The sequence below is a fragment of the Neopsephotus bourkii genome, unplaced genomic scaffold (assembly GCF_033783945.1).
Source record: "Neopsephotus bourkii isolate Nb327-2 ecotype Australia unplaced genomic scaffold, CSIRO-AGI_Nbou_v1 NB_334, whole genome shotgun sequence".
Classification (NCBI taxonomy): domain Eukaryota; kingdom Metazoa; phylum Chordata; class Aves; order Psittaciformes; family Psittacidae; genus Neopsephotus; species Neopsephotus bourkii.
In genome coordinates this window covers 4,183-148,361 of record NW_026900840.1, presented here as the reverse complement: position 1 = coordinate 148,361, position 144,179 = coordinate 4,183, and the positions used below count along the sequence as shown (strand labels likewise).

At 41.4% G+C, this 144,179-nt stretch overlaps 3 protein-coding genes across 3 annotated transcripts in view; 2 read left to right on the top strand and 1 right to left on the bottom strand.

The window, feature by feature from the left end:
- The first annotated feature begins 37,406 nt into the window (after positions 1-37,406).
- Positions 37,407-125,118, top strand: RAI14 (retinoic acid induced 14). The gene is made up of 18 exons (XM_061348026.1): positions 37,407-37,537; positions 46,882-46,973; positions 88,868-88,998; positions 105,972-106,060; positions 107,710-107,774; positions 110,213-110,270; positions 110,632-110,702; positions 111,327-111,433; positions 113,684-113,862; positions 115,289-115,317; positions 116,304-116,390; positions 116,930-117,016; positions 117,698-117,755; positions 118,108-118,226; positions 118,743-120,269; positions 121,438-121,587; positions 123,160-123,225; positions 123,477-125,118. The coding sequence occupies exons 2-18, from the start codon at positions 46,938-46,940 to the stop codon at positions 123,552-123,554; spliced, it is 2,937 nt and encodes a 978-aa protein (XP_061204010.1). The 5' UTR covers positions 37,407-37,537; positions 46,882-46,937; the 3' UTR covers positions 123,555-125,118.
- A 9,204-nt stretch (positions 125,119-134,322) lies between these two features.
- RAD1 (RAD1 checkpoint DNA exonuclease) lies at positions 134,323-140,743 on the bottom strand. The gene is made up of 5 exons (XM_061348030.1): positions 140,514-140,743; positions 138,122-138,230; positions 135,656-135,914; positions 135,219-135,317; positions 134,323-134,782 (listed from the first exon to the last, which is right to left on the bottom strand). Exons 1-5 carry the CDS (start codon positions 140,706-140,708, stop codon positions 134,602-134,604), a joined length of 843 nt encoding a protein of 280 aa, XP_061204014.1. The 5' UTR covers positions 140,709-140,743; the 3' UTR covers positions 134,323-134,601.
- A 115-nt stretch (positions 140,744-140,858) lies between these two features.
- BRIX1 (biogenesis of ribosomes BRX1) overlaps positions 140,859-144,179 on the top strand; it is a 4,756-nt gene continuing 1,435 nt past the window's right edge. Inside the window, exons 1-8 of the mRNA XM_061348025.1 lie at positions 140,859-141,026; positions 141,780-141,891; positions 142,276-142,319; positions 142,901-142,971; positions 143,347-143,396; positions 143,495-143,568; positions 143,681-143,731; positions 144,028-144,129. Coding sequence (XP_061204009.1) covers positions 140,892-141,026; positions 141,780-141,891; positions 142,276-142,319; positions 142,901-142,971; positions 143,347-143,396; positions 143,495-143,568; positions 143,681-143,731; positions 144,028-144,129 — 639 coding nt within the window. The 5' untranslated portion in view covers positions 140,859-140,891. The remainder of the gene's footprint in view (positions 141,027-141,779; positions 141,892-142,275; positions 142,320-142,900; positions 142,972-143,346; positions 143,397-143,494; positions 143,569-143,680; positions 143,732-144,027; positions 144,130-144,179) is intronic.

The window sequence follows — 144,179 nt, the reverse complement described above, 5'->3', positions numbered from 1 at the left end:
CCCAGCCCGACCCAAGCAGCAACCTGGGCCTCCCAGCTAACTGCACCCAGTTTCTATACTGGGCATGACGTGCTCTCTTTGGCTAGTTTGGGTCAGGGGTCCTGCTTCTGCTTCCTCCCAGCTTCCCTTCCTCCCTGGCAGAGCTTGAGACTCAGAAAGTCCTTGGTCAGAGCAAACACTACTGAGCAGCAACTAAAAACATCGGTGTTATCAGCGTTGTTTCCAGGCTGAAAGTAAAAAAAAAAAAAAGCACTGCATCAGCTACTAAGAAGGAGAAAAATGACTGCTACTGCTGAACCCAGGAAAGTATCCACCCCTTATTTCATACCATTCACATCATGCTCAGATCCCACAGTTTTCATTATACCATTGCTTTTGTCTCATATATATATATACACACACACACAGACACACAAAGAGAGAGAGATCATCCCTTAGTGCATGGACCAACCACTATAAAGCTGCTAAGTTCATCTGGTTCACAATGTCGGGCTCCATCTCTTGTAACACTTTCAGAGCAGGAGACACGGTGTGCAGTGTTGGACTGTTGCCTGCTGATGACACCACGGAACTTGTCTGGTCACTGCTGAGCTCCTTGGGTTTTGTCAAAGTCCATTCTCTGTTGGGATGATGATTGGAGGGAAGTCAGGGCCAGTCACTGGTGACCTGAAGACATCTAGTTGGTGGGCTATAAAAGTGCTACATAGCAGGCAACAGCATATAATTGAGTTCATTGGCTGGTTTTCCCTAAAATCAAATCCCCTTGAGGTACACATCAGAATTCCCCATCTTCCCTCATTACCCACCAAGTATATGCAGGGCCCTGGGCAAAAGCAATCCCATGAATAGGTTTGCCTTTACCTGAAGCAGGAATAACCCAGACTGTTTTCCCCAGCAAATTCTTCCTATGCACCACAGGAACTTTTCCTACTCTACAATATGTAAAAGTTCTGATTGGGCTGGGCCAGCCCTGTTGGCAGATCCTCTAGTGTTGACCAACCAGGTGGCCTTTGGTAAGTGTGTATCCCAATGCTTGAAAGTTCCCCCACCCATTGCTCTCAGTGTAGTTTTTAACAGCCCATTGTACCTTTCAATTTTCCCAGAGGCTGGTGCATGGTAGGGGATGTGATATACCCACTCAATGCCATGCTCTTTGGCCCAAGTGTCTATAAGGTTATTCCGGAAATGAGTCCCATTGCCTGACTCAATTCTCTCTGGAGTGCCGTGTCACCACAAAATGTGTTTCTCAAGGCCCAGGATAGTGTTCCGGGCAGTGGCGTGGGACACAGCGTATGTTTCCAGCCATCCGGTGGTTGCTTCCACCATGGTAAGCACATGGCACTTGCCTTGGCGGGTTGGTGGCAGTGTGATATAGTCAATCTGCCAGGCCTCCCCATATTTATACTTCAGTCATCATCCTCCATACCAAAGAGGCTTTAACCATTTGGCTTGCTTAATTGCATCACGTTTCACAGTAGTGAATAACCTGGGCAATAGTGTCCACTGTTAAGTCCACCCCTCGATCACAGGCCCACATGTATGTTGCATCTCTGCCCTGATGGCCTGAAGTGTCATGGGCCCACCCGGCCAAAAATAATTCACCTTTATGTTGCCAATCTAAGTCCATCTGAGCCACTTCAATCTTGGCAGCTTTATCCACTTGTTGGTTGTTCTGGTGTTCCTCAGTGGCCCGACTCTTGCGTACATGGGCATCTACATGACGTACCTTCACCACCAGGTTCTGCACCGGGGCAGCGATATCTTGCCACAGTGCAGCAGCCGAGATGGGTTTACCTCTGCGTTGCCAGTTGCTCTGCTTCCATTCCTGCAACCACCCCCACAGGGCATTTGCTACCATCCATGAGTCAGTATAGAGATAAAGTACTGGCCACTTTTCTCATTCAGCAATGTCCAGGGCCAGCTGGATGGCTTTCACCTCAGCAAACTGACTCGATTCACCCTCTCCTCCAGCAGTTTCTGCAACTTGTCAAGGACTCCATACAGCTGCCTTCCATCTCCAATGCTTTCCCACAATATGGCAGGACCCCTCAGTAAACAAGGCATACTGCTTTTCACTTTCTGACAGCTGATTATATGGTGGAGCCTCTTCAGCCCACATCACCTCCTCCTCTGGTGACATTCCGAAATCTTTGCCCTCTGGCCAGTCCATGATGACTTCTAGAATGCCTGGACGACTGGGATTTCCTGTTTGAGCTCGTTGTGTAATTACTGCAGCCCATTTACTCCATGCAGCATCAGCCGCATGATGTGTAGAGGAGACCCTGCCTTTGAACATCCAGCCCAGCGCGGGCACCCAGAGTGGCAGGAGGAGCTGTGCTTCAGTGACAATCATTTTTGAAGCAGCTCGAACCCCTTCATAGGCTGCCAGTCTCTTTTCTCAGCGTTATCAGCACTGTTCCCAGGGTAAACGTCAAAAACAAAGCACTACACCAGCTACTAAAAAGGAGAAAAATGACTGCTATAGCTGAACGCAGGACACCCAGCTAAAACCGTTTCAGTCCAATCAGCAGAACCTGTATTTCACCATGAATTAGTCTGCTACGTAAGGGTTCAAATCTGTGGAAAGGGAAGGCCTCCTTGGTAATGAGCTATTAGAACCATACAATGTATTCACAGTTCATTCACTATCTTTTAGAGTAGGAGTATGTTTTCTGTGAGCTCTGGCAGGATACAATCCTGCCATGCAGCAGCAGTGCCATGCTGATGCAAAAAATGCAAACACATTGACATGTAATAAAAAAGATGCAGAAAGTAGTAATCCAACGTAAATCAGCATGAGTAAAGCTTTACCTGCAGAATCTAAGTCTGGTTCAGGGAAATGTTCTTCAGAAACTATGTAGACCAAGAGGAATAAGGATGACAGCAAGAATGATCAGCTGTCTAGAAACTGCTGTCTTTCCAGAAAAAATTGAACTAATGGAGCAGGTTGCCTTGAGAAGCTGAAAAGGTTTCTAAGAATAGGTTAGAGAGTGTCTGTCAGAAATGGTTAATTTATATTTGATGTTATCTTGAAACGAGGAAGGGACTAGCTGGCCCTTCAACATCCCTTCTAGAGCTATTTTTATGTTTCCATGACAACTCTCTTGTAGCTACACTTTTTCACTGTATCAAGGCATTGGGGTACTCTAAGGTGACTCATAGAAGCAGTTTTTGAGGATTGACACTTAACACCTACATGTGAGTTGCTAATAACAGTTTTTACCTAGATTGATCCTCTTATTAATTGTTTGAGGATTTTTTCACATAAATCTGTCATGAAACCATTTTCATCATATTAGCATCCTCCTATTGAAATTCAGACAAGGATGGGATGACAGCAGCAAGATCACACCCATTTTTGGTAGGGCACAGAGGGAAGAATAACATTTCCTGTAGTCACTACTAAAGGAAGTTCTTTCAAGCAAGATTTTCCAGCTGGAATTTGCCCAGGTATTCCAGAGTTCATATCAAACAAACAAACACACAGCCACAGAGAATTTGAATTCGCATTGCCTGGCTGAGCTGCAGCATTGGGGAGGGGATGTGAGGAGGGACTAGACATAGTGCAAAACCAGTGAAGAAGATGCTACCAGTTTGGACATACTGGAAGAGAAGCCAAAGAAGAAGCTGCAAACTGCAAGGCTGCAAATCAGCCAGGACTGATTAAGAAATACTCAATAAGCAAATATTCTTGGCCAGGGAATGGGCTCTTATAAGAAGTTTCCACAACAGCACTAGTAGAGAAGATGAAAACAGCTGTCGAGTGACAGTGAGCTGGCAGTACAAGAGTGGAGGGTGAGGTCAGTTAGAGCAGGTGAGATGCGGGAAATTCACTTTGCCTTTTAGAAACAAGCTTAAATTTTCCTCACTAACTGGTATTCTACACCCTCGTTATGTAACTGTAGGAAAATGTTAGTTAAACAGACTCTGGGCTGCTACCCTGAGCAATCTCTTAACCAGCCTGGCGGGCGGCTTGGCAATTGCCTAGGATTCAAAAGCCCGGATGGAAAACTCTGAAACAGAAGCTTTCGCCACGTAGCACACTGGCATCCTGAGGAAAAGACCTTGGCCTGGGACCAGGTACTGCTGAGTAACAAAACCAACCCCTAGGACAAGTTAGCGTGGACACTTTCTAATTGTAATTTACACACTGATTGAACAATTTTAGTCAGTGACGGAAGTACAGGAATAATAAGACCACACAAGTACCTACACAGACATAAAGACAGCAATTATGAAGTGATGTTTCAGCCTACTAAAAAAAAACCCAACCACTTGCTTCTCCCTGCCTCCAAACTGTTTTTCTTTATGTTTTTCCTCTTGCTGCACACCCACTTCAGTTTCACATGACATTCCCACAGGGATAGTCCAGGCTACATACCCACAGGGGAACCTGCTGGTATGCCAACATATATCCAATGCCCATTAGCAGACCTTCTCACCTGGAGGTGCAGCCAGCTAGCCACAGGGAAAGCTGAGCTACCTGGGTCAGGCAAGGAATCCTGCCCCATGGCTGCTCCTTCTGAGCCAGAAGGCAAGAGGAACATTATGAGAAGCTGGGACAGATTCTCATCCCACATGGAACAGTACTTAAGTTGGGTATATACCAGTATGCAGCTGCCGCGAGTGAGGTCAAAGTGAGCACTCATCCACAGAAAGGGAATACAGAGTGGAGGCAGCTCTAGGTCAAAGTCATAGGAAAGGCACTGTGGTGCTTAACTGCATTTACAGTTACTCTATATGTTATATCATACACTATGTTCTTCCTGCTCTTTCAGTCAGTCAGTAATTCAGCACTAAGTTGCTGAGGAAATGGTTTTTAGTTCTTCTACCTGTCCCTTGTTTTGCTTGTGGGGGCCTCTCCATCACTGTGGGAGGATGCAGGACATGGGCTGGGATGGCTGGCATTCCTGCACTCAGTCAACCAATTTAACTAACACACACTCCTCCGGCATCCAAGGAAGATAGAGAAGGTAAAAATGCAATAGGTTAATAGGAATGGCTGGGTCATTCACAGCAGTGTGCAGAAATAAAATGAAGATGCAACCTTTTTTTTTATTATTATCATGCTGTCCTTTCACCACACAAGACAATACCCAAGCAGCAGAAAGGGTTCTTCTGCTGTGCTTCTCAGTAGTACCAAGAGTGGGTGATTCTAGCTATAACTCTAGCTACTTCAGATTAGATATCTCTGGTCTAAGGGATTTGATATGATTCCTTCTGTAGTCAACAGATAGAAAAAGGCAGCTGCAAAGGGGTGATTCACCCCACCCTAAAATAGACGGAATGAGTCATTCCCAGACAGGCTTATCTCCTTCCACTGATTATAGAAAGAGACTAGACAAATAGCTTAGGTGAGATTCTGTGGCTTTTAGATGGCTAAAATTAAATGAGTGGTATCCCACTCTGTAATCATAAAGGTCTTTAGGTTTCCTGGACAAATGACTTTGTAAGATATTGAAGTTTTACTATCTTCCACTTGAAATGAATTTATATCGAGTGTTCTTGTGTATTTGGAAAAGCACAGTACAAACAGAGGTCTCAGCTTTCAGCATAATTAGCAGAAATTCCAGAGGAGGACAAATAGGGCTCCAGGCAGCTGGACCCAAGAAAATCCAGGCTAAGTTATGTGTGATCCATAGTCACTTAACACAATGGGGAGTGTTTATTATTAGAAAAATGGATTTTGTGGTCTCCTTTCCCAGCACCACTTGCTGTAATAGTTAAACGAACACCAAGAGACACTTTCTGCAGACACTGAACAAGCAACTCAGCTGAAATGCTGGAGAATGAGAAGTTGCCTAAACCCAGCCCTTCTTCTGCAGGTATTTTGTGTACAGTCTGATCCCTCGTCCCATCCTCTCCTCTCCTCTCCTTCTCTCTCCTTCCCTCTCTTCTCCTTCTGAAACAGTGCACATGCCAAGAAATCTCCGACCTCCTGACAAAGAAGAGGATCAAAGTTTGCTGCAGCAGAGTAGAAATGTAGCCATGTAGTTTCTTAAAGCTTCAACATGTTTTACAGCATAATAAATAATAATTAATGGCCCATTGCATAGCTCAGGGCAAAGCTGCTAAAAACAAGTGTCGTGGTTCAAACCCAGCCAGACAGTTCATTCACTCACTACCCCCTTTCTTGCCCTCCCCCTACTCCCGGAGGGACTGAGAGGAGAATTGAAACGAATGCAACTCCCACGGGTTGAGATAAGAGCAGTTTAGTAACTCAGGTATAACACAAATCACTGCTGCTACCACCAATAATAATAATGATAACAAGGGAAGAGAATACAAGACCTCAACATCAGGCGACCAATAACTCACTCCCCCCAGCCCAACCAAGCACCAACCAATACCTCCTCCAACCCTGCAGTCCCAGCCCTTCCGCGTAACTCTCAGTTACCTCCTGGGCATGACGTGCTGTGGTATGGAATACCTCTTTGGTCAGTTTGGGTCAGGTGTCCTGTCTCTGCTTCCTCCTGGCTTCCCCTCCTCCCTGGCAGAGCATGAGGCTCACAAAGTCCTTGGCCAGACCAAAACATCACTGTTATCATCTCTGTTCCCAGGTCAAAAGTCAAAACACAGCACTGCACCAGCTACCAAGAAGGAGCAAAATGACTGCTACTGCTAAACCCAGGACAACAAGTGAAGTCAGTTTTGCTGGATAAGGTACCAAGCAGGATAGTTATGAGGGCAAAATGTCACAGCCCAGTGAAGACAGGGGGGTGGGATGGAGGGGGAGAGCACAGCTCCTGGACCGAGGCAGAGAGCCGAATGATGTCTTCGCATTGCCAAGACAATTTCCTGCAGCACTGGTATGTGCTTTGGTTGCATTTTCCATGTGACATATTCCAAGGTGGCAGAGCTTCGGAAGGATAAAGCCTACAGACAGAGGCAGTTTCTCTGGAGCCTGTGATGAAATTGAAATATCCCAGTGTAAGCAGAATGCCTGTGATTAGTGCTGCAAGGGATACAGTGTAGGTATTGACTTAGACCCCAAGAAACAAGGGTGAGCTGCTACTTGTGAGTGTCTGGAGAGCAAATCAAACCAAAGCTACTTCAACACAGCTGTACTGAAACTGAGAGATCATATAGCTAAAATCTCTAACAGCTGTCAGGGTCTGATCATTTATGAAACAGCTGTATTGATTTAAGGTGTTACCTCCTGTGATGAGAGAAGTCTCCATCTCTCCCAAGTAAAGGAAGAGTTAAATAACAACATCCCACATCCCACAGCAGTCCCAGAGCTACTTGATTAGGGAGGCTTAGACCACCTGGTAGTCATATGGGGGAACAATCCACTGACCAGTTGCAGTATTAGGGAGTTAAAATCTTCACTTCTCCTTTCTTTAGACAAATAAATCTTTCTGTGGTTGCCTTGAAGGAAAAACAGGCTGTGGTATGTAGACCTCTGGGAGAGATTTAGGCCACCCTTTGTGATGAAGGGAGAGACCAGTGTGGCAAAGCTGCTGCAGGCCATATTCGGTCCTGTGTTTCTTACTAGAGTTTGGCAGTGGCCATTCAGCATGCAGGCATGTGATGTCCCCCAGCAGCCCATCTGAGGGAGATGGGCTTGTCCATGTTGCTCTGTATTTACCTTCCCATCCTTGGCATCTGTGCCTTCCTGAGAAAATAGGTCACTGGAAAACCTCGTGGAACAGGGATACATGAAAAAAAACAGTAGAATAATGAAACAAGTGAGTTAATGGCTCTTGGAGCTCCCTTTCCAGCAGTGCTGGGTGTGCTTTCCTCTTTACATTTGACAGTGTTTTTCTCGTCCCATAAGGACAAGTGACACAGGCTTTGCTGCTCCGTGCAGAGGCATCAAGGAGCCTGGCAGAGCTGCTCACAGGAGACTATGCTCTCTGCTGAGGCCCCATCTGAATGCCTCCCTGCATGCCTCCTACAGAGACTCCAGAGGCAAAGCAACAGAAAAAACACTCTGTGCTAACACTTCCATGAGGAGAGTTGTTTCGGAAACTGTTGTTCCTGCCAAGTATAAAAAAAGGCATTTTACCTAAAGGAAATGACTCGGGCCAGACAAGCTATCAGATCCCTTCCAGATGGAATTTGTACTTTGAAACAACACTGTGCCCTGAGGAACCACATTATGGAGCAGGAGGCACCGACCTTGGAGGAAGTGGAAAGGTTTGCGTGGCTCCTGAGTGCCTGCTGCGAATCAGAGCTGAGGCTCCTTTTAATAGGCAGACAAAGTTTTTGTGGACAAGGTCAATGGCAATACAATAAGTATGAAAACGAGCATGGGAGAAGTCACTGAAGGGTTCAGTGCTTTTGGAGGTAATTTGGTTTCTCCTAAGATTAAACAGGGGTAGTTAAATAAGTTATAGTCACAGGCAGGAGTCCCAGATGCACGAAGAACATATAATGGTGCAGTAATTACAGTTCCAAATGTAGTGAAACCCAGGACTACCAAAGTGATGCTGATACAAGCGTTATGCACCAAGCTGTGGCATTCTATGGCCTGACACAGCCATTTTCTGCATCGTCTCATTGCACTGCCCTACCTCAGAGCTGGAGTCATGCCTGACCACAGTGCTCTCTGGGCTGGCAGCACTCAGCCTCTTCCCTGAGAAGAGCTAGAGTGGAGCAGAGCTGTCTGCATGCTACAGAGCCTCAGAGTGGGGTTTATGCCCTTTGTTCAAGAGGGAGGTGGGAAAAAAGCCATCTTATGGTAAGCTGTGCTGTGGAGTGGTAGTCCCAGGGATACGACTTAATGTCCTAAGTAAATCAAATCACAAGTGGAGCAGAAGGCCTGTGACTGTCCAAGTGACACAGCTGCCCTGACCTTCACTGCCTCTTTGTTCAAGACTGGTGGTATCATGCGATGAGGTGAACCAGTGCTGCTTGCCCCTGTTTTTGTGAAGGACGCAAGTGGTATTGCCCATGGCTGTTACATGATCTGCTTCCTCTTTAAAACCTCCATCCAAGAAAAACATTCCTTCCCCATTATCTTCTCATTTCTCTCCTCTCCCCTTCTTCCTAATCCCTTCTCCACAGACAGGTCATTTGTCACTGTTTTCTCAGACTAAATTCCCCATCAAAACGTCCTCCTCCAGACATGGAGAAAAGGGCCTGCGAGTATCCTGCATACCAGTCCTTAAGGCTTCACAATGCCTTGCAGAAAGCAGCCAAGGCTGCTGGCTCCAAAACCTTCCTTAGTCCCTCCTGCCTCAAAAAGTACATCTCGGGGTATTAGGTGGGCAGTACAGTGACTTGTAAATGCCATGAAAGTTTAGCAAGGGGTGCTTGAGGCATGAAGGATCTTGTTCTGCTCTTCTCTGTTCATCATGCACGCAGCCTTGCCACACACTGAGTAGCTGGTAGCTTTTTAATCAAAACAACCACCTCACAATCTGTATTTGTTTTCAGTTTGGCAGGATTAAAACTACCGGCAGGGTGCTGTGGATGAGCTCATGTCATTTTTACGCGAGGTCAGGTACGTGGCCTACTAATTTTGATAAACTTGATCATATGCATATTAACTCAAGCACTTTACTACGGGTTTTTATATGAGTGTTTTCAAACAGCTGAAGGCAGGGAGGGTCACAGGAGTCTCATCTTCCTGAGCTTCAGGTCAGCCTCAGCACAGGACACTTTGGCAAGGAAAAGAGGGCAGGGAGAGGAGGGACACCAGACTGTACACCATCTATCCCTGCTGTGATTTTGGTCTCTTAGGGTTAATTAGCTTTAATGAAAGCAGCCACAAACCAGCTCTGACATACACTGCAGAGGCAAGCAGTGTAGGCACAGCGTGAGGAACAAGGAGTTGCCACTACTCTTTGGTAGTCACATGCCTGGAACCGGTTGCCATTGCTCACGGCTAATGTCTAGCGTGTGTTTTCACTTATCTCCCTCTGAACAACCTCCACCAGCAGCCAAGAAATGTCCTTGGGCAGGGCGTGGAGGAAAAAAGCCAAAGGCTCTTGCTTAAACCAGTTATGTGCTTGCATTTACTTCAGAGGAGGCACCCCAACCATTGCACACGAACCAGAGAACAAAGTTTTAGACCCTCCAGACTGGATCCCATTTCCTGGGAAGTCAGTGACTAATGCCCCAGGAATGGCTGTGGTGGGAGATTGCTGCTGCACAGCCCTACTGCCTCACAGCTCACCCTGATGGTGGGATGAATGAGGCTCTGAGGAACAGCTGAGCAGCTCCACAATAAGCACACTTCTTTGTGTTGTCCAGAAACTGTGCAAACATCATTGTTTCTCACACTGATCCTTCCTGTTTGTCCTTATCAGCCCGAACATTTCACCTGGGGCTGAGAGGAGTATCACTGGGGTGCTGGATGAAGGGTGGTCAGAAAGACCACAGGGAAAAAGAAGAACTCTCCTGGCAATGACACTTGAAATTTCCTCTTCAGGAGAGCCCTAATTCTGTTTATCCTGGGGAAGTGACCATCAGGAGCCACACACTTTCTGTTGTGGGGAGAGCTGAGACCCTGAACTGACCTTCTGCAGAGATGAGAATAGAGACCAGGAAAGTGGAAGACAAAACTTGCTTCATACTGTCTTCATACCTGAGGACCTGAATGCATCTAAAACAGAGTATGTAAAGGTCAGGTTTCACTTCCTGGGGGAGAGTCAAGCTAAAACATCCCTCACCCTCTCTTTAGCCTTCCTTCTGAGTCAGTGGGGGAAATAAGAGTCTGCATGTCGGAAAGCCCCTTGTGCTCCAGCAAAGACTGGAAAACTTCCCCATTCCTGGAAATCCCCAGCCAGCTCCAGCAGCCCCAGGCTGGAGAAGTGAGACAGAAATGACCAGAGTTACACTCCTGGAAAGCCCAACCAGCTTGTGGAGCGGGGCAAGGGCTGTGGAGAGCATTGCAGCCAGCAGGGCAGAGCCATGCCCACTGCAGAACAGCAGGACTAGGAGCTGCAGGATGGTGAACAACAGTGGGAGATGGTGGGAGAAGGGATTTTTCCTTCCTCCTCCAGCCTCTCATGTGGGACAAAGTTACCAGGGGTCAGCTGAAACTGGGTCAGGGGGACCAGTGTCTGCTTCCTCTGCATTTGCACTTTGCTTATATATGTTATTACTGCCTGGAATAAACGTCTTCTGCATTCCAGACAGGGATAATGAAATCCATTAAGGGCAGGGGGAACAGGGACAGTGCGTAAGGCATCCCAGGCAGCCCAAGCCAAGGAGTTAGTTGTGCAGAGGAAACACCCCAATGGTTTCACATCATTGCTATACACCCGTACACACAGGACTCAGCTTCCTTCAGCCTGCTTCCCCTTCCTCCCACTGCCCCTTCTTGTCCCCTCCATTTGGTTCCCAAGGGAATCAAAGTGCACTTAGGAAGATGCCACTCATCAGTCTGGGACTTGCTCAGAATATTCAAAATCTCTTTCTCATTACAGTTTTTCACATCAAATTGGTTTGATAAACGTTTTGACCTCTGCATACCACTGATACACTCTGATTATCAGTGGTATGCTCCCCTCCTGCTCCCCTCCTCCCTCTACCCTTACTATAAATATTTCGCAGATGCTCTGTTCATTTTTCTTCTATTATAGCCAGCTGGCAACTTTGTTGGCACACCAAAGAATTCCAGTCTTTGTAGCAAAGTAACCTTTTAGTCTTAAATTCTGGGTGTTTTCTCACCAATATGCCAATCAGTTGGTAATTTTAAGATTTCTATTTGATTTTGTTATTAGACTGGTGGACAGAAAGTGCAATCTAGAATAAGCATCTTCATAAAATGCTGTCCACCAGAGTGAGAATATTAAACGGATGCAGCTGAGAAATGTTATGGAAAGGGCCAATTTAATTTCACAGAAGGTTAGTGCCTTCATGCAAAATATTTAAACCAGTCTGTAGCATTTTTTAATATGGGTAGAATTTTCTATTAAATTCCCTTACGTGAGGCTAAAAGTTCACCTGGAAGAATCTCATCCAGTATTGAATTTTTATTTGTAGAATATCCCAGACATCTCCAACTTTGTTTCGATATAATAGTATTATTTTCATCCCTATTAAATGTTAAATGCTCTTCCATAGGAGAAGCAGCAAAGCAGATAGCAAGATCTGCTAGGTAGTACTGCTGAAGGCATCAGCATGCACAAACTGTGGTAAGTCCATGAGGCTGACATCCGAGGAATGCACACAAAATCACGGGAAAAATGTGCTGGACACAGTTGATGTGGAGCCCCTGTGGTGCTTGTGTGCTGTGGAAGGAAGAGAGCCAGAGAGAGAGGAATTCAGTTCTGTTCATGTCAGTGGTGAGAAGAACAGATGAAGCACAGGTCAGGGTGTTTTAAGGCTGGTTCAGTATAACCTGTCTTCAGTGGAGCACCTTAGTTTGGACTCTGGGCCACACAAAGCCAGTCACACAACATCCACGCAGCCCCAAGTGCAGGCAAGGAGAGGCTGTTTCTATTCACCATATACTGCATAGGCAGATGCCCAGAGCAATAGGCTTGTTTGATGGAAACCAAGTTAAGCCTGTGGTTTTCAAGCGTTCCCAGCACTTGTTCCTCTCCCATCACCACCCCCATATTATTCCCATGCAGCAGCTTGAGGAGTCTGAAACAAATTGCAATAGGCAATGCCTTTTTCTCTTTCTTCACACACACTTTTAGCATAGGAGAGTTCACTGACCCGCTCGAACATGAACATTACATGTGGCACTGCAAACGGTTGTTTAAGCATGAGTAACAGGGAGGTGTGAGTATGACACAATCAGGAGTGTGGGTATGAACTGGTTAGGCAGGTGTAGCTGTTGGGAAAAACATCTACAAAGTCTGGCTCAGAAACTGAGATGTTGATCTCTGGGTAAGTAGGGGAAAGATAGAAGAGGTAATAATGTGAAAATCAGCCCAACATGGTGTAGAAGACAAAGACAGGAACCCACGGAACAAGAGTGGAAAACCAGGAAGGTTTGAAGAGTGCCAGGAGAGGATGGAGCAGTGAAACTGAGGGAGAACAGCATTTTGAGGAGTGTATTTGGCAAGTGGAGTAGGAGTGGAAGTCAGATTGATGGTTTGTCAGACAGTTCTGGAAGAGACAGCTTTGAAATGGAGTTACGGATTCTGCTCCTGAGGCAGAAGTGACTGACTTGTGCATCACTGTTACTTTTATCCAGCACAAATGAAAGGTTGTTTGCTGCCACAGCATGGTTCAAGCATTTTCAAGGACCAGATCTGGAAGATATGGTTAAATATGTTAAGCAGTTATGCCTAACTCACTTGGATGGGTGCACTGGTAAAAAGAATCCAGTGCTGGCTTAAAATCTTTATAGATGCTCAAGTTACAACTGCTTGCACCCCTGCTCCCTGCACATATGATATTTCCTCCAAATCCCCTCTTTTCCTTTGACTTGCTATTTGGATAAAGAGTCAATTACAGCCAGCCAGAAGACCAAGAGATATAGGAAATCTGACTGACTAGCTGCCTACTGACTCTTGGCAAGTGAGAAGGTTAAACAAATGGAATCACAGGCCACGTGTGCGGAGTCAAACTGGAACATGGCTGAGTTTCTTGCTTCCCTTAGCTCAGCACCACCTCTGAACCACAGCCCTATTAATCAGCTCCTGACAACCGAAACACTATCTCTGAATTCTCTTGGGATTAATCCGAGCCCTGCCACAGTGTCAGCATACAGCCACCCTGCCTGTCCCCGATAGCACCAACCCTAACCTTCTGCAGTCTCTTGGAATGAATCCCACCCCAATCTAACCATCTTGATAAGACTTGCCCTTTCTCTTCACCACTGATGTCAAATCTAGTCAAGGCCTGAGAGCCTGAATTCCTCAATTCCACCATTATGCACCTCTGTTCATAAGCCCAACACAGCTCTGCCTTAGTCCTTTCCTATTTTGTCCTTCCAGACCCAGTGTTAACTGGGTAATGAACTCAACTAACTTGAACCCAAGTCCTCTGCAGGGATCTCTTTACCTGTGGTGCAGGGAAGTCCTGCAGCTCACAGCAAGCTGGGACAGAGGCAATGCACTCAGTGGCCTGACCTGCCTTATGGGTGTGAGATCTTCAGTAGCAAACCAAAACCACTACAAAAAGTACGAGTATTTTACAACAAATACATAGCACAGTGTGAATGTGGTGGAACTAAGAATTTTCCCATCTATATTATGCTGCCTGGAGAAGGAGGAGTTGGAGAAAATGTAAGACAGTAGCCTCCTTAACCAGGAAGGACAGGCAGGATGGAAGCCAAGACCCTTATGGAACTTGGATATCATGGTCCTCATTTAGCCATGGAGTTTTCCATGCCCATGAAAGGGCCAGTATAGCTAGAGAGAACTGTAACTGGGGGAACAGAAGGGAAGCCTGGATCTCTTCAGCTCATCTGGTTGCTGAGGCAAGGAATGCCAGGCATGCATGCCCAAGAATCTGCAGTACAGAACAGGTCAGAGGAATTACAGGTAAGGGACAGGCCATTGATGCAGAGAAGGCAATTATCTCTTTTGTTTACTTATTGTAACCTCATTTTCCAGCCTTGTAATACAAAGCCAGATCCTGTTTCTTCCTGAGTAAACTCTTACTGTCTTTATCCTTACATTCCTTTGCAGCTGGAGGTGGTCCAAGTGGGACTCTTGGATTCGGTGGCTTTTTTTCTGTTTGAGATAACTAATGCAATTAAAGCCCTGTGTGTCTTGGGGTTTGCACTGTTGACATCTGTTTAGCTTCATAGAAGACAAGGAACCTCCCTTGCCTCTTTCAAGATGAATTAAATGGGAAGTAGACTCATAGCAAGCAAGCTAGAGAAAGCCATGACTGCAATATACAAAGACATAGTCAGAGAACTCATACACTGGGAGCCGGTCCTTATCAGTCACACACACAGGTACACAACCAGGTAGTCTGCAAAGTTTCTAGGACATAGACACACAACTGCAATACCCACAAAAGTTGTTTCAGTTAACTGAAAACATGAACAGGAAATGTGAGGTTCAGTTTGACACAGATCTGCAATATTTGTATAGAAAACCAAACATTTCCTAATCCGCACACACATGTAAAATAGGCTCTCAGGCCATAGACAACTTTAAATTTTTGACACTTTGCTCCACTATGGTGGGTCACACAGAATTATTTTATTCCCAAAAGAAGGAGCTTTGTGTGGGGTGCAAGTGAGATGAATCACTTCAGTAAACGGGTGTTTGCATCTCTCCCCACTTCCCCTGTCTTTTACCCAACCAGGTCCTAAAAAGCCAACAATGGCTTTAACCTGTACTGGCCAGCAATGGTCCCCATAAAGACATTGAGGTAGTTGTGGACTGCAAATGCAACTACCATCCGGATATGCCTATTTCTCTCCAGTAAGGCAAAGTGTGAAAGTTATTCTGCTCTCATTTTGGCAACCATCTTCAGAAAGAAATCTGTATCTCTTCTAAAGCCCTGTATCTTATGAAAGGAAAAAGGAAGCATAAAGCAAACATAAGTTTAAATGACCCGGATGTGGGCCTCACCAGAAAAATATAAATGCTCCTGTAGTCACAAGAACAATTTTCACTCCATGTTTCTGGACTTCATAACACACCACCAAAAGCACTCTACATTGGGAAAGTAAGATCTCTTAATGGAAGTATTATAGACTTGTAATTTGCTTAGGCTGCAGTTTCTGTAAGAAGATTTCTTACTATTCTAAGGAAATTAAAAACGTATGTTTTGTGTTCATATAAAAAACACAGCCATTAATAGAGCAAGGCCAGTAAACTGCAAGAGCGTTACAGCAAAAAGCCGTGGTGCAGTTCTATTTTAAGGACAGTTGGAAACAAGTATAGACTGCTCTGCTGAAATACTGGAACAGATTTTTGTGGACATTCAGCTTGAAATGTAATGGAGAGCATAATCAATATTAAGTAAGTGCTGAAACTGGTTTAATTTTAAGATGGACTTTGGGCTCCAGTTCTGTTGCTACTTACACAAGGGTAATTTCTTTGTCATCAGAGTTGTAATTCTGAAAGTGCAAATCACGACAAACTTTGTCTTTGGCCATGCTTAATTGTCATTATACAATTAGATACAATTGTCATGATACAATTTGGCCATGCTTAATTGTCATGATACAATTGTCATGATACAATTAGATACAATTGTCATGATACAATTTGGCCATGCTTAATTGTCATGATACAATTAGATACAATTGTCATGATACAATAGACACAACCTTCAGCTCACCCACCCTGCTAGATGCTGTTGCAGGCTTAAGGAACATTTTATCCAAAATGATAGATAGCTTGTTTTTTCCAAGACTCCATCTGGGTAACAAGCCAAAGACTTGGGATGTATCTACTTGTGGTGTCAAAATGTGGGGACAGCTACATACTTATAGGATTTATTTAGTACATACTGAAGTGTAAAACTTCAGTGAGCATCTCTGATGGAACAATGCAGATCATGTTGCTGGCAAAGTTGTAAAGCAGAAGCACAGATTTGTACATATTGAATTAGATTTCCAAATATTTAAAGTATGCCAGATATATATATATATATATATATATAAAATCAGCATTATTCTGTTTTTAAGTCCATTTTTTATCTGTGAAACAGTGAATTCCAAGTAGGTCCTGGCCACCATTAAACGGTTTTATGAAGGACAATGTATTTAAACAGTGACAAGTGATTTGAGGTGTAAATCTCTATAAAATAACGGGATGTTCAGAACATTTCAAGCACCTACATTAAAAAAAAAAAAAAAATCCTTAATTTTATCTTGTGTCCAACATCCCAAAATGGAGTCACTATTTTGTAATGACAAACTTGGTTTCAGCTCTTTCCAAACTCAAGCTTATAGTTTCAACCTGAAACTGAATCCCTTCACAGTTTCAGCATGTCCAGACCAAGGGCTTAGGTCTTGTCTTTTTTATAGAAACTGGCCCAGCTGAAACTCTTTGAAAATAACTGAAATACGCCTGAGGTCAAAGTGTTGGTGAGGATCCAGGTTTCTGATTCTGTCTTCTCTCTAATTTATGAATTTGATGAATTTATTCAAAATAACAAAGGCTGAAGGCTAAATGGGCCAGTGGTAATGCCTGGAAAGCAAAAGAATATTGGGCTTTTTTACTGTGAAGAATTCATACTCATCATACCAGGAATTCAGACTGACTTCTATCATTTATAAGCACTGCTTTGTCCAGGAAATGGGACAAGCTGAGAACTGTACTGTGTCTCTAATAAAGAATATCTGACAACTGAAAATCAGCTTAAGCAGGGATTATCTAACTGTAATATTCCCAGTTAATAGTAAGTACATTCATGTTAGACAGCTAATGGTTTTAAACAGCAGCTCACATGCACACCCACACAGCCCTAAGCAGTGCTTTGGCACAATTTCTGGCATGTCTGCAGCGCTGCCAGGGCTGCTCTGATGATGAGTTTCCCAGCACCAAGTGCGTGGTGCCTGACTGAAGCAATGCAGGACGAGCTGACCCGCTGTGTGAACTTTCATGGCTGTTTCTGTGATGTCTGGACCCTGTGGAATGTGAAAGTTTCCTGTTTCACCAGTGTACCATGACTTGCATTTTGGGCAGAGAAACATATAAACATAATTGGATGGCTAACAGATAAAATTCTGTTTAGAAATGCAGTTGAGATCTGTGACTTTCATTTCTATTTTATTTGGGACGGGTTAATCTGATATTGCTCGAGACTAACTTGCCTCTTGCCTTAAGAATTTGGGAGTCTTCCAGCATGCTGTTTATGGGTTATTTGTGCCTAACTATCCAGAGTAAAGGTGAAGCAAAAACTGGATGATTTTCACAAGTCAAGCACTCCCAATTGTAAGCAATCAGAAGATGCCATGTGTCACCTAGCTTCTTTCTGGTTTTCCTCCCAAGTATCAAGATACACAGCTTTTAAATACTCACTAGGAGCAGAGTCTAGGGTTTCATAACTCAAAAAAAACATGTATTTCCCAGCTGAGGGTGATGGGCTGAAAATAATTATCCTGCTCCCAAAGCAGCCTTCTCCTCTATCAATGCTGCTGTCATCTGTGATGAGGCTGACCTGAATCAATTTAAGGCCAATACATTATTGATTACCTTCTGGGTATGCGTGACAATATGTGGAGTCTCGGGAGATGCAGGAAAAGGAAAAAGGGACTAAGGGCAAGATCTGTGGCTGAAGGTCAGCAATTCCCTCCTGTAATCAGACATATAAATAACCTGATTTTTTCCAGAAACTACAGACAGGGAACTGCTTTTTCACCCACCTTCCCCACAGATGAGTAAGAGATGCAGGCTCCTGGTGTCACTGCCTTTTAGCAGTTCTCATAATATGAGGACACTGGAACTTGTAAGGACTTAAATCAGTTTTCCATTGCAGGTCTTTAGAACCAACTGAGGATTTACTGTAGTGTCTGTGACGGGGGAGAAGGATCTCAGGCAGACTGATTTCAATGCATCAGGAATTTCTGTCTATGGAGCCTGTGATTGCACTGATTGGACAGAAAGGCTTTTCTAAACTGCTTTTCCAGAACATCAAGGAAGGACTTCTAAAAATGAACACACACAAGAGGGTACACTAATTTAGCTTTGTCTCTTGCAAAGCACTCACGGGTGAGCTCTAGAAGCCAGCCTGTGAGAACTGGTGCCAGGGTTGTGCACTGACACCCACGAAACCCAGAAGATTTAAATACCCTTATTTTTTCTGCTTTTGTTGTGTAATACTTTCCCTCCTTATGGCACTATGTTCCATAGAAATGACATGTCCACTGTTTTATTTAGTCTTCAAAATCCTTTTTCTGCTTTCCATTTGTCAATTCTGCACATACATTATGTCTCCAACTCTTTCGTATTAATGTCAACTATAGGTAATACGTCAGCTCCACCTTGCTAATTAATTTGGGAATCTGCAGTTACTGGCTATGGCAAAGTTTATTTGCTCAAGCAATTATCAAACACCAAGAAATATTTCATAATAAAATAACAGTGAACTTTTTGACCTCATTAAGTATACATCACAGGAGTATGTTCACAAAAAACAAACAAACAAAACCAAGGAAGAAACCAGTTGTTATGAAAAGTCTGTAATGAGTGAGGCTGCATCAGCTGCAGATTTGCATGCAAAAGATGGAGGTGTCCCATATCTTCTTAGACAACCTCATGTACTTACTTTGCATCCTCACTGCATATATGGATCGATGGTGAAAAACAGCAGTGGGCATTAACCACACCTGGAAAACAACTCCCTCTGGACTCCTGCAACATGGGATATTTGCATTAGTAAACTAACCACAGCCGATGCACAGACCTGAGCACTGACAGCAATCTTTCTTGTTTTGCTTCAGTGTTTGCATGGCTTCAGCCTGTTTTAAGAAAGGTCTCTGGGAGGCTGTGCTCACCCTTAAGCAGGTGCCAGCACCAAGTGGCCACCACTCCCAACAGGAAGCTTGGTCGTGAGCTGTTTTAGGCACAGCTTGCTGATACACATGCAGGGACTGTAAGTGTGCTCTGTAAAGTCACAGGCAGCCCAAGGGAATGGAAGAAAGTGAAGTATGTGTAAAAATGATAGGAATATATGGTTATTTGGACCTGACCATCCTTTTTTTGTGATTTTAAGGACACCTCTAACAGGAGGGAATGCGAGAGATCAGAGGAAGAAAAGGAGGAAATTGGACAGTGTGTAAGAAAAATATACAAAGAAGGGGCAATATACACATATACAATATACAAATAAAAGTCACGAAAAACACACACAGAGCTCAGTTTTTAGGGCAGTTACACATCTTTCCTGGTTTTCCTCAGCAGTAAGGCCAAGGTAAAGAGTCTCCATTGCATTCTCAGCCACAAGATGTGGGCTCAGAGTTTCCCCAGCTGACACAATTGCTTGGGAGGCCATGCTGTACATGTTTTTGCAGTATTTATGGACATGGTCTTTGTAAAACTCCCTCTGCTTTTCAAAGACAGAAGCTTTTTTCAGTCCAACGTGGAAGTTTTACTGGAATACGACCTTTGTGTTTTTATAACTGATCCAGACCAGGGTTATCATTAGCTTACAGGTTTCCAAACATGCTCTCCCACCCCCTTCTCCTCCTCCCAGGCCACTAGCAGTCTGCAAAACCTTGTCAACAGCCACAGAGGGATCTTTTATTTGAGGCTGTGCGGGAAAATTATCTGATGCAGCCCCTAGCCACTCTCATACCCATTCTGCTTATCTCCCCAGGGTGAAAACTTTAGGAAATGGTAAGGAACATCTTGTTGACAGAAAAAGAAGCTGCATTTGAGTGATGTCTTTATAGCAGTAAGAGAGGTTTTCCAGGGTTCTCTGTTGTTACTCACACATTTTTATTATTGCTTTTAAAAAAATTTATAGAGCATCCAGACCATAATCACGCAGTTATCAAGCATTCCTATCTCCCAGATTGTTACTCCTTAGAGAAAGAGGAGTCTGGGGTGGAGGGATAGAGACATATCTCAGCTAAATGGGAAGGAACAGGAGTTGTACCTCACAGAACTAAATTAGTGAGAGCACCTGAACAGCAATGATTTTTATCAGTGATCTGGTTATGAACATGAAGTTTCTACACAAAATCTGCTTTGGAAACATCAGAGTTTATAATTACAAATCAAGGCTATCATCCTCAGATTGATGGCCCCTCAGTCCCACACACAAGTTTAAAAGCTCGTTCATCATTTTCCATATGGAACCTGTTCAGAGGTTAAAAGCAAACCAAGCAAAGAACATTATTGTATCATTACTCTCCTACCATTATAAAAATACTATATATTTTAGAGTTGTTTGCAAGCAAAGAAAAAGATAAAGATCTACAGAAAAAAATGCAAACATTGATGGATTTTTACAATGACCACTATGAGCATTCAATCTCATCATAGGTGCAGCCGATATCACAGAATTTCACCCAGTTGATTATTTACTCAGACCAGTAACTGACAACAACTAAAGCTCATCCCCTGGAACAGCATCCATCTGCTCATCTGCTTCCTGAGTTTGTGCTTAATTCCAGGGGAAAGTGCCACTTTCTTCTAATGCCCCCTCACATCAGTCTGAGATACTAATGTAATTTACAGCTACTCAGAGGTCCCCTTTCATTAGCAGAGCAATGTAAAGAAGGTTGAATGTGAATGCAACTGAGATCCAAACACATAAATAACTAAAACTGCAAGTATACATAAGGTCAGCTGGTGAGGAAATTGAATGGCAAACTGTTCAGGTCTGGAAATCATGCCCACTGTGGCATAATAGAGAGTGGGAATTTATCATCAACTTTAGGGTTTTGTTCACATTTGTTTGACCTTCAGGGCATGTTCAAGTGCTTTTCTGCTTTCCTAGGTAATTAATGGGGGCAAGCAAGGAGATCTGGGCTTCAGGAAGGTAGTAATTCTGTGAAAGTAGTATATTTTAAGCAGTGATATCTTGGATAACTAGATTAACTGCTAGAAGCTTTCTTGTTTTTGGCTGTCTGCTCTGCAAGATAATTCTTACTGTAGAAGTACTCAGGCTTGGGTATAAATCTAGATATATTAATTAAAATGTTATTTTAAAAAAGATCAGTCCCTGATCATCAGATTTAGTAAAACTGAATGCTATCACTAAGGCTGACATCTCTGACACTACCTGGGAGGAAAGAATGGGTGGAAAGAGAGAGATTGGGGGAGAAGAAATACAAAGCATTAAAACAAGAGCAGGAGAAACAGAGGCAAACAGAGCAGAAGGAACCACACGGGGCAAAGAAAACACAGGTCATGGAAGAGGGCAAAGTATGAAGGGAAGGTGTAAAGGAAGAAATCCAGACAAAGAGAGGGCTGGAGAGTGAGAGACAAAAGGTGTGGGAAGGGTGAAGGGGAAGAAGAAACTACAGGAACCTATTTCAACTATTGCCATTACTAGTGGAAACATTTTTAAAAACCTGATGGATGCAGGGTCCTCTCAAAAATCCACAAATGCAGCACTGGAAGGCTTCGAACACAGGGCATTTCTTTATATGCATGGCTACAAAACCCAGGTTTTCCTCTGATCAATGAGGGGAGCTGTCAGTGTAAATTATGTTTAATGGCTGGTCTCGACACTGGAAAGGATGTCCTACACGCATGATTTATAGCCCCAAGGAGATAGTCTATGAAAGTTTCTGATACAGTGAATTGCCAATTTAATAAACACAGCCCTGATATTCAATAAAAGCATTTCATGTTCTTTATATATTCTTTTTTTATGGATTTCATCTGATCCCAGAGCAATAAAATCTTAGGATATGTTCTTACTGGTTAAAATTAAAATTAAACACAAATTGATTTTACTGATTAACTGATCTATAAAGTCTCAACCTGCCACTACCTGGAGTTTTGATGAGAAACACTAACTTCCTTTTGCATATCTTCAGATCACTTCTGTAACAGGGAGAGGAAAAGTTTGCACTGATACGTTTGCATGAAATAAAAAGATCGAAGAACGTGCTATCTTTTGGAATGCTTTCAACTAGACATAATACAGATACTGCTGCATGTTTTAGCTATTTTTCTGACACAACTTTCATCCTTTCCTTGTATCTGTAATCTGTTCTATTTTAACAGAACTATTTTCATGAGAATAAGTTATCCGAAGAAGTAAATGTGTCTAGGGTTGCCCCCTAACTGCTTTTAGTATGGTTATCAACTCTGGGCATCTGTGTTTTTTCATATTAATTCTGTAAATGAATGCTTGCCCTTTGAGAATTGAGAAGGACCAGGAAGTAGCAATAAACATCTGCAGCTCCAGACAGAATGCTCCAACAATTATTAGTTGATGGGATATGCAGTAAAAATAATTATTTTTGACAGTACAATTTATAAGCATAATTTCCTTTTGCTAGCAAGTATTTCTGTACAAAGATGTGGCTGGCATACCTCTGTGCTTAATGAATTTTGAGCTGGTCTTTTGTGACACCACCTAACCCAAAGAGCAAGTACATAATCAAGTAAGTAGCTCTCTGTCAATGGTAGATACTCATTTTGCATTATTAGGGTTTCCACATCATTTGATTTTGTTTTATAGACTATAAATTCCAAACCTGTATTTTGTAGTTGGTAAGTGTAGAGAATTAAACACCCACAAACAATGAAAAGAAGCAGTCCAATCTGCCGTTTATACTGGTAAGGCTGTAATGCTGGTAAAAGGTATACTCATGATCTTATGATTCAGAGCTTACTCAGCTTTTGTTAATGGTTGGATAATTAGTTTTAATAATGAGATAATACCTACGGATCCAACCTCTATACCAGTTTAATGTTACTGGGAGCTGTTAACTATGTAAACAGAAGCATATCTGGTCTCAGGACCAGATACTTACTCGATGTTTGGTGAACAAAAGAAGAGCATATGGATAAGTTCTTATTATGCTAAGGCAAGTAAAACAGTGAAAATGTAATTGGATCCACTTTAAAGGAAATTTACATGCAATAAACATCATAAATTGTCCTTGTAAATGAGAAAACAATCTATGGTATTAAACCTGCAGATAATTAAGATTTGTAATTTTTCATAAATTTTTTGACTAATAAATATCTTCGTGAAATAAAACAGTTGATATCAATAAATGCGTGAAGCCCACAAACCAGAACCCTAAGGCTGAGCACAAATTGACAATAATCTGAAGGGAAGAGACCGTTCTAAAACCATCCAAGGAGGAAACAGTGAAAAAACCCGAACCCATCATATCAAAACCAAACAACCAAACAACTAAAAATTAAAACACCTCACAAAAGAACAGTAAGTTGTCTCATTTTTCTGACTGATTTAGTTAAGGGTTTTTTTAAACGAATAATCCAATTAAATCAATTATGCCTTTTATGTATGAGGAACATCCCATTCTTTTCTAACTTTCTGGACTAAAGAAGCATGAAGCCATTCCTGATGGACAAATGCTTCTTTGGACACCAGTTGTATAAGGCAATACATGCTACTTTGTAGATTAAATTCCACTAAATAAAGATGCAATCTCACTCTATCACAAATGGAGCTGAGACTTAAAGGCCTATTAGCATGGCACAGATTCAACTTAATTTGATACAGCTTTCATACACAGATACATATCATGTAATCCTACCTTCTCACATGCAGAGAGGGGATTTGGACAGACATTTTGTTCTTGTTCAGCAAGATAAAGGGACTGTTCTGGTTCTTAGATCAAGTTAAAATAAGCAAATTTAAAATAAGTTGGGGAGCTTTGACTGTGTCTACATTAACATTTTGGTTTGGTGTGGCTTGAGAGTAAACCTCCCATCATGTTGGTTTGACTTGCAGAGCAACTTTGGGGCATATGAAATAGATTCAGAAGCAGCTCCATCCCAGATGCCCATTAAATGTGCTTCAGCTCCTTTGGTCTGAAGCAGCTCCATCCCAGATGCCCATTAAATGTGCTTCAGCTCCTTTGGGGAATTAGGGGTTGTATGGGTCTAAACCAGTGGTTTGCACTTTGCATGTCGTTGAATGAGCTTCACTGGGGACACTGCTCAGGGGACAAAACTGAGTGTTGTTCAAAGAAACAACTCCCAACTGTGAGTAGAATAAATATGGGGGCCTAAGTTCCAAATGGCTTGCTAAATCATGCGTAGGCCATTATCATCCTGGCCTGGAAGATGTATCTCACTGAGCCCTTCTATTCCTCACTGAGGAAAATAGATCTGATTTGATATATTCTAATGGACAGCAGGTGGGATGATCAGGTTCCTGGAACTGACAGCAGAGTCTTGGGAAGGAATGATGCTGAAATAGAGGGAAGTTCAAAATCAACATGAAAGCTCTGTCAGAAATAAAAATGAAGTTCAAAGGCAATACTGCCATTCCCAAGGGAATTTCTCATTCCATATATTACGTTAATGAAGACTCTCAAAGCAAATGGACCTATTTGCTTTCTTCAGAAAATGCTGCAAACAAATTTCTCAAAGCCCTGAAAATGTTGAAGGATGAAGTCAGTACCAGAGACTGTATTCTTCACAAGCTAGCATTTCATTGCAGCCAGGCACCACCTCATTGCAACCACTGAAGTATACACTTTCCAAATATAATCACTGCGAACATGATTGCAATTTCATTCTACATACTCCTTCATATACAAATTTGACTTAGAAAATTCAGAGGAGGACAGCAAAACATATGCAGGATTCTGGAATAAATACCAAGGCTGAATTTAAGAGCAATTTAATGAAATAGTAAGTGATGTAGTTGGAGCTAGATTGAAACTTGTTGGAGATTCAGTGAAACAGAAAGAGATATATAAAATGCGTTCCAGAAGCCAGAATGGCAGAGGCTATCACTTTTGCCCACCAGGAATTAAATTCTGGGCAGAGAACAGATATGAGCCCAACTAATAACGGAAGATACAAATTTATCCAAATGCAAAAGTTTTAGCATCATTTAAAATATTTACAATTAATAACTTAAATATGCCATTTATCAGTCTGGTTCAATTAAGGGTTCTTTGGGATAACGACATAGAGAAAATTATGTTGTTGTAGAGTTTGGAAGGCAAAATTTGGCTCATTTAATAAAATGGGGGAGATGACCTAATCCTTTTTGGTAAAATTACAGAAAATGATGGTTTACAACCTGAATCTTCATAAGCATAAATGTTCTCAGGAGTCTTCCTTTCCTTGAACTTTCTAAACAAAAAGCTCCTAGTTTCACAAGTGATTGTAGAAACAAAGCCTGAAAAAACGCAATAAAAATTATTTTAAGGTACTTGGTATTTACTTCATTCCAAAAAGCACCAACTATCTAACGTTCATAGAAAAAATACTTGCTGTACCCATCTGTCTCTACTCTTCAGCATCCAATTGCAACTATACTTTTGTTACTCAACTACTTAAAATGAAATTGAGCCTTACTGCTAACATGTATGCACTGCTTATGTGCAAAACAGATTTGTGTTTTAAAATTGCAAAGTGAAATAAAATGGCAAGCAAGTACCCAAGTAAACAATTCTGTCTTATTTATTTTCTGTGCTTTATTATTACATTTTATTGTAAATGGTTCCATTCCTTCCAGTAATAGTTTCAACCTGAGGCTATAGTTCCTTGGCTTTTATTTTAAGTGTACTTAAAAGTTGATTAATAAAGTGTATCCGTATCTCTCAGTAGTTGTATTCTTCCTTCCAGGGCAACAGAAGGAAATAACTGGCAACTGACTAGAAACCAATGTTCTTTTTTTTATATTTAATGATCCTTATTAAACCTGAAAATTAAAGGAAATGGGAGCAGCACCAGACTGTCAGCTGGGTTCTCGCTATCATCACCTGCAAGAAGAGACTCCTGAGCCCAGGGCAGAAGCTAACAGGTTCCAGAGTTGGGCTCCATGTTTCCTCAGAGGTTGGTACCACCAGATCCCTTAGTAAGATCAGACCTTTTTGCATAAGTTGTCACTCTTGCAGAAGAGGTGCTCTATTCTCATTCCTTGGGCAGCAGTTCAAACTCTAGAATAAAGTTTGAAATTGAAAGAATAGGTATGAACGCGTTGAAACCTGTGCTCTCTATTCCAAGACAACACTAACACACTCCAAGACATTGCTGATCCCAAATAAAAGTTGGAGATAAGAGATTCTTATTTCTAGGAACTCTGCATACCACCAGCTATAGCAGCCCATGGTTTCAGGGTAATCATTAGTAGATTTGTGTACAGGTAGGCACCTCTCAGAACAAACATGATCTGCCTTAAATCTGGGCACATCTAATATGACATTAGATCAGCACAGCCACCACATGATGTTTACACTGATGTGAAAAGAGTGCATTGCTGGGTATCCCTTATATTCCATTAATCACTTAGCTGGCTAATGCACTCTGGAAGGGCTTTAAGCTGGTAGTGGGTTGCTGGCCCCCTCCACAGTCATGACCATTCATTTTGCTGAGTCCTTTCACATACTTTCAGCTCCCAAATTCTCTCCAACTGTAAAGAATATGGTTACTGGTTGAGTGTCTGTACTCCCACGTGCCAGGCCTCTAAGAAGAGAATAAAGTGGTTCACATACCAAGTCTCCTGGGAGACAACACCCTCCTCCTCCTTACCAGACAGAGACCATTTGGTGGGAAAGTGCTGGTGATAGCCAGACCTATCTGTATGGCCCAGCTGTTCACCTGGAAGGGGGGGATAGGCAGAGGTGTGAGTCCTAATGGTTCCTAGAAAATAAAGGCTTGTGGAATCCTTAGTGTAATTGGAAAGCAGCAGTTTGGTTTGTGGTGAAAGCACACTGGGATTTCTGTTACATGTGTTTCTCTGGCAGGGAGACAGGGGTGAGATTTGGCCTAGACTCGGTTACAGACACACGAATTCCCAACTGGTCGTGAAGGATGGATGAGTGTGTGGGAAGGAGCGGTGGGGGTCAAAAGGGGTGGAGGGGTCACCCTGCTGGTGGTCGCTGACCTTTAGACATAACTGTCACACAGGATGATGTGATCCTGTGAGTTGCTCCACAGCAGCAAAATTATTTCTTCCCTGAAGGCCAGAAGAACCTGCTAAGCAGATGGACTGAGGCTACTTTGGCGGTAGGCAGCAAACTGTCTGAGACTGAACATTCAAGCAAAAGAGCAAGTGTACAGTGTAAAACTGTGAGAAAAGAGGACATCTCGGCCACACCATTGAACATAGACACAGTATTCCACATGGGAAAAATTATACTAGACAAATCACTTTAAAGAAATCAGTTCACAAAAATATGAATGATTTCTATTGAGTGGAGTGAATTTATACTCGTTCACCCCTCTGGAGAATGTGACTTCGGGGTTTTTTTAACCTTGATAATTCCTTAACTTTGATAATGCCAAACCCAGATCTCAACACTTCATGAAACTCTGCCCTTGGGTCCATATTTACAATCTTTTATATACAATTTCATTCCTCTTTGATGTTTTGATTTTTCTTAATCTCAAAAACCTGGTACAGCATATCAAAGCTTTACTCTCACTCCTCTGTTTCCTACATATTTGGTGGTAATTAGGTGCTTCATTTGCAGAAGTCCTTATGAAAAGCCTCTCTGCTGGAGCAGGATTACATAAGATTTTTATCTGTCCTTGTGCAAAGTGCAGAAATCTCCGAGGTCTCCACACTAAATCATAGTCTTAACCTTGGATCCTGTCCCACTTTCCAACCCTTTAACATTTTTCCTTGTGATCCAGGATAAAATGAAGGTCTGACACTCGTTTACACCAATCCCAGCAGAGGTTGGGGTTGAAATGAATCATACCCAAATAAAACAGAGATAGTAAAGAAATATTGTATTTTTCTTTTTTTTTTTTTTAATAAGTTTTCACTTATACATCCAAAAGAAAAAGCTAAACTCTCTAAGAAAAAATGAAGACTCATAGAATTAAAAAATGTGGTCTGAAAGTCTTTGTATCAGAAGAAGAATTTAAAAAGCAAAACAGATGACTGACAGAGTGAGATTTGGTTCTTCTGGAGATTTAAGAAAACTTCTTTTCCAAAAGCTGGAAGAGTGACAACAAATACAGAATGCACATGCGATTTTGCACCTCCGCAACAAAATCGGCAGCAGAAATCATGTCATGCGAATACAGCATGGGACAGAACTGAAGTTACAGCTTGCAGACGCCAAGAACACTAAGAAATCTTTTAAGGAGTAAAGACAAAAATAAGCAGTTTGAAATGCCATTTGCAAGGTGCTTGGTTCCTCTGTAATGCAAATAGTCACTTAAATATGCAGGAATGTGTATTTCTTCAGTTTGAATGGGAAGAGGAAATTGATTTACAAATACTGAGTGGAACAGAAACCTTAAAGCAAAAGCAGAGACAGAGCAACTCCCTGTACGGTGTGGAGTAAATACAGCATGTAACTGCCTCTTCCTGTGGGAACAGGTTTGGTTTTTGCGCTATTACAACATAATCAAGGTGCTCTCCAGTGTAATTGAACACTAGGGATTTTACTCTTTAGTGATCCTCAGATTAGTATAATCTTCTTCGTTGTTCCTGGGCAACTGGCCTTTCAGGACTTTCACTGGTGTGCCTTCAAAGAGCCCTCTATAATTGCAGAGGGGTTGAAGGCAGCTCTGTGGAAGATGTGCTCTATGTGGCCTCTGGTAGTCTGGTGGCTTCACGCAGATGTTCCCACCAGGCTTTCAGAAAGTCTCATCCCTCAAGCTTGCATGGAATCCTCTGGGTTGTGCAGGGGCTGGGGAGCAAGGGATTCTCTCACGAGTGATCTTTGGGGGTCAGTAGGTGAGATAATCTTCCTCTCACTTCTGGAAGATTGGAGAAAAATTGAGTAAGCTGAAATAAGCAAAATTCCCATGCCCCATGCATGAGCGGCTGTGCAGGTGAGAATGAAGAACTCTTGCTAGAAAAAGGAAAGTAAAGGATGCTGCACAAAACCAATCCATTCATGGTATAGAAACCTGAAATATGCCCTGTTTATTCTGAGACAGGCATTTAACAAAGCTTTGTTCTTTACCTCCAAAGGTCTTGTTGCCCATTTGGACAGCTGCCTTTCTGCTTGCTATGCTTTTCTATAAGAAGAAATGAAGCACTTTATCCTTTCTAAATTATTCACACAGACACACAGCCATTTCAGGGACAATCTGTTTGTGTAAGGAGTGCATAATCCTCTTTTGTTGTTTCTATGGACTTTTAAAATAATTTAAGAACTAAACATGCTATGGAATAATTTTCTGTGGGAAAACTGCATTAGATCAAGTCCACTTCTTCAAAGCTCCAAGCTGTGGTCCCCACAGGGAAGATATACAATATAAACTTATTTTACACTGGTTGTTAGCAAAAAGGCCAAGAAATTGTTTTTCTCCTAGTTAGGCCTACAGAAAGCACATTCATATCAAAGGCACTAACAGGCAAGCACACATTTCCATAATAATGTGAGAAAGTGAATGGAAAAAAGACATTTTTTATCTTCATAGTTAAGGATTGCATTAATTCGCTTTGTATATTCCAGTGGCTAGAAACTAAAATGAAAAATATAACCAGAGGCAATGTCCTTCCTCTCATAGGGAGAAAAGAGCAAGCTACATTCCAGAAGGATTATTCTCTTTCCTAACTGGAATTGATCTATTCATGCCCACCAAGATAAGGCTGCTGTTTAAGGCAGGCTCCCCAAGGTCCAGCTGATCTCCGCTGAGAAATTCTGAGGATTTTAGCAAGAGTGAAACACAGAGCATGGCCTCCTCCTTTGTCTCCTGATTTCTGCTCCTATGGCAGAGGAGGAATATTCAGATTTATGGGGCCCATTAAAGGGCAGCCTAGCCTCACAGTGCCTCTTGTGACCATGGCAAAGCAGGGCTTTGTGGCACAGGAAGAATCACAAGGGCAAACAACTGAATTTCTTTGGAGCTTTCTGAAAAATGTCACCTGAGACCATAAAGAGTTCAGACAAATTAAAGATTGTGACTCCATGCAGAAAGGTGTGAAGAGGAAAGTGTATATGTAAAACGATGAGAAAGAAGGAAGGTTGGTGGAGGCAGAAGAAATATCCACCTAAAAAGTGAAAGCTGAAATAGTCTAGACAATTCCCTGCAAATACTACTGTTTTTCATTCAGCCTTTAAAAGATCAACTCAAAGTAAAAGAATTCCCTTCCTCTCCCTCAAAATTTTGTCTCAGTTAAGAGCCCTATCTAAGCAGATCCAGCTGTGACTTTAGAATCATAGAATCATGGAATAATAGAATGGTTTGGGTTGGAAGGGACCTCAAAGCTCATCCAGTTCTCATCCTCTGCCACAGACAGGGACACCTTCCACTAGACCAGGTTGCTCAAAGCCCTACCCAATCTGGACTTGAACACTAACAGGGATGGGGCAGCCACAGGGATGGGGCAACCTATGCCAATGCCTCAGCACCCTCACTCTAAAGATTTCTTCCTTACATCTAATCTAAATCTCCTCTGTGTAAGTTTAAACTCATCACCCCTTGTCCCACTGCTGATGAAGATTCCCTCTCCAGCATTCTTGTAGCCTCCCTTCAGATACTGGAAGGCTGCTATGAGGTTTCCCCATAGCTTCAATTCTCCAGGCTGAGCAGCCCCAGCTTTCTCAGCCTGTCTTCATACGAGAGGTGCTCCAGCCCCCTTATCATCCTCGTGGCCTCCTCTGGACTTGCTCCAACAGTTCCATGTCCTTCATGTCCATCAGCATACCTGGGGTCTTGTGGCAGACCACAGAATCAGAGAACGATGATGATTCACAACTTCTCTGAGCAACCTGTTCCAGTGCCTTCCCACCCTCTTAGTAAAGAATTTTTTCACGGTATCTATCACAGTATCACAGTATGTTAGAGATTGGAAGGGACCTCAAAAGATCATCTAGTCCAATCCCCCTGCCGGAGCAGGAACACCTAGATAAGGTTACACAGGAACGTGTCCAGGCGGGTTTTGAATGTCTCCAAAGAAGGAGATTCCACAACCCCCCTGGGCAGCCTGTTCCAGTGTTCCGTCACCCTCACTGAGAAGAAGTTTCTTCTCAGGTTTAAGTGGAACCTCTTGTGTTCCAATTTGTACCCATTTCCCCTTGTCCTTTCATTGTTTGCCACTGAGAAGAGCCTGGCTCCATCCTCGTGACACTCCCCCTTTATATATTTATATACACTAATAAGGTCACCCCTCAATCTCCTCTTCTCCAAACTATAGAGACCCAGCTCCCTTAGTCTTTCCTCATAAGGGAGATGCTCCACTTCCTTAATCATCTTAGTTGCCCTAAATCTTCCCTCTTTCAGTTTAAATCCATACCCTCTTGTCCTGTCACTACATACCCTTGTGAAAAGTCCCTCTCTAGATTTCCTGTAGCCCCCCTTTAGGTACTGGAAGCTGCTATAAGGTATCCTTGGAGCCTTCTCTTCCTTCAGGCTGAATAACTCTAATTCACCCAGGTTGTCTTTATGGGGAAGGTGCTCCAGGCCTTTGAGGATCTTCATGGATCTCCTCTGGACTTTCTCCAGCAGGTTCAAGTCCTGCCTATGTTGGGGGCCCGAGAACTGGACACAATACTGCAGGTGGGGCCTCATGAGAGCAGAGTAGAGGAGGAGAATCACCTCTCTTGACCCGCTGGTCATGTTCCAGCCCAGTACACAGTTGGTTTCTGGGCTGCAAGCTCACACTGCTGACTCATGCTGAACTTCTCATCAATCAACACCCCCAAGTCCTTCTCTTCAGGGCTGCTCTCAACCCATTATCTGCAACTACAGTCCTGTAGTTGTGCTTGGGATGGTCCTGACCCACATGCAGGACCTTGAACTTGGCCATGTTGAACTTCATGAGGCTTGCACTGACCCATCTCTCAAGCATGTCAGGGTCCCTCTGGATGGCATCCCTTCCCTTCCAGCACATTGACCACACATCTTGGTGTCATCACCAAACTTGGTGTCATCAATCCCGCTGTCCATGTGGCAGACAAGAATGTTGAACAGGATTGGTCTCATCACTGACCCCTAATGGACACCACTCATCACTGGTCTCCCTTTTGACATCAAGCCATTGACCACAACTCTCTGCATGTGACCATCCAGCCAATTATTTATCCACTGACTGGTCCATCCATCATATTTATGCCTCTCCAGTTTAGAGACAAGGATGTTATGTGGGACAGTGTCGATTGCTTTGCACAAGTCCAGGTAGACCACGTCAGTTGCTCAGCCCTTATCCATCAGTTCCACAGCCCCATCATAGAAGGCCACCAAACTGGTCAGACACTATTTGACCTTAGTGAAGCTATGCTGGCTGTCACCAATTGCCTCATTGTTTTTCATGTGGCTAAGCATGATTTCCAGGAGAAACTACTCCGTGATCCTGCCAGGCACAGAGGTGAGACTGACTGGTCTGTAGTTTCTTATTTTCCCCTTTTTAAAAATAGGGGTTCTATTTCCCTTTTCCAGTCATCAGGAACTTCACCTGACTGCCATGGCTTTTCAGATATGATTAACAGTGGCTTAGTAACTTCATTCACCAGTCCCTTCAGGACCCACAGATGGATTTCATGAGGTCCTATGGACTTGCACAGGTTCAGGTTTCTCAGGTGATCTTAAGTAGGCTTAAGGTCTTATTCTCCAAGCCCCTTATATGTCTTCATTTTTTAGTATTTTTCTATGTTGATGCTGTCAGACTCATTGCTGTTGCTAAACAAACAGCATAGAAACACTAAAGGAGAAAAAATCCCAACCAAGTTCTCTGAAACATGCCATATTGTGAAGAGGCATCAAGTACCTCCTTTCTATGCTAACAAGTTATTTAAAAAAGAAAGCACTAGGGTGAGAGCAAATACAAACATTTTTAACTCTCTCACTTGTTACCACAGAAATTCCTGAGTTTATGGGGGACAACTTTCCAAAAGGATGAAAAAGAAATATTTTATTATAGGCAAAGAACATAGTATCATTGAATGCTATTAGTTGGAAGGGACCTTAAAGATCATGCAAGCCTCCTGCCATGGACAGGGACACATTCCACTAGACCAGGCTGCTCCAAGCCCCATCCAACCTGTCTTGAACACTGCTAGGGATGGGGCAGCCACAACTTCTCTGGGCAACCTGTGCCAGTGCCTCACCACCCTCATTGTAAAGAATTTCTTCTTCTTTAAATATTTATCCATCCTGTTTCAGCTTAAAGCCATTCCCCCTTGTGCTATCACTACAGGACCTTGCAAAAAGTCCCTCTCCAGATTTTCTTTAGGTATTGGAAGACTGTTATAAGGTCTCTCCTGAGCCTTCTCTTCTCCAGGATGAACAATCCCAGCTGTCTCAGCCTGTCTTTATAGGAAGGTGCTCCAGCCCTCCGATCAAGCTTGTGAGCATCCTCTGGACTTGTTCCAATAGGACCACATCTCTCTTATGATGAGGTCTCCAAAACTAGACACAGGACTGCAAGTGTGGTCTCACGAGAGCAGATTAGAGGGGCAGGATCACCTCCGCTGACCTGCTGGTCATGTTCCTTTTTGATGCAGCGCAGCACAGGGCTGGCTTTCTGGGCTGTGCGCACACACTGCTGGGGCACGTTATATTTCTCATCAACCAACACCACCAAGTCCAAATTTGTCAAGCATAATTTGCTACTGAATGAAACCATGTTGACTGTCACTGATAACCTCCTTATCTTCCAGGTGCCTCAGAATAGGTTCCATGAGGATCTGCTCCATGATCTTGCTGGGCACTGAGGTGGGACTGTAGTTTGCCAGGTCTTACTTTTTTCCCTTTTTACATATGAGGGTTGTATTTCCCCTCTTCCGGTCAGCAGGAAATTCACCAGACTGCCATGAATTCTCAAATATGATGGATAACGGCTTGGCAACTAAACCCGCCAGTTCTCTCAGGATCTGCAGATGCATCTCATTAGATCCCATGGCCTTGTTCACCTTAGGTTCCTAGGATGGTCTCAAACTTGATCTTATCCTTAGCCAGGTTTAATTTTTCAGGACTAACCTGATCCCTGGCTGCTCAGACAATTTCTCTATATTCATCCCAGGCTACACATCCTTGCCTCCACCCTCTGTATGCTTCTCTTTTGTGTTGGAGTTTGTCCAGGATCAGACTGGGAACAAGTAGTCTCAAAATCTAATACCAAAGTTTCTTTAAATTGTCCTTCAGCTTTAAAGTAACAGCCAGGATTAGCAAAACAAACTATATTCAGATTGGAAATAATCAGACCAGAGCAAGTCTAACAAGGGAAGAGAAAATGTGGTACTTACAGCTCATAGAACAGGTTTAAATTGCCTGAAGGATAGAGCAGTGATCAGTCAGTTCAGGAGTGTGATTTCCTTTGCAAATAACTTATAAGTGGAGATGTGACCAGTGCTTTGTGTTCTGCAGAAGGCAGTAGCCAGAAGCAGGGAAAAAAACCCCACCAAAACCAAACCAAACCAAAACAACAACAAAAAAAAAAAAAACAACAAAAAACAACACACACACACACACAAACCCAAACAAACAAAAAAAATAACCAACCAAAAAATAACAACTAGACACAAACAGCAGAAAAAAATTAACAATGCCAAGTAAGCTAATTAGCAGATGCTATCAAGACAGTGCGTCAGAGTGATAACGTGATTAAAGACATCTTTAAGCCATTTCCATGCCTCTCCCTTCTGCAGAAGTAGCTAGGAATGCATGGGTAGTTTCATCACATCCTCACTGTGAGCAGGCACTCAACATCAAAACTGGCTGCAGCCCCCCAGCTTTTCCAGGAGAATGAGCAGAAGAGGATAGTCTCTTACTCTTCCACCCTTGCCTTATGCCTTTTGTAGAAAGGAATGGACAGCCAAGGGAAGGGCATCACACTGCTGATGTGCTAATGCTTGGATTTTGAGACAAACTGCTAGTGTAGGATGTACTCCACCTCCTGCCTCTTGCAGATTAGATTCTCTTCATTTTACTAACAACTTCTGTTAGCTCATGCTGGTCACCTAATAAAACTCTGAAAGAGTTGTTCTCACCTCATAGGTGGATTTTAGAAACACAGGTGGGGGAACATGACTGTCACTTAGTCCTACAGCACACTCAGGGCAAAATTAGGAACAGAGTTGATTACCTCCTGACTCCCAGTCTTCTGCTCTGCTTGCAGAGGCTTCAGCCATAAAATTACATAGGAGTGTTTTGAAAGAGAGGCAATGCCCTGCCCCTGGAGAGGAACCCAAGAGGGGGCTCAGAAAAGAGGAAATCAAAGCACAGTCTCCCATGCAAGGAGTGTAACCTAAACGGCAGTCAGGTTCTGTCAGTCAGATCAGTTTGGTTTAATGCATTTAAAGTAGCTGCCCGAAGTCTTTATCCTGGGTAACAGTTTACCAGATGATGAACTATATTTTTCTGGGAACTAGTAGATACGGTACTTTCCTGTTCTCAAAAACTGGGTATTTCATAATATCATGTTATTCATGTGTGATGCAAGTATACCCAAACTCCATGATTATGATATCCTTGTCATTGAGAATGGAAATGAAAATCCTACATGGTCAAGCTATTCAAAATGCAAGAGGTAGTACTCGCATATTAAATAATTTTTATATTAGTCACACATGATTACATGGAATTTTGGTGGTGTTAGAAGTAGGAGGAGAATTTCTAATCATACTGTACACATGTATTTGGCTTTTTAAAATAACTGGAATTAAAAACAATTGCTTAATAATTGCAACATGTTTCATAGCTGCTGAGCTAGCATTGCTGGGAAAGTTTAACTTTCCTGATTTTATTGTTTCTGTGCAAATTAAATTCTCAGCATTAACTCTATTATACCAACACTGGTAAGCATCTTTTTCATAAAAAAGGAAAAAAAGGGAGAGAGGAAACAGTGCTGGCAGATGATGGCTGTTCCTGAAGGTGAAATACACACAAAACAAATTGGCCAAGGTAAGGACTGCAGATCAGCAGAGGAAAGCATGCTTCTGGTGATAATCGAGTGTATTTGTTTGATAACAATACTTGCCACTATTACAATAATGGCCTAAAGTTTTGAAGTGCTCATTTCCTCCTTGTACTGTTTGCCACTTTAGAAGGTGTGGATATGACTGAGAACATAGACGATAAGAGCCATCACGGAGATTAAAGGAGACCTTCTCAGCTGGGGAATGCGGCTGTGGTTGAGTGAGACCAGTAGATGGGCATGATACCACGGGAAGGGTACGAGCAACTCTGACAGGGCTCTGGTGGAGGAACAGGAGGCAGAGGCTCACCAACTCACCTATCAGGACAAACTGTAGACAAATTCCAGAGTTCTTTGCATGGAAGAAGGCAAAAGTGACCTTTTCAGTCAGATACCGAGGTGGTTTGCCATTGGCTTGCCAGAAGACTTGAAAAGGGCACTTTGGAAGTTCAGGTTTGAAAAGAGGCCTTCGGCCTACACAGAAAAGAGACTTCTGGAGCGCGTCCAGTGAAGCAGTACACTGGCACAGCTATAAAGCCCGCTTGCGATTTTCAAACCTCTAAGCTCCTGCGTAACCAAACACTACACCAGTCACTGATATGGATATTAAACAAGAAGTACCCCACTTCCCTTCCTTCTGAAGCAGTCCTTCCTACCTAGGGGTCTGGGAAAGGGGAACCTGACGCACGGGGAAGCTTTGGAGAGAACTGAAGTGCACAACTTCTCCTATGCACCCAAGCACTTGCACTCCTTTAAGATCTCAGTATTGTTATTTGCCTCCCTCCGGATTTCTCTTGAGGAGACCTGAAGGCATCCAGGGACGGGCCCTGGCACCCACCTCCCGGCAGACCCCAGCCCTGTCGGGGCCAGGGTGCGCTCCCCGCACTGTGCATACCCCCGACCTCGACCCCTCCTTCTGCCGCCTCCCCTCGGCAGCCCGCTCCTCGGCGCGGGATCCCCGCGCAACGCCCGCCGACACGTGACCCACCCGGTCTCCTCGCGCACAAATCCCCCCTCTCCGCCCGTCCCTCCCTTCCCTTCCGTTCCTTCCCTTCCCTTTCCCCGCGGGGGGCCGGAGCCCCGCGGTCACGTGGCCGCGGAGTGATGTCACGCCTCCCCCCCCCCCCCCATCCCGCCCTATCCGCGCGGAGCGGCCGAGTGTCCCGGGGCGCGCGGCGGCGCCGTTCCGGCTTTCGGCTCTGCTGGGCTGGGCTGGGCTGGGCTGCCGGCGGGGACGGTGGTAGCGGGACGCGGTTCCCCACATGAGGTGAGCGCGGCTCGGCGTGAGGCACCGGTGGTGGCGGAGAGAGGTTGCGTGCATACATACATACACGCACGCACGCACGCAAGCACACACACACGGTGGCGGGCGCTGTGAATAGGGGCTTTGTGTGCGGCGACCACCTGCCCCCGCCTCCGCCGCCGACCGCGGGGGGCTGCAGCCGCCGGCGTCTGAGGGGAGACACCCTCTGTGGGGCGCAACAGGAGGAAACTTCTCCCTTCGCTTCCCCAGAGCCCTGTCTCGCCGGCGTGGGGAGCGCAGCCTGTGCGTGGCTCTTGGTTTGTATTCACTTTGTTTATTGTTCTGCTGGGTCGCTTTCCCTCCCCGCGGGGGTGACAGCTGCCTGCGGCTGTGAGCAGTAGCACCTCGGTGCCCTTCGGCTGGCCGCCGGGGGTCCCTTCAGCCCCAGGCTGAGCCGCGGGGTCAGTGGGGGCTCGCCCCGTCCGTGACAGCGCGGGTCCGGCTGCGCCCCGGCGCTCTAGCGCCGCCGCGTCAGTCCCGCTGCCGGTGCCCGTCCCGGGGGAGATCCTCGGGTCTCTTCGCTCCGGTAAGAAAGGTGTTCCCGGTTGTCCCGATGCTGCGGTGGGGCGGTTTGTCTCCGGGGTTCTGGTGTGAGCCCGAGGGGGGCGGCCTGGCTGCGGGTCTGCGCCTTTTCCTGGCAGCGGGGGCTTGAAACACTAAGATTTTCTGTAGCTGTTAAAGTAATGGAATAGCCTGCTGTCGCGTCAGTTTAACAAGGAACCTGAGCTTCTAACTTCCAACAGAACACGCTGAAGACTTTGCTTTCTCTCGCACGGCGCTTGGCAGCACAAGCCTTCTGCTGCTACCACTTGTGACATTCTTAAGTTTCTCCCTGGTGAAAAGACTCGTTAAATATTGCTGTAACAGCACTGCAGGATCTTAACGAATTTTCCTGTTTGTTTCTATAGTGAGTGTGAGCATGCTTATTACAGAGCTGATGTAAACCACTTACAAATCTAGTGCTGCTTTGGTGGAAGGTATAGTTTCTGTTTTCCTCTTTTTTTTCTTTCATTTGTCCCAGTGGGCAGCAGGTTAGTGTGTGTTACTAAAAAAAATAAAAAATAATCAAATATCAAAAAAATACCCATACATTATTTTGGAAAGGCTTTCTGATGTCCTAGATTAACTAGGAGTAAATGAATTAAGTGAATGTCTGTCAGTGACCTGCTTGGCTTTTGTCTCAGGACACTCATGGAAAGCTATCAATGAGATTCTATTTACTAATAGAAGAATTGCATAACAGCCATATGAGCCAGAGTGAAAAAGCATTTGAGTAGAACAAGGCTGTATATGAGCTTAGGGCTCTCTTGAGTTGAAGCCAAGCTCAGTGCCAAGAAGTCACTCTGCAGTAGCAGATATCCATCCTTACAGTCTCTAAAAATACTGGCCCTGTGCTATTCTCTTCCCTCTTCCAAGAGTGCATCTGCTATCAAAGCATAAAATGCTACCTCCTCCCCTCTCCCCTCCGAATGCAGAGATGGATAACATCAGGTGGAGAAGAGACTAGGCGGGAGGCTGCTCATCTCATGAAGCTATGTAAGCATTTCACAAGAGGGCTTGCTCACTTGCCTCATCTCATGTTTTTTTTTTTCCCACTCTTTTTGTATGTTCCCTATGTTACTTTTCTCACCGTGCTCTCTCCCCCCCCTCCCCCCCCAGCAGTTTGTGCCTCTTTGGGGGGAGAAGCAGTTCCTTGAGAAACATGAAAGCCAACTTATTCTGCGAGATGTTGACAATTTCTAAATCCTACTGCAATAATACCCTAATCACATTCCTCTTGAGAGCTGATCGTGAGCTAGTTCTTTTTGCCTAGGGATAATGCTGGAGGTAACTACAGAGCAAACAAAAAAAACTAGAACAAGTCCAGTTAAACCTTTAGTGGCTTGCTTAATGGCAATCCCAAATGTGGGAACATATCTGTCCATAACATCTTTTGAGGTTATAGATTTGAGAAACTGTCTCTCCTGCTGCGTGCATACTTCCTGCATGTCTGAGAAGCCTTGTTCCTTGGAATTGCTGTCTAGGTGCCTATGAACGCACACAAGCAGTAGCTCTGCATTTGAGGTACCTTGGGGCTTGTTTTCAGAGTTGTCTGTCCTTGCTGCTCCTTACATTTTGAGGGTCATCTAATAATACACTCTTAGGGTATAGAGGAAGCAGTGCAAGTACCTGTAATTTAGGTAAAAAATTAGAACTCATCGCTGTTAAACTGCCAGAGACAAATGTGAGTCTGGTGAAGTGTGGAAGCAACTGAAGATCTCACTGGTACTTAGGGCTAGCTACTGGTCCAGGTACTTGCCCAGGACTGCTGGAGCAGGAGTACATAGCAGTGAAAGAAAGCATCCTTCCATTGTGTGGAGATCCAGAATAGGATGGCCAGTAGTGCCTGAAGGTAATGGTGTTAGTTGGTGTGCTGAACTTAAGACCACCTCTGGAGGAGAGAATCTCCAACCTAATGGTGCATTTGCCTTGGAAGTGTTAGTTCTTGACTCAAGTCCTTCCTCTGCAGGAAGATCTTGCATTTTAGCTGAATGCTGTAGTAACACACGTATATTTTCTAAAGCTGCCATAGTCTCCCTTTGTTTTTGTGCCTGGAAGCCATTGCTGTTATTCAAAATACTGTAAAAGGATGCATGAGTTTTCTCACATAAATCTACAGGAGGGGATGGGTAAAGTGGAAAGCCCAGTTTGTTCAGTCATTACAATAGAAAAAGAATTTCTACACTGGTCTGTCTATGGCTTTGTAACTTCAGTAGCTGAGAATGTTCCCCTACTTTCCTCATAACTGCTAAGAGACAGGGAGCTATTGTTGATTACTGCAGATGTCTGGACTCCTAAAGGCACTGGGACACCCTGAGATGTCTCTGGGGACTTTGACACTTGAGTGCTTTCTGAAGACTTTGTTTACAAGGTCCTGAGGCATCAGCATAACTCTGAGGGAGATCTAGAGATTCATAGGTCTTGATGGCTGGGAGAAGTCTTGTAAACACTGAGTCTTCTCCAGTATTTGTATGGTGCCTAGAGCTGCTGCTATTGAAAATAAGTTTCAACAACCTGAATAAAATCAGTTAAAAACTTGATTATCTTCAAGATCTAGGTGTTGATCTTACTGATGTTCTGCTAGTATTTATAGCATTGATAATCTTCCAGGATAGAAAATACCTGAATTCCTGTTACATTTTTTTGATGTGTGGAAACAAACCCAACTTTTTCCATTTTTGGGTAATGTTTAAGAAGGCACTGCATTTCATCAGCTAAAATACTTTCCCTACCCAAGAATTTGGAAGCTGAATAGGGGAGCTATCAGCACCATCTCTGAAGGTATTTCTAGACTACAGGAGTTTTCAGCAGGACATCTTTCCAAGACCTTTTCAAAAATACAAGTTTATGAGAGTGGGGCTTGCCAAGAGTCCTAGGTAAATTACATTGATGTTCCCATCTTCCTAACTCCTGCCCTAATAGATGACTTAGTTCTGCCTTCAACTATTTCAGAACATTAATCCAGAAAGTCATGGATATGTCTCTTCATAGATATAATGTTGTATCCACCCAGATTGTCATGTTTGCTGATTCTGAAGAGCATCTAGTTGAATGGTTGACACAGAACATTAGGAAGGGAGTAAGTATAAGTACTAGCTGTTGTTAGCCATGTGGGTTTCCTGTTAAAGAACTGGAGCTTCAGAAGTGCGACTCCACATTATTTTTCTCTCTTTCTAGTTGTAGCTGGATACTTCAACTCCAATCTATCCCTGCTGGACTAAGGATTGAACATTGGAAAGTCTTCAGAACTGCAGTGTATCTTACGTGTGATCAGACCAGAGAATATGGGTTCAAAATTGAGTTGCACACAAGGGGGGGCCTTTTTGTTTTCACATGGGAAAACTGAAAGACAGCAGTATGTCCCAGTTCATGCAGCAAGTCTTGTCTTTTGTTCTCTGCTCTTCAGTAAGCTGGGTATGTGTTGACAGACACTTCCAGACAAAAGAACTGGAGTAAGAACAGAGTAAAGTTGTATGCAATGAATGAATTACAAATTTGCCTGGACTGTGCTTGAGCTATAATTTTGCCTGGAGTGCTGTCTAATATGCCAAGTAAACGATTCGGGGCAATGTCACATTTTGATTTTTCTTTTATCTTCTTCTGTAATTTACTGCGTTGAAGGCCTTGTTGATGCAAGCTTTCTTCTAGCTGTCTAGAACTGAACACACTGTTGAAGAAACTGCACATATCCCCACCTTGCAGTCTTGCTTGGGTTTTATGGACTCTGTACCATCCACAGAGGCTGGTCCTACTTCAGCTGAATCCACCAAAAATGGAGTTTAACATTTGCAAATTCTGAATGTCAAGTAGAAATAGAAGAGTAGAGAGCTGATGCAAAGTACTCTGGAGGGTGGTGATGCAATATCCATGGAGCTCTAATTTTTGCGCTCAAAATGCTTAGATTTGTACAGTTCAGCACATCCTTGCCAGTGATTTGTGAACAGATTGAGGGATTGTACTAAGTTACCCAAGGCCCTTGCTATCTCTAATGTCTGATTCTGTTTAGAGTTGGATTAACTGTATATAAATCACTCCCACTGTTGTGTAGCACTTGGGCTTCTCAGTGCATTTTTCAGTGTTTTTATTAGTAAGTAATAGTACAGTAACCAAGCCAAGAATTACTTGTCTTTATAGGTGACATTAAGTTTAAAAAAGTTATGTTCCATTTGACTTTTCCTATGATAGGAGGATGGGTTACTCAAGACGGAAAAACTGAGCTATGCTGATAAAGACTGGGGAAATGTTCCCATTGCTTTTGGTCAGCTCATCTGTGCTTTTCTTCTTTGGTCTGAGAAATAGAGAAGAATGTGCTCAGCTGGATGGAAATGAGAAGGTAGTCAGAGATGAAGTGCTGGGTGATCTTTTTTAGGACAGCATGGGCTTGCTGCATTTATGTTTAAGAAACTGAAGAGGCTGGGCAATGGCTAATGCCTCCAGGTGGTCCTGTGGCTTTGGCAGTGCTGAGACGAAGCTCAGGTTTGGGCATGTTTTTGGTATTGTAGATCAGGGGAGCTCAGGCATGTGAAGTGTTTGAGAAGCTCAGTTCTGAAGGTGAGCAGTAGAAGAGATACTAGTGATGTGGATACCTCTGCCTGCTCTGCAGTACTGGCTGCCACAGAGGCTTGTGCTTCTGGGTCAGAGCAGAGCTTGTGATTTAGAAAGTGATCATCCAGAGAATAAATGATCGTATTGTGTTTTGGGAGGAGATGCTTCTTAGACCCCTTATTTTCCCCTGTGAGTGTAGGTGTATTCGCATAAAGGAGATGTAAGAGTGTGGTGGCAATGGTATTCTTCCAGACCCTTTTTATTTTCTTGTTTTCATTTTATTCCCTCCCCCCCTCTTGCCACCCCTTTTATTTTGCCATCTCTTGCATGCAGTCTCTAGTACCTTTCTGTAACCTCACAAGGTTAAAAACATCTTTTGAAGTATTTTGGGGAGGGGAAGGGAGCTTAGTTGACAGCAGGAATTGTGCCTGGCTGTAAGAAGGCACTGAGATGGAGGCTTCTCAAAGAGATGTAAGATTTTTGATTAATTTAATTTAGCACTTACCAGTAAAGGATCACTGTCACTGGCCATGAACAGTGTACACAGTGTGCGGTTATACTGTAAACCGTAGTTTTACATTGTAAAACTAAGGTTGTTTCATTGTGGCATCGCTGGATCTTTGGCCATTCAAGGAGTTGATCGTACTCTGTTTGAAAGCCTTGCTTGCTCTGACTTTAATGCAAGGTAATGAAAGGAATAAATGTGTCAGTATTGTTGTTCACTGTAATAAAAAACAGTTTATTGTTTATCTCATTATAAATCAGTGGGGAAGATTATCCTGTTTCCTACATGTACACCTAAAGATTACATTGTGTATTAAAACAGTTTCAGTGAAATTACTGAGGCCAAAGATTACCACCACCTCAAGGTCTATTGTTTTAACTACAGGTTGGTTTACCACCAATCTAACAATGTTTTCTGTGGCTTGTATTGCTGAAAGCCACCTATTATTTTAAGCTGAAGGAAGATGAGATACAGAACTAGATACTTAATTTTGGAGTTAATGGTTAAAAGCATGTGATCAGCATTAGCTGTTGAGAATCGCTGGAGTTCTTTACTGCTAACTTGCTGTGGCTACAGAATGACAGTGCTTAGTATTTATTATCACATTTGTTCTGAAAGCAGAGAAATGCCACTATTAGATATTGCTTCTTGTTAATACCTGTGATTCATTGCGGAAGTACTGTTTTGAAGTGACTTGGTGCTCCCTAGTGAATTTCTAGTAGTCATTTCCTATCTTGTAAAACAGGAGTGTATTAATGATGTTTCCTTTATCCCCTCTCTGGCAAATGAACACTTGTCATAAAGCCCCGCTGAATCAGGATGCTGACCTCTTTTTGCATCAATTCCAATAATTATACCCTTTGAGAGGTGATTTCCTCCCTTAAACAGTGCCAAGAAAATGTAGCCCTCACCACTTCATCGGTTCTTATCTCTACAGCTGAAGAATTATGGGCATTATGGTGCACAAGCTGTAATCTTAATGTTCATGTTTAACTATCTCTTATAGAAAAAATACAGATGTGACACACACTGAGCTTGGGAGTGCTGTTTTTGTGTGCTTGTGCATGCTTTTTTAATTATGCTGAGGACTTGAATTTCACATTCAATGTTTAAAATGCACTTACGCAAGAGATGAAGTATCCTGTGGGAAAATAAATGGGCTTCTAATAGAAACACAGCTCACCTCCCTTCTTCCTTCCTCAAAAGGGGGAAAAGTAGCATGTTAGGAGAGCTTGCAAAGCTTGTTAATTAGACTCTATTACAGGTTCCTCATAGATGAGAGTCCAGCTTCACAGCCATTCTGTACATACACCTATAAGTTGTCATTTCTCCCATAGCCCTGTAGTTGAGCGCTTTATCTTCCATGGGAGCTATAACAAATCTTTTGTTCATGAGAGCCAAAAATGCTGAGGGGGTGGAAGGGGAAAGACAGCCTATAGCAGACAATTCTTTGGCAATCTGCATGTGAGGAAAGATTTGTTTTCGGTTCCCCATGCACACGGTTTCTTTATATTTTATTAACTGGTGTAATTAAATTGTTTATAATTTTTTTTCCCCTTTCTCTCTTTTTTTTTTTTTTTTTTTCCCCCAGCATGATACATAAAGGAGGCCAGATGAGTGTAATGGTATTTGTCTTGTCTGTACACTGGCATTTCTGGTCTTTGCAAAGCTTATCATCCTTGTTGTTGCTAGAGAATGATTTAGGAGATTATTGGGGTTTTGCTGAGGTTCAGGCTCCTTTCCAGTGCAGGTTATAAGAGCTGTTGTGCAAGTTAAACACTTTCTCCAAAGTTTGAGTAGGTGTAGCAGAAATAAAGTGATATGCTTCTCTCAGAGCAACCTAAAATAATGCCTTTGTTTTGATTGTTCAAAACTTGTCCTTTTAATTCCCATTTTACAAATACTCCATTCAACCCAGGAAAAAAGCGCAGAAATCATCACTTAAGCCAAGGAGTGAAAAAGCTTTTGCAATTTTTTTTTTCTTTTTTCTTTTGCATGCTAAAGAATTAAGTAAAATGCCGCAAGTCCATTCTTCTTGAGATGAAAAGCAGACCTTTGAATGAAACCCCTCGTTCACACACCTGAAAGCAGTCAGGCATCTGATATGACTTCAGAATGACTGCTTAATTAGATTTAGAGTCATTTAATTAGACGTAATGGTATTTTAACAGCCTACAGAATTACCCCATCCAGATTACACACTGGAGGTGTGTGCTCTGTGGGAAATGTATTTGCGTGTATGCAGTGTATGGGATTTTTGGAAGAAATGTACTTATGTTTGTCTTAAATGGCTGTCAGATAAATATGGGGTTGAACTAAATGACATGTTTACTTAGCACTAATTGCTGTTCCTGAATGTTACTTAGCATTGTACTTTGTGGAAGCATTCATATATATTCTACTAAGAGTGTACTGCGTAGTTGCATTTTAAAGCTCATAGTAGAGTGACCATGTAGAACATAGCAATGTGTCTCATAGTAACAATGTGCCTTTCTTTTATGAGAAAAGTGAATCTCACTTTACTTACCAAGCTGTTTCTAGGGAGTGATGTGAAACATCAGTGACCCTGCATAACCTATTTGAATTTATGCTCCAGTCCTCATTTCAGTTATTTATTTATCTGGCTAGACTTGTAATTATTTTTTTCTCCTTTTTTTCTAGAGTGGAGGGAGGAAGTTTATACAGCTGAACATCCTCTACTTTAAACTGTTGCTTCAGAAGGAATTTGTATAGTAGCTAAAACTTGCAAATGAGAGTGACTGGCTATTCCAGTGACCATACTCCAAAAGTAGAAATTTTAACATTGTTTATAGATGCTTTTGCCCAGTTCAGATGTATGTTGCCCTCCCATTAAGCTTTTTGTGCTCTAGCAAAAAGCACATTGCCATGCTACGTGCTGTTCACCATTACTTTTGTCTTGAATGGGCAATACGTGTTATATTGAAGCCAGTAAGAAACTCTGGCTAGGCACTGTGTCCCTCTTCCTATGTGAGAGTTTGCAGCTTGTCTGTAATGTTAGTTGCATATGTTTGTGCAACTGCTGCTTTTCTTCACGTGAAAAGGAAGAAGGTGAAACATGCCAAATTAAAAGAAGCTGTGACTCCCAAGAATACACATAGAGTTTCCTACATTGAAAAGTATAAAACAATTCTTCCACTGAAAACCTGTTCTTGCTCAGATGGTTCTATCTGCTGTGTTGCATTGAACTGTCCCGTATGTGTCATGCATGATTTAAGTATAATTTTGAATTTAATGGTTAGACTTGTACATACAATAGTGATGGTATTTCTGCTACCCAGCACAACCCACAGTTGTAGGACAGCAAAGTTTTAATTAATGACTCTGCATACTTATTTCTGCTTTTCCCACTTTACAAAAGAGCTGCCCTGATGATAATGTTAAAATAGGCAGTGGGCAGAGAAAGCTGCTTCATGTCTGAACATGTCAGTCATGTAATTATGTCGAGAGATAGCTAGTATAGCATGGTACACACTTGAGTTTTTGGTAAAGATTTGCTCTGTTCTGTGATCTGACTTAGGCTTGCTTTTAAGTTTGGAGAAACAGAAAGTTTCCCTTAGCTATCTGTTAATCTTTTTTAGAGCTTGAGGACTAAATCAGCAAAGGGTGATATAGGTATGCAAATTCAATTCAGACTTGGCTGCCAGTGAAGTGAATGGTATCAAGTTGGAATCTTATTTTTCTTTCTTTTTCCGTTTAGATATTGAAGAAGGATAAAAAGCTGCTCAACATTTTGGAAAGTTGAATGTGGTCAGCATGAAGAGCTTAAAAGCAAAGTTCAGGAAGAGTGACGTAAGTATTTCTGCTCAGCTTGACTGCTGGTTTCCACGCTGGAAACAAGTTCTTCACTCCCACCTTGATAAGGTTGTAGATTAATGAATTACAGAGAAGAAACTTTTCCAAGGACAAAGGCAACAGTATGGAGTAGCTGTTTCTATTCAGAGAGCGATTTTCAGCTATGCAAGCTAATAGTATTTCACTACCTTGCTCTCTGTAACTGAATTATGCACATGTATGGGGTCTGCAAATCTTCTGTTAGATTGTGCTGGTGCCCAGATTTAAACTTTGTTCCAGGCATAGGGTTAAGCTTAGTATGGACTTTACTACGTAATTATATATTTATTTGAGCATAATACCATTCTTATCAGTGTGGTGCTTGGGCACTTAGTGAAATGTCTCCTCAGCCTGTGGCAGGGTTTCTTTGTCAGCAAGAATACAGGAACCAGCTGTGCAATTAGGGCAGCTGTGGCTTATCTGTTCTAGTGCAACAGGAGAGGTGGATATGAGGCTTGAGGAGTGAGGACATAAATATGGAGGTCCTACAGGACCCTTCAGAGCTGCATTTAGAGAGACATTACATTGCACATCATATATTGCCTCTTGCTATAATAGTATCAGTGGAGACCCAAGCTTCACCTTGCATAGTAAGTATCCTTCCCTTGGAATAGCAGAGCTGCTGTAGTCCAGTCCTGTTCTTATCTTTCTTTTCCTACCATTACCCATTCCAGCTTTTTGTCATGCACTCATATCTAATGCTTATTTGATAGTGCAGTGAGCAATCGGTGAAAATAGGTGACTGGTTACCTAGCTTTCCAGAGTTTGTGTGGGGTTTGTAATGAGTCTCATGATCTGTGTGAAAAAATTAGTGTTCCCTCCTTCATCCTAAATTTGTGTGCTGCTTTGAAAAGAAGAGATGTATTGTTTGTTATGGCCAGATTCACATAGGATCCTAGAGTACCCGTCTTTGGTGAACATGCTTTAGGTTTGAAAATGGAGCTTATTCAGATGTTTTGACATTCAGGAATAAAATTACACTTTGTAGTACAGGCTGTGCTTTCATGTACAGATGGTGTCATGGCACACCATTAGGGTGGGGTCTTCAGCTGTCTTGTGATGTACTTCAGTAGCTGTGAAGAAGGTAGAGATGTTGTTGAGCTGTAATCTGCAGATATTCTGGTTACTGCTTAGAAAAGTCTTCTGAGCTACAGGTTAGCATTTGGTGCAGCTGCTGTATTCGCTTCCTAGCAGCAGCACTCATTCAGTTTAGCAAGAGCCCTTTCTAAAAAGATTACCTCTATAAATGAGCTAAACATGTCAGCCAACCTTCGGGAGCAGTGGGAAATGCTTTTAACTACTTAAGCAGTGTTTGGCTTTTGTTAGTCATCACACTGAATCACCCATCAGCACAGTCTCTTGTGCCACTTCACAACAAATAAAAAATAATGTCACAAGTCTCTGGTGTCTCATTTAACTGAATATGCAATTTGGTTTAGAACTGCTAGAATTCTGTGGTCTAACCTTGTTGCTCCTGTTGCAACGAGTAGCAGCAATTGCTGTTTTGGGTTCACCTACACCAGTAAAACTTTTTATAGGCATCTGCTTGAGTAATGAGAACGGTCCCTTGGCTAATACGTGAACACACTTGGTGTTATGGAAGTTAGGTGTGCCTGTGTGTTAGGATGACTTCATTCACGCTTTTATGGTAGTTGGCTGGGCTGCTACTCTAGAGCAAAGGCTAAGTGACATGTGTGATGCAACTAGATCTTGCTGTAGCTAGTCCACCCACTATTATAAATTGCACTGGTTCACTTATTCCTTACCTACTTATCCTTGATAACTCATGCCTCTCCCCAAAACCAAGTGGAGTCTGAAAGTAATTGCTGTTTTGATACTACTGCTAACTACTGCTGTCTACTGGCTGGAGACAAAGTCGACCACAAAGGATTTTTCATATACCTAAAATTTAGATATGCAGCATTAAGAGCACAGCAGTCTAAATCCGTGACAGTCTTGTTTCCTCAGTTTTGAAGCCAAACCTTAAGGGCATAATTCAAAACAGCCATCAGGAACTGTTCCGTACTTTGTGCAAGATAAGCAAGGAAAATTATCTTTAAGTTTTCAGAAGCTGCCCTTAGCTATAGTTCATGAGGAGGAGGAAGAGGGGGTGGTTTTAATTGGAATTAGTTGTATTTGTATCTAAATTTATAAGGCTTTTTGACTGGGGATAAGTGTAAAGTCAGCAGGGATGGAGGGCCTCTTTTTCTCATCCCACCTCAATTGTGTTTCTGGAGGAAACCTTTTATGTCTTATTTTATAGAACTGAAAGTGTCTTGGGGAAGGGAACAGCCCCTTTCTCTTTAAGCTCATTAGTAGCCTAAAGAAATAGGAAGAAGTGAGGAGTAGGAATAAGTCTTCAAGGTGTGCATGAGGAAAAGGAATTACACTAACACTTCTCCAGCAGTAAGGCTGTTAACATAAAAACTGTATGCCAGAATGTAGGAAACTTCACTGTTATGTTAAAGGTCTCTAGGCTGTTCTGGAGTGGATGAATTGAAAGTGCGCACAACTGCTGTTATTCATGAGTATGTCTCTATGGCCTTGCTGTAGGGCTTTGCTTTGGTGCTGTAGCTACACCAGTCTTGCAGCTTGCAAAAGAGATGTCACTGCTCCCTCTTCTTTCTTTCATCTCTGGCTTTCTGGTTTGGTGGGTATCTGATCCTGAAGTGAGCCAGCTTAGGAACATAAAGTGATGGAAACTTAACTGTGTGGGGTGAGTTTTAGCTAGTTAACTCTGCTCTGTCTGACTGTAGAGTCAGTCTTGAGAGGAATGGTGAGAGGAGCAGCAGCTGTTGTTTGGCTAAGCTGCATTGTCAAATTGCACCCAGAGATTACTGGCCTAAAGCACAGTGGTGGGTATGCCAGCCAAGTAGCTGCAGGAAGATCCAAGTAAATAAAGCTGCTAATTGTTATATTTAGCAGAATTGATATAGTCAAAAGCTGAGAGATGGGAGTGTGATTTTTCTTAGATGGGAGACTGACCCCTCACTTCATGCTTTTGCTGCTGAGCTCATCTGATTCTCTGTGTGTGCAGACAGCTCCACTGACTTTTTCCTTGACACACTCAATCACTGTAAAAACCTTCCTGGGAGTGACTGTTGCCATGTGAACATGTGTATTTGAGTGGAGGAATGAGATTTACCACTCTTTTCACAAATGAGTATTGTCAAAGCGTGCTGTGTAGTTCCAGGAGGATGCTTGTGCAATAGAAATCTGTGGACAGGATGCCTAGGAGGGAGCAAATGCGGAGACTGGAAGCTTAAGTAGTAGATGTGCAGACTTCAAGAGTCTGTAGGCAGAACAACAGGAATTGCACTTAGGTCTTGACAGAGCAGCTGGAGGTCTTGACAGAGCAACTAGTCCTGAGAAGCTGTATTTTCTCCGCTCTTCCCTCACCTCTTGTTCCTCATTATCAAACCCAAATCCGACTGTTAGTAACACCTAAAAACTGACAACCTAAAAGGATGGCCGTGTTAATTGTTGAAAAGACTATGTTACCTGTAATGCTGGGAAAAGTTCGTGTGGTAGTATCAGGAACTCTCACTTCAGAGCTTAAATTTGTTTATAGGCTTTGTAATTTATTCACACCATAGAGAATGAATGCCTCTACCCAGTAAAACAGAAGTTTTTCGCTGTTTCTGCTTGGAAAAGCAGAGTTTGAAATAATCCAATTAAAAGAAAGCCAGTGCTACTGATGTCTTACTAATAATTTGAGATGGAATTGTTTTCTAAAGTAACTAGTCAGTTTGTGGACTGACTTCAAAAGCATCAACAATCTTAAGCAGATGAGGGCAGAGTGGTTTTTCAATTGTAAGCCTGTCTAAACATGTTTTGTCTGCTTCTTAAATATGTCAAGATGCTCATGAACATTTTTAGGCACTTACATTTAAATACCTAGCTCTTTGGTACTACAATGTAGGAAAAGAGGGAATCTGTTTAGGTAGACTTGTTTTTAACTATGTTATTGGTTGCTGTAGGAAAGGCATATTGTGTGAATGCTGTAATGGGTTGGATTATTTTCATTCTCTGGCTTACATCTGTAGGCGAAACCTGAAAATTTTTAGGACCATTTTCTGTGAGTGTTGAAGATCAGCTGAAAAACACGCCTTGCAATTTGACAAGAGACCAGTTTTCTTCTAACTGCTAGCTTGTTGACTGGACAATATGAAGTTTAGAATTGGGATTTGTTTCCAAATATCTTCAATGCTAAATAATTAAAATAATGGAGTGTCTTTTAAATTTGAAAATTGACAGTGTAGTTCTTCAGAAAAAATAGCTGTTGTCAGAAGCAGAGCCAAGAAAGACTGGGATTTCCTAATGATAATTGCCAGCTCTTAACTTCTGGTATTTCTGGAAATGCCTATTTGTTATATTGTCATGTGGGAGCTGAAAAGTTTGCAGTTCTTATGAAAATGCCTGCTTTTTAGCCTGTGGTCTAGTCATTGTTCAATAAATCTCAAAGTGATGAGGCAGTTAGGTATGTTGTAGTGTAAAATCTCAGTCTTAATCTACACACTATGCTAATTAAAGCTTGGCACTTCTTTTTAATGCTCAGTGTTCTAAGTAGTAGGCTCCCATTCAACAGTTTTTAAAGTATAAAAAGCTACGTGGGGGTCTGGAATGGAAAGATTGCTGGGATACATTCCATTGAAATTGCTGTGTTTCATGTGCTCTGCACTAAATGTGTGGGAGAACAAAACTTGGGTGGGGCAACTTCAAAAATAATAAAGCAGGATCTCCTTTAAAGAGCCCTTATATTCTTTTATCCACTGAAAGCTACAATTAACCTAAAAAGGAGTATGGGACTGTTGAAACATCCACTGTTTACTCTGTGTACATGTGCTACTTTCTTTCAGGATAATTATGGAAAAAAAAGAATCCAAAACAAAACAAAAAAACAGTGCATATGCAGTGTTCAGTCTGCCTAAAAAGTTAAATAGCAATGTTGTCTGACTTCTTCACCCAGTTATTTAGAAAATTAACTATTGAAACTTGCGTTTATTTAGGTGTCCTGCTTTTATTGAGTGTTGAATTAAATCAGCTTGAAACACAGCATGATTGTAGCTTTCCCTCAGTTTACTGTGTTCTTCAGTAATAATTTTTGATTCCTCTATACAATGTGTATGTTAAGACTTGATCTTTGGAATGTTCTCAATCCAACTCTTCTTGGGAAAGGAGGATTTATCCTTCTTTTCCTCTTGAAACAACTTTTATGGCCCTCCTTTCCTCCTTTCCTCCTTTCCTCCTTTCCTCCTTTCCTCCTTTCCTCCTTTCCTCCTTTCCTCCTTTCCTCCTTTCCTCCTTTCCCTCTTTCCTCCTTTCCTCCTTTCCCTCTCCCTCTCTCCTTCTCCCTCTCCCTCTCCCTCTCCCTCTCCCTCTTCCTCCTTTCCTCCTTTCCTCCTTTCCTCCTTTCCTCCTTTCCTCCTTTCCTCCTTTCCTCCTTTCCTCCTTTCCTCCTTTCCTCCCAGGTTCTACCTTGCACGTCATTTTCTGTTCCAAAGCTATTTGGCTTCATGCCTTCAGTTTTGGACAGCACAAGGCTCTGTTTTAATCAGCTAGCTCTCCCAGCCAAAGCTTAAATGCTTTGTGGAGAAAGAAGAAACATGTTCTGAGTCTCTCCAGAAGGAAATGAGAGATCTGGTTACCTGGTATGTGGAAAAGGCCCAGGTACTCAGTGACTTTTTTTGTCTCTGTCTTCACCCACAAGAGCTCCAGCCACACTGCCCAAGCTGTAGAACACAAAGGCAGGGACTGGAATAATGAAGAACATCCTGCTGCAGGAGAAGATCTAGTTGAAGGAATCTTAGATGATCTTGAACCTGATCTTCTCCTGCAGGAGGAGGTTCTTCATTCTCCCAGTCCCTGCCTCATGGCTCTTGCCTGCTGGCCAATTGTCTCTGAATGGGGAAGTACATAGTGTCTGAGGCTAGATGACTTTAAGGTATTCTAGAAATAACCTGCAACATCTCCAAATGGTTGGGACAGAAAGGGAAGGAAAGAGGTTAAATGACAACTGTGATGTGTTGTTTGGAATTGTAGTAGATGAACCTGGGTTGGAACTGGCTTACTTTGAATAAACATAGTGAAGAATCCTAAAACAGGATTATAGTCTGGAGTATAGCAGAGAACATCTTGGTTGTGTTCCCAGCCAGTCTTTTGCAGTCTACTAAAATCTCATCATCAGTAATAAATTCATGATCTTTTTAGTGCTAGTCCCATGTCTGTTAAGTGTGCCGTATTCATCAACAGATTGGGTTGATCATGGACAGTTGCAATCCTAATCAACCAGTCTTACAGTCTAGTTGTATAGTATATGCAACACTATTAAACGCTGTGTTTGAAGCAGAAGGTGCTTTGGGGATCACAAAATCAACTAGGTTGGAAAAGACCTTTCAGATCATCAAGTCCAACCTGTACTCCAGGACTGCCAAGTGCACTACTAAACGATGTCACTACAGGCTTCACCTGCATGGTTTCTCAGGACAACCTGCAGGGCTGACCTCACTCACCCACTTGCAGTTTCTCTGTCCTGTGGGTAGCACAATGGTGTTCATCCAGGCTTTGCTTTCCACGCCTGTGTTTGTCCCAGAACCACTGCCCTAAGGAAATCTCAGACAGCTGCTGCACTGCTTTCCTTTTGACTGCCACCTCCACCCATGCTTGTGCTCCAAATTAGGTGAGGAATAATATCTCCCATTATTATTAGCCCTACAGTCATATTCTTACCAACGCAGAATGACATAGGGCTAATGATTCTTCACTAAGTATAGGTTGGTGAAGTGTCTCGTTTTCCCAGGTGCTGCCTGCCCAGACCCGTCATCTTTGTCATCCCAGACTTCTTGCTTGCTCACCCTCTAGAGCTGGAGGCAAGATTGGAGGCTGTGCAAAAGGAAGCATTGATTAGTCACTGGTTGGCCACAAACACAAGTCTGCCCTGGCAGCCAGAGTGGTGCCTGGCAAGCTGAACACTTTACATCTGTGTTCTGATCATGCAAAGATGGCAGGTTTGGCTATCCTCATGTGATCCCTCATTAAAAGGAACATATGTAAAGCACTTGCAAAGATGCAGAGGAACCCTCTCATTACAGAATTTTTAAAATGGGATTAAGCCCTGTAGTGTTACAGGCAGCAGTATACAAAATTGTAGTAGTTAAGTGCAGGAGAACCATAATGTGAAGCTAGCCAGTTTGTTGACAGTTCGTTACTTAATCAAATACCAAAATTAAGCAGCATGAAGTGGGGGTGGGTAGGAAGAAAAAAGGCAAATTGGCATATACAAACTAGAAAAAATTTAGTATTTTTAAATATTTTGGTAACAAGAAAGGAATCTTTATTGTGTAGAAACATGTTTTTTGTGTCCCTTTAAACAAAGCACAAAAGTTCAAAGGCCTGAGTTTGGAACAGTTGGAAAAAAGCAATTGTAATTTTTTCATTTATTTGTTTATCTTTAGTAAGATTTAAATGCAAAGTAAAATAAATTGCAAATATGATGAATGAGCAGTCTATGTGTTCTTACTGTGGTACACTATGTTCGCTCTTCCTTTTTGGCACTACTTGTGCCTAATCTGATTTAAAAAAAGTTAAAAATTAAAAATAAAAGTCTGTCCAGCTGTCAAAGTTCTCAGTTAAAACTCATGTAAAGGAGAGGATTTAATGAATGGTCCAGTCTTTGTGTTTGAAGACTCTTGTCTTGTGTTTATTAAGAAAAAGTACAATTTGCTGTGAATAGGTGCCGTAGTATTATCTAAATAATGTAACATCCATACATTTTATTTTATTGCAGATTTGAGCCTTTTCATCCTATGCTTTTATTTTGGGAGCCTATGAATGATATCTGCTGAGTAGACAGCGAATGTTAAGGAGCTAATGAAGCTGAAACAGATGTATTATTTGTCTTATTCCAGCAATATTTTCTAGTCCTATTCTTCAGGTAAATGCCCAGCATTAGGAACATGTCAAGACCTTTTCTGCTCCCTTGCTTGCCACACTTGGATCTCCTTGAGGTTCATGCTGTGCATATTCTGAAGGTCTGTGAAGCTTAAGCGGAGAGGAGAATGAGGGTATCGGTGGCCGTTCTTCCCAGGAAATACAATGTGGTGTTCAGGGAAAGCTGTCAAAGGTCAAGTTGCTGAAGCACTGAGTGGAGCAGGCAGATGGAAGGAATGAGGCTGAAGAGGCCTTTCTTTTGTAGTTGTACGAGAGAGTAGTTCTATTCATTTTGACACAGCTGTGAGAAGGTGCTTTTGGTTGGCTGATGGCAGGTTTGTGGGCCAATATGAAGTTGATGGGTGATGTTCAGGCTTGACCGCTTTGTATTAGCTACAGTTATTAAGGGAGTGTTTAAAAACTGCAGGTCTGTGTGGAGAAAGACACTATGCTGGCATGAATAGAAGGCTGAAAGCTAACCAAGTTTTTTGCTAGTGAAAAAAAGCTCTAATACCACAGTGTCTATCTCACTGTTAGGACAGTTTTTATACTATAGCTCAGTGGTACAAGTGTTTTACAACCTGCTCAAGTTTTGTTAATAGATGATATGACTCTAATGAACTTTTGAAATATTAGACTTTTAAATGTATCACTTCATTGGGAATTGATGCAAGGCTAATGCCTATAAATATAGTCATTCATACTTGACTGTAATTTGCTTGTGTAGATAGTCAAGACCTGACTTGCAAGGCTCCTAGCAACCTGCTATAGTTGACCCTCCTTTGAGCAGGGGAGATGGACTAGACTGTTTTCCAAACCTGACCATTCTGTGATGCTGTGTAAAGATTAATAACACATATGTAGGAAGCTTGCAGTCATGTTGAAAGGTACAAAGCACTCTTGATAAATTAGAGGTATCTTATTCTAGGCTCTTGGCTGTCTGAAAACCTTGAGGCTTAGCTACAGGGAAAGCTGTGGTGTCCTTGCCCACATGCTAGTAGTATAGCTGCCTGGACTTGTGAGGTTATTCTGACATGTGAAAAACTACTTAATGAGCTATTTTTGCTATTTCTAGACCTAAACTATCTACAAGTAGCTGCAGCCTTAAGCTTATAAAAAATACTCGTAACTTCGTGTTGGCAAAAGTTGGTGTGGTCAAATGTCTTAACTACAGCTGCATGATGTCTTTGCCTCTGACTTGCAGCTTGTATTCACAGGTACTGTACCACAGTACTCTTCTTTTGTTGTATTTTTTTCTTTTATGTAGGCTTCTTACTTCACCTTGAAGCATTTTGAGGTAAGATCCTCTATCAATGTTCTTCTGGTGTAATGCCTAACATTAGTTCTACTTTATGCTATTTGGATTTTGAGAGGTCACATAGTACAACCAGCAAAACATAATCTGAAACTCAGTTTACTGCTCTACAGCTGTCTGAGGTGTCTCATTCCCCAGATATGCTACATGTGAGTATCTCAGATGAAATTTACAGCTAACTGTCCAGAACATTTGCATAGATTCAATGATGATGATAGAGGCAAAGGTGTTTTAATAACTTTGCAAGTCATGTGGTTACCAATGCATATGTATGTGTCTGACATGCCTGTACCACTCTGTTCATGGCTGCATACTTCTTTTCTTTCATCTTTGCTTCTTTGCTGTGCGTGGTGGAAACCTCTTAGGAATCTTGTAAACTTGGGTAACCTGTCTGCTTATCCAGAGACTGAAACAGTGCTCTTTGAAGTCAGAAGAAAGACTTAAGTCTGCCTGACTGAGCTTTGAATCAAGAACCAAAACCAAAATGCTGGCTCTATGGAAGCATATGGTGAAGCTCCAGTGAGGCATGGATTTCACCTGAATTTATCACAGAAATACATGTGGCTATTGAGTGTGCTCATATTGGCAGGTTATTTAGCAGTGGCTTTTTTTAGGATCTAGAGTGTGTTGGGGTTTTGTTGTGTTTCCTCCCCCCACCCTTTATTTTAGCTTGGGGGTGTGTGATTGCTTATGATATGACGTGATCCTGTTCAATAGGAACAGTGGCAATCCCTCAGTGGCCTTGCCCTTTTGCTGTGTATTTCAGGTGTAGAATTTATAAAGGTACAGGGAAGCCTAAGTGAAATGCAACATTTGAGATGTAAGTGAACTTGGCTACCTTTTAGGAAGTGTGAGCTTGTGGAGTGTTAATCACTGCACTGCTTGTGAGTGGTTTTATTGCACACTGGAGTTGCAGAAGGATTGCTGCATTTTGAAAATACAGGAATCTGTATCATGCATAAGAACCATTAAGGAAAGCTATATGGTAGGTCAGCAAGGGGAAGCTAGTGCACTGTCAGATTCGTATCTTCACTTGCTTTGCCTTTGTTGCTTCTTGTCTATATGCACAAAATGGAGAAAGACTGTAGTAATGCAGCCAGATTTGAAATGAAAACCTGTATACAGTCATTTTATGGAGATGACAGGATTTGGTTGAGGGCAGTGACTTGTGAATACAGGTATAGAAACTGTAAATCTGCACTTGATTTGGAGGTTGATTCTTAAAGGCCTTTGTAATATCATAGCATGGTTTGGGTTGGAAAGGACCTGCAAAGGTCATCATGTCCAGCTCCCCTGCAGTGAGCAGGGCTGTGATAAGGCCTACCCAGAGCCTTCTCTTCTCCAGGCTGAACAACTCCAGCTGTCTCAGCCTGTCTTCATAGGAAAGTTGCTCTGATCATCTTCAAGACCTCCTCTGGAACCGCTCCAACAGGTTCATGTCCTTATGTTGGGGGGCCCTGGGCTGGACACAGGGCTGCAGGTGGGGCGTCGTGAGAGCAGAATAGAGGAGCAGCATCACTTCCCCAGACCTGCTGGTCACGGTGCTGTTGATGCAGCCCAGGATACAATTGGCTTTCAGGACTTCAAGTGCACATTGCCAGTTCATGTCCATCTTTTCATCCACCAACACTCCCAAGTCAGTCTCTGTAGGGCTGCTCTCAGTCCCTTCATCTCCCAGGCTGTATTGATACCAGGGATTCCCTTGACCGAGGAGGTTTACATGTGCCCCCTTCTTGAGCTTGTGCAGGTCCCTCTGGATGGCATCCCATCCCTCAGGCATGCCAACTGCACCACTCAGCTTGGTGTCACCTGCAAATTTGCAGAGGGTGCACTGAATCCCACTCTCTATTTCATTGATGAAGATGTGCACACGCTCTGGGGACACTACTTCCACTGATCTCCATCTGGACATTGAGCTGGTGACCAGAAGTCTTTAAGTGTGACCTTCCAGCCAATTCCTTATTCACCAAATAGCCCACCAAATCCATCTCTCTCCAATTTAGAGACATAATATTGTGGGGAACCATGTGTTGACCATGTTACTTCTATGTGTTTACTGAGGAGGAAGCGGGACACTTTAATTCTGGCTAAGGGAACCTGAACACTGTTTCATGTGCTTAGGCTTTCTGTAGTTGCTCGAGAAAGACTGCAAGTTCCACCTACCTTGGAGTGTCTTAACTGCATTTGCTGGTATGATAATAGCATACTTACAGGTGGGATTTTGTGGATGCCTTTTTGCCCACCCACTTATGTTTCTGTCTTCTCTTAGTACAGACATCTGTTGCTGTATTTGTCTCACAGCTGTCTCCCATCATGTCTGTCAAGGTGTGATAAGTACAACAGTGGGCGTGCATCCTCACGCTTAATTTAGGTGTTGCAAACAGTGTGTGAGATGCTGTATGGCAAGAAGCTGCCCTAGGCTTTGCATTGGGCAGCAGGTTTGTTTTTTTTTTTTCCAGGAGTGAATACCACTTCTTAATGCATATGTTGTTTGCTTGTAAACTTGAAGTTGCACAGGGTGTTTGGGTTTTGTTGTTTGTAGTGTAGGTTCCTTGTTTGCAAGCCAGGTCTCGCTTCGGCTGGATTGCTCTACTGGTTATTTAGCATGTTGTGCTCTCAAGAGGAAGGTTGTGTTATCCATGTGTTTGTGCACACCATCAGCTGAGATTAATGTCACAGCAAAAAATTCCTGAAAATTTCCTGTTGTGGTGCATTGCAGTTATCTCCATTTACTCCGATGATGGTAAGATGCAGATGAAGGCTAGATTTTTTTTTATGTTTATGAGTAATGTTGCTTTCCTTAGAGGATTATTTGAGGGAGAAAGTCATTTTTTATTATATATTGCTTGCTAAACTCTGATATAGTGAATGGGACATAGCAGTGTGAGCAGTGTGTGGAGAAATGGCTACAGGTAAGTTTCTTCAGGCCTCTCTATCAGTTTCAGTTGTATAGACTAGGACTTTCGGATAGCGTATGATGTGTTTTTTCTCATTTTTAAATGTGGATGCTTGCTCAGTCATTAAACATTAGGTGGTAAACACCAACTTTTATTATTTTTTTCTTTTAACTTAGGCTAGATGGGGGAACATGGGACTATCCTCTGGCCATAGAATCTTGTTTCCAGGCTCTTCTTTTTCATTAAATCACTGCACAGTTTTGCGCAAGTGAGCAGTAAGGGCTGAATTTTCAGTCTGTAGAGTACATAGTATCTACTTTGTGTAGCTATGCAGTGTTATCCAAGGGAAGGCACCAAGTCCAATCTGAGATTTTCTGATACGAAATGGAAGAACATTAAGTGTTCTTCAGGGACCAGGAAGGGGAGTTTAGTACGTTAACATGTAGCCAAGGGTACTTGGCATTTTTTAGTGTTTTCCTTCTGGTAGCATAAGAATGTAGTTGTTCTGCCACGGTGTGTTTTTCACAGTCCCTACAAGGGAGTTTCCATGACTGGAATTTAGGTTTATAATTTTTTAATTCCCCCTCCCCCCCCCCCAATGTATCCTGGTAAATTTAGATTAAGGTCCAGTCACTGTGATTTATTATCAGAATACTAAATTGCCTGTTTCTGCAGTGATGTCTTGGGTTGTGTCTGTTTATAAGCTAACAGAAATTATCATCTAGAAATTATATATAAATATTCCTTTCTGCTCTTCTGCAGTGGCAGTTCTTGCACTCTTTCCCTTCTCCTGTCTCCTGCTTAAAGCTCACAGGTTTAATGAATGTATTCAAAGCAGAATTTTCATTTTCTTAGATTTACGTTTCTGGTTTTAACATGAATAGTTTTCCTGATTTTCTTCATTGGTCTGCGATTACCTGTACAGTGCTTAGTAGCTTCAGCTTTGTAAATGTAGGATTGTTTTGACTTTCTGTACATACAGCAAACACAATTACAAAATTACATCATTTGACTTAATAAAAACAATTATTTTTAAGTAGCTTGTACATGCACTGGAGGTGGCTGTAAACAAACAGTACAGTCTCATTTAGAGAGAGGGGAATGGATACTGTAAATCTTGCCACTGGAATTGACTTAATCTCCTAGTTAAACAGCATGAGAACTCCCAAGCTAATGCAGTAAAGGAAGAGAAGTGTTAGAAGTGAAAGAACCTTCATCTCTAATACAAGCTTCTTCAGTCTTTTGCAGGGGCTTGTTATCCCACTTTCACATCTTTAAAGTAAGGGAGAGGTATGTAAGAATATTTATATGGGGTAATTGTGGTGGATAGAAGAATACTTCTGCTGTGTTCGCATACTGTGGGAACATGGAGGCTGTGTAAATTCTCTTAAGGAGAGACAAGCAGCTTTTACCATGCCCAGATTAACTTCATTCTCAGCTCTGCATAGCTGGAGACTCCTCAGACTGTTCTGACCTTGGTATGTCTGCTGGCTGTTGCTGTAAACTTCTGTCTCTTGAGTTTCCTGCTGTTTAAAATCCATGGGTAGTTAGCTGAGGTGCTGCTGTTGCACACTGCTGGAGATCTGACCATCCTTGCTGGGCACTTGAGTTTGTCCCAGGTTTGCGTAATAGGACTTGGATGTGGTTTGCATGGATGCTTCCATCAGTAAGATTCAGAGGAATTATTTTTAAATATGGAAGCCACAAATGGCCCTGATGATAGCCTCCTTTTCCAAAAAAGGAGATAGTCTTTTCTGAAAAGTAGAGACCTATATTCCTGGTGACAAGTTGCTCAGGACCCTGTAGGACCAGATCTTTTCCTTTTTAAATAGCTCAGCTCTTTTCAGTAGGATTGCGCCCAGTTTTCATCAGTGCATGGTTACAGTCTGACCTCCTTCTCCTTTGTTTCCAGTGTGTGTGTGATTTTGGATGAATTGTCATTTTTCACACACAGCTGAAATGAATCTTCTTTTCAAATATGTTTGAGTAATCCATGGTGATTAAGCAAAATGAGTAGAAAAAAATGTGATTTTGTGATATGCCATGATTGTAATGACCCCCCCTTTGAAATAAATCAGTTGTTTGTCAGAAGACTCATGTCTGCATAAGCACAGGGCATTGCTGCAGACAGGAAGTGGCCTAGTCTGTTGACCTCGTCTCCCAGGGAAAATCAAAGCTCTTACTAAATTAAGGAAAAAAACCCCAAACAATCCAACTTGCCTTAGTGGAAGACAAAGGGAATAATATGTGTAACTTTTTTTAGTTTATGAATGTGCAATCTGATATTTAAACTGCTTTTAAAAGCTCTTTTAATGCAGCTAAAAAGAGTGAGGTCAGATGTATTTTCTTAGGGCTACATTACACTCCATAAGGGTGAACAGGAAATGGTTTAAAGGAATGCCAAGAAACTCCTATTCCCTAACCAATTCCCTTCTTTCAACCAGCTTTATTTTACATTGCATGCTTCATCTGTTGTGAGCATTTCTGGACTGAGAATAGGGGAAGGTTTCAGTGTGTTAAGTTACATCATCCAAGTTCCTTTGACTGCAATTTAAAGAAGAAAATGACTGGACTTAAAATACAACTATATACAGACCAGGTGTGGGGAAACTGAGATTTTGTTATGTACATCTCTGATCTGTTAGAAGTGGTGGGAGTGCTATCTTATTAACATTAGAAATGGTGATAGTTTAATCTCACAGGAATATTCATCATGATTTCCAATTGTTACCCCTGTTTTCAGGAATTTACAATTTAAATTTATGCAGTACAATCTCAATTTATTCACTTCATTCCATGGATTCTAATTTTTCTGTTTCTCGGTTTTTCCTCAAAGCAGCCTTTTTTTTTCTTTCCAAGTCTCCTGCTGCAAGTTGAAATAACTATAGAAAATTGAAAAAAAGAAAACAACAAACCAACCCCAAACAACTTAAATATTGCCAAAACCATGCTCTTACAAGCTTACCAAAAACAAACAAACAAACAAAAAAAACCAACAAACCCCAAACTGGGATTTCTTTGAAGTGTTTCTGTCTCCTTGTTTTGCTTGTCACCCTGAATATCCATTTAAGAAATACAAAGGAACATCTCTTAGTAGGAAAGATTAATTGGAAGTAGATATTCCAAAGAGTCATACAGGGAACAGCTTGCTTTCTGGAGGCTCAGTGACTTGTACGCAGCATGGTCTTGGACCTCCTGGTGTTCATAAGTGAGGCAAGTCCCTGTCTCTGTGGGAAAGGTTACCTGATAGAGCAAGTCGCCTCTTTCTGAAGCTCTGAGCAGATGTAACACCTGCCGTCTAGTCTAAAAGCCCATAAACCTTTTCATACCTTTTCAATGCGGCTGTTACTAGTGATGTGATGGTTGTACCTATTGACTGGTTAGTAGGGCAAATCTTGCAAGTGTTTGCTATGTTTGCCAGAGTGCTGCCACAATGAACATGTAAAGCTAAACCAGAAGTGTTCTAAATTTCTTCATAGCATGTGTGATAGTCTTGTCTCTTCATGAGTCATTTCAAACACATACACGTAAGTGTAAGTTCTAAAACTAACCTACTGCTTATCTTTAAATACCCTTAAGTAGTCACATTACACATTCTGTGCTCTTTCAAACTTGGATATCAACCCAAGACATCTAAAGTATGACAAAACTAAGTAAGTTGACTAGTAGTGTTGGTACACATTCAGGAGTTTAAACTTACTGATTTTTGGCTCCTGTCATATTCAGAAGACACAATTGTCTTCCGTAGCTTTTGAGCATAATGATTTGGCTTTCCAGGGTTCAGCAGGTCTGCTGACTGCCTAGTTTAGGTGATCTCTTACAAGTGTATTTTCAGAAGTCAGAAATGTTTGCACAACAGTAATTATTAAAGAGTGCTAGGAGTTCTGGTTATGAAATCCAACACCTATAACAATAATTAACAAATGGTTGGATGGAAGGCATATAGTATGCTAAGAATCTACAATTAGGACTGAGTGCTTGCTACATGACGTCAAAACCTTGGTTGTTAAATACTGCAATTCATTAGGCATGTGGGCAGGAGCTTACAATGAAATTAGAGGGTCTTCTCCAGTTTTTCTGAACTTGTAATTGTACACTTAATTGGATTTTTATGCAGTTAATTGTTATCAAACATGTGATTTGTTGCAGCTTTGAACTGTAAGGGGAGATTCAGAGTTATTGAACTTCTGGTGTTACATCCCTCTTTCCCCCTGCATTTCTGGTCAGTTTTCTGATTCTTCCTGGGCTGTTTTGGTAGTGGAGGATATTAAGAGAGGAGGCAGCCTACCATTTTTCTTTTTGCTTCAGGACTATGGCAAAGTTGCCTTGAGACCCTAGCTGAATCTTTAACAGTGCTTGCCTCCTGCAGAGGTGGGGAGGGCACTTCAGTCTCTCTTTGTGGGAAAAGGGTTGGGACATTTGAGATTGTCTAACACTGCTGAGCCCTGGAGAAAAGTTCTTGGTTGGAAGCAAAACAAACAAAAAACAAAACAAAGGAAAAGAAAATATGTGTATTGACATGAAGCCTGAGTTATATTTGAAATAGAAAAATAAGAGCTTGCACTGACATGAATCATCATCCATGTTCTGTTCCTTGTTTTCTCTTTAGCTGATGGTGGGTGGAGTTCTGAAGTATTTCAAGCTAAACTAACTTCAGAAGACACTAACTTGGGAGAGAGTTGCCGTTAGCCTGGGCTTCCATTGTCCTACTGCAGCTTTGAGGATGTTTTTGGCATTTCTTCATGTGGCTTTTTCACACTGCCCTTGAGACATTGTGCTTACCAATGGATCTTAGTTGTTGTTACTGCTGTAATGAAAAGCATCATTGCAAAGCTGTGTCTCCCTCCCTCTTTCCATATCCCTTTGCCATTCCCAGCAAGCTTATGGTGTATCTGTACCGCAGAAAGCTAGTATGGGGCCAGGATCTTGTAATGCTTAGTGCTGTTATTTTTATTCCCTCTTCTTGCCCTTGCAGCTTGAGAGGTTCTTCTCTTATAAAGTTTCATTTTAAAATGAAAGCCACACTTCTCTTTCACATTATACCTAAAAGAGATAGAGTGCTTGTTTGTGGAGCAGTGGGTAAACATAATTTGCACTATGCATGCTTGCTGAGCATTAATAAATTCCAATCACCCGAGCTGATGAAAGACACATTATCTGTTTCTGGCAAGAATTATGTTGCATCTAATTAGGCCCAACTTAAAACACAGCATTTCATAAGCAAAGTTAATTACAATATTCTTAGTCTTTGTTACAATAAAGCCTAATGGTGGGGAAAATCGGCAGCTGATGTTGATTTGTGTTCTCTTACTTAATGCTTAACTATGTCAGTCTTTTAGTATGTAAGCTTGCCAGACCTGCCATGCACCACAGTTGCTGGGAAGAACATAATTTCAGTTGATGGGAATGACAAGAGAGAATCTTATTTCCAGTATTGGAAAGCAGTGTAGTGTTCATGCAGTTCTGCATCTTCAGTGGCTCGATAGAGTTTTTAAGGGAGTTAACCAACTGACTTTTTATTTGCAAGATGATGGGGTGGAGCTGCTCTGGTTGGTGCTAAAAGTCCCAAACATTCTTTTTGCAGTCTTCCTATTTTATCCCCCAATTTAAATCTCCTTTCCTAATCAAAACTCTGCCTGATTTGTGTTGTAAATATTACTACATACTCTGTAAAAGTTGTAAGAAAATAGTGACCCTTTCAAGAAACATCATATGAATATTTTTCAATGTTTCTTGAGATTGGGAAGAGTCATTCTTAGATTTCTTAGGTTTCACCAGGTCCTTTGAGCAGCAGAACTAGTGAGGCCTCCTTGCATGGGTGTTTTTTGTGCTCCTTCTCCACCTTATCTCAGATCTTCCCACTCTGGCCTTCAGTGTCTGCCGTTTCTGCTCTTTCTCTGATGTATGTGTAGAGGCAACTCTCCCTCATGTCCGAAGTGCCTTCTGGGCATCAGGCAGTGTCTGCTAGGGCTGTTCCAAATTGTTAAAGCAAGTAAGTGCAGTTAGCTGTTTGGCATTTGACAGATCAAACAAAACAGCTAAGCTCATGCTGCAGCCTTTGGTGGAAGCACTGTGTTATTCTTGTCAACATAATCACTGTTTTTCATGAAACTTGCATGAGCTTATTTATCTTGGAGACTGCTTCCTAGCTTTCAGTAATCTTAGAGTAGGTGTACTGGTGTACAGTGATTGCATAAACTTCTTGTTGGGGGTGGAGTGGGGGTTGGGGAAGGAACTGACACCAAATTAAAAGCTATTTCTGAAGGAATAGTTCTGGAACAAGAACAGGACCCTCAGACCTGTATTGCTGACTTTGCTAAAACTAGCCTTGCCACAGGCTGTAGGTTTCTCTGGCACTTGGTCACGAATACCCGTAGCGCTAACAGAAAGCTACCAGCTGGGACCAGTTTTTAAAGCTGACAATTTATTTCAAGAATAGGGATGTGGTTTCTGCCTATGCTAAGTAAATGTATTAGAGGATTCAATTCAACTCTGTGAAATAGCTGGAACATTAATAGTAGTGTTGCACTGAACTTGTTTAATAAAGCTACTTTACATAGCTGTTCTGGACACTTTATTTTGGCAAGCATCTGGCTACACTTGCAATTTGAGAATAATTAAGGGTAGATTGTTTTTTATGGTGCTTTGTGCAGTGACACTTTCAACCACAACTGGAGCCCTGAAATTAGGATCACTTGAAGTCTGTGTGTATCTAACTGCACAGTTTCACATATAATAAAGAGATCTCAATCTTCTGCTACATTGCAGCCTTGTTTTTTTTCCCCTGCCTGACATTGTACATGTTTTGTTTATGTCTGCCCAAAGGGTACAGACATATTCTGTCACTGTAATTGTTTTGAAAACTGAAGTGGTACGTCTTGCATCCTATTTCTTGCTATTTTTACACTGTTGATGCGGACAACAGATGAACAGATTAGAGGGTATTTTTTCATGATCATAATCATGCGTCATTTTATGGTGTAAATTTTTCTGCTTCACCTTTCAGAGATGGTGATTATTGACTTATGTCTGAAGACCCAAGTATCTCACATTATGCATTGATCTGGATGGCTTTCAGGAATGTTGCCTGCCTGGTACCTAGTCTGTCCAGGCTGCTGCCTCCTTCAGCCTGTCAGAGCAGCAGAGGTTTTAGGGGGAAAAAAAATGTGCTGAGGTGCCTTGTTTCAGGAGACTTTGCCTTAAACTAGGCAATTACATGCAAACCTGCATTTTTGTATAGGAGATACGTACAGCCTTCTTGCTAGGTTCCTTAAGAGCTTCTTACAAGACGCTGTTACCTGAACAAGTGAACGGTCAAGATGTGGTGCTCTATTAGCAAGTCTATCAGAATGATTTCTGCATCTTAGACAAGTGAGGGATGGTCAAATCTGCAACATGAGTTTGCTCTTTTGTGAGAATGAAGTCTTTGTGGTCTTGCTTCCCGTCCCTTGGCATCCTATCCATCTTCTGAGAAGACTAGCAAGCAAGATGCTCCACTGCATGGTACTGACATTGATATTGTACAGATGTAGTGGCTTTCATAATCTTTCCTCTTAAGCACACACATGATTCAATTTTGCACAATTAAGTGCAAAAAATCTAGTGTAGATGAACCAAAACAGTTGTGGGACTAACTGCAGAAAGGTTCTGCCCTTTCTTTGTAGGGAGGCAGTGGGACTTGCAGCAAAATGCATCAAACCACAATCTGCATGGCTCTGAGGAATAGAATACATAGTTGTGATACCATCTCATTTGAGCTATACTGTTTCTACTTGTGGTGTTTCAATAGTGCAGTTGTTTTGTGAGCCTGGGATGCTCTCTGGAATGATACAGAGCATGTGACTGCCCACTGAGTCATCTGTACAGTATAAAGGCGGGAGCAGGAAAGTACATTCTAACGCAAATCTTAAAAACTTGCATTCAGTGGTAAAAACAGGACTTTGCAATGCTGCCGTTTGTAAAACACAAGCAGTCACTGACCTCTTAGTTAGAATGCCTAATGCAGGATGCTATAAAAACTTTATGGTACACAGGGTTTTTTTTCTTCATTACTGGAAGTTGGATTTGCAAGGAAAAGCTCTGGTTCCCATTTTCATCTGAAATATGAACTCTGCTTTACATTCCTGACCCGTAACAGAGCTATTCCAAAGACATGCTTTTTCTCCACCAAAGCAGTATGTGTTGAATTATAATGGCCCATCCTGCAATGCAGACATTTTAATTTTCAACAGGCATGGATGTCTGCAAGGGGGTGAAAGTTCAGGGTGAGGGGGAAGGCTAACTCAGAAAATGTGAACAGAAACATGCTCCTTTCCCAACCCTCTGATCTCTAAAGCAGTCTCACTAAAAAAGAAGAAAAAAGAAAAAACATTAAACCAGAAAGAATTTTAAAATGATTTTTATCTTGAGAAGAACTTGATGCCTGTCTGAGGTTTTGGAATGCGAGCAATGAATTAAAAGCCATCTTATGTTTGTGTACAACTTCACAGTATTTAGATGGTGGGGGAAAAAGAAACCTTTGTTTGAAGGCTAAAAATAGATCTGTAATTATGTATAATAGGCAAAGATAACTGGCTGTCTTGCTTAGCTGCTTAGCCTTGACGTTTTGGCCTAGAGTAACGGGAGCCTTCTGCAATCAGTGCTTTCCATTGAAAACACTGAAATTCTTCACGCCTTGTAAAGCATGTTGTCTGCAAGTTGTGTGCATGTTGTTGAGCTGTTTAATTTCGGCTCCTGCTGTATCTGTTGCTCACTACTCATCTGGCTCCATTCCAAGAAGATGCTGAGTTGTTTGCCAAATGGAGTATGAAGTTCTTGCTGGTGCAGTCTGGTTGCAGCTTTCTGTAGCTTAGGGATTGGGCAGCCTAAGAGGTAGCTGCTGTAGTAATAAAGGTACAAATGTACTTCTGAAAAACACTTGAGATTTGAGGGGGAAGTTGTGTGTGAGTAGCTGAAAAGCTTAGATTGTGGTGGTGGATTGACTGTGGATTGACTAGAAACATCTACTTGGCTTCCTCAAAGAAGAGGAGCATCAATTTTTTTGCAAAAGCATATCCACCTTGATACATATCTTACTAGAATAATGCTATGTGTCTTTAGAACAGTAGACATGGCATGTATTACTTCCTGTACACCCTTAGGCAGTCTTATAAAGCAGGCAGGCGTTATGTATACTAACATAATAGGGGACAGATCTCGGTTGAAAGGATCTGTAAGTTCCTGCTTGACAGCAGGACTTAGAGGAAGGCTGTGGAGCTCTTATTTTGTATTTTAATACTTATTTTGTATTTTAATTGGTATTAGTGCTTGTTCAAAAAGAATGCTGAAAAGAGAGGAATTTGTAAAATCAGTGCAATAAATGCTAATCAAATGATGCTTTCTGTGTCCCTAAACAGCCTGTGGCTTCTGTTGACCTTGTTACTCTGGTTTATTGATTATCCCTGAAACATACAGGGATGCATGTACCTTAGTATTGTGTGAAATTTGTGCTCAGTCTCCCTGTAGCAGTTTCAAAATCCATATGTGGAAGTGTGTGCTTTATCTTTTTTCTGTTTAATTGAGCAGTTATAAATTTTCCCCTACTCTTGTCTGTGCTCATAGAGTGACTGCGAGTGAATGTTTTGGGAAAAAGAAAAATCTTTCTACCTTTTTGAAGACTACCTGTGGCTGATCCAGCTGTATGGAATACATTTAAATACAGACAATATAGCTAAGTCTAGTTAGTGTGGAACAGGTTGCCATGATAACATGCTCCATCCTCCCACATAAGTAGTTAAGGGAACTGGAATGCTTTAACCATGCAAATCAGATATAATTATACTCTTTGAATGGATTCTTTGGCTTTTTTTGCTGTTGGTGCAAGAAACACCCATTTGTGCTGTCTGCAGAAATGGAACAAAAGTATTCTTCGGTACTGTGCATCATCACAGATTTGTTGAGCTCCTTTTTCATAGATCTTTGCAGTTCTCATGTGACTGTTTATTTGCGGGGCTCCACAGTGTATTTTCCAGGTACAAATGATTGCAGGCTCAGTTTAGAAGGAGCAATTTCAAGATGAGTCTGCAGCTCTACTTTTTAAAAATAAACATGAGTATTTGTTGCAGCACACATCACTAAATACCAGCTCTTTCTCTGTCTCAGATACTGTATTAAAGCAATTAAATAATTGGTATATTTTCTACATTTGGTACAGAGAAAGCCTATTTGGATCAGTGTCTTCAGTAGGATACATACTTGTTAGCTGTATAAACCCTAACAAAAGCAAGCAAACAGGATAAAGGCCATTGTGTGTAGCAGGTTCCTGTTGCACCATGGTGTTAATATGCCCAAATACACTAGGATCTGGACACAATTATTTTCTCCATTGTGTTGAAATTCTAGCTATGATGGGAGGGTAGTTTAAGTGCTAACTACTTTGATGGTTGTTTTTTTGTGTCCTTGTGCTCTGCTCAAGCCCCTAGAAATTGACTGACTGTATCCAACGGAGATGTATTTTACCAAAATGTATCTTGTGAATTCTGATAGAGCTGTCTGGGAGTGATCTCCAAGGGAACCAGGCTTTTCCTGGCACAATTCTATAGCTCTGTCTAAAGTAAGTGCTGCTGATATCTGCCTTTGTGCAGTAAAAAAAATGCATCATTTTTCATTAGACAGGAGTAATTAGCTCTCTGCTTACAGACCAGTGTTGTATTTAGAGATCATCTATGTGGGACAGGCTCTGCCACCTTTCTGAAAGACTTCAGCATTAAGTCCCAAGTTTTCAGGGTTGAAAGAGACCATGTGTTGAAGCATGCTAAACTTCTGAGGTTGAGAATAAATCTTTCTGTACTCATTTTGCCACCGATTTCTCCTTCAGCCAACTAAAAAACAGTATTGATTTACTCTCGTGAGAGGTGCACATGCAGCCAGTGACATATGTAGTGAAACCTAAAGCCTTTAATGTTTGTTTTTGTTTTGTTTTTTCTTTTTTTTTTTTTTAATCAGTCTAAATAAATACTTCTTAAACATAGTAACTTTTGATGGCTTAAAAATAATTAAAATTATTCATGACAGTACCTGATTTTTCTAGGTCTACTTACATACATGGATATTTTTCTTGCCCTTTTATTGCGTTTGCCATCTCATGCAAACAACATACAGATCATAAACAATATAGTATGTTATTTTGGACTTTACGTTGAAATTCTCTCATGTCTGTTTGCAGAATATGTCTTTTAAAGCAGCAGTGGCATGACTGGCTATAGCGCTTGCAGTAACTCAGAGAATGCATAGTGTGTCAGGATGTATGGAGTGTGTTGATAAAGCTCAGTTAGACTGGCTGTCATCCACTTTCCACTTCACTTTTCCTGTTTGACATTAAATGTTTGGAGAACTTTCTGCATAGGCATAGAAATAAAAGCATGACGCATTCTAAATAAAACAAAGCTAAGGAAGTGGCTGGCTACCCATGAAGCTCAATATTTATCTAAAATTTTGATTTCCAACTAATGCAGTATTCCAAAAATGTCTTTTATTTGCCAAAATATTTGTTGTCTTCATTAAAAATCACGCAACACAACAAAGAAAACCCCAGAAACGCCCACTAAAACAAAACAAAATCGCAAATAAAAACTGCAGTGGTGGAATTCTCCTTTTCCTCATTACCTGATGATGATTCTTTGCTGTAATTTCCAGTGTGAAAAGCTAGTGCATAAAAGCCTCCCAGCTCATTCTTTCATGCCATGGAGGCTGCGGATAACCTTCCAGTAATCGTGATACAACCTTCCAGTAATCATAAAGATGTATTGTGCCATTAGCAGTATTGGTGCTAAAGTGAAGTGGCATTAGAGGTGGCAAGCCTGTAGAACAGCCCAGTTTTCCAACAGGGAGCGCAGTAAAACCAGTTCAGTGGCTGGGTAGCCATTCACCAAGCAGCCTGAGGGAACGTGTTGTGTCAGGGACTTGAGTACAAAGCCTTGGACAGCTGCAGCCCAGAGGTTTAATTTGTAGTGGTGGTGCAGCGTGAGTGCCAAAACTTTCCTCACTCCTAAGGAAACACTTTCCAGTGAATAATCATTCAGCCTCGTAGTGTTCTTTGGAGATGCTGAAGAGCATTTTGTTGTTTTTTTCCTTCAAGTGGATAGCAGGGTTATGTGGTGAGGTTACGAAGTACTTGTCTGTTCACACTTCACTGTAATTTCTGTAGTCACTACAGTAATATTTTTGCTAATAGCAGTATCTTCACTGTAACCTTTCCTGGAAAAGTAACAAGAGGCTGATTTCATTTTGTTAGATTTGTCAGTATTTTCCCATTCAAACAGCATACCAGGCCAAAAAAATCTTTAAAATTTGGTTTCTTAGGGGTGTTGTGAAATACTGTGTCAACTTTTCCCAGTAGAAGTCCTTGATTTTTTTCTTTTCAGGGTGGTGAATTTTTTTAGAAGGATAAACTAAAACTGATATGTGATATTTGATACTTTGACAGTTTTTTTTTTTTTTTTTTTTAGCATGCAGGACAAATTCTTGAGAGCTTCCTTTTCAAATCATTATTTAGGTACATAAACAAGATGTTTAATATACAAAATGGCTGCTTCAACAAATAGTTCACTATTTCTACAGTAGGATGTGCATGGCATAAAATATACTTAATGTAATAGATGGTGGTCCTCTAAAGTTCTAGCCTTTTATAGAGAAGGATCCAAATTTATAGTAAAGTCCTCAGCCTCTGTCAGAATGACTGTTTTATCCATCCTTAGGTTTTTATGCAAACCCTTACTTAAAGTGTGGCTGTAGCCTGTCCTCAGTTCAGGCTTCAACCCTTCACTCAAGTTGTCATTAAAAGCTCTTACAAGATTATAGGAATTGATGGCTGTGGTATGAGGAGACCATACAGTCAAAAGTATTGCAGCTTTCTGTGTGAGTGGTTAGGGCAGCATAGCAAAATCTGGTGGTTTTAAACCAGGCATCCAGAAAATGTTGGGGTGGTGACATAGCTCTTGCCTGTTGAATTCAGGATTACTCCCTTGCTTTTCTTAATTGTCTCTGAATACTTGAGAAGGAGCCAAGAAATTGCTAGGGAGCTATAGCATAAAGGTTGCTTGAGCGCAAGGGTTCATTTATTGGGAGGTGAAGCACAGATGAGGAGTAGCAATGCTGTTTTTTTTCTTTGTACTTTCCATCTCCCTGCTAAAGAAAAATTGTGTCATGTGTGGTTACCTGGTTCTTTAGCACAGTGTTTCTAACATGACCTATCCTATTGCCCATCAGGCTGTATGAATACTGGTCTTCCGCTGATTTTTGCTCTGCTGAACAGGAGGGGGAATAGGAACTGTGGTGCAAAAAGCAGTGGGGCCAAACAGGTTTCTGTTAAGAACAGAACAGTCAGATTGAAGGTCCTTAGTCTTTTGGTTCAGTAGTATCTGTCAGTGTGTATGTAGGGAAGGGAAAGCACTGAGCAAGTGTGTGTGATGCTTCTCCATAATACTTTCCTAGCTGCTAACTATTTTCAGCTCTAGAAGTTTTTGAACATGGAAATTAATTTCTTGTGGTTTGAATGAATATCTCTTCCAAATCTGAAGTGAATCTTTCTACCTAATAAGTGATCAGGCCCTCCTTGAATCCACCTATTGCTTCTGCAGCATCCTTTGAAAGGAATTCCACAAGTCTACCATCAACTTTATTTTGTTTGGTTTTGACCTTGTTCCACTTCCATGTGGTGGTCCTTCACTGTGCTGGAAACATGATGCTGAACAGTTGATCCCCATCCAACTCCCCCATTTTGTTGTTTTTTGCCAACTTTGTATCCCCCTTAACTTGCTGCTTTTTTTGAGTCTGAGGCACTCTAGTCTGTTCCTTCATACAAACGCTGTTTTGGATCATCTTGGAGCCATCTTTGGAGAAGGCTGAGGTTCTCAATTACTTCTTTGCCTCGGTCTTCACTGGCAAAGGCTCTGACCACACCACCCGAGCCTTGCAAGGCAGACTCAGGAACTGTGAGAATGAAGACCCTAGGCCCACTGTAGGAGAGGATCTGGTTCAGGACCATCTTAAGAACCTGAACATACACAAGTCCATGGGACCTGATGAAATCCATCAGCGGGCCCTGAAGGAGCTGGCGAATGAAGTTGCTAAGCCGCTGGCCATCATATTTGAAAAATCATGGCAGTCAGGTGAAGCTCGCGATGACTGGAAAAATGGAAATATAACCTCCATTTTCAAGAAGGGGAAAATGGATGACCCAGGGAATTACAGACCAGTCAGTCTCACCTCTGTGCCTGGCAAAATCTTGGAGCAGATTCTCCTGGAAGGCACGCTAAGGCACATGAAAAACAACAAGGTGCTTGGTGACAGCCAGCATGGCTTCACTAAGGGGAAATCCTGCCTGACCAATTTGGTGGCCTTCTATAATGGGGCTACAGAACTGATGGACAGTGGTAAAGCAGTTGATGTCATCTACCTGGACTTGTGCAGAGCGTTCCACACTGTCCCACATGACATCTTTGTCTCTAAATTGGAGAGACATCAGTTTGCTAGGTGGACCGCTCAGTGGATAAAGAGCTAGCTGGATGGCCGCACACAAAGAATTGTGGTCAATGGCTCAATGTCTGGCTGGAGACCAGTAACGAGTGGTGTCGCTCAGGGTTTGGGGTTTTCCAACATGATTGGTCTTGTTCAACATCTTTGTCGCTGACATAGACAGTGGGATTGAGTGCACCCTCAGCAAGTTTGCTGATGACACCAAGCTGTGTGGTTCGGTTGATACACTGGAGGGAAGGAATGCCATCCAGAGGGACCTTGACACATTTGTGAGGTGGGCCAATGCCAGCCTTATGAAGTTTAACCATGCCAAGTGCAAGGTCCTACATGTGGGTTGGGCAGAGAAGAGATTCGGAGCAGCTCTGTGGAGAAGGCCTTGAGGGTGTTGGTCAATGAGCAACTGAACATGAGCCGGCTTCAGTGTGCACTCGCAGCTCAGAAAGCCAACCATATCCTGGGCTGCATCAAAAGGAGCATGACCAGCAGGTCGAAGGAGGTGATCCTGCCCCTCTACTCTGTTCTTGTGAGACCTCACTTGGAGTACTGTGTGCAGTTGTGGTGTCCTCAGCATAAAAAAGACATGGAACTGTTGGAACAAGTCCAGAGGAGGCCACAAGGATGGTCAGGGGACTGGAGCATCTCCCTTATGAGGACAGGCTGAGAAAGTTGGGGCTGTTCAGCCTGGAGAAGAGAAGGCTGCATGGAGACCTCAGAGCAGCCTTCCAGTATCTGAAGGGGGCTATAGGGATGCTGGGAACGGACTCTTCATTAGGGACTGTAGTGATAGGACAAGGGGTAATGGGTTAAAACTTAAACAGAGGACGTTTAGATTGGATATAAGAAGGAAGTTCTTTACTGTAGGGGTGGTGAGGCACTGGAATGGGTTTCCCAGGGAAGTTGTGAATGCTCCATCCCTGGCAGTGTTCAAGGCCAGGTTGGACAGAGCCTTGGGTGAGATGGTTTAGTGTGAGGTGTCCCTGCCCATGGCAGGGGGGGTTGGAACTAGGTGATCTTAAGGTCCTTTCCAACCCTAACTATTCTGTGATTCTATGCACTCCTGAAATTTTTCCAGCCGTAATGCCATTTTGGAGAATGCAGCATTGAATGAACGGCTTGAATGTACATTTGATGTACGCTCCGTAGTTACTCTGTTTTCTTCTTTATATCTTACTTGGTGATTCCTAAATCTTCAGTTTCATATGGATTGGGCTGGGTGTCAGGAAACATGGATACTTTTCTTTGCTCACCCTTGTAGTCCCTTGGCTTCTTGGTTTCTGCTGCTTCTCTAGATTTTCATGTTGATGTGGTTAAGTGTGCTTACTGGTATGGAAAAGGATACTCAGTGTGTGCTCTTTAAGTGACTGCCAGGACCCTGTCTCTGTTGCAAGCAAGGTATTATTACATAGGGGGGAATTGTATAATGGTGATGTTAGGAAAGCTGTGGACTATTTAAATTTCAGTCAGTCCCTAGTAATTTTCCCTTGCTAGCTTTGTCACTGTGAGAAATGAAACTATTACTGCTTCTCATTTTTCCTTACTTTTCATGCTAGAATGAGTGTATTTTTCTGGTAGAAACTGTCTTGAGTTGTGGTTGGATTTAAGCTACCTATAATAAATAGTGGATTTTTTTTTAATAGGACTGTTAGACATTGCATGCTTAGTTAAGGCATCTGTGCATAGCTTCTTAAATGGTGCCTTTAATATAATGATGGCAAGAGTGATAACAGTGTGCTGATGGTTACCATTAATTCCAAGTGATTTTGTGAAATATTTTAATAACTGAGGTATTGATGACTTCTAGTGTACATTTTTGGGTAATCAAGGAAGAGTACTTTACCTGTTATTGGTGATAGCTCCAGTTTCCTTCTTAGAACTCTTTTTTTGTTCAACCTTTACATAATGCAAAAACTTTTGCCACTTACTGTATGTATATCCTTAATTGATGTGTAGCCTCCCTCAATATTTTTAAAAGGGAACCTCTTTGAATTTCTAATAGTCCTTTAAACTTCTTTTCTATCATTTGCATGTTTTTAAGTGTGAAACAGTAATAAACCACAAGTTACTTTCGAAGTTTATAATGGCAAACTATTGCTGCAGAAAGGTGTAACAAGCAAGTAGTTCATTATACCTATTTAGCTGAGCAGTGTTTGTAACAGTAATGGTTGCTGCATTCATGAAGATTGTAAGATCAATACACGTTTATTTTTCAAAAGGAAGTTTAAGAATATTGAACTTGGAGACCTCTAAAAACCTCTGCTTATTTGTGTGATACCTTTTTAGCATAGCTAGCCAGATGGATTCAGGGAATGCTTGTGCATGTCGCATATGTCTAACGCCTTTCCTTCTCCTGGGACCGAACTGCATTACATCATATTTTATGATTACAAGACAGAATTTTAGTGGAACTTGGCCATATGGTTGAGTCATTTGTTCTCTTCAGTTTTGGAAGGATTACACTAGCATCTTCAAAAGACTGTTAAATTTAGCGGGGCTTTTTAACCCCTAAAATTTGAAACCTTCTGCTGTCTCTGGCAATGAAAATTGCCTCATCTTCATATTATTTAGTTAGTTATTATTATTTATATAACCTTTTACAGTTATTAACTGAATCTGTTAAAGATGCTATTACAGGATAAAAAAAATAATAAAAAGATGCTTGTATGCTATTTTGGGTTTCCTATCTCATGAGATGGAAGGGAACCCCAAAGTTGTGACGTGGATTCCTAGAAGAAACAAAAAAATCCAAGAAACACACGTTATCTACGTTTTTGTCATGAGTCACAAAGCTCTTGGGTATTTTCTTCCTTGAAGAACTTAAAACCTGTTAGAAATCCCTGTTCTCCTGCCCTCACTCCACAATTTCACATAAATTATTGAAAAGCGTGTTTTGAAAAGGATAAGAATTGACTGTCCATTTGCTTCTGGGAACAGTCTGAATTGACCAGTTATTTATTCATAGTTACTGCATTAGGTGCAGTCCAAGAATACAGTATAGCCTTAGTGTACAGCCTCAATTTCTGAAATCTATATAAACATATGTAATAGGGAACGTGACTAGGGATATTTGTCAGGTTGCTGTGCTTGTAAGGATCAAAGGGGTAGGGTGTCTTTAGGGAAGCATTTTATAAGACTTCTATTATTATTAGGCTTTTCTCTCTCATGTCAGCCACCCCATGGACCCTGACAAAGAGGTTATGGGTGTAACAGGGATGATTTGATGGTGGGAAATGGGCTGATAGCACAGCAGGCCCACTTACTTTACATGGGATTATGTGCTCTGTCTCCAAAGAGACCAGGCACTGTACTGTCCTTCAGGATTTTATGCTTTGTGCATCTTTTCATTGTAGATTTTTAATTCACAGTGGCTTTGTATTTGGGAGGTGAAAATTTCTAGGTTGTTGAGCTGCTGAACATATTATAGAAAATGTGCATGGATCTTGTGAAGAAATTAGAATATAAACTAAGCAACCCAAGTAGGGTTTCTGGATGTAGCAGCAACAGTATTCCTCACAGAGGGGGATCAAGACTATGACACACAAAGCATTGGCAGCACTTATCTGTAATGAGGAGAGTAACTTAATGACTGTGGCATGCAAATATAATCCAGCCTAGAAGTAATTAATAAGAGCCAAGTGAATCCTTAATTAAACAAAAAAAAAAAAAAGAAAAAGATAAGTCTGTGTGTGACTTCTGTCATATTGAGTGAATAATCCTGGCATGTTTGGTGAGGTTCAGGGCATCCAAATCAGCAAGAGCACTATTGGAATAGCACTTAATGCTCTAGTAAATTGCACATGGATAAGAATATTCAGATGAGAATGGGAGGTTTATTTATGCGTAGACTGGTCCATTAATACTAGACTGCGGTGGTTCTGCCAGGCAGCAGATAGCTCAGTCACTGAACAGGCAAGAGCTAAGCCCCAGCAGTAGCTTGGGGCAGCCCAAACTGGGTTTCCACCACTGCTTGGAAGATGGTGTGGCAGCTCTGGCTCTCGCCAGGTGGAAGGTGAGGCCATCCATGCCTATTCAACAGGAAATCTGCATAAGAGCTGTGCATGTTATTATGTATCACTGTAAAGAAATTGGGGCTCCTTCTGCAAGTGAGGCCCAAGGGAAGGAATCAGAGTGACTGCCTGCTTGCTCTTTGTCTCCTTTTACTTGAGGCCTGTCACGTGTGTGCAGTTGAATGTTCCACATAGAGAATGATGCATAAAAAACTTGTCTGATTCTTGGTGCATGTGATGTGGAGGATAAACAGTGTGGGAAGATGTGGTGTGTGAAATCTCACATGCTTCTCTGGCTGCTAAAGTGGATTCTATTTTCATGCAAAACAATTGCTTGCTTTCCCAATTTTTTAAATCCAAATGGGAATCTATTTTAGGCATAACTTTCCTGTGAGTCTTGGATTATCCCTTATTGCACCTGTGGAAGTAAAAGCAGCTAAGCTTAGTTTCCTGCTTAAATATTTGATTTTGGAGATTGACAAATATTAGATCTAGAGGTCAATCCACAGCACAAACATCTATCAGTGGCCTCATGAAGATCAGACAGTGAAACTTTTTTGCCTTCTTTTGTAGTTATGAAGTACTTTTGGAGATTGAGTAGAGCCCTTGAATACTCCAAACAAAATAATTTCTTGGAACAGGGATTTCTCTCTCTGTATGCACTGTGTTTTGTTTGGCTTTGTCATGGGTTTCGGAATAGAAGGCTATAACCTTGTAACAGTGGATATGTCCTTTACAAGAATGACAAATTCAACTATAAATAGACTGTTTTTCTACTCTGAATAGTTTAGAGATTGATACATGTTTTGTTATGAATTTTGAAATTGTATTGCTTCCTACAATGACATTCTAGTAGATATAAAAAAAGAATGTGAAGTGGTTCTAAAAACAACCATCTAAGATATTTTCTGGTGCTTGTGGAGAATATTAAGATGATGGAGGTTTGTCAAGTAAATACTTCAGTCTTCCTGGTAGAGAAAAAAAAAAGGAAACCACTTTAATTGTGAACTGTGCTACCATGTAGACAGTTGTAATATAAAAATAAAGTGCCATGGTGGCTTGTACCTTATGAACACATCTTACAGTGTAGTAATACTGATCAGTTAATGTAATTTTGGATAGTGCACAATCCTGCTTGGTGTTGAATTCTTTTTTTCTTGTTTGCAGACTTCCTGATTTGCCTTGGTAACTCTATTCCCCTTTGCAGAATAACGGGCAGCAGCTCTAAATTTAGTGAAAGCCAGTTTATTATGCAGGAGTGGCAAGATAAGCAATGTTTGGAGAGGTTTAGCAGGAGACAGGGGGAAAGATGGCGCCATAGGACTAAAGTGCCAGTCCTAGCAAGTGGGGCAATGTTGCGGCTGAGTGGGTTCCAGCACAGTGATTGTCCGTTTGCCTATCTGAAAGCAAGAAGACCTGGCAAGTACCTAAGTTCTCTGACTAAATTTACTGGGCAACAGAAACTGGACGGTGTTACCAAAACTTTAGGTAGACGTACTCAGATTAGATAGTCATACCGAGAAATAAGTGGTACTGAGTTTAAAAGCAAAGTTGAAAGCAAGCAGGCAGTTCCTGTTACTGTCTCAAACCAGAAAATTCTGATGTATGTATGCCTTGGTTATTGGGCACACTCTGATCTTTGCAAACATTGTATCTAACACAGTAGTGAGGAATGCAAGATAGTCAACACAATAGCTGAATAAACAAACTGTTTGCATAGTTGGCATTGTCCCTGTATCTTACAGCCTGCTTACCACTGAAACACATTTAGCACGTGAGAGGTGATACTAGATTGTCCAGCCAATTTCACTTTAAATCTCATAATTTCTTTTTCTCAACTGATTGTGAAGCAGTTTTGCAACAAAAATCCTGAAAACTTGAAAGACCTTATGTGAGTTGCTATTTGACCTTGATACATACCTAAAATCTGATGTTTCTGTAGTTTTTTAGTCTTAAACTTTATTAGAAAACAGTCTTTTCCATGCATCTCATGCTGATTGTAAGTTTCTTGTTTACATATTTTTATTAAGTGTAAAGGAAACCTGAGGATTCTTGGTGGTCATTGGATAACCACTAGAGAAATGTGTGGGGTTTTTTAAGTCTGTGTTTTGACACCCCATGGATTTTTTTGAAGGAAAAAACTGCCATGTGTCCAGCAATAAAGAGTAGTTCTGTAAGGTGTATTTTAGTTTTAGTAACGTTTACTGAGTAATTTCAGGATTTGTAGAGCTGTCATCTGAGTTAGTTCTAGCTCAGATCTTAAGAACTATGTGAAAAGGCAGAACAATGAGAGATGGTAGCTTCAGAGAAGATTGATATAGATCTTTTATTTTTAAAAAGTCCCTTGTGTTTTTAACCTGTGTTAGAATAAACATTGCTTCATTTGTACAAATACACACAGTTAATTCTTCACTTTACTTTCTTCTGTCTTACTGCGAATGATGAATTGCATGTGGTGTTGTTACTGTTATACCCTTTGCTATCTCAAAGTAGAGATAAATCTCCAGTTGCTGTATTGGTGATGAGTGAGGTGACAACAAATGGGCAGTAGCTGAACTTACTGTCAGTGACCTGGGGGTATGTTGCTAATGATTTAGATCTAGTTTTTCTTATTTTATCCTAATGCCTTGAATGTTGTGCTTTGCTCATCACTTCCTTTGTCTCCACTGGAATGAAACTGGTTACATGAAAACACCAGTAACTGCTTAAAGAAATTATAAATCTTAATGTACATAGATGTGATGTTAACATGAAATCTTACTGTTCCTCAAATGCAAAGATTGATTATTTTTTTTTTAAAGTCTGAAAGTAGTAGCTGGAAGAAAAATACATTGTGGTCTTTACTAGTGAAATGATCAGCATATATGAGCTGTGGGTATCTCAGCCTACACAGAACTCTACTACATGCCTCTAAGCTCACTAGATGTGGGTTAACTGTATTCCTTGGTCTGAGTGGACTCTGTCATGCTCTCCCTTGAAGACTTCTGGACTCAGACTCTCTTACTCTTACAGCTGAGATACAAAGAGACTGCTTATGTATGCTTTATTAACTATGCAGATTCCGTGTACTGGGCTGTGATTACTGTGCCTTTAAATTCAGTGAAATTGTGAAACCAAACACAGGTTTGTAAAACAAGCAAAACAACAACAATCGAAGGAGGGGGGGAGGGAAAGGCAAAACAAAACCAAAACAAACAAGAAACTATCAGCAAAACAGCAAACTTAATTGCATTTCTTCCCATTCTTCTTTTAATTTCTCTCTCAAGTGTTCTTGGAGCACAGCTCACAAGCTGCAGATTCCAGTCATTATTTAAGCAAAAACTGTACTAACTTTTTCCTACATCTCCTCTCCCCACCCCCTCAAACCTGCAGTCTCCAATGACCATTTCAGTCAGGTCATCTTTCCCCTTCTCTACTGGTGAAAGACCCTTTCATATCACAGCTTGTGGTCCCCTTTTGCCAGGAAAATTTCCAAGCAGCCTCACTGGCTGACCGAAGTGCCCTGCTGAGTGACTTGCTGTTCAGTTGTATTATTCTGGGGTTCAGCATGAAAAAACGGCTTGCTTGGATAATAATCACTTCTTTATCTACAGGGGCTACCCAATGAATGGATAATTATCAAGGTTTACTGACAAGCTACCGTTAGTCTTTTGTTTGCAGTCCTTGTTCATTCACTCCAACTCTTCCTGCCTTCCCCATGGTGCTTTTAACCTCCGGTTCAAACGGAATTCATGGTCTGACAGAAATACAGTCAGCAGTGTCAAACAAACTTTGTGTGTTTTGTGTGGACAGTTACCCCAGCTGTGCACAGGAGCTCAAGAAGCAGAAGGACAATGCATTAACACTTGTGGTTGTAAGATGGTCACATTACTTGCATTACTGCTGCTGTTTCAACCTTTATAGAAATTTGTATGTAAGCTCTGTAAGTTGCAAATGTTTTGTCTTCTTATAGAATTAATATTATTAGCTGTTGGTCACCTAAAACAGGGAACATGGATGGTCAAGTGAAGCTGGAAAAGGCTATTTCTGTTGTAGCAATTAGCAACATGTAGATGATATCACTATGAATTTGAAAACCATTGTCACGCTTTGTTTTTGACAACTTAATTAGAGGTCAAGACCTCACTTGTGGTGAAGTTAATGAACATAGCATCTTTTGGCATGGCCTTCAGAGTGCTGCCCGGTGGAGTGCAGTACAAGAGAGGTCAGCTTACAATGCCACTGATGCTATGTTTCTGCCATGGGCAGACTGAAATGTACAGGAAAGAGCTGGAGCTACACTAGCTGAGAGGGACCTGGGGGACATCAGCATCTGCTGACCTCTGAATGTCCTGGGAGCTACTGCCACAGGTTTGGATAAGATGTTGCTAATAAGCTCAACACCCTGCTCTCTCTCTGCAAGGGAGATTTCTATTCCAACCAGAGAGGCTTGCTACTGGCAAATACAATGTCTAAATTGGGGATGGAGGTCAGGGAAAGGTGTAGCCTACTTACCCACATACCGCTGACCCTAGGTTATAACTTCTTCAGACGAACCATTCTTTTGAGAAAAGCCATCATCTTTTGTTTTCACTTTGAGGGATGTTTTGTCTAGTCCATGCATTATCTACAATGGGATTGTTCTTGTATTTAAGACTCTCTTGGGAAGTCCAGCACATGCGGAGTTTCATGGTTGACCTTGTGATGCAGTGGTGTTCAGTGGCTTTGCCATGTGATTGTTTGTGACGCCAGGCTTTAAGTATTTCTTTCCTTTTCAGACAGCAAATTGCTGAGTTTGAAATTACCAGGAATTTGCTACTTAGCTTCCCTGCAGTTCTGATTTCAGGGCAGATAACTGTCTCCAGTAGGTTTGCAACAATGCAAGGTCACTTAAATCATCTCCTGTAGGCTGCATGCCAAAGATAAAGAAACAAAGTTGTTGTCCAGTTCATGTTTGCTTAGGTCTTTGCACATGGAAAACACTGTGTACAAGTGCTAAGTAGAGCTACCAGCTCTCCTAATATGTTGTTATTTCTTGCATGACATTTATCAATAATCTCAAAGGCGCCTGAGGCTTAATATCCTGATGTGATGGTGTTGGAAAAGGAATGGGTACCTTTTATATATTTTTTAATTATTGAGTTTCTGTTCTAGAAAGGAAAATTTTCACTTTGTGATAAAGCGATATGTAAAATGAGTACTGCAAGCTTTAATTACTAAAAGAAGTAGGCTTTGATATGAAGGTTTCTCTTTGGACTCAAAACAGCCTGTCAGTTCCTCAACACGCTGTGTGTGATCCCAGTAATGGAGGACTTCTACTGGAAAGTTTCATCCCTAAGAATAGGGTAACTATTCTGTTAGTATCTTGCAACCATAGAATTATCTCTGGGTTTGCAGAGGAAATAACCTGTGCATAGACAGAGGAACCTTAGAGGAGACAGATGGTTGACAACTATCAGTTCAACTACTGTTGTTAACTGCTGCTGAACTGTGCGTCTGTGGTGGATGGAGCTGCAGTTTTGAGAGTTCAGCCTATCTTCACAGTGACCACTGAAGGTGGTGTGAGCAGTCTGCATTGGGCTTGAGTATCGTGCCCTTTTTAATCACTAATCATAAACTGATGATGTTAACTCAAGCCCATCACTTCTCTGCTGCCCTCTGCCTTACTCCATTAACCTTCAGTCCAGTGCATTGTGCAGGAGTGGCTTTCCACCTTAAGCATGACGAGCTCTTTCCTGCCAACTTTTTTCTCAGGTTCCTAGATGTTTAAATATGGAAAACACTTAACTGTTAGCAGAGAGATGTGTCTGACTGAGGTCATACAGCATGGTTTCCTATCTGAAAAGTGAAAATTTAAGACTAAAGAGCATACTTGTGAGGGATGTTAGATTTCAGTGAGAAATGTAAACCCACCTCTGCTAAGCCACCTGATGTTTGTATTTTGTCTTACCATCCTTTCAGCTATCACTGTGTTGTACTTGTGATTCCTTGCTTCAGCATGGCAGGTAATTGTTGCAGTTAGTGTTTATTAGGGATGACGGATTGCATAATTATACAGTTATTAATAGGGAAAGATTCACTGTTCTTGGGCATGACTGAAAATTCCTTGTTTTATCCAAAACCTTGCACTTCTTGATCTTTAAGAAGCTTTAATTTGCTTCTTCATATGTAATGCCTGTTGTTGCTACCTAAATTCAGCAGTATGCAAATGCTAACTAAAACACCCAACACCATAACAAAATCACATCCACACCCCACCCCCAACCTGAAGAAGTACTGAGTGAAGCACTGGTTTTCCTATATAAAGTTGAAACGTGTCTCTTGAGCTGAGTTTTGCATGTGTTCACAAACCATTGTTATTGCGGAATGTTAATTGTTTGAAGGAATTGTTGATAACTGTTTGGCTTGTGGCCTACAGAAGCAGGGCGGGAGAGTGGGGTGAGTGGGTGGGTGGGGATAAAGAAACCCCACATTAGCAGTCTTTTCCAGGGTCAGATTCTTCCAAATTCATTATGTGCGTGTTTACCTTTGCACTGAGCTGATGGGGGTTTTTATTTGCATGTTACATGTATAGCACCATCTGTCATGCTGGGCTACTCATTTGGTTATCTTGCAAAATTTGCAACGCTCTTAACACAAAACAAGTAAAAACAACAACAAAAAAAAAACCCTTAGCGTTATTGTGATGAAAAGTACCTGCTTAGCGGCTTGAGTCTGCTTTGTTGCTCTGGTGTTATACTAGGGATACTCTTGAAGACCCTTCTGCTAATTGTGTTAACCTTCAGTTTGGTCTGCCCTGTGTGGGTTTGCTCAGCGTGTTACATGTCTAGGCATCTGACATGAAAGGAAACATTCATTTATACCACCTGAAAGAGTGGTAGTAACAGGACTGAAACTTGCCATAGGCTATTTGGTGGATGGTGCAATGTTAAGTGGATGAAAAGTGAAAGTCAGTGGGTGTACATAAAAGCAAGGGGAGAGTGCTGAGGGAGCCTAGTGACAGAGGGAGCAAGAGAAGAGTGCTGAGGAGCCTAGGATGTGACACAGGGGCAGTTGAAGAAAGGGCCTTACACAAGTGTTTGTGCAGCCTGGATAAGTGGAATGGGATCATTTATGAGGTTGCAGTGGGTTTATGAAGTTATGGTCTCCAGTTATGCTGGCCGCCTCAGTTCTTCAAGTACTTTTGCAGAAGGGAGCATCTCTTGTGCATGTTTTCCAGGAAAAACAAATGCTAGTGCTGCATGACAAACGGCAGTTCAGGGTGGCTTTTACACTGAATGCCATTAACCATAGGTGGGAATACCCTAACCAGAAGTTCAGAAAGTGTACATAATGCAGCCGTCACTGCCCCTATTCAGAGTTCTCCTCTGGGCAGCAGCAGCTGTGCAGTTTTTAATTACATGAGGCACTATGAGAGCCCTATTGACTTAAATGCCTCCTACTTGCTTGCCAGGTCCTGGGTACCGGGTCCTTCTCAGTATCATATATATTTTCTTTCCCTTTTTTTCCTGAAGAGAATGAATGATAGGGCTACAATTCTCTATTGGAATGGATGTTTCTGAGAGTCTGTTGCATGCCATTTATTTTATTAGCTGTATCTTTAACTTCTGGAATGCACTTTACAAAGCTGCTGTTTTGAACCCAGTGGGGAAGAAAAAAATCAGTCCTATCAGGGGAATACTTGAGCAACTATTTAAGATTGCATAGTTATTTATTCAGTGTGATTTATCCCTAATTTAATTTTGAAAATAAAATTAGGTCTGTAAATAAATTTATATAACTTGCATTATAGTTGTATGTGTATAATTTTGAGAAAGCTTGAATATGAAATTGACATTTCATCTACAATAGTGAGATGTTCATTAATTCTCTGGAATGGAATCTATTGCTTTAATGAAGAAATGCATACCTATTATATGGGCCGTACAGCATGATGGCTTTTAAGCATCTTATGTAGAACACAGCCATTTTAGTTTATAAATGAGCATTACTCTGCTGCACAATGATGGAGAGAAACTGCCTATATCCTTTTGTTTTCCAGTAGCAAACCAAAATTACTGGTACAATTTAACAAGTGTTAGAGATGTTATAACATAGAATCATAGAATGGTTAGGGTTGGAAAGGGCCTTTGAAAGCATGCAATTGGAAGCATATTAAATATGTGCCAGTCTCTAAAATTATGCATTCCTTAAACAACTCTGAGTCACAGCGCTTAGAAGAGATACTAATTAGGCATAGAACTGAAAACAGTGGTCAAAAATAACTGCCAAATCTTATCCTAGCCTTCAGCCTCTACCACTTTCCTCTCAGCAGGAAAAAGAATCAACATCTTCATGTCAAAAATAAGGAAAGGTACACTAGCAGCCTTTCCTTGACACTGAATTTGATAGAACCGAGTGTTTTCAGGGTCCCTGCAAGAGGCTCTGTCACTTAATGGTTTGTCCACATTCAGTTCTGTTTAATTCTTAAATATGAGGAAATCTGTTTGGCTGTAGAGATAAGTAGGAAGAAATTTTTTAAATAAGGCATCATGAAATCTTTCTTTAATTGTGTTTGTATTTTTTGTTACAAAAAAGGGTATGGTTGAAAACTACAACTACAGTAAAAATGAATTGAACTCTCTGTTCGTGTAAGAGGCCAATACCAAGTGTCATAAATCTTCTACTATTTACATGAAGACGGCATCATCCTCTGATACACTTTCAGAACATTCCAGGCTTCCCCATCCAATATCTTTGTATTTCCTAGGGGCAGCTTCCACATACTGAGGAGTAATTAGGGAATCTCTTGGGTCTGGGATGTTAATAACAGTGTAATTATAGACAAGGATATAGTTATCACAGCAGCTTTTCATTGACTTTTGATCTTGGCTCTTTCTTGAATTTGGGAGTTGGCATTACTGTGCTAGCTTTCTTAGACCAGAACACTGCATATTCGATTATGTTAAGATTTCAATTTAATAAACTGCTTCTTGAAGACATGGCCATTTTTGTACTAAAACACTGAATGCTCTCCTGAAAGCTGTTCTGCCAAAGATTTTCAGCAGGCCTTAATCTCAACATTTTCCCATAGCTTATTCTGTTTCATATTTCAGAAGTAAACTGGTTATTTCAGGTCATGAGAAAATCTTAAATTAGGTGTTGTGTTTCTCTTTCAAAGTATGGGTTAGTATTGGGTTTGACAGAGGGGGGAGGAGGAGGAGAAGTGTGTGTGTGTAGGTTAACATTACCTGCTATCTCCTCCTTTCTTTTCCAAGATTAAAATGCAAAAGAAACAAGAAAGTAAGCGCAGCAGTTAGATGTTACCAATGCTATGCTACCAATGCTTTACAGTCATCTTGGTGATTTGTGGGTAAGGGTGATTCATCAAATACCCTGTATCTTACATGACTGAATAATAAAACCCACAGAAACAGGACAAACTCCAAAACTGAAAGCATAATGTGCTGTCAGACAAAGTGTTAGCTTTGAAACATTTTATTTGCAAGTAAAATACATTTTTTGTAACATCTGCTTTTCATAATAGGCTGCCTTTAAAGCATGAAACTCCTGAAATGACGAATATACGTCTTTCATTTTAGGTGGAGCTTGCTGCTTGGCTGGACACTCATTGTCATGGAGTCTAAATACTGCTAGAGGAAACAATTTTTTGCTAATGTAATTAATGCTCTGGGGTTTACACAGGTTTATTCCACTGTTAAAAGAATAAAGAATGCTTGATGTGCTTTTACCCACCAGTCACACGGCTGCCATAATAGCCTGTAGTTGCTCTTTGTCTTCTGCATACAACTTCCTTTGACAGAGCTGCCATTCATAATCTTCGTTCCAGGTAGTGGTCTTGCAACTCTTCTCTCCTCTTCTGCTCAGAGTGCACTCTCCCTAACGTTTGGTGGAGGTTTTTTAATTATTTGTTTTTTAAATAACTAATAACCTGGAACACTTTCCTCCTGTTTTGATTTTTTGGGTGTGCACAGCTTGTGGAGTTAGTTCCCATCAGTGTGCACCTTGTACGCTTCTCCTCACAAGTCCAGACAGAGAAACATCAAATCTTTTGTTCAGCTGGAGGCGAAAGTCTGTGTAGAGCATCAGGAGAAAGTGGGATTTTAAGTTCAGTATTTCTCAAGGAGTGTATTAATATGAGTTTAGTCATTCTGAAAGTTTTGTAGAAATTGAAGGCTAATGAATGATTAGTCATTCTGAAGATGAGCTGACTGATGTCAAAGAGAAAGCCATAGCCTGTTGAAGATACCTCTCCTGCCTGTAGCAGGGTGATAACATTGAATCTAAATGCAGCTGTTTATTGCACCAGATTGCTGTCTTCCTGAAGACTGGGTCCAGACTAGGAGGCATGGGTGCAACTTTGATTCCTTTTCCAGAGCTTGTTTTGGTGTGATCACATGGGATACAGATGGTTAACTGTCCTCTGTTTTCTTAGTGTCTTGCTAGATCCAGCTTGGAGGTCTGGTAGAGGAAACAGGCCATGTCCTAAAGTTCACAGGGGGAATCCTTACTTTAGGAAGAAATGTACTTTCCCTGATGCAGCTGATGAGAAGGATCAAAAAGACTTAGTGGATTAAGATTGGAAAGAACTAAATGTAGGGTGGTCATCTTTTCTTTCAGCAGCACTAGAAATGTGCCGTCTATCTGAGTGGCTGATTTGTTTGTTTTTAAGACAAAAGTGGATGATAGAAGCTCAGTAAAGCTAGTTACAGTCTGCAAAGGGCAGTTACTTAGTCTCTTACTCTCTACAAAGTGTGAGCTGGGAAAAGTCTTAGATATTCAAAGTTTTGGCTGGCCTTGTGTTGCTAGGGTGGGGTGTGGATCAACTGGGGTACCTCATCCACATGATGTATGTGATGATCTGGTGGGGCCAGTATAGCTCCAAAATAGAAACCAGGACAAGACAAACAAAGAACTTTTTAAAGTACAGCAAATGGATTTTTTTTTGTTTCCTGCACTACTCTTCTACAGCATTTCCGTGTTAGAGATCATCTTCAGTGGTCACTTAGGCCCTGGCTTCAACCATTAAGTCCTTGGGAACCTGTGCTGCACAGATTGCAAATTACTTCTGTGCAGCTTTCTCTGTGCCATTTCTTAGAGTTGGGATTTTGCTTCAGCTTTCTATTGTGATGAAAGTGTTCTGGATCATTCTGGAGAGTCTGGACACAGTGCTGGTACTAACAGTATTTCTCCCCTCTTTTTCTTTTACTCCAGACCAATGAGTGGAATAAGAATGACGATCGGCTGCTGCAGGCGGTGGAGAATGGTGATCCTGAGAAAGTGGCTTCATTGCTGGGCAAAAAGGGAGCAAGTGCCACCAAACAAGACAGTGAGGGCAAAACTGCGTAAGTACAACTTGGAACACGTGATATAAGCACAAGGTGGGGGGGAAAACCAGCTTTGTATGTCCATGAATTAAGAACCAGTGACCATCCTGAAAATGAAGTTTTCTTTTTCATCTGAAGCACAGTATATTCTGGAAAGCTCTTTCTGATAGTCTATAATTCTACATTTAAAATGCCATTTCAGAATCACGAACGTGTTGAGGTAACTTGAACATGAATTGCTGGGTAGATTAGAGCCATTTTAGGACAGGGTATATTGGAACTTGGTATTGTTATGCCACCCTGCAGACTGCACACTCCAAAAGACATTGATCTTTGGGGCTGTTTTTTCCCATGAACATTGGTTTAATGACATAGAAATTAAAATAAGTCTTCTTTCTAAGGGGTTATTTTGAAATGAATGGTGACTGAGTTTTAAAATCTTGTCGATGCTAATGATTTGTGCAGCTCTTCCTTGTTCTGATTATAGTTTGGCAATGAAAGTCTTGTATGAACGAGATGCCTTTTGCAGTCTCAATATATTTCATGTATTCTGTTTTCTTCTTCTACTTTTTGTTCTCCTGTGAGCATTCTGAATTGTGGAAGATGAGAGATTCCAGGAAAAGTATTACAGCCAAGGGATTGCTATCTTTAAACTTCCATTCTTATGGCATAAAAAGATGATTAAATGGATAAATGAGAAATAGGCATCCCATGACAGAACCAAAGCTTTCATAAAATGCTGGATAGGTGGGAGGAAAGCAAAACGTTTTTTAGTCTTGGGAGAGGCAGCACAAGGCAGTTTATACCAAATTATAAGTTCTAACAAATTACCTCTGGGTTACATTTATTGACTCATGCTCTGCTTCTTGCTTGGTCTTAGTTTCCTACAGCTTCTGTGTTTCTTTTCTGCATCTGAGGAAACTAAATGATGGCCGTGACTCAAAATGACCTGCACTTCCTTACCACGGAAGTCCAAGACCTCTAATTATTTCAAGTGGGCTTTTTCCACGCTTAATATGTTTTTAATTTTAAAACATTTCATATACATGTTTTCCTTTTGCAAATAATCAAAGCGTGACTTGCATTGAATCTTCTGAATTACAGCTGTTTAGCATTGCATGTTTTTACAGTTAACATAACTTTGAAGTTAGATTCTTAAGCTGCACTATATCTAGTCTAACACCTGGTTTTCACAATTCCCAAATAATTTGATACTGTGAATTTTTCTAGGGAACCAGCTAAGACTGAAATCATCAGTGAGTAGATACAAGCCTCAGCTCTTAAGAAATAGGATTGTAACTGTAGGGATCTGGTGCAGTGATTTTCAGCTTTGCAGAAATGTACTGCATATTCACCCTTTTTCTTTTTAATTGCAACTACAAAGAAGTCGATCATCATATATTAATGATGCTGTTACTAATGGTAATTGCTTGGAACAAATGTGAATTAATGCTATGAAGATTTCTGCTTCTGCTTGGTTTATATGTTCATTTAATTATCACTTTTTTAGTTATTTCTCTGTAGTGTTTTAAAAGACTTCTTAAAAGAAGAACAGAGAAAAATACTATTGCTGTGCTACAGAAATAAAGCATGTCAACTCTCATTCTGTTTCCAGTGCTTTCAGAAACTTAGCAGAACTGCTGGGGTTATTTCTGTCTCTGTTTTGAAAGATAAAGGCTGACAGGTGTAGAAACAATGACAGGGATCTAGAGAGGCAGAGCTGCCAAAGAGCATCATGACCCTGAAACGTTATCCAGTATGGCTTATTAATAATGGGCAGTGTCCTGTTTGCATTTTTCCCACTTCAGAGTCTTTTTTTAGTGTGTACAAAATGAATTAGAGACATCATTTCTTTAGAGTTAGGCTTCTTTCTCCTCCGCAGAGTGCAGTGCAATGCCAGAGCTTCATTCCTGCACAGTGATGAATGATGCATAGTGATGAATGATGCCAGGGCTTAGTTCCTACACAGTTATGGGTACCTAACATAGCTGTATCTCTGCTTCGCAGTATGGACCCTGCTGCAGTGCAGCGCAGCGCTGAGGTTTGTTAGTGTCATGCGGAAGCATGATGCTAGTTTGTCAGATACCTCATCTGGAACATGGGAGACTCTCATGCTGGGAAATGGCAATCTGGAGAGGTTTTTCTGGGACAACTGGCAACCATTGTGCTCAGATTTCACTGTTTACAGTTTAGACAGTATACTGCAGTGCCATGTGGGAAGGGAGCTCTTTGGAGGAGTGGTCTATTGATCCCTGTATATATTGATGCCTTTGTTTACACAATTAGACTGAAGGTGACTAACCAGAACATCATGATGGATCTAATTATATAACAACATGCATAATGAGATTAGAGACTTTGGAATGTGCTCGAAAGCAGAAAAAGGAGAAACAATTACATGTTGCAGTGCAGGTTCGTTAGGTCTGTCGTTGTCTGTTGCCTTAAGGTTTCTTTTAAGGTCCTGCTTACTCGTTTTGTAACTAATCCTACAAACAATTCTTGATACTGCCCAGGTATTTAGACATTATTTTAAACAGAAGGTGGAGAGGATTCTAATTTGTCATGTTTAAAGGGTACTTCTAAGTTTTTGTGTTATAATTAAATGGCTTCTTAATACAAAATGCTTGATCTGCGAGGAACAGAGACCAGAATCCAGGATTTTGTTTGTCTTATTAAGTATTGTATGCATCATTCCATTGAGTCCATACAGTGTGCTCCAGGTCTGGCTTGGTTTTGGACATAAATACCTAAATTTCACCTGTGTCCTCTTTTGCCTTTGTCCTGTACAGCATTTTCTTTGTGGCTTGCCCACAGACAATAAAATAAAGATGCTTAAATTAATGAGCATCTTAATTAAAATTTACCAGTAAATTTCTTAGAGGTAATATTTACAGATTTTTTATAAGGCAGTTTAAGTTTCCAGAAGTACTTCTTAAAAAAAAGTATTTAAAAATGTATGGTCAGAATAATTAAACGTGTTTTCTGACTTTCCATACCACTACCCTGCCTCTGACTCAGTCCTTTCTATAAACAATAAATCAAGTTTAAGGCCATGAAGCAAAACCACCTTCGGCATAAGTTGACAGCCCTATTGTTGCTCCCACTTACACAGCACAGACTATTGCCAAGCACACTTGTAAAAGAACCTATCTGGAAATCTGACTCTGCCATTGTAGTCTTATTCTGCCAGATAGGGGTTTTTTGTCCAGCTTCCTTAAACAACAAAACAGTACTTTCCAGTCTGGAATCTGATAATTTAAATCCCACTTAAACTAACAAAAAGGTGTTTTCAAAGAGAGCCTTTTCAGAACGGCAGCGTTAATTTATGTACTGCACTTTCCATAAGAGCAAGTGACCAAATGTGCTGTTATTTAAAGAAGCTGCTGCTATTACTGTGGGGAAGGGAGGAAGGGACAGAATTTTGGAAAGGTTTCACAATGTATAAATGGCAGTACTTCCTTGTCCTAAAGTTATTTTGCCTGTGTACCAGTCCATCACTGCTGTGTTGGCACGTTTCTGTAAGGTACTGAACTAGAATTAAGTGCTTATGGCTATTAAATGAAAAAAAAAAAAAAATAGGGGTCTTTCAGGTTTTTTTTAACTACAGTTGAATCAGCTGTTTTATAAAATGAGCCTGACAATGGTAAAAAAGCTTTAGAAATCGCCACAAATTCCCTCTTTAAGGACTCTTTCACTGTTGTCAATAGCAGTTAGTAGAAATGATATATTTTCATTTGAATCAGAATGTTCATGCCTTGGAGGCTGAACTGAAAATTCCAATCCTTCATATTTATCATGTGCATAGCATTCATTTTTCTCTTCTGTTTTGGATCTTATTGTATAAGGAGGTGGGGTGAGTGGCATGAAGCACATCACTGTTCAAAAGGTAAATCAGGTTTTAATTACCTTTGAGAGATCCTTTCTTATATGTAATAATATTTATCTTAAAGGAAGCTGTTGGAAGAGTACAGATTTACTGCAGTCATTATACTGTTTTAGTTGAGAAAGAAAACCACAGAAAATGATCTAGACAGCTGATTTTCAAAATGGAGAAGTCAGAATAGTCTATGAAGTGGAAGAATAGTTGTATTATCTTCCCTTTCTTGGATAGAAATTGTTATAAATCCTTTAGGAAGCAGGAGGTTTGGAACTAGATGATCTTTAAGGTCCCTTCCAACACAAACCATTCTGTGATTCTACAATTATTTTCTTGCCTGTGTGTTGAGGGTCCTCTGTGTAACACTATGCTCTAGAAGATGCTTCTTTTGTACAGACCTTGTGTCATCTCTTAAAATTTCCTTAACACTAGAAAAGCATATTAGATTTTCTACTAGTCTTTTAAAAATTGGAGCAGTGTGGGAGCTGCAAGAAAGGTCTAGAGCCTGAGGATTGTCACCTCTTCAGGAATGGAGTTCACTGGTGTTCCAGTGACCTGATATGACAAAATATTTTATAATTAATTTGTATCAGAATATTTAATTTATGATGGTCCAGATGGTCACAAAAATGTCGCGGTTTCGGAGCCTGGACAAAATAAAGAATACCACAGTGATCTCCACCTGTGTTTTATCTCTGATCAACAGATGGCTGAAATCTGGTTCATATTCCAAGATTTCTTGTAAAGTCTATTTCTGTGGAGATTTGGGTGTAAATGCTTTTGTTTCTACAAAACTTTACTGAAGTTCTTTTCAGGTTCAGATCCTGATTGTTCCTTATTTTTCTCACTCTCCCCTGCAGCACTGTTAAGAATACAATTCAATTAAAATGTTGATATTAAGTTCCCTGAAAATCTGACTTCTGTTTTAGACTAACACATAGAAACATTAATTAAATATCTGGATATGGTTGGGCAAAGCTGTCCACTGTCAGAATACTAAATTGGGCTAATTAACTTTCTGTTACCTTCAGTATGAGCCGATTGTTAATGTATAGTGAGAGGGAATGTTCTTACATCTGTAATGGAGCAGCAGTACTTAACTTTGATTTTATATTTTGTTGATAAATGAAAAAATCCACATTTCATACAAACTTTGCTGTATTGATAATAATGCAGACTTTTAAATGAAATCCATGGAGTGGAATTCATAGAATCATAGAATGGTTTGGGTTGGAAAGGACCATAAGATCCTCTGGTTCCAACCTCCCTGCCGTGGGTAGGAGCACCTCACACTAAAGCAGGTCACCCAAGGCTCTATCCAACCTGGCCTTGAACACCGCCAGGAATGGAGCATTCACAACCTCCTTGGGCAACCTATTCCAGTGCCTCACCACCCCTACAGTAAAGAACTTCTTCCTTATATCCAATCTAAACTTCCCCTGTTTAAGTTTGAACCCATTACCCCTTGTCCTGTCACTACAGTCCCTAATGAAGAGTCCCTCCGCTGCATCCCTATAGGCCCCCTTCAGATACTGGAAGGCTGCTCTGAGGTCTCCAGAGGAAGCTCTGAGGAAGCGGCCTTCTCCAGGCTGAACAGCCCCAACTTTCTCAGCCTGTGTTAATACGGGAGGTGCTCCAGTCCCCTGATCATCCTTGTGGCCTCCTCTGGACTTGTTCCAACAGTTCCAAGTCCTTTTTATGTTGAAGCACACCAGAACTGCACACAATACTCCAAGTGATGTCTCAGGAGATCAGAGTAGGGGAGGGCAGGATCACCTCCTTCGACCTGCTGGTCACACTCCTTTTGATGCAGCCCAGGATACGGTTGGCTTTCTGGGCTGTGAGCACACTCTGAATCCGGCTCATGTTCAGTTTCTCATCGACCAACACAACAAAGACCTTCTCCGCAGGGCTGCTCTGAATCTCTTCTCTGCCCAACCTGTAGGTGTGCCTGGGATTGCTTCAACCCAGGTGTAAGACCTTGCACTCGGCATGGTTAAACTTCATAAGGTTGGCATCAGCCCACCTCACGAGCATGTCAAGGTCCCTCTGGATGGCATTCGTTCCCTCCAGCGTATCAACCAAACCACACAGCTTGGTGTGATTGGCAAACTTGCTGAGGGCGCACTCAATCCCACTGTCCATGTCGGCGACAAAGACGTTGAACAAGACCAATCGTGTTGGAAAACACCAGTCCCCAAGGGACACAACTTGTTACTGGTCTCCAGCTGAATATTGAGCCATTGACCACAGCTCTTTTTTGTGCAGCCATCCATCCAGTTCTTTACCCACCAAGTGGTCCATCCATCAAATTGACGTCTCTCCAATTTAGAGACAAAGATGTCATGTGGCACAGTGTCAAACGCTCTGCAGAAGTCCAGGTAGATGACATCAACTGCTCTACCCCTGTCCATCAGTTCTGTAGCCCCATCATAGGAAGCCACCAGATTGGTCAGGCAGGATTTCCCCTTAGTGAAGCCATGCTGGCTGTCACACCTCATTGTTTTTCATGTGCCTTAGCGTGCCTTCCAGGAGAATCTGCTCCAAGATTTTGCCAGGCACAGAGGTGACACTGACTGGTCTGTAATTCCCTGGGTCATCCATTTTCCCCTTCTTGAAAATGGGGGTTATACTTCCCTTTTTCCAGTCATTGGGAACTTCACCTGACTGCCATGATTTTTCAAATACAATGGACAGTGGCTTAGCAACTTCATTTGAATTCATGTTAATGGTTTACTCCTGGCCCTTCATTGAAACAGTGTAGACCTCTTCTGATGACTTGGAGATGTCATTATCCAGTTTTTAGGTGCTAGCTATGCTTTGGATAGGACTTGAAATCAACAGCATTCAGGTTCTATCATGCATTTTTAAAGCAATTTTTTTAGAAGACATTTTAGTTTTTTATATCTTGATGTTATTAAAAAAGAGAAGTAAATGAACAATCCATCTTCTGAAGAGATAAATTAATGCTCTTTAATTTGATTTCAATTATGAAGATCCTGGACTTCACTTCTGAAAAACTGACGCTTTTTATTTGTTTTCATTAGTGATGTCTTCTATTGTAAACCAAACAAATGCCACTTATTTGAAGAACAAATTCCCTATTTCATATAAAGGTCTTTGGGCACTGAAAAACATCCCAATGTGTTTTGCATCTGACATGCACAGGACTTCCTGTGGATGATAGCTAGAGTTTAAAGGGGAAACAATCAGTCTGTAATTTCTTTTAGGAGCCAGCTTATATCTTTCTTTTCATACAGGCTGATAGGATGGCCATTCTTAATGAACTATTGCATTTCATTATCAATTAGTATGCCTGCTATCTCAAAAGAAAGCAAGTAATCTTTCAAAGGGCCCCTGTACACGTGTTTGGATAGCCTGTGAGCCGCCTGTTTCACTCCTGCTTTGGTTAGAATCAGCCAATCCTGTAACACAGCATCAGGCAGCCTCTGGAATTCCCTGTAAAGCAGCTCCATTTGCAGGACTGCCAAATACCCAGATTTTACCAGACCTGGCCAGGTTTCAAGTTTGTCAGTTGCTTGGATCAGAGCATAGCCTAGATGGTTGGAAGCCTATGTATGCCTGGCTTGAAACAGCTGCAACTTGGCTGATGTGGAGGCAGAGCCCAGTTCCCCACTTCCTCATGAGGAACGCTGTGGCTGGCAGGGTTGCACAGGGAAGTGTGCCTCTCGTGTCAGGCCAGAACCAGGCTCTTTAAGGCTGGAGGGGACAGGGCTAACACTGAAGTTAGATTTATATCTGCATAATGGGCTGCAGTTGTTTTACATGTTTTTCAAAGACTTAGGCAACCAAATGAGCTGTGTGTGTATATTTTAATTACACAAACTGGCTGCTACTGGATTACAAATGTACTCTAATCTAGAAAGGGAAAGGGAACAGCCAGCCAAGGCAGAGTAGTGTGCAAATGTTTGATTTATTTCTTTTTTTCTTAGCTTCAGAATGAGGTATTAGGCAGTAGAATATGCTGGTGGCTGCTTATTTATTTGGTTTATATACCGTTCTGCTTTTTTCTGCTCCCTGCTTTGCAGGTGCGTTCAGTGTTAGGAAAGTACTAACTGGAAAATTTAGGAAAGCTCTGAAGTTGCCTTTTCCTGCATGTGTCTGTCTTATAGACCATACTCCTCTTCAAAGCTTTAGTAGTACAGTTATTCTGAAATGCAAGATAAAACGATATTGCCATAATAATTTAAAGAGTTTATAAAAACCAATGTTAAGAGGTTATCTTAACCAAGTGATCTCTGAAGAATGTGTTACTACTAGCTTCATTACTCTAAGTACATATTGCACTTGGTTTGCAACTCCCTTGTGAAGTAAGAGAAGTTCACTTTATACAGTTTAATACAAAAATAAATCCAACTAGTTCTGTTGCTTCAGATCTGAAGAGGTCTTAAGTATCATAAGTGTAAAAGGCACAGAAATTTCAAACACAGCACATAATCCTGAGCTATCCTTTGTCGACATCCCTCATGTTGCATAAGGATATTCAATGCTCTGAGATTCTTGGAGCACTATACACAGTTCTTGAGCTTTGCTGGATTTTCATGCAATAAAAATATTTTCTTTAGATTAAATTTTACTTAGTTATTCTCAGCCTTTCCAGCCTTTTCTTGGCCTCTTGTTATGCTAACATGGTTTGGGATTTCCTTGCTTTACTTAGACTTTTCATGTACTAAGGTGGTTACTAGTTTTTGCTGGCCAGCAATACCAAGTTGGAGGATGAAAGTCAATAGAGGCGCTAGTCATTGCTCCCACTGATGGGTTTAACTTTAAATCTGAACTCTATTCTGGCCTTGCAAGAAAACACAACAGGCGGCTAGCTGTTTTTACCTAACTTGGGAAGGAAGTTAGGTTGATCTGGGCACATCCACGGTAATCTCAGGGATTTCACCCTATCCTAAAAAGATGTTTTGCCAGAAAGTGTATATATTGAGAAGCTAACTGCACCCCTGCACACTTTCAACGTGGGGTATGTATTTAAGGAAACTATCAGGAGTCTTTCCTACCCTTCTCATTAGAGGCACAGGTGACACTGCTCTCGTTTCTCTGCCCTTTCAGCTTTTTGAAACTTCACTGTTGTATTTTGTCTGTTTTCCTACCCTACAACGCCAAAAATAAAAGTAACATTTCAAAGTTTCAGACTCTGTTAGCAACTTTCAGAGTGCCCTGAAGCTCTTGCTTGGCAGAATCTCTGTTGCAGTTTGATGACGTTAGTTCTGAGGGACTTTAAAAATGGACACTCTGCAGGAAACTTCGTATGATAAATCTGAATTGTGAGCACTTATGTTTGCCATTAATGGTACATGGAAGAAAAGTCTATATGTTTCAGACTTGAAGTGGGAGTTTGTGTTAGTGTGGCAACAGAGTTTGCCAAAGAAAACTGTGTGTGAAAATGGAACTGCTGGAACACAACCTGAGAATGAAAAATATAAAGCTTCTGGGGATCCCAGAAACCTTTCTGAAGAGTAGCAGGGTGGATATTTTTGCTGAGTTTGAAGGCTAAAATCAGGAGTCCATAGCTTGCCAGCTCCTGTGTTGCATGATGCAATTGCTTCTTTTCTATTAAGAAAACGGCCATTCAGCAGGCTTGCTTTTTATTAATGACCTATACCTCGAGGTGTGTATGATTGAAACAACATTTTATGCTATGAGGCAAAACTGGACACTTTATATGAAAACTGGTGTGTTTTGGGTTTGGGTTTGTTTTTTGGGTTGGGGTTGTTTGTTTGGGTTTTTTTTTTTTTTTGTCCTTTTTTTTGGGGGGGGGTGGTTGTTTTTAGTTCGTTTGTTTTAAAGCTGTTCCAGATATGTGCTAACAGAGGAGAGGGCAGATGCCATCTCATGTTTAGATACAAGACAGGAGAATACAGGCTTTGTGAATCACTTCACAGTGGACGGTGCTCAGTGGGAGACATGGGAAAAATTTCTCACAGCTCATTATAAATCCATACCTGCCTCTGTCAGCCTAAAATCTTAACCTGTCTGCACTCCAGAAGATGTTACTAGCAACTCATTGATCAAATGTCTTAAAACTCAGAATACTTAATTTTCTTATGGTGCCAGCTCTGGCTTGAGAGCAAAACGTATTTCCTGCAACTGTTTTTCCTAAGATGATTTTTGCACTCTTGTGGCTGCATCCATGCGTGTGACAGGATCATGACATGAACTGCCCACACTTAATGAAAACCCACATCTCTTACATCTAGTCTTACGAGGAGATGAAATGGGTGCAGTGTGAAGGTATAGCTTTTATTTGTTTAGAAAATAATAAAAAACCTAAAGAAATAGTAATTATTGATAGTGGTACCTGTAGATGTCTGATTTTTCCTTTAAGGCAATATGATTTGCAAAACATCTGGATGGTTCCTCCATAATTAAATGGTTGGCTGTTCCTGAGATACATATTGTCTCAAATGAGTAACTGTCTCTTGATAATGTAGTCGAGGAAAGATGAAGATTCTGTTTCCCTTTCATGGGGAAACATTCATCCTTTATTTTTGGGGTTTTAGATTTAAGGAGAAATTCTGTGTTCTGTTACTTCCTTTGCACTGATGGGGTGCAAGCACCTATGACTGTGTGAAGAAACAGTGGAAAGCAGCTTTAGTTTTCAGCTGGTTTTCTTCCCTTTACCAGCTCGATCTACCTGTGTACAGTGGTGTAAGGAAGAAGCAGACCCACACATGTGCTGCTCATAGGAGCATAATCCTTGCCAGTACAGACAGTTATGTAGCTACTTTGCTGAGAACCCTATCTGGGTTGATAGAGGAAGGCAGAGAACACCTTCCGTTTCAGGACCTTTATGGGACTTTCCCAATCTTTAAATTTGAAGGTGTTAATTTTTCTATGAACTAGATTCAGGATGGGTCAAAAATTTATTGTTTTTAAGCAGCTTATTTTGTCATTGTTTTTTGCTGCTAAAATCTTGAACCATTCACAGAAAAGTAAACTATATTCTTTTCTAATTACTGATGATCATGCTACACATGTGAGGAGACCAAACTGGACTTCCTTCTGAGTGGCTGCAGGCGCTTCCTTCATGCACAGAATACTTTAGTGATACTCATGGCCCTTTTTCCTTAGCTGGGATCTCAGGCACTCTAGCACTTCTGCCACACAGCCTGTAATGGAAAACAATCAAAAGCTAGGTATCATATGATGTATTTATTTCTGCAGTTGTTACTAAAGTAGGAATTGAGGCTTTGAGGGATAACAGACACTAAGCTACGTTTTGCCTCTAAAATGTGTAAAAGCTCAAGTCAACGCAGAAAATCAGCCAGGTTATCAGTGGGTTTCTTTCTGACTGACGTAGCTTGTGAACTGCTTGCCTGTCTGATCTGGTAGCAGTGAAGCTTGAATATCTTCCATTTCTATATATTTTTTAGTCAACATTATGAAGACTCCAAGCAGATCTGTATCTTTATCAGTCTTGTTTGTTTGTGTAAAGGTATTGGTGCTCAGGAAACTATAAATCATCAAACTGTTTGCAGTCAAGTCAGAATTTTTAAAAGTCAACAAAGAGTTGACATACATTAGAAAATTAAGAAGAATGATCTGCCTTGGGGAGGGATGTTTTTACTCAAAATAAACCTTCACAATGAGTGTATGTGAGTTCATAGTGTATTTCAAACATTCTTGCACTTGAAATATTTTCAGAGCACTCAAATTAAAATGGCAGAGAACAATAGTATTATATGCTTGCATGTAAGTTTGACTTTGTTCCATGCTTGTCATAATAGAGAACAGCAAATATAATACTCACTTACCCTCCATAATTCAACCATGTATTTATTTGCTTTGGATTTTTGTAAGTAATGTGTCAGACTACTTTCAGGCCCTAGAGAAAATCTGTGTTACAGAGAATGCTAATTCTGACCTGAAAAAAACCTCTGGAGCATGACCTTGCCAAACAGAGATGGAGCCCCCTAATTGAGCATAATTTTTCAGTTTGTTTTTTTTTTCCCTGTTTTTCTTTTCACAGATGAAAATTTCCTAGTTAGAAGGTTACTGTCTTAAGACTTTATATTTCCTTTTTTAATTTTATTTTATCACATTTTACTCCAATTTTTTAGCATTTTCCCTTGATATATAGACCACCCAGTAGTTTTAAGACAGCTGTCAAAAAAATATGCAGCAAGGGGATTGTGCTCAGTTTTGCAGGATGTAGCTGTGCAGAAGGTTAAGCAGAGAACCTAGATATGGCAGACCCATGTCTTGCTGCTAACACCACCTTAGGCAAAGCTCAATTGGCTTCATTTTTACAAGTCTGACCTCTAAATGTAAATTAATTCTCTTCTACCTATGGTGAAATGATTTGTAAAGGAATGTTTTATGTGAGCTGAGTAGGAAAAATTACAGCCCTTTTCTATTTGAGTTAGACTGTCTGGCACTTTCATGAATTCTGGAAACACTCATTCTCGGCCTTTTAGCAATGATCAGCTTTATCTGAACTCTTGTACTCTCTCTGTCAGACACTGATTGAAGAAGTCCATTCCCTTGCTAGTTTGCCTTCATAAGCAAAACATGGAAAAGATCCTTTTCCCTGAATAAAGGATGGGATTGTTTAGGACTGTTGTAGGTGATTCACCATTTGATATCTGCTATCTGTAAGAAATCTGCTGCTTAAAACCAAGCTCAGGGATGTCATACACAACTGTCCAATCTGTTCATTCAGCAGTCATTTGTAAAAAGCATCTCTGTATCAGCACATTTGAAAATGTTATTTGATTAAAATTTATGGTCAGGAAATTTGAGGTCTTGACAGGACTTTGAATCTTGTAATTGTTCTCCAGTTGACCCCCTATCTGATGAAATTTTGCTATGTGTTCACATTTACTCTCAAGGCCTGTTTACTTCAGATAGGCCTTGCGTTCCTCCCAGAGGACATAATTCTTTATCTTGTTAAGGACTGGGTAATTATGAGACCTGTACATTCCCAGTAGGAAAAAGAAGTGTCAACCAACTGATCTTCATCAGCTGCTGCAGTGGTGGGTCTCAAATGCTACTTGATTCGTTTCTAGATCTGATGAGAAAAACTCTGGGAAGGGTGGCTGTCTCTCTCCTGCAATGAAAGGTCTGGAGACAATAATAAAAGACCATCCTGTCCCTTAGGAAGAATAGAAATATTATACAGCAATAAAAGAAATCTGTCTCTAATCAGTTCTAGCTGGGGTGTCAAGATGTTGCTCTAAGTGTTAGCACAGGCTTATCTATTGTGAAGGGAAAATGAACTATGTTGTAGTGGGATTTTAGGCTGAATGAGAATCTAACCCTTAGCATGGCCCTTGCTCCAAAGCAAGCCTTACATGTTTGTTTTTGTTTGCCTAAGTCACTGCACAACCAGGATGTGGGAGGAAAAGTTGTTTGCTTTCATATCAAAGAAAGTTTATTCATGAAAGATGCAAGTAAAATGCACCACTGCTTAAGGCCTCCAGATGGTGAGAACACCGGTGTTTGGAAACCTGCAGCTTTTGCCTCAGATATTTTAGGAAAGTTTATGTGTCGTGTAAAGAATTACTCTGTACTGAAATGAATGCCTGTAGACTTCTTTCTTTCAAGAGCCTCCCTTGCTACACAGTATGCCTCACTATCTACTACTAACCTGTTTCAGTTTTGGTTTTTCGGTTGTTTGATTTTTAAAAAGTTTAAACAAACGAACGAACAACCCCAAAACAAAACCGGACCCAAACACACACAACAGAAAACCCAAACAGTGGGGCTCTTAAGTTTAAAATTGGTTAGAATTGCTTCTCAAGGGAAAGTTTGTGCCCAGCACTCTGTCATACTCTGACTTAAATATCACTGTAATAGCTTCATGCCAGTCTGGAGTCATTCTTCTCTCTCTCTCTGGAGCAGGGCTGATTTCCTGGTCAGCCAGTTCAGTTTACTAAACCAGCAGCTAACCAACTGTGTCCCCCATTCTCCTCCCAATTGCTTTTACATTACTAAGAGAAAACATCTCACTACAGGGGTATGCAAGGGGTAGTAGCAGTACAAGCATTTAGGGAGGGGACACGGGAATAATTGGACAAGTAATTGGGAGGAAGCTGTAGCAGCCCAGTTCTACCTGGCTTAGGTTCCTGTATAAATGAGTAAGAGTTAAACCCCTCTTTTCACAGGACTCTCCACGTAGCTTCTATATTTTTTCTCTCACCAGATCTTTACATCTTTATACATGTTCTCTCACCTTTCACGCCAGTTGTAGTACTTACAGATGATGTTTCTTTCATCCCATCAATTTGGGAGAAATGATATTTTCAATTGTTTCTTTCTCGAAAATATTTTTGGCCACATGAAACGAAGCATCTGCATGTGTGAAGAGTTGACGAGAACTGGCATGGGAACTGTTTGCGTCGATGGGACTGACGTGTTATTCATAGGTGCATCGCCTGAAAGGGGTTAAGTTTTTCCTCTCTCTGGTGCTATCTTTGATGTCTGATTTTATCTAAATGAAGCTTCTTTTTTTTGCTCTTGTGTATTCATGTTGCATTTGGCACCATCATACACAGTCTGTCTATAAAACACCAATGTACCAGATTTAGCCAAGTTACTAATATTCAGGTATTTGTTATTCTTATGAATATTGTAAAATGTAAGTGAGCCGAGTGCCTGCTTCACAGCCTTCCTAGTATATAAGTGACTTCAGGCATATTGTGTATCTACACAAATGTATCTGAACATGTTTCAGTATTTGCTGGTATGTTTTGCTGGCTAAATCAGTGGTGTTGGAATTTGTCAGGCTCCTTTTGTGTCCCTCCCACAGCATTTTCCCAGAGCCTGAGAAGCGTCTTCTAAAGAAGAATATTTACACAAAGTCATTGGTCACCAAGCACGTGAAGTTTTGATTTTGAGTGACTAGAGAACAACCAGCAGCAGTGCTTTTTATGCTCTTGGAAGCGTTAACACTTCAGTTTGTTTATGGCAGTAGTAAGCATGAGGATGAGCACACAGGATATTTTTATATCTACAGCGAATGGTTCAAAGCTGAAGTGCTGTCTGTCTGCCATTTGCAACAAGCAGCCGGTGTGGAAGGACTCCATGTAGGAAGTGGGGTAGTTGCTGTACATGATAGAGAATTCTGTTCCAGGAGTACTCCTGTTTTGATTAATTCTACACCCTTTGCCAGACCTTGTCTGTAGGTCTTTTTCTCTTCTGAGTTTTCAAGAGGGCAGCAAAGAAGCCTATGGCTTAGAGAAACAGAGAGTTGCAGTTCACATACTATGTGTCTGAAATATCTGTTTCATTCCTGCCTGAAATTCCCAGTTTCCCTGGTTATCAAGCTGAACTTTCAGTGTTAATTTTAACATTTAGAGGAAGCAGTTGTTCAAAATGTAAACTCTTAAATGCAGTAGATGGTATGGCTACATGATTTCTGGCCTTTAGGGTCCAGGGCATAAGGTCCATAACACAGGGGTGCATGATGTTAAAACTGAATGTCTCCCTTAAAAGATATGAGAAAATGTTTCTGGAATGCTCTCTCTTTCAGCTTGGGCCTGTTGAAGGTCCAAAATGTTCACACGGAATTCTATAGTAACTGAAAGTGTGTTTTGTCTTGAATTTGTTTTTTACCATGCTTCCACTGGAAAACAGCTGTGTATATCATATTCATATTAGTAGAACCCACAGGGAAGCAGGATGTCTGCCAGTATTGTGCCTATATCTTGAGACTCAATGGTGTTGGCACAGTATGCATCAGGAGGATATAAACTTACCTGTTTTCAGAAGCTTTTCCTTCATTTTTGCTTCCCAGCAAAATTAAGCCTGCGGCATGTGCAGCAAATTAAGACTGCTTCTGTGAATCTTGAGGTGCCAGGGATGTGTCAAACATGAACCTTCAGCTGTAAAAAGGCTTGAATTCAGTATAACTTCTTTGGTTTGTTCTGTAATTGTATCTTTGGTAATTCATGCTTTTGAATGCATCCTGCCATGGTGTGCTTGATAACCTCTGCAATTTCCTGCTGTTCAAACAAACAGGTGCTTGAGGTGAAAAGCAACACCAAAAGTTGAAAAAATACAAATATCCAGCAGCTTTGATTTCTCCAGGTTATATTCACAAACACTAAGGTTTGGTGTTTGTTCTTTTTTTTTTCCCCTTTACATAGAAGAAAGATGAGCTCTGGAAAGGACGTTGCAGAAGCACAACTTGATATAGTTTAATTTAGGAACAAAATCTCCTTTTAGAATAACTAAACCCTGTCCCCTGAAATGGGGAAATCGAGACTGAGTAGAATGACTAGAGCAAAGTCAATCATTGTGAATATTTTCATCATTAATGCCTAAGCCAGGGTATTCTCTGGAGATATGTTTCATCACTAGGGACATTGGTTTAGAAGTTGTGTGGAACTAGATGCACATAAATCCATGGGTTAATGAGCCTATGTAGCATCAGAATTGTTTAGGTTGGAAAAAGCCTTCAAGATCATGAAGTCCAACCATAAACCTAACACTGACAAGTCCACCACTAAACCAGTCCCCAAGTGCCATATCTGCATATCTTTTAAATACCTCCAGGGATGGTGACTTCACCACTTTCCTGGGCAGTGTGTGCCAGTGCTTGACAACCATGAAGAAATGTTTTCTAATATCCAATCTAAATGTTTCCTAACATACAATGCTCCCCTGGTGCAACTTGAGACCATTTCCTTTTGCCCTATCACTTGTTACGTGGGAGAAGAGATGAGCCCCCAACTCAATACAACCTCCTTTCAGGTAGCTGTAGAGAGTGAGAAGGTCCCCTTTGAGCCTTCTCTTCTCCAGACTAAACAACCCCACTTCCTTCAGCCACTCCCCTTAAGAATTATGCTCCAAACCCTTCATCACTGTCATCCTTCCTTGGAGCCGCTCAAGTACCTCAATGTCTTTCACGTAGTGAAGGACCCAAAACTGAACACAGTATTTGAGGTATGTCATAAAAGTATGACTACAAAAACTTTCTGATTTCTCTTTTCACTTTCAGAGCTATTATCTTCTTGGGAGGCAGTGGAGGGATGCCAAAAGATCTAAGGACAGGGAGGGGAGAACTTGCTGGTACTTGATTTGTGAATGAAAGAAAAAGGAGGTCTTACTAAAAGAAAAGTGACATGTAAATCCTCTCTTCCAGTTTTCACCTGGCAGCCATGAAAGGGCATGCGGAGTGCCTCAGGGTCATGGTGACACATGGTGCAGATGTGACAGCCCAAGATGGTGCAGGTATGCCTCTGTGAACCTACACACGTGGTATAATACACTCAATTTGCCTGTGTAGTTCTTGATATGCGACTACAAACTTGATAGCACTACTTTCCCCTACGTGACATGTCAGACAGCAGTTGTAACACTTGCAGGTTTAGGCATACTTGCTTTTCTGCATATAGAATTCAGATTTTAAAGCCCTTTAAAACTTTTGATCTAATACTATAAATGTCAGGATTTACAGCAGACCCCAGAAGTAAGACAGCTGATAGGCTATTATTGGGGTTTTAATTTTATTTATTTTTAAATAAATTCCTCCAACTTTTTTTGTTAATTTCATGTGAGGCTTGTTACAGTTTAAATCAAGATCTTCCATGTTGCTTTTATGTGCATCCAAGCTATTGACCCCATTAACTGTTACAGGAGTTGCAGTCAGACATTTCCTCAGGATTATGAAAAGAGCTGATACAGGCCAAAAGACAGCTGAGAGCTATTAAGTGTGCTGTTTCAGCCCACTAAAGTCCTGTGCCTTAATTGCTACTTCACTAAGAGAATGATGGGAGTTGTATTTGAAACTGGCACTCTTCTTAATAGATTTCAGTGGAATCTGTGCCCAGCATTTTCTCTGGCTAGCTGAGTCGCCTGAATGAGCTGTCAGCTGAATGAGCTGTCAGCATCCCATCTTTCCAGTAATGACCTGTAAATGTTGGGCTCACCAGTTCTGTCATACGTGGAAATTATTTGCCTCTATAAGGAAATACCAGTGATAGCGAAGAAGCATTCAGATTAAACATAATGATAAGAGAATATATGTGTGTGATACAGACTATTATTCAGAATTCATACTTCATCTTGCCTCAGGATTTGTTAGTTTTTTGGATAATAAGAGGTTGCCTGCTCTCACCTGAGAGTGTTGACCCAGTATTCATTAGGGAAAGCCTTGGCTGTAGTAATCGCATTATTTACAGTGGGATTCTGTTGTCACATGTGGCTCTGTCTGTATTGAGTACTAAATCTTGGCTTCTTCTTTCTTAGTTACACAGATAATTTATTCTTTTGCTGTCTTGGCCTCTTCAATTTTTCAGGTGCTCTGTAAGATGGGCCAGGAGGATAGACTGCAGTCTTTCATCACAAATCTATAGTCAGTAAATCACTGTTGCATAGCTAAACATGTACTCATGTGTGCTAAATACATTAACAGAAGAGGGAATTGAGATGCAAACCCAAGTAGGCCATGTTCTGAGCCTTCTACATGCACTTTATGGATGATACAAATTCATTGTAGTGTGGTTAATTTGCCTTGTTTTGCTGGGTTCCTTTTTCATTACCAAATGGAAGAAATCATGAAGACACTTGAGAGACATCTCACTACGAGGGAGGCTGAGTAATGTAAGAAAATGAGGTTTAAGAAGCACAATCTTAGATTTACCTCTGCCAAGGTATATCCTGACACAATGTTTGTGTTATTCTGTTACCTGCCTGAACAACAGTGTGTCATAAATGCATTCTGCTTGTAGCTTTTTATTTCTTTTTCCTCTATCCTTACTTTCATGTGTTGTGATAGGAACAAGACAGATAATTCAAAATTTTGCCTTTGTCATGGAATAGTTTATTCCTGTGCTTTGGCATGATTTAATGTTTAATTTGGTTTGCTTTTACTAATTTAGGACACAGTGCTTTACATCTTGCAGCGAAGAACAGCCACCCTGATTGCATTAAGAGGTTACTTCAGGTAAAATATATTATTCATTTTAACTTTTGAAGTTTTCCTTTTGTTATTCTCTAGATTGGCTCTACTAGATATTGGCACATTTCCTCCTAATAATCTGCATCACACCCTCACACTTTTGCCCTGCCTCCTTGCAATCAAGACCTGTTCTCAAGTTTAAAGACCTTTTAGGCACTGAGAATGGATAATGGAAAACAGTGTGGTATCTTCGCTGAATGTTCCACAAATACAGTGTTCCATGCGCAGCTGACCTGTCATAGAAGAGTTGGGTTTCAAGCAGGTTGCAACATTTAACTTCCTGTGTTTTGTCTGTGTGGCTGGATGGCTTTCAAGTGGATGGGTTAAGAGATATAGAGGAAAAGGATTTTTTTACTTCTAGGGGGATTGTGATATTGTTCCACTGGAATGCTTTCTGTCATTGACCACAGAAATGTCTGTTAACTTTGAAGTCAAAAGGAGAAGAAACAAAACTAATTTAGATGCGAAAATACAGAAATACTCAAATCCTCAGTGGAATGAGGCAAAGGACAATGAGGGGTTTAGAGAGGGAGCAGAAAGAATGGAGAAAGAAAATACAGAAATTAAGATGATGAGAAGACTCCTGTGGTATTGAGGCTGAAGATGACATGCGTTAGTAAGCAGGAAGAGACATTGTCCATCTTGGCTCCATTTCAGAAGGCCAGATGAGTTCTGATGCAGATGTGTTCAGAGGAATGGGACAGCTTTTGGGGAGTTTGGAGTTATTGGTAATACTGTGGCAAACCCACTTGAGAGCAGTGGTAAAGAAAGGGAATGGATCTTGTGTCCAAACCTCTAAATTGCTTTTCTCTGGTAACCCTGGGGCTCTCCAGTTGTCCTGTGACTCACCCCTGTCCATGTCTCTGACAATACTGTCCAGTTACACTGATTCACCTCCATACTCGTTGCAAGCTGTCCCCCCTGTTCTTCCACACCTGGGAAGGGTTATCAGTTCTTTTCCAACATAAACAATTCTATGATCATTAACCACTGAGGCTCCCTTATTCAGGATTTCGCTGTGAACACTAAGTACTTCTAACACAAACCCATTTACAGCATAAACAGTGACATCAAGCCGTCACTGATGGTATCGCATGCAGCAGCGTCAGCTTGGCAATTAAACGTGTTTAATACCAAATATCTGCTGGCTATTCACTTACTTACCACAGAGTGCTTTTGTTGATATTTTCCTGATTTTATTACAATTTGCAAATTTCTAAATATGTTTGTAGGTGCAAACCCATTGGTAATACTCTACAATAATTCATGCTCTTCAGATTACTTTGTTTCTCTGGACCAGCTTGTGATGATATAACTGTACCTGTGAGGAGTGCCTAATCTTGTCATGATGGAGGTGTATCAAAACAGGCTAAATAATTATTTTAGACAGGCAGAATCTTTACCTTTTTGTTACAGAATGTGGTAATCTATGTGAACCTGTTTTCCCAGAAAATCATAAAACTGTTAGAGGCAGTGCTACATTTCAAAGGCAAAAGATTAATGTTTGATTGAAAGCCCATTATATCAGGGTCATATCTTCTCATGTCCAAATAAGAGCAATGAATCCGGGTGTCGAAGATCCTAGAGCACAAGTCTGATGAGAAGTGACTGAATTGTTAAGTCTGGAGAAGAGAAGGCTCAGAGGTGACCTTACCACTTTCTACAGATACCTGAAAGGAGATTGTAGTGAGGTGGGGTCAGTCTATTCTCCAAGTTACAAGTGATAGGACAAGAGATAACAGCCTCAAGCTGCGCCGGGGAAGGCTTAGACTGGATATTAGGGAAAATTTCTTCACAGAGAGGGTGCTCAGGCATTGGGACAGGCTGCCCAGGGCAGTGGTGGAATCACCATCCCTGGAGGTATTTAAAATATGTGTGGATGTGGCATTTAGTGACATGGTTTAGTGGTGGACTTGGCATTGTTGGGTTAACAGTTGAACTCGATGATCTTCAAGGTCTTTTCAAACCTAAACTATTCTGCAATTCTCTGATTCTTTGATGTAAACTAAAACTGAAATCTTGTGTACCAAAACAAGTCTGAGTAAAGTTTTGAAATTAGACTTTTTAAAAAACTATTTATTTCTTTGAAGTCTAGATTGATCAGTAGTACCTGGTGGCTTGTAACACCACAAAATATAACTGGATTGTTGATGCTTTAGTTTTACAAATGCAAACAAAGCTTTATTGCCTTCAACAAAAATAATGCAAGACTAAATGTTTTCAGTGTAAGCTGGTACCAAAAAGGGAAAGACCAGATTGATAGAGAGGAAAGCTATACCTTTCTTCAGTATTCTTTTCTGGAGTAGCCAGTAAAACTTTTCTCAAGAAATGTTCTGCACTCTGTCCTTAGCATTGACATTTTTTAATTTCTTGGTGTTTCTCTAATTGCCTTTTTTTTTATTTCTCCTTATTGAACTGTTCAGAGTAAATGTCCAGCAGACAGCACTGACAATTCTGGAAAAACAGCTTTACATTATGCAGGTAACTTCTTTGTTGAAAGCCTGTATCGTTTATTTTGCCATGCTTCATATTCCTAGCTCTTCAGTTACCTAAATATAGTGACTCCATCTGACTGTTTACAAATTTCAAGGTTGTTGTTTTTTATAAACACTGCAAATACTGAATTTCAGGTAATTACAGTTAGCAAGCTTAATGTTCACACCCTCAAGTGCATAGCCACTGGAATGCTTAAAATTAGATTGATTTTTATTTCAGTTTTCAAAGGTTATATCTTCTCATGCTAATTTGGGCCATGATTATTGGTTGTATTTCTGCATACAACTTGCTGTTCATCTTTTCAGTCTTTTCTTCCTTTCATGCTTGTTGTCTTTATTCTTTTTAGCTTCATGTGGTTGTCTCCAGGCAGTTCAACTTCTGTGTGAACAGAAATGTCCAATTAACATCAAAGATCTGGTACGTACCTCCTCTTCCATTGTGTTCTTCAGATGCTTAAGAACTTTTAGCACCCTCCACTCCAGTCACTCTCAGATGCAGCAGTTCAGAGCAATACTATGCTTATATTTCTTCTTGGATTTCTCTTGTGGAGGAAGTTCCTTTTGCAGTTTGCCATAGCAGAGGTGGGGTGGTCTTCCCCATCCTTCTGGGATTCGGAGGGAAGAACGAGGGGGAGTGAGTGAGTGGCTGCATGGTTCTGAGTTACCGTCTGGGTTTAAACCATGACAGCCTCTAAAGATGTCTTCCAACTAAGTTATTCTGTGCATGAAATTAAGTACTCTGTCTTGTATGTAGTTAAAATTACCATTTTTGTTGTGACGCTACTTAAAGTTCCAAAATCATGTCACAGCATTAAGCAAACATCAGAAGGCATTTCTGCTCTACTCCTAACGCTTTGCATTCCCAGTGGTCAAGAAAAGAATTAAAGTAAACCCAGCTACATTTATGATACATCAGAAAAAGGTGCCAATAGCATCTTGTTTGTGTTGTACAGAAGTAAGCTCATGACTGACCTTGAAATCTCAGAGTTCTATTTGTAAGTGGATGGATTATTGTTCATAGTTTCTTTAAATGCTTTCCTAGGATGGGAACATACCTCTGCTGCTTGCAGTACAAAATGGTCATACAGAAGTCTGCAAACATCTTCTGGATCATGGAGCAGACATCAACACCAGGGATAAAAATGGAAGGTACAGCAGGTTCAAATGTTAATTCTTCCCCAAGGCTGACTGTCAAATGAAGCTTTCTTCTTAAATCCTTCCCAAAGTAATTGTTTAGTGAAAACATACATAGTGAAATATATGTACACCAAAATAGTGAAATATATATTCACCAAAATAGTGAAATAATGCCTTCTGTACTATAGAGCATATCCTGATTGTTGAGAAAGCTTACAGAATTCTGCCAAAAGGAAAAGGTGAAACTATGCAACTGTAAAACTAATGTGCCTGTAAGATATCCCTCAGGCTACCATAGCAGTAAATCCCATGTGTAAGTAATTCCTACAAGAATCTGATTCATAGCACTTACCCACACATCACTTTGTACATGTCCCAGTTTTAAATACTGCTCTCTTCTTGTCATGACTTAGTTCCTGCAACTTAAATCCTAAAACTGTTACTTGGCACAACATCTGTGGAGGGTTCTTTTTTCACAGTGATACTGCCACAGCAGTGAAAGAAACACACAGCAAAGCTATGTAGTGGAGATACTGTTGTCTTAGAAGGTGCTGTTTAGAGATTTCCTGCATGAATAGATTAGTGTGCATGTGTCAGAAAACATTTTAAATAGCAGCATCCTTGTAGTGAAAATGCTTTAGTTTTGATGATACTGATGAAGATTTTAAACTTATGGACTATTTTATAACTGTGAAGATAAAGCAGGATGCTGAGAAGACGTGGCACGTAGACCTGATAAAAATCTTGATTATTGTATGTGACACAATGCTCATACTGTTCTTCAGCAGCACCTGGGAGGATAAGACTGGGCCCTAACTTGTTTTTTATCAGTCCAAACTTTATTATTGTGCTGTTTGTTTTCAGTTGTCTAAAGAAAAGCCCTTTGTCATTGGTGCTTTGAACCTGAGGTGCTGCCCACTCTGGGACCTCTGCCTTCTCCTCACTGTCTTACTGTTTGATCAACAGACAGCATTAAGAGTTTCTAGTTTAACGAGATGAAGGTGTTTCTGTCGTAGGTAGGACAGACCTGTGTTTTTGTATTTTCTCTTTTAAGAAAGTACTGTGTGTGGAAGCAAGAAAACAATACGACATGAAATACACCATTTTACTTCTTACTTTCCTTCTGATAACGAGAGTGACTACTCTTGTATCTCATGTTCACAAAAATGGTTTTTACTGAAAAAGGGAGAAGCCTTATTGGGAAAGGAAGGGGATAATCTTTGAAAATGGCATCTCAGATTTCATACCTTGTGCAGACTAAGCAAGTTATTTTGGTAATCTAAAATCATCCCTGTGACTCTGGAAGTGTTAGCCAAGTTGCCAGTCAGCACTACATTTTAGCACAGTGCTGCAACAGCCGTTGCTTCTCCAGGGCTCACCCACTATGGGGGGAGTATGTTTAATTCATCAGTCAAATAATTGTCTTAATATCTAGTAAATATTACCACTGTAGTAACTTTTCAGCTTCATGTCTTCACTGTGGAATGTTTGTCAGTGAACTTGCCTATCCTATTAAGGCATGCTTTCATACTGAGAAGGGAGAGTTATGCCCAAGCAGAAAAGCAGTATTAGGTGCTTGAAAGGTGTGTCTTTCTGTGTGTGTGTAATTATTCTGTACATCTCTTGTAACCCCTTCAAGTAATTGAGATACAGTCTGTTAGTAAAACAGTCCTTCTGTATGCTACCCTTACTGTAGGATCCGGCACTGTCTAGCTATCCTGTGTTGGAGAGGGGATCTACTGGTGCTCTAATGGGCCTTTTTTTAAACCCTGATCAGATCAGGGTTTGAGGTTTGTTCTGCTTTTTGGTTGAAATCTGTTTGTTTGTTTTGTCTTAAAAGCAACATGTGAAGGACAGAAGCAATGTAATAAACGCTTTCATGTGCCGCCACTTGCAGAGCTGTAATTGGAGTGTGTCAGTGAGATTTGATAGTCTGACTTTATCCTGCAGCCATTTCTATGTACGAGTCTCCTCTTAGCCTCAGGAACCCATTTTTAGACATGTTCGGAGACCTGTGCAAAGCATGCCAGGTCTTTGTAGAAGGTCCTGCGGAGGAGTGTGGGGAAGAGGAGGGACAGGTAGGCCAGTGTTTGTAAAGAGAAACCACAGTTACATATATGTGTCAATACACTTCGGTAAAATCTCGGGCCTTATTGCACAATAACTGTCACCCTTCTTTTCCTGAAAAAACAATGAGCTGCTGCTTAAAGAGTACACTCTTGACACTTAACTCTGTGTTTCTGTTTTGTCTGTTTTATCCAGAACTGCTTTAATGATGGCTTGTGAAGCTGGTAGCCTTAACATGGTGGAAGCCTTGCTTAAGAAAGGTGCAGATGTCAGTTTAGTAGATGTCTTTGGACACAATGCGCTGCATTACTCCAAGCTGTCCGACAATACAGGGATACAGAATCTCTTGTCATCAAAGTTATCTCAGGATGTGGGTATGTAAGAGATGTAGACCTGCAGTTTGTCACTTCTTGAACTGTCTGCATATGTGTTCACCAATGCAAAAAATTATTTCATAAGGTAGCTTGAAAAGTTTCAAAAACCATCTTCAGAGATGATCTGAGGCTTCCCAAAACAGGAAAATGTGATTTTTGCCATAGATTGTAATATTTAGCATGGGATAAAACACTAAGCAGGGCAGAAAAGGTGTTATGGAGGAAGAAAAGGTAAGCTGATGTAGCAGCATTATGAAGTCTTGCGTACAATTTGGAATAGATCCTTTCTTATTCCTACACCTGGGTTGGGGCAATCCCAGACACAGCTCCAGGCTGGGCAGAGAAGAGATTCAGAGCAGCCCTGCAAAGAAGGACTTGGGGGTGTTGGTCCATGACAAAATGAACATGAGCCAGCAGTGTGCGCTTGCAGCCCAGAAAGCCAACTGTATCCTGGGCTGCATCAAAAGGAGTGTGACCAGCAGGTCAAAGGAGGTGATCCTGCCCCTTTATTCTGCCCTCGTGAGACCTCACTTGGAGTACTGTGTACAGTTCTGGTGTCCTCAACATAAAAAGGACATGGAACTGTGGGAACAAGTCCAGAGGAGGCCACGAGAATGATCAGGGGACTGGAGCACCTCCCATATGAAGATTGGCTGAGAAATTTGGGGCTGTTCAGCCTGGAGAAGAGAAGGCTGCATGGAGACCTCATAGCAGCCTTCCAGTATCTGAAAGGGGCCTATAGGGATGCTGAGGAGGGACACTTCATTAGGGACTGTAGTGATAGGACAAGGGGTAATGGGTTAAAACTTAAACAGAGGACGTTTAGATTGGATATAAGGAGGAAATTCTTTACTGCAAGGCTGGTGAGGCACTGGAATGGGTTGCCCAAGGAGGTTGTGAATGTTCCATCCCTGGCAGTGTTCAAGTGCAGGTTGGACGAGGCCTTGGGTGATATGGTTTAGTGTGAGGTGTCCCTGCCCATGGCAGGGGGGTTGGAACTTGATGATCTTAAGGTCATTTCCAGCCCTAACCATTCTATGATTCTGTGTGAAAGAGTAACACAGAGCTCCTCAGCTGAGGGGTTGGAGAAGGAATTAATGCAAACAGAGGGTTTTATAGTCAAATTGATGGATCTCTGAAGTAGAAAGCTAATGTTCAAGGATGGTGCAAGACTATAGCAGCATAAGAATTGTCACAATCCTTCAAATTTTATCTCAACATGAAACCCCAAAAAACAGTAGAGAAACTACATGGTTCAAATGGAATTTGGAAATTAGAAGTGTATTTCTCAGATTTCAGACACACGATTTCAAAACCAAACAAAGTATTTATGGTGTTCAAAGTAGAGCTGAGAGATGGGTTAGCAAATGACAAGTAACTTTTTCTTCAAAGCTGTTCTTAATGCCACTTCTTTTCTGCTTCACAGATACAAAGTCACCAACGAGATCAAAACAGGTATTTGTCCTCTTGGTTTTAGAAATACAAAATATTGCCTTGTAATTTAAGAAAAAACAGTAATTGACTAGAAGTAGTCAGTTACTAGTAGTTAGTGTTTCTAGTAGTAAGTGTAAGTAGTAGGTCACTGTGAGGTGTGCTGCCATTGACGGCTCTGTAATATGGAAGATTTTTGTTGCTTGTTTAATGTTTCAGAAACATCACTTTTAGATTTAGCTTTTCTCTGTAACAGCAGCCAGCACGCTCAGTGAGACAAGGAAAGAAGGGCACTGTGTATGTGCATATCCATAACAGCAACATATACCACTTTTCTCGTGTGTAATGTAGGAGTTTAGCTTTTGGGCTCCCAATCTGTTTAAACTGTAAAGAAGATGATCTAGAAAAGTTTCCTGTTTCTGAAACATGCAATTGAAGGGTTATCCCTGGTTACGTCTTACTGGAGGACCATACCTGTGAGAATTCTAGAAGATTTAGACAAATTCATTTCTTTAATTTTCTATTTAGTGTTGTATCTTGGAGTGCAAGTAGACCTGCTGGTGGCTGGGAAGTGGATAAAGGTGCATTGCATTGGTTCATTCTTTCTCTGAGTGGAGACATGGGTTTTTCAGGGAGCTCAGGCAGAAGCTGGTGGAGAGGAAAGATGGTAGCTGTTAAGAATTGCATGTCTGGACTATGTATGAATGGAAGTCTTTAAGATCACTAGTGCTAAGCCTATTGCCAGCTGCTGCTTTTTCACTAAATCTTGTTTGTTTTCACTGAAGCATGGATTACAAGGGCGCAGGTTCTTATTGTCAGGCATGTTTAATATCTTTGTGTTAGTAGATGTGGTCTTTACATAGAAAAAATATATGAGGCACTGCATGAGCTGCAAGAGTTGATATTAATGTGGGATTTTTTTTACTTTTTATTTTACAAACAAAACAACTTGCTGGGACTTTACTAACAAAACTAACAAACCTACCTTTTCTGGCTGGTGAAACTTTCAGCATGATCAAGGCTCTAAATTAAGTTCAGAAAGAAGTGGAACTCCAAAAAAACGCAAAGCCCCACCTCCTCCTATCAGTCCTATTCAGGTAAAGATAAGACCAATTTTGAGATGCTTTTAAGGGATGAAAAGGGTTTGAACATGGTGTGAATGATGTGGGCTAGATTTGCTCTGTCACTGTTATTTTATGTGTTTGTCTTGACAAGTGTTCTTTTCCTGAAATTAGGATGACGCCATGAAAATACATGACATATGTGACAACATGTGACACATGGCACATGTTGGTTAGGTTAACTAAGTAAAATTGTTTGAAATGCAGCATGGTCTAAGATACAACTGTACAAATTTTACTGTACAATTGTTTCCTCCATCTAAAGTATAAAACATACATAAAATATATAGTAGAAAAAATGCAGTTTAGTAGTTAGGTTTAATATACCTGTATAGCAGCTACACTGCATATGTAATACTGACTGAGGAAAGCACTGAAAAATTTGAGCTGCTTTTTGAAACTGACTTAGTGCAGGAAAAAGTACTCTTTAATATGGGTGTATGTATGGGCACGCTACAGAGGTAGTTACATGTACATGTATGTATACATATTTATTTATATAAAATATTTTGCAGCTTAGTGATTTGTCTTCTCCACACTCATCAACATCAACTCCCATGACTGGAAAAGGGCAGGCTTTCTTTGCTGATCAAGTGTGCAAGGTATCGGTTTTCTTTTCTTATGAAGATTAGAGAAAGAAAGTATAGTATTTTAATAATTCATTTTGCTTAATGACCTATTTTGCTGTACAGTCTCCTGTGAATTAATTAGCTGAGTTTTAGGAACAAAAAGGAGTCCAAAATTACTTCAATGTCATTTATAAAGCAAGTGAGGATTACTTTAATGTTTACTGAATAAGTTAGGAATATGCTTATGAAAACAAGTATTAATGCTGTGAGAGCTCATTAGGTAGTATCAGTGACGTGCATGGCATTGTGCACTGCAAAAAGTAGAGACCCTTTCACAAAAAGATATTAGGGAAGTGGCTGGTTGTGTTCTGTCTAATCTTGACCTTACGGTAATGAAATGTTTGTTTTCTTTTAATACATGGCAATATACTGCTATTATTTATCACAGGGGCTGCATCTTTCCAAACTATCTATGAGATAGTTGCCCATATTTCATTAATATTTAATGAGAATTGGGGAATGGAACTTGAATGGCTTTAGCAGATCTTGAAATATTGGCCACCTGCTACAATTAAATAAGATCCCAGAAGTAAGAGAAATCCACTTTGGCAGTCTTTATCCATCAAGAACTTCACTGTTTATACTTCTCTTTGGTAAACTGTACAACTTTACATCTGCTTTTTGTGAAAGCATTTTGTTTTGGTGTCTCAACAGGAAGAATTCAGCTCCTTGGGTCGAGATAATAAAGACAGACTGAGTGACAGCACAACAGGTATACAATAACACTTCATAATTATTTTCCTATTTGGTGAGGTGGTTTAGATGGTGTGAAATGTTGCAATCTGATCAGAATTCCCCTGTGCCCTTCCACTTAGAAGCAGAAACACAAGAAGTACTTGGAGTAATGTTTTGTAATTTCACTGCCAGCTGCCCACCAAAACCTCCTGCTGCTTTTGTGTGATCTAAACACATTTTTGGGGAGAGTTTCTAGGAACAGTTTGCTTGCTCAGTTTGCTACACTCAGTCATCATGGGAACACACTGTTCAATTTGAAAGGTTAGAATAACTGGCTGGTATTCCAGCTTTTTTAAAGTTCTTTAATCTTTCGGTTTTATTCTCCAAAGGTGCTGATAGTTTGCTGGATGTGAGTTCTGAAGCTGACCAGCAAGATCTACTTCTGTTGATGCAAGCAAAAATTGCTTCTTTGACATTGCACAATAAGGAGCTGCAGGACAAATTACAGGTGGCTTATTTTTGTGCTGTTCTAGTGCTCTCTTTAATCTGCTAGCAGAACAAAGAGCTGCTTACCATTTTTAAAGAGATGTACTGTGAAGATAATTTAACGAGCTTGTTGATGGTAAGATCATGGAAACGCTCTGCCCCGAGGGATTAAGTCAGTGTTTTGATCATCTCACTTTTCCCATAAATTGCTGAATAACTTTGTTTATTATGATAACCACATTCTAAAAGATGTTGTTAACAGTTGTGTTAGCAGAGTTTTAATTTGCATAGCTTTGATTATTAGCTTATGGAGATCAGCCCAGACTTTCAGAGGAGCTTGGCACTTGCTGCCTTCCCTTGCTGTAGATGACTAAATGGGAGCAGCTGGGCTTTGAATTTTTCTAAAACTTTCTTCCATGGTGCTTTAATTGTCTGTCTCTGGAGGATGTGGCAACATTTCCTTGCTTACTCTGTTCTAAAAAATGTAATCGTGTACTTGCTTTCAGTGTGCCATTGTTTGGGTTTATTTTTTACATAGGAAAGAACACCTAAAGAAGTGGATTCAACTGTAGAATCTTACCATCCAGCCCAAACAGAGTTTGAACAAACAGCAGTTAGACAAAATGAGTTCTCAGTTCAGGAGCTCAAGTCTTCATTAAGTGCCACCCAAACTCAAGAAAAGTTGACAAGTCCCAGTGAGGTAAAAACTAAGTACCTCCAGGAAGACTTAAAGGATGTGCAGAGGAAATTAGAAAACTCTGAAGACAAAAGAAAGCAGATTGAAGCTCAGGTCTCACCTAGAGTCTCAGAAACAGATCATTTAAATAGCACAAACGTTTCAGAAAATGGTTCTGATCTTAACCTGAAGTTCCAAGGTACTCAAAACAGGTATGAGGAAGCTGTGAAAGAGGGTTTGAATGTACAAAGGCAAATGAAGCTGGGTCTTGTTTCCTTTGAAAGTGAAGAAACCAGTTCTGATATGAGTAGGTTAAAGGTTACATGTGAAGAAGTTGAAATGCTTAAGCAAGAATTGAAGAGAGCGTTGGAGGAAGGTGAAAGACAAAAAGAGAAAGTGAGAGAGCTACAGAAAAAGTTTGAAGAAAGAGAGCAGAATGTGGGAAACAAATTATCTGTGGAAGAGTGTGAGGAAATGAAGATGTCTTATTGTTCAGTTATTGATAACATTAATCAGGAGAAAGCATTGTTGATTGAGAGGTACAAAGAAGGGCAAGAAGAAATTAAAAGGCTACAGGACAAGCTGAAAAATCAGACACAGTTGGAATCCAGTGCTGAAGCTGGAGAAATGAAGGATGTGATGCACAGAATGATAGATGAGCTCAATAGACAACTTAGTGAATTATCTCAGTTGTACAAAGAAGCCCAAATAGAGCTTGAAGGCTATAGGAAGAGAAAAACTCCAGATGATATAGCTTTGGACTACATTCCTAGAGAAGAACATGAGAAACTGATGCAAGTAACAAGTTCTCTGAAATACAAAGCAGAGAGTGAATTGTCAGAAATGAAATCCCAGTACACAAAAGCATTAGATGAAGCAGAAGAACTAAAGCAACTGTTAGATGCTCAGAAACAAAACTCTTTGCCCATTACTGAACACCAGCAGGTGATGAATGCACTTGGAAACACTCTGAAGGAAATGGAGGAAGAAATAAATGAGCTCAAAGGGCTGCTTACCAACAAGGAAAGTGAAGTAAGAAACTTACAGAAGGAATTACTGGAAGAAAAGGCTGCAATTAATGAAGCGATGGTACCCAAGGCTACGTATGAAAAGCTGCAGTCGTCACTAGAGCGTGAAGTTAATGTTTTGTCATCCAAATTGAAGGATATAATCCATGAGAAGGAAAAAGTGTACTTAGATGCCATGCAACTGAGAAATGAAGTTTCTCACCTGAAAGAAGAGAAAGAAGGTATGCATACTCTGCTTGAAGCAAAAGATCGGGAGGTGGCTGATCTACAGCAAAGGTACCATCAAGCTCAAGAAGATATTCTTCAAATGAAAAGGTGTTCTGAAAGCTCATCAAAACTAGAAGAGGATAAAGATAAAAAGGTTAGTGATTCCCTGCACTGCGAGTAGTCACTTGAGTTCAGACTTCAAAACTTGTTGCATGGTGCATGGGTGACCTAATAGACAATTCTCTGTCAAAAGTCATAGAGTGGAGTAACTTTTGAGTGCATTTGCTATCTAAAAATTCAGATGTCAAAGTCAAAGACGTTTTCAACATGTTTGACTCTACAGTCGGCTTCTCTCCCCTGTGGAGATATGAATGGTCTTTCAGTTTATATATTTGAAGTTCTGCTTAGGTTGGGTTCACACTATTCAGGCAGCTGAAGTCAAAGAAGTGGGATTTACAGCAGGAAGAGATTCCAAAGGAGACAAGAAAACAAAAGATCGGAAAGGAACAAAATTTACTATTTTCATTCCACTAAGTCATCTCAACCCTAGCATTACTTCACTGTTTTTCTTCTGCAGTTACAGTATCTCTTACTACAAATTTCTTTATAAAAAGCTATGTATTTTGCTAGCTGTGAATAGCTGGTTTATTTTTGGTAGATTTCTGTCTTATGTTCAGCAGCAGTATTTGTAAATGTGGTAAATGCAGTCCATGTCTGTAAATATTCCTGGCTTCCAGAGCAAGAAATGCATATTTATAGAATCCCAGAATGGTTTGTGTTAGAAAGGACCTTAAGATCATCTAGTTCCAACCTCCCTGCCATCAGCAGGGATGCCTTGCACTAAATCATGTCACCCAAGCTCTGTCCAACCTCACCTTGAAACCTGCCAGCAGTGGAGCATTTACCACTTCCTTGGGCAACCAGTTCCAATGCCTCACCAACCTTACAGTAAAGAACTTCCTCCTTATATCTAACCTGAACTTCCTGGTTCAAGTTTAAACCTGTTACCCCTTGACCTATCACGACAGTCCCTAGTTAAGAGTCTCTCTCCAGCACCCTTGTAGGCCCCCTTCAGATACTGGAAGGCTGCTATGAAGTCTCCACGCAGCCTTCTCTTCCTCAGGCTGAACAGCCCCAACTTTCTTAGCTAGGAGCTGGGTTAGAGAAGCACTGTAACCTTTTGCTTACATGATATCTCTGTCCATTAAGTTTTCTTACATCCTGGTTTTCCCCACATCTTAAATGTGAATCACGATGAGACCCACAAGAATATACAGTATGCCTTGCAGCTTGTCATGAAGAGCTATTTTTTGTTTCCCTAGATCAATGAAATGTCCAAGGAAATTAGCAAATTGAAAGAAGCATTGAACAGCCTTTCTCAGCTTTCCTACTCAACCAGTACCCCCAAAAGACAGAGCCAGCAGCTGGAGGCATTGCAACAACAAGTGAAGCAGTTGCAGAACCAACTGGCGGTAAGTGTAATAGTTCTGTAAGCCCACCGTTATTCCCAGTTCTCTGAAGATACATGTGCCATTCTTCACTCTGCCTCATTTAAAATGAGAGTACAAGGAAAGGGATTTTCATCCAGAAATACTGTAATTCCTCTGTTTGTCTGATACATTTAAGAATCTGCAAATCACAAATTACTCTTCAGATATAGTCTAATCTGAAGATTTTTTCCCCAATACACCCTCTCAGATCAATAGTGAGGCCAAGTTTGTGTACTTGTAGTGGAATGTAGTGATCAGACCTGCTGCTGGAACCCTGATCTGTGAAAAATAGGGCAGATGTGCAGTAGATCTGTGCATTTTCTCAAAAACTTTTATCAGCTGAAATCTTTGGGTGTTTAAAACAAGTTTGACTTTCTGGAAGAAAGTAGTCACTGTAGGCATGAAGCTTCGAATCAAGCAAATTCATCTTCTTATAGGGAAGCACAGTTTAGTATCTGAAATTATGAACTGCTTAAATATTTGTCTTTAACTGTATTTGGTTTTGCATCAAAGGTCCAGTCCTCTAAGCTGGGTTGTGTCGTAATTGCTATTGAGAGCAAAACAAAAGCTTGAGAGAGCTTGCCTCTCCCAGGGAGCACTGAAGTTCACTGCTGAAGGTGAAAAGAAGGTAGTACTCACCAGAGGCCTCTGTCAAGATCTCTGAAGTGACTCTGAAAGGAGAATTCCCAGCCTGACATGCTACATTGCTCACCTGGTGTCAGCTTTCCTACCTTCCCCAGCAGACAGAAGGAAAAGCCAATATGCATATGGGCCAGAAAAATTCCCTTGCAGTGAGGAGGCATAAGTAGGCAGACAGTTAAGTAGTGCACTTTGTCAGTGTAAAGGCCTACACTCTTTCTTATCCCAGTCCACCAGGTCCAAAAGAACCCTTTATCTACCACTGCTTAAGGACCAGCAAAGTAGTATAAGATGCAAAGATACACAACATATCAGGAAAGTGGTCAGGATTTAACACAAGACAGAAGCATTCTTTCCTTCCTGTAGGCTAGCTTTCCTAGCAGTTTCACATTGATTTGAAAAGATGGCTTCTGGGATCTCTGGTCATGGAAAATAAGATGGGTGATCCTTGTTTGATTGTAGAGTAATTAACTGAGGATTTCTTGGGTTAAGGCCTCTGTAAGCGCTTCCTCTTCCCTGGGAAGCCATTAGCTGACAGATGGGTCATTAACTGCAGGAAAGAGCTTAGTTGCAGTTGGAGATTGATTTGTCAGAATTTTGTTGGTTCTCCTCAATTCTGGTTGCTGATAAACTCAGGAATATGTGCTCCTTCCACATGTTTGCAGCTCACTGCTTCTTAACAACTAATGACATCTCACCCGCTTTCCTACTGGGATGGGTAAAATTACAGTGTTTCTGTGGGCCACACTGTGACGCATATTGTGTTTTGGATGGCTAGTGGTACAGTACTTCTGAGCTGCTTTTCCGTGCATGCATAAGACTGTGGTTTGTAGTGCCCCAGAGATGTCTAAATTTAATTGGGAAGTTCTGAATTCAACGGTTGTGAATGCTCTGTGACTTCCTGCTATTTTATAGGAAACAAAGAAACAACATCAGGAAATCGTCTCAGTTTACAGGATGCATCTTCTCTATGCTGTGCAGGTATGGATGCATATTGTCAGTTACACAGTGTTGGTATTTTAATGAAAGATGTTTCTTCTGCAGATCTAGTAAAAGCCTTGCATGTTTTAGTAAAGACATCCTACCTAAAAGGTGTGGCTGAGCACAAATTTAACACTGATTCCTTTTGGGAAATTGATCTAATTAATTTACAGACCTCAAAAATAGTTTATAAATCTTCTTAATGAATAGAGAGATACTTGAATTCTTTTCTTCTTTTTCCCCGTGTCTAGGGTCAAATGGATGAAGATGTCCAGAAAGTGCTGAAACAAATTTTGTCAATGTGTAAAAGCCAATCACAGAAAAAGTAAACAAAAAAACCCCTAGGAAAACTCCCATTGTTTATTAATCCTGTTATGGGTGTTTATCTAGATTTGCCTTAACATTAAGATTTTAAATTGGCAATTTGCTGCTTTTGTGTTATTGTGCTGTTTCTGAGGGGGATTTTTTGTCTGTGTCTACCACTTCCCATGTGTGTTCATGTGTGCAGTAACTAAGCACATGCCTGCTTTTCACATCCAAAATACAAGTATGTGCTTCAGACTTTTTACTTGGACCACTCTATGTCATGTTTACCCTTAAAGTACTTTCTAGCTTCCTCCAATAGAGGAAGGTTAATCTCGAGGAAAGCACTCGTGTTGCCTGAGTAAAGGTGAAATTCTCTATAAGGTCTTCTGTACTGTTTATAAGCTGCATCTTGTTATTGGGGATTAACTTGGTTGTTTGATGTTGTAGCACACGGATTCCTGACTTTTTGCCATATGCAGTCTTTGGCAGACCAGAAGTGAGGTATTTATGCTACGACAGAACATCAAACAGCTATACTTCTTAGTGTAATATTATTTAAGATTAACACAACGTAAGGTAGGTGTCCCAACCCATGCAATGCACTAAGTGCACAGAAATTAATCCATGCTTCATAGTTTCCTTGAACTGCCCGGTAGTGGAGTGAAACTATTTCAAAAAGGAAAAATCATTAGTTTAAGGAAGTTCTGTACAAAAGCAGTGCAGAAACGCCTGTATAAACAGCCCTTTATGATAGGTTTAGCTATCTATGCAAGTGTTGGCCATGAAGCTCAGGAACAAAACCAGAACATACACTTTAGACAAGGGATTCTAATGAATACAGGATGTTTACAGTGAATGTCAATGCCTCATACTTCCTAACCTCACTTTTGTAAAGACCTTCTCTTCAGTATATTTTTATTGGCTCTATAATGTTTGTTTGTTTTTTTTGTAACTAAACCATTTTTTCTACATAATGTTTGCATTAAGCTTATTAACAAATATTTTTAGGTAATCGTGTTGTAGAGTTTCTTCTTATATCCCCAAGTATTCACTAATACTGAAGCATAGTGGGGTGTTTTCAGTTCGTAAAAGATCTGTATGGAATAATAGACCTGTCTGTCAGTGTGGTCCAGAGCAGTGAAGCGTCAAATGCAGTTCAGCCTCCTGTTTGAAAAGATGTAGAAATGATAGGTATAGAACAGCAAAAGGTGTCAAAAATTTCTGCATGTTGTTTCTAGAGGCCAGGGGCACCAGTAAAGCCTTTGTCAGCACTTTTGAATTTCATGACGAATAAAAATGCCTGATGTGGTATAACACGAAACCATGGAAAAGTGTTCCTAAGCACACACTGCACTTGAGGGTACAACCATTCTAACTCGCTTACGGCTTCAGTATGGTATTTTTATTATTCCTCTTAGTGGATGTGTCTCTAATAGAGAAATATTCCAGAGCTGTGTAATCAGTGGAGTTTATATAGAGTTGTAATATGACAAAGAGTCAGCAGTGCCTCAGGCTGGCTGTACTCATAGTGCACTTATACCAGATAATTCCTAACCCTGGCAAAACTAAAAGCAAAAATTAAAATCACACCTTTGCATTAGTTAGACCTTGGTGTTACTTTCCTTGGGTGGTTTAACTCATGCCTGCTAATTTTTAACAGTATTTTGTAGTTAGATGGTTTTGAAAATGCTCCAAAGAAATGTGAAAAGAATTTTGCTGCAGCACTTCAAAATGAACAACAAGATTTCACGCATGCTAATGCTGCAAAATATAAAACTTGATGAACCATTTTGTAGGTTGGCTGATGGATTTAGTCTTCTACTTTGTTTTTGGTTTGTATATTTATTACACTTATCTTTGTGGAATATTGAAAATTATATACTATAGCATAGCAAGTTTCTTTATATGTAATTTGCAAGAAGTTTCCTTATGCAGCAAATAAACTATTTCCATTTTTTTCATCTTCTTTTCGTGTGTTCATTTACTTTCTGTAGTGAGGAAAATCTCGCTACACTGTTACAGCAGAAATATGTTCTGTATCTCATGTTTAGGTAACTGTCGGATGAAACATGGTTTTCTCCCTGAAACTGCAACTCAATTAATGACTTCCTTTTTCTGTCCTTAGAATAGAATCCACTTCAAACCCTGTGCAACCAGTTTTGCACATTCTGCCTGATTGGTAAGTGCAGAACCATTTCTCGTGTGGACATCCTGCTAGAAGTAACACAGGTTTTCCATTCACCACTGGCTGCATTCCAGCTAAGTTTAAAGCTACCTTAGAGCAGTAGCACGAACTGGTGCTGTCTTTCAAAGCTACCTTTCTCTATCAGCACTTCACACAGAACTACAGTGAAAGTATGTATATGTATAATGCACATGGATAAATGGATAAGTTTACTTCTCTTTAAACTTAACAGTAGTTACACAGTCAGCCCTGTTGCCTTTTGTCATCTCTCCCGAGTTATAGTTAAGAAACTGTTTTTTCAGTAACTTTTTTGCTAATAATATCATCCTGTCTGAAAGGCAGAACACACAAATAGCAGGAGCTGCACCTTGCTCCGTTACACCCTCGACTCTGCAAGCAACTCAGCACTGGGTTTCCTCTGAAGAAGGCTGTTGACAAACTGGTATGCAGAATCTGTTCATGGTGAGATCACCTAGCAAGAAAGATCATAGCTGCTTTGATGGCTTTTGTGCCATTATAGGCAATGAGCCTGCTGCCTACTATCTCCTGTGTGAATTGCTGTTTGTTTTCCATGTGGATGCCCATGATCCCACTCTGTTTTTTTTAGGAGCAGACCTGTGACAGTCCTGTATTTTACTTCCAAAGCTGGTTGTTGCCACCTTTGGGAAGAAGTGCTTCCTAAGCATCGTCTTGTTCTTTTCCTCACCAAAGTGTATGCATGCTCCCACTACAACTTGTGGCTATTTCCTGCTCACAGGTTCCTTACGCAGTAAAAGTGGTCCTTGGTCCCCCTGTACCTGGTTTGGGTATGTTTTGTGTCCTGTCTGTGGAGAACATCAGTGTCATTCCCCTGAGGCTGGCTTTTCAGAGGAACAGGAGATTGAGGGTAAAAGAAACAGTGGCCAGATGGTTTATTCAGGTAACTCACGGGTAGGGGCACAAGGGGAGAAACCAATGTTACCTCTTGCTGGCTGAGCATGGGACTCAGTGGTGGCAGACGGGCCTGCTGGCTTCCCTTCCATTGCTCCTCAGGCCAACTAAGTGCTACATGTCAGCACAAGACAGCAAAAGCCAAGGGGAAGGCCACGCTGCCATGTGCTGCAGTAAAGCACAACACAGTGCCCTAGCAGGAGCAACCAGGAGCAGGATAGAGGAAATGCTGGCTGAAATCTTGTCAGGTGCTGCATTGCTATGGGGAGCTGTGCTTTAATTTTAAAGCCTGTTTCATGGTGTATGTTCTCCTGAGCACTGGCTGGCTGGAGGAAGGAGGGAAGTGGGGTGTGATTTCATTGCTATGAATATTTCAGAGCTAAATAAATTACTATTGCTATATACACGTTGTGTTTAGGCTGTAAGAGCTGCTCTCTGGGAGCCTTTGGCAGTCTGGGGTACCGGGCTAAACAGTGCAGGAAAGAGGAGGCTAAGCAGAGGCTGGAGGACCAAGTGGGCCACAGGAGGAGAGTGGTGGAGCAGGGGTGAGTTTTTGCCCATCTGACCTGCCCCCAGGAGATGCCTGGGCTTGCACTGGGCCAACCAAGACAACTGGTTGAACATGCTCATTGCAGTGAGTTGAACTAGATGACCTTCAAAGATCCCTTCATAACCCAACCTATTCCAGGATTCTGTGAAAGCATCCTGGGGCTTTCTTCACGCTGATGCCAGCCATCATCGAAGCAAAAGGCAGACACAAAAGGCTGGAGCAATCTGCCCTTAAACGTGACAGGGACCCATGTGCTGCAGGAAGGAATGGCTGCCTCAGGCAGTGTGGCCAGGCTTCCCAGCATGTGAAAGGTCCTGGAGCAGAGGCAGCCTCTCCTGGCTCTGGCTGTCCGCGGAGCAGGGGCCTGCTGCTATGGGAGGTCTCTGGACCCAGACTGCAAAGCAGTGGCACAGTCACGGTGCTGCACATGGGATGAACTCATGGAAAAGCTCCTGGAGGAGGTGGGTGCAGCGCAGCAGACATGGTGTAACCCAGCACATGTCCTGCAGGCACAGGCATAACCCACCAAGTTTCTTCAACCGAACAGGAACAGGTTGGAGGCTCTTAGGACAGATCAGTGGTTGGAGTCCGCTATTCACTGTGGTTTTGGTCTGCCACACAGAGCACTAAAAGCGTCATGCCACAGTTCAAGAGTTTGAGTCCCTGGAAACCTTCATCTAAAGCAGCACTGGTTCTGCAAACACGGGTCACTGTAGGTGCTCATGGGCGCAAACCAACTCTCAGCACAACATTTCATAGAAGTGAAGTTTAAAAATGCTTTTCTTCATCCCTGCCTCCTCCTCCTCTTCTGTTTGGGTCCTGCAGTGATCCTTTTGAAAATAATGAAGATACTCAGTACAGACTATAACCATACTTTATTCTGGTTTTATGTCCATGTTCTTTTCAGAGCAGTAACAGATTTATTCTCCTCATGTTAACAGTCATTTCCATAAACCATCTGGATTAGAATGATATACACTGGTGAACTGCAGCTGAAGTGAATTAAAATTTGTGATTTAATAAGTTTACTTATCTGAGGAAGCCTAAGATACACTTTTTGTAGCTACAGAATAGTCCTACCTTTCTGCTGGCCAGAAAGCCATGTGCATTGAATTCCCCAGGTTACAGTAGTGCGTGACAAAGTATCTGTCAGGAGAAATGATGTTTTCAGTCTTGTTGGACCCCGTGATGGGACCCTCAGGTGGTGTGTCACCAACATCAGGCTCCTCAATGGTTGTGTTTGCCCCTTTGTACAAGCAGCAGAGGTTTGTCCTCAGTCCTGCAGATGCCAGTCCCCAGTTGCACCAGGGGCTTCAGGAGGGTCTGTTTTGTGACACAACTTGTCTTTTCTGAGGCATTTTATGGCAATGCATCTGCCACTGTTTACAAACCGTTGGCTGCCCTGACAGACTCCTACTTGATGAGTTTAATGCAGGTATTTACACAATCATCAGTTTTTCAGTCTATTATTTTAAAAGCCTGCTTGCATGCTGATCTGTCCAAAGTCACAGCATTTGCCTTCCCTGTACATTTTCCAACAGCTTGAAATGCTCAGACAGTTGGTAATGGGGCCTCCTACCAGCAGCTGGAGATTGGAAACAAACAGGCACATCTCATTGACATCATCCCCACAAGGAGCTTGGGGCTGGAGCCCATCTCCTGCCTGTGTCCCCCACCATCACAGTGTGTGTTCTTAACCCTGCCCGGAGCGATGCTGCAGCTGGTACCTTGTGCTCAGCAGCTCTCAGGAGGCAAGCGTCAGTGCAGCAGAACTCAAACGTGCTCTTATGGGAAGCTGTCTCTTTGGTGTGGTCACTCTTCCTTTTGGGATTCTCCAGAACTTTCCCTGGTAATGGTTAGGTTTGGACCCACCACACTCTTCTTGCATCCCTTGTCCTAAAGCAACAGTCCTGCACCCAGCTGGACACAGGGAAGCCCTGCCCTAAAATGCCTGGATGAATTCCTTCTCTGTAAGCACTTTGCAGCCCATCAGGAGGCACCTCCAAGGAAGAGGCTGGAGAGCAAGGAGGGAGCTGGATTTAGCTGCATTTTCCAGACAAATAAGAAGAAAACATCCCTGAGCTGAACACAACATTCCTTCTGGTTTGGGTCCCCCCTGCAGCTGGAAAACAGTGTGGGGAGTGAAAACACAGAGCACAAAGGTCTGCAGTGCCTTGTTCCTAGAAATAGCTCCTCTGGGCCCTTGCTGTCCGCTGCATGCCGCAGCTGGGTAAGAGCACAGCTGGCCAGATGTTGCAAGGCCAGGTGCAGATGTGCCTGTGTACATGTTTCACAGCAGGAAGGCTGCAGCAGGACAGCAGGTCCCTGTGCTAATGGAGAGGGCAGCATGCCCCTCAGTACTGCTCCTCCTGCCCTGTCCCACACCATGGGCACAGGGCTTGGGAGTGGAGTCACCCTGGTGCCCTGCACTGTCCAAAGGCAGCTGTACAGTGTCCACAATGCTTCTAGAACTGCAGTTCTGGCTGCCATGTGAATAGAGCATGTCATGCCCAACAACTGGTGAGGGGCAGGCTGGCAGTCCTTTCCACTGATGGGTCTCTGGCTGTACATCTGCATAAAACCATGCAGGATCACCCAGCCTGGCTTGTAGCATGGAAAAGCCTTCAACCAGCTGATGACAGCATTTAAGAGAGCCAGAGCTCTCTGTGTCAAGTTAAACAACTTAGTGTAAAACTGTGAGTTGAAGAGAATCACCAAGAGAAGAATCTGAGATTCATCAGATAGATACACCTATAAAAGCTGCCAGCAATACACCCAAATGCTAGAACAAGACCACCACAATCATTACACTGCTCAGTATGAACCTTGCCATGGTGTTAGCTCAGGCCAGCTAGCAGTTTCTGCAATTAACAGCCCAGCACAGCTCTGTATCAGCCCACTCCTGTTTGCAGGTGGCCCTGCACCTTGCAGTGTTTTGTGCAATGTAAACCCAGCTGTGCAGTGCCCCAACCCCTCTGTGCCCCAAAGCATCTCATGCAGTATATACAGAGCCTTGGGTGACATGGTCTAGTGTGAGGCATTCCTGCACAAGGCAAGGGGGGCTGGAACTAGGTAATCTTAACCTCCTTTCTAACCCAAACCATTCTGTTACATACACAGGTAAGTGTAGCCTGGAAGCCAGCATGAGCACCCTCAGCCTGCACTGCTGGGTTCTGTGGGAGCAGCTTTGCACCAGAAGGCTTTCTCCTATTCCTGGGTTGCACTGAGCTGTGTGTGATATGTTAAGAGGTCTGTCTCCTTGGACAGCCCTCTGGTTCCCAAGCAGACAGAGGAACTGCGTGTTCCTGCAGCAAGCTCCCTGCAGTTAATGCCTGATGGGGTGGAGTGGCTTCACACCTCCCATAGTGCTGCAAATCCATTGCTGCACTCCATTGACATTTAGGGGGTAAAATCCATGCATATATGGAGACAGCTTTATTATTTAATTAGGTAAATACAGGAAATGCATTGAGGCCTCCAGCTTTCTGCTGGTCAACCCCCCCAGTCTCACCTGAGCTGAAAGGGTAAGAGGCTGCTAAATTCTCCATGGAGTTATTTCCTCATCCCTCCCCTCAGCTTTAGAGCAGACTAGAAAGCCCAATACACCCTCCAGGTTCATCTGCAAGACCCCACCACCAACAATGCAAGATTAACCTCTATATTTTGACCAGTGTCTCACTGGGGTTTTGATCTGCAAAATAAATGATTGGGCTTGGGGCATTTCTTAAGCGCTGACGCCAACTCACCACACTGCCATGTGCTGTGCCACTGAAGGGAGTGACATTCCTCGTGGATATTCACTGTCCATTTATACATAAGCAACTATTCTTCCCTCTCCCCCCCAAAGGCAGATTCATGTGAGTTTCTGTCTCAACAGGAAGGCGTCAAGCCTCTATTCTGGAATACCTCCATTTAAAAAATAGTCTCATATTTGTTCAGTTCAAGATTAATGTTTTATCAGCAAAAGTGCTGTTCAGTGTTACTGCTACTATTCATACATACTTGTTTTGGTAAGACCCATCTCCTGAATTCTTAGGGGTTTACAAGCTGCTACAAAATGATGCTCAAAACACTTAAAGGAAATAGCATGTGGCTTATTTAAATTTTTCCAACTGCTTTGCTAACCTTAGTGAAGACCTATCTAGTGTATTTCCTTATTTCCTTATCCTTAAAATGTATTTCCTTATAAATCCGTATGCAATTTTTTCCTGATTCCTTCCCATTATAACTTCGAAAAAGAGGTTTAGAACTCAGTTCCTGTTGGACAATTCTGTACTCAACAGTCTTCACAGATCCAAATGGCTGTGTGGCTGGGCCTCAGCATGTGGAAGCCAAAGAGACACAAGAACTTCTCAACATATTGGGAGGAAAGAGGTTAACACTAGCATTAGCACCACTAATCTTTTCTTGCATAAAGACGGTTAGGACCAGGAGCCAAAGGCATTATTTTGTCTTCCAGTATCTTGGCAGACTGACAGGACCCAAGGTCTGTGGGCAGTCATTTTCAGGCAGAACAAAAGAGAAGCCTTCTGAAGACTGGGGGTCAGTTTTTACTCTGAAAAGCACAAATCAAAATAGTGGGAGGAAAAGTCAACTTTGAAGCCTCTGGATCTGGGTTGACCAGAGCCCCAGATGTCAGAGCAGCCAGGCAGCACCTCCTACAGCTGACTGAACCTGGGTGGAAAATGCTGGTTGCAGTTCTCACCTCCAGGAACTGCTCTTAGTTTAGACAAGTACATGTACCATTTTATAAGAAAAGAGGTGGGCAAAATCTGGATTATGACAAGTCACACACCAGTTAATTTCTGGTATTTTTGTGGTGTTCTAACTACTTAGGATATTATTTCCATGACCACTGTTAGTAGATCACAGGACAGATTTTTAAAGTACTATTTTAAGATGTAATAGAGTACATCTGTAGGCAATTACATAAAAATACAAATGTTAAGCCACAGTAATGTCCTTGAACACAATACAAGGAACTCTGATACTCTAAAATAAACCATACTAAGAAAGTGATGTGTTCTGGTTTATTTTTATCCTGTCACTCAGCGATTATGTAAATCATTCTTACCACTCAGTAGTCTGGGATAATATAACTCCCAATTGAGACTATAACACGTTTTCTTTACTGAAGAAACCAACACAATAAGCCAAAATTCAAAACATAAAAGACAGTAATTAAGAATAATTTAGAATATTACTATGTATCCTTATTAGTCCTGTAGTCCAAAGATTAGTGATTGTTTTTCAAATGTAAAATTTATTGCAATAAATGGATGATCTGCATGGAAGACAATAAAAGTGAACTGCTGACACTGTGTACTCTCAAAGTATACTCTTGCTGACACAAGCAAGAGACAAAAAATGGTCAACAAAAGCATCTGAACTTAAATAAACCCAAAGAACTTGGATTCTATTGGACTGTGGAGCAATCAACTTGGTAACATATGAACATACTGTTTTCACATGTGCAAAGTAGGACCTCATCTTCTGGCAAAACCAAAATTTGACTACAGTCTACGGCTGTAGAAACCACCCACAGATCATGGAGCTCTTAGATGCCTTCACATGGTAGCAAGGCAGGAGGACTTCAGTCTCCCGCAGTGTGATCTGCAGTCTCTGCATATGGTTTGACACCCATCTAGTTCAGCAGACATCCTGCTTTGAGCAGGTTGTTTGCAACAACAACATGAATGTGAGCCAGCTTCAGTGTGTGCTCGCAGCCCAGAAAGCCAACTGTATCCTGGGCTGCATCAAAAGGAGCGTGACCAGCAGCAGGTTGAAGGAGGTGATCCTGCCCCTCTACTCTGCTCTTGTGAGACCTCACCTGGTAGTATTGTGTGCAGTTCTGGTGTCCTCAACATAAAAAGGACACGGAACTGTTGGAACAAGTCCAGAGGAGTCCATGAGGATGATCAGGGGACTGGAGCACCTCCCATATGAAGACAGGCTGAGAAAGTTGGGGCTGTTCAGCCTGGAAGAGAGAAGCTGCATGGAGACCTCAGAGCAGCCTTCCAATATCTGAAGGGGGCCTATAGGGATGCTGGGGATGGACTGTTTGGTAGGGACTGTAGTGACAGGACAAGGTGTAAAGGGTTAAAACTTAAACAGGGGAAGTTTAGATTGGATATAAGGAAGAAGTTCTTTACTGTAAGAGTGGTGAGGAACTGGAATGGGTTTCCCAGGGAAGTTGTGAATGCTCCATCCCTGGCAGTGTTCAAGGCCAGGTTGGACAGAGCCTTGGGTGGCATGGTTTAGTGTGAGGTGTCCTGCCCTTGGCAAGGGGGTTGGAACTAGACGATCTTAAGGTCCTTTCCAACCTAACTATTCTATGATTCTATGACTCTAACAGAGAGGTGTGAAAGGAGAAGCACAGCTTTTGACCCAGTACAGCCTACCTCACCGCTTTGCAAAGCTGGCCACTGCAGAAAACCCTCCAGAAACTGTATTCCCTTTTCAGTGAGTATGAGAATAGGTCCATTTATAGCAGCGACACAAATACACCACTCCATGGAACACAGGCAGACATTCCTTTACTGCAGTTTAGGAGTCCCTCCTGTTGCTGAAAAAGTCTACTGAGAAAGTAAACTAATTTCACAAATAATTTCAAATATGAAACTTTTCTCTCTCCTTATGATTCTTAACAGAATTACTAGAGAGCAGCAGTGCAGGAACTGGGACATGTACATACAGAAACATTTCAGCAGCAGCATTCTTGTGGATGTGTAATGAATTACTAGACACAAAACAACAGTACTGCCAGAACAGCTATGAGTAAGTAAATCCTGGCTTCTAACTTAGTTTACAAGCTCAACATCAGTACTGCAGGCAAAAGGGTAAATTGGTATCAGATGAAATTACACAGAATTGAGTTATATTAAGAATTAATTAAGATGAGGAGTCTAGTGTCTTTACCAGCAAAACATGTCAGCATTTGCCTGAAAGAAACCTCCTGCTGCTGTTAAGAAATCAGTTTGAAAACGTCATCCTCTTTCAAGATGGATTTGGTTTTAAGTCACTGAAAGTTAACTGGCTAAGATACAGAAAGCATTCAGATTTTCCCCTATGAAATTACTTAGAACAAGCCAAAAACAAGAAAGAAAAACCAAAACACAAATAAAAATTCTTGCAGAACACTGTAAAAAGCAGCAATTTATTACATAAACACCACTTCAACATCTGTGCGAGAATCAGTGGCTAGAGACAACCAGCTCTCCTATTTGCTTTTTCAAACTCAGTTTTTTGAGTCAAGGCTAAGAAATGTTTGTGAGGTAATAAAAAAGAAGAGCTAAAAAACTTACAATATCAAGTCTATTAATCTTTACAGCTTTCACTCAGCTTTATAGAAAAATACACTGTTTTATATATCCATAAATATAATACAGACACCAAAACCACACACCTACATCTCTTCAGTAATACTCTCATCAGGGCAACAATAGTATTCTACAAAACAGATCTGTCCATCTTCATTCCTAATCATATACTGCAGTGAAAGAAATCCTTGAGTATCTGTTCTAATGGACACCTTACACGATAAAGCCAGTGCCTTTGTAGATGGTTTAAGCAAAGAAATCTTGTACCTGCAGCAAAAAAAAAACCAAGTCATATGAAGAAAATAAGCTATTCAGGAAGGAGCTGAAACATTACTCCCAGTTAATTACTGAAATTAACTCCCAGTTAAAGCCATAGGAAAACTAGAATAATAGAAATTAACCAGAATCATAAAAAAAAACGATTAGCAACATGCTAATTTGATCTTTTTCTGGTAATGACATTGGACAGACAGTGCTATTCCTTAGCTTTTGTTCACAAGCACAGGCTTTTATCAGATGGGAAGTATTTCCCTCCTTGCCTGGACTAGTGAATTAAATACAGTAACACAAAAAAGGGTTTTTGCAAACTTTCCAGCAAGAAAAGTTTAAAACTGGGACATGTGCATTTAGAAAAGTACAATAAACAAGAAAAGTTTAGAACATATGATATTCCACAGAGGGCACTGATCACAGACTTCCTAACCTGTTTGTCTGGGTCTCGTTACAGTGGAATACTTCTATCAAATCAGAGTCCTTAGAGTAGTCCAGATGTGCACTGCCAGCATTTCCAAAAGTGGATAACCTGGAAGACAAAAGGCACCATCTCAAAATACCTGACCTCAGTTCTCTAAAAAACTCATTAGAATCAGTCCTCTCGACTACCTCAATGGCTGTTTCACAGAACACTACCGGTTGTTTTGGTTTATTTAATTAAAAACACTGTTCGCAACGGTGTCACATTTACCAGGTTGTCAATGTGTTCATTACTATGTTAGTTTGATTATATATTACTCATGACAATTCTTCTTAAAATAAAGCAGTATTCTAAAAAGCTCCCTCCCTCTCCACCCTGAAAACTTTCAGTCTTTACCAACAGAGGCCAAGTATGAATATTTGAGTTGAAAGCACAGTTTCCAGTACCTGAAGTAGGGTTTATCTGGAGACATGGTAATCTGCATAACTTCACTGGTCATATCCAGTTCAGCAAATGCTTTTCGTAACCCTTCTGACTGCAGGATAATTTTATTAACAACTTTTGTACTGCAGAAATTGAAGTCTAACAAGTCCTCAGGTTCTTGAGTGTTTATTTTGCACACTGTCACTACACCTCCTTCTTCCAAGAACAGCATCAAGGGGTAACCATAACCACGGTAACACATCTTAAGGGCTGTTGATGTTCCTGAAAAAGATAATGAAATTTACATTCTTCAGAGAGCTAGCTAGCACATCTGATCACTTTAGAAAGTTCACATTTTACTGCTATGCAGGGCACAGATCAATTTGATTCAGCATGTTTGGTCCAGCTTCCAATAGACCAACGTAGCATGCTTAATGCAACCTCCTAAGGACCATATGAAGTGCAAAACGAATTCATCTTTCTGTAGATGCCAGTTCAAATCCTGCTTGTGTCATGTGCCAAACAGGTCACACTAGCTGTGACAATGAAGCTGGATATGCTACAAATACATAAGTGGCACTAGAAAATCCTCCATGGTCCTGAGGCTTTCTCTGGCTCATACCATCTTTATTTACTACTCTTGTTACTTGCACAACTCAAACTGAAGTTAAGACAATTTAGCCCGCATTACATTTTGCTGGGTAATCATAATCTGAACATTTGCTTTCCCAAAATCAGGGTGCTGTTTAGTATAGTTGACTTAGGCCTTTAGGTCAGAGTCACAACAGAAACAGCAGAGGAATGCAAAGTTCAACACACAGCTGCAATGTTAGAACTACCCAAAAAACCTGTCATGGTATCACTCTACTACATGCGAGTACACAGTGCTTCCTTACAGTCATGCTTGTATGTAGTTATTTTGTTTGTGAAAATAATTTTTTAAAACCACCAGGAAGAAGTCATTTACAGGAAATAAAATTCACCAAGATCTGGATTTAGGTTTTTTTGTTCTCTTTAAACAGATCAGTTCACGTAATTCAACATTTGTACACATAATCGTGAAGGCAGCTTCCCATGCACCTCTGTCACTGAAAAGACTACAAACAGGATCAATAATGGAGTCTTCCTCATTTTCGTGATTCACACACTTGATAAAGAAAATCTGAAGTGTGTGTACAGCACCTGAAACACTACCCAATCCAGCTGCAGATTTGTGAGACTGTAGGTGAGTATAATTCCTCAGTACCTTATCTGCAAGCTGGAGATAATATTCACAAAATAGACGCAGGTGCGGCCTGAAGGGGGGAAGGAACAGAAGGTGCAACATAACAGCTATTCCACTGGGAGCAATAGCACAGTGAACCGATAGTGCTGCCTGGAACCCATGCAGACTTCAAGCCCAGAACACATCCTAATTCCTTGTTAATATGCTTGTTAGTATTTCTGAGATAGCTGGATGTTCCAGGTCTGTTCCAGAAATACTGGAGATCACATTTGTTATCAAGCAGATACAATTTTTTTTGTTACCAAGACAAACTCCAAGCTATGTGTATACTGTCTTCCAGTGTGCTGATTTCTGCTGCAGCTCACAGCATTTAGTCAGCCTGAGTCCCCCGTGAGGCTAATGCGGATCCCCTGTGGCCTTAAGATGTACTGACAGCTTTCCTGCTTTTTCATCTGACAGTGACAGCTCTGGTAAGAGGCTCACCCCTTGCCCAAGCAGTAGTTTTAGCCTGAGGCTGAGGGTATGCGTAGCCTGCCCTGCTGACCACTTAGAAGCATGTGACAGTGTGAAGCACAGTCCTTTACTAAAGGAAAACTGGTGCTCTCTGCATGCATACTAACTACCCTGGATGGGCTGCAGAGGAGCTATTCTGCCAGCTGTGCCCACACTCTTCCTTTAAGTGAAGGGCACATGGACACATTTGCATTTATGTTATGCGGATGATCTGGGCCCCAGACTGAAAACAGATCAACAGGAAAGGCAGTTGCAGCATGGGTCAGTCCTAGGGCACAGTATTGGCCTCAGAATAATAACTCCAGCCTAAACATCACCCAACTTGCCAGAGATATCTAAACAAATTACTTGACAGGTTTCCTTATCGAGAGAAACTATTTGGACCTTCAGTCCCAAACAGAGCTAGGATACAAACTGTGGCAGTGCACTGGACTTCATGCCTCAAAAGGGTTCTCTCCCAAAACAAGCAGTTCTTTTGTGCCTTACACAGATCCAGGAAACATTATCTTCACAGGAAGAATCCCCTGTTTCTCAGCTACCCCAACAGCATCACAGAGACACATCACAGTGCACGCTTGTTTTAGCTTAAGGATCCTGCTTAGCAGCAATAGCTGCCATACTCAGAAGGACTGAAGCTGAGGTCAGACTTTTTTGCAAAGGCTGGAAATCTCTCTATGCCTATGTACAGGTTTCACTACATGATTACATGTGATGCACACGCTTACACTGTCAAGGTAAATATGAGCCATACCTGGCAAAGAACTGGTATCAAAAATAGTCAGGCAGTCAAGAAGAACAGACAAATTGATCCGGAATGTCACCGTTTGCTCTTGGACAGCAAATTCCTGAAAAATCTCTGCCTGTAAGAGATGAAAGGAGGGAAGTTTCTGTAATTATTTTACCATTTACACTTATTTCCTTAAATTCAGTGCTTTCACTTTCAGAGATCAGTGCAATACAAAACAATTCCTACAAAGTAACACAACCATCATTTAAAGAAAAGTAGGTCTTCAACCTCAAAACTAGTAAAATAAAATCAGGACACAGCTGAAAAAAAGTAGCTTGGCATAAGCATGAAAACCTAAACACTTCCCTTTCACAGTTCAAAAACAAACTACAAATGTTAAAGCCTAAAGCTGCCTACTTCTGGAACTGAAACATTCAGGCAAATATATCATATGTAACACTTGTTTGACTTTTCTTCACTCCGAGCATGAACAAACATTCAAATAATAAAGGAAGAACGGAACACAATAGCGAGTTCACAGCATTGAAACGTGTGGAATGTGCCTTGGACTAGCCTGATAGGGGTAAACTCCTCTAAGCTACCCCATTTGCTACTGGATGCTAGCTGCTTTGTGGTAAGTGAAAGAACACAGTATCTCGGAAGCAAAGCAGGGTGATGTGAGCTACTTTGCAACAAGCTTTTACATATTTTTACCGGCAGCCAAAAGAGACAGCAAACCCCATCCTAGGGTGCATCAGCCACAGCATCACCAGCTGGTCAGCAGGGGTGATTCTCCCACTGTATTCAGAGTTGGTGCAGCCTCACCTGGAGCACTGTGGGCAGTGCTAGGACCCACCATTAAAAAGGATGTGAAGGTCCTGAATGTGTCCAGAGGAGGCAACAGAGGTGGTGACGGGGCTGGAAGGAAATGTCCTGTGAGGAGTGGCTGAGGGCTCTGGGCTTGTCTAGTTTGGAGAGAAGGAGGCCGAGGGGGGACCTCCTTGATCTCCTACAGCTTCCTGAAGAGGGGAAGAGGCAGGTGCTGAGCTCTGCTCCCTGGTACCCAGTGACAGGACAGATGGGAATGGTTCAAAGCTGCACAGGGAGACATTCAGACTGGACATCAGGAAGCATTTTTTTTTTACCAAGAGGGATGTCAAACACTGCAACAGGTTTCCTGGAGAAATGGACAATGCCCCAAGCCTGTCAGTGTTTAAGAGGCATTTGGACAATGCCCTTAACAACAGGCTTTAATGTTTGGTCAGCCCAAAAGTGATCCGTGCTAGTGACAAAACCAGTATTTGGTCAGGCCAGAAGTGATCAGCAGTCAGATAATTGTTGTGGGTCCCTTCCAACAGAAACTATTCTATTTTATACTTAACACGTCAACACTCCCAAAGGAACCTCCAGTCACTGTTCCTCTTCTCCTGCCCACGTGCCCACTACTTAGCTTCCAGTAGGACATGCTGGCCGGTTCATGAACCAGCTTGAGCCACCCACATAGCAGAAAGCTAACCAAACAAATACAGCACTAGTGTAAAGAAGGACTGCACAGCAAAGAGCAGGAGAAAGCAAGGGGAGATGCAGGAACAGGGAGACTCAGGCTTCTCCCTTTCCACACACAGCTCAGACTGCAGTTTCAGAGACAGCAAAGGCACCGATGCTGAAGGACAGAATGGCAAAGTTAGGTTTGAGTTACTACAACAAAAATATTCCTCATCCTTTCCACTTACATCCCCAGTATCACACATGCTTTCAAAAACAGGACCCAGCGCTAACGCCTGTTCTTGAAGCATTTACAAGTCAGATATGCTTTAAATAAAAACAAATGCAATCACTTGGAAAATAAACCATTGTTAGAAGAATTACAAATAAAAGTGCACCTTAAAAAAAGAAAATTAAAAGTAAAGCCAACAGTCATTGCTACAGAAGAGGCAGCAGAAGAGCAAGCAAAGCTGCTTTTGATCTTATATTAGATGCCCTATTAAATACCAGTTAAGTCACTTAGGCTGCTATTTAAAGTTTCCTGTATGGACAAGGATAGGTGAGATCCTCCATCTATGGTAACTTCCCGAGCACCTTTCCTAGACTAAGCACAGGCAGAACCAGAGAGTAGACAGAACAGATTCTGTGATGGAGTCCTGCGGTTGGAAGCCCTCAGCTCAGCCCAGCCGACGTGCTGTAGATGGGTGTCTGAATCTGTGCTCTCTTTCAAAGTGGACAGAACTCACTTCCCTTTCACAGCCCGGACACCTCAGGAATGACCACAGCGTTTCCCTCACGGCTCCCACTGCCGTGCCGCCCTGTCAGCGGAGCTTCCCCGCTCGTCCTCTACTATGAGACAAGGATGGTGGTTCCCTACTGTCTCCGGCGGCGTTCGCAGCCGCTCTGCTCCGCAACGTCCGCAGCATCCCACCTGGATGAAGGCGTTGGCCTGGATGCACTTGGCGTCCTCCACCGTCACCCTCAGCCCATTGACCGTGGCGAAGCAGGTGGCGTGGTCCTGGAAGTGAACGGCCCTGAGGAGGCTGGAGAGGTGCCGGGCATTGTCCAGGCTGGCGGACAACACGTACGGCTCCGCGCTGCCGGCCGGCTGCGCCGTCAGCGGCATACCGACCTCGCCCACCGCATCGGAAGCGGAAAGACTGCTGAAGCGCGGGCGGAAGTGAAGCCGGGCGGAAGTGAAGCCGGGCGGAAGTGAAGCGCGGACGGAAGTGAAGCCGGGCGGAAGTGAAGCGCGGACGGAAGTGAAGCCGGGCGGAAGTCAAGCGCGGCACTGCGTGGTGCGCCCGAAATGGCGGTGGCCAAGAGGAAGCGTGGGGGCCTTGCGGAGCGGCCGGCGAAGCGGGCTAAGGCGGCGCCGAGCGCGACCGAGCCGAGAGACTCGGCGGCACCGGAGGAATACAGCATCCCGCCGCCGGTGTCACAGGTGCCCGGGGGGGCGGTGCTGGGGACCCACTGCTCGGCCGGGTTGGAGGGTCTGATGTATGGCTTCTTTATGGTAGTAGGAGAAGAACGTTGTTCTGGTGGATGGTTTGTCCCTGGCTGTGCCAGGGGGTTGGGACTAGATGATCTTTAGGGTCCCTTCCAACACGAGCCATTCTGCGATGCTATGATTCACTCGAAAGTGAACTTTAAATAAGATGTATTTTGAACAGTTGGATAATCCTGTTATATCCAAAAAGTAGATAGGATTTTTTTTTTTTTTCGCATTTAGGAACCGCCCTAAGGGGGTGTTAGTAATTTCTTTGCAGTTTGTTTAAAATAAACCCAAAAAGTAGCACACTGAAGTCTGAGATTTCGTCACGTGCTCATATGTAGAAGACCTGAATTGCGCTCTGAGGCAGCAGCTCGGCTCCCGTGGCAGGGAAGGGGGCTGACTTTTGTGAACAAGCAGTGCATGTGGAGTACTTAGGTGTTTTGTATGAATCAAAAGCTTCCTATGTGACCATACTGTAGCAGGATAGGTGACACATCTTAATGTAAAAACGTAGGCTCCTGTGTTCTGTTCTGCTGCAAGAGTGATTCTGTCCGGATTGAGCAGATAATGTTAATAGCAAATGTTTTTGCTGTGTTTTTCTGTAATTAAAGTTCAAACCTTTAGTGTTGCTCTGTTGTAGTAGTTTTAAGGCTGTAAACTTCCTGCTTAACTTTTGTATCTTTTTTTTTTTCTTTTCCCTAGGGTAAATGGAAGAACAAGGAACGAGTGCTTATTTTTTCTTCTCGTGGTATTAATTTCAGAACAAGGCACCTAATGCAAGACCTAAGGACATTGATGCCTCATTCTAAAGCAGGTGAGGCATCCTTCCTAACTTACATTTTCAGATTAGTTTTAAACCAAGAACTCTTTGACAACCTGTTCTTTTTAAAACTGTGGTACATAACTGGTTTGACGAACTTATACTTGAAACAACAAACCCCTTTTGCGCCAACAAACACAGCAGCTGTTGTTGTATCTTAATATTTCCTGAAAAATGACTCCTGTGACCTCAATCCTGTAAGTGCATAAGTACTTTTGATGCGATGTTTATTTATGGTATAACATGTCTGAAACAACTTGATAGTTAATCTTTCATTTATAGCAGTAATTTTTTTGCAAAAGGAAGAAAGAACTGCTGAAAGAATTGCTTGTGTTAAATTGCTTTTCCTGCCTTCTAAATGTTGTTCTTGTCTTCCAGATACTAAAATGGACCGTAAAGACCAGTTATTTGTAATTAACGAGGTAATCCAGGATTTAACCAATGCTTTTTTTTTTTTTCCTCTGGAAATCCAATGCGCAAGAAAAAAAGGGCAACCAATTTCATAAATTAAAATTACAGATACTCAAAAAGTGCTCATGTTAAAACAGGAAGTGACTTTTGATTAATGAAACCTCAATTAAACATATACATTTGTCATGAGGAAGTAAAGCAGAATGTGCTTTTTGGTATATGTGAAAGATATATTACAGTTTATACTTGGGGAAAGCAGGGAACAAAAATCCAGCCAGGCCGAACAATGTAGGATGTCCGCAGTTCTGAACCTAGAACCTAATTTCACAGCTCGTGCTCTAATGTGTATATCCTGGAGATCTTACCAGGTTGCTTATAGCTTTAATGAAGTTATTACTCCTGGTAATAAATATGTGAGATTTTTCAACAAGACAAGTGTTTCCATTTAAAAATGGGGATCAGTATTAAGATGAGAGACCTTTGCTTTTAAAGTTACATTTTGGAGGGGGGAAGATATTAGAGATTAATGTGGAATGTTTTTTAAAACATCTTCAGAAGTTTGTAAACAGCTAATTTGGTGTATCTCTTATAGGTGTGTGAAATGAAAAACTGCAATAAATGCATCTTTTTTGAAGCCAAAAAGAAACAGGATCTCTATATGTGGTAAGGAAATGTTATGTTTTCTTACATTTCTATGTATAGCTGGGGATGCTCCCTTGTATCTGAAGTTTTTTACTGCAATAGTGAAGATGTGTGAAGTAGTGTTAGCTGAATCTGTACTAATCTTGCACTTCTGTGGGTCGTGCAAGTTTACAGTGCGTGACCACCTTTTTTAGACTTTATCGAAGCACTTTACAAAGATGTTCACAAAGCAAGTGTTTGTAAGTATGTTAAAGGAACTCAGTAATGCTGCAAAAGCAACTGAAACTACTTCAGTGCAGCAATGACTGGTTGGAGTGCACTGTAGAAATCCAGTGTACCTTCTGGCTGCTCTTAACGTTTTTCTTTTCTGTCTTCCCCACCACATGCCCCCTGCAGGCTTTCAAATACACCACAGGGACCATCAGCTAAATTCTTAGTGCAGAATGGTAAGTTGGCTGACGTTATTGCATTTGGACTTTTACTTTCTTTTTGTACAGTTTTATGTAAGTAGTAAAATGATCTTTTTTTAAAAAAATCACTGTAGTTCACACTTTGGCTGAATTGAAGATGACAGGAAACTGCCTCAGGGGTTCACGGCCCCTTTTGTCTTTTGATCCAGTAAGTATAGGTTTTATTTCACTGAGTGTTTCAGTGAGTATTTCATGTTCGGGTTTTTTTGCATGGCTGTTGCATTTAGCTTTGTATGTAAAATTATTTTTTTTCTTCCTAGATATTTGACAAAGAGCCACACTATGCCCTGCTAAAAGAATTGTTTATTCAGGTTGGTCTGTAGTTCTGCTGTCCAGTGTTTCTTCCTCATTGGAAATGTTTTTTGGCAAAGTATTTTAAAATATCAAGGGGTTTTTTTAAGTAGCAGTTTTACACTTAACAAACTTGCAGAAAATCTGCAAAGTGTTAGGGTCATGTGCTTAAAATCATGGGGACACTTTCATGACTTTAGAGTTTGAAATGTAACCTGGGATCGGGATCTTGGAAAACTGAAATTAATTAAACATGATCCATTTATGTTGGGTGTCTTTAAATACAGATAATAAGAAATACTGCCTTTCATTACAGATCTTTAGTACTCCACAGTATCATCCCAAAAGTCAGCCTTTTGTGGATCATGTTTTCACCTTCACTGTCACAGATGAGAGGATCTGGTTTCGGAATTACCAGGTAAGTGGTCTCTTAGCTCCTCAGGAGGAGCTCAATGGAATAGTTTCATA

What these genes read in the sequence shown, in the direction of transcription:
- RAI14 (XM_061348026.1), top strand. Translation starts at nt 46,938, where the DNA reads ATGAAGAGCTTAAAAGCAAAGTTCAGGAAGAGTGAC. An exon ending in ACTGAGTGACAGCACAACAG is followed by an intron (nt 117,756 to 118,107) that starts GTATACAATAAC and finishes TATTCTCCAAAG; the next exon opens with GTGCTGATAGTTTGCTGGAT. An exon ending in ATCTTCTCTATGCTGTGCAG is followed by an intron (nt 123,226 to 123,476) that starts GTATGGATGCAT and finishes CCCCGTGTCTAG; the next exon opens with GGTCAAATGGATGAAGATGT.
- RAD1 (XM_061348030.1), bottom strand. Translation starts at nt 140,708, where the DNA reads ATGCCGCTGACGGCGCAGCCGGCCGGCAGCGCGGAGCCGTACGTGTTG. An exon ending in AGGCCAACGCCTTCATCCAG is followed by an intron (nt 138,231 to 140,513) that starts GTGGGATGCTGC and finishes CATCTCTTACAG; the next exon opens with GCAGAGATTTTTCAGGAATT. An exon ending in AACGAGACCCAGACAAACAG is followed by an intron (nt 134,783 to 135,218) that starts GTTAGGAAGTCT and finishes TTTTTGCTGCAG; the next exon opens with GTACAAGATTTCTTTGCTTA.